Here is a 129,282-nt window from a genome sequence, read left to right on the forward strand (position 1 = left end):
GTATCTGTATGCGGTGCAGTGGGGCTATAGTTTGTATGCTCTACTAAATGTGTTCCATTAGGCCAGCTTGTAAAAACTTTTACAACACTGGATGTCGTTGGTGGTTTCTGTAGCTGACTTACAGTAAGTCAAATACCCAAAAAATTGCAGAGAAAAGGTAAATGCACGTCATAGATATCCAAATGACTGGAGTTAAACTTTATCGGCCTATTTTTAACTGATGGAGTTTCTTTTGGCAAAAGAAGAAGAGGCCGCCTGCCAAACCAAACTATAACGAGGAAAATCCACTTGGGGGTTTTGACAACCACTTAAAGTAACATTGCGAAAATAAGCTAGGACACAGCTGACAAGGTTTGAAGGAAGATGATTTTTTACGGACAGCCTCATTACAGTAACTCAGTATGGTGTTATAATGAAACCGATGATGGTGAAAATGTGTCGGGAAGATAAGGAGCATTTTACGATGCTTGTAAGGCTCCAACTTTAAGCACAAATCCATCTTCCCCCCTCCACAAAGCTACAGATAAAAATCACAACGTCCTTGAATAGAGTCAGTGAGGGACCCTTGTTGGAAATTATCCCTCCTCCCTTTCTCTCTCGTTTCATTTCCTGTCATCACTATTCACTATACTATATAGATTACCTCGAAGTACAAAAGAAAATACAGATACAGAGATATGGTGCTGTTTCTTCCTTCCTTTTAAATGAAGCCAACCTTCAAAAACCCAGAGGCTAAACAAAACAAGACTCTGCTCTAAAACAAGATCTCATCACACACAATAGCAAAAACACTGACAATTACCCAACCAATGTCTGACATAGACATGCTGTTCAATTTACCATTATGTCTTTTTTTTTAATAGTCTGAACACAGGGGTATAATCTTCATGTTCAGATTTAAAATAGGTGTTCCAGAAATAACATAACGTGTTTGCGCATTGAATCTGCATGATTGTATTACAACACACACAGTTTTCTAAACATTCAGGATTATGAAGTTTGCACACACAGAGAGAGAGACAGGCTCCACACCTGGATGAGCTGTCATGGGAGAGGCTGAACCTGCTTTTTTCTTCTTCTTTTTTTTAACATGAGTGTTTCAAAAGCATGGATCGGTTTAAGCAGACAGCTTTAAATGTCAGGAAGGTGGGAACATAATGTGGCACAGAGCAGGCGGAGCTCTTTTAATCGGTGGATCTGGCACTACTTCACTGGTAGAAATGAGTCAGAGCACTCGTATTAAAACATATTTGCTGTGTGAGTGGTGATTAATATCATCGCCAATGGTGCTTGAACTTGGGAGAGTGGTGTAAAAAACAAAGAGCCGCAGTCATGGCTACCAGGGTTACCAAGGGAACAAACCCAGCACAGCTGAGTGGTGCCATCACAGCTTTCACTCTCAAATACTTCATTATATACCACATGAGCTTGAGCTCATTTTCATTTCATTTGGTTTGCAAAATGAAAAAATAGGCTGCCGTAAATAAACTCCTCTGTGTCCACTTGTTGAAAATAGCCTCTCATCAGGAAGCATAAACACTTAACAGTCTGATAAAAGGTGATGCTGTTAGATATGAGAATATAACTCGCTGTTTTTTTTAACATGTACTGGGCATGATTACATTTCATTCTGCCTTATGAGGCCAGCAGGCAGTAGAGTCATACGAATAATGGTGACTCACTCACTCGCCCCAGTGGAGAGAGTCAACATATGTTTTCTGTTAGTGTAAACTTCCAGGGAAAGTTACGTGGAGCTATAGGAGATACAGGTTTCCTCTGTCGTGTTTCTATGGTTCCTTTGTTTTTTCTGTTTTCCAGTATAAAAATCAGGATGCTTCAAACTGACCACAGGTATGAATGTAGGACTAGGTGGTGTGGTTGCCTGTGTGTTAGGGCCTGTCCCAGGTGTTTCTCTCACCTCCAGCCACTGTGGACTGGAAGAGGTCGACAGAGAGACTTGAACTAAAAAAAAACGTCAACTTATTTCTGAAAAATACATTCAAAAGATGCACAACCTGTGACCTCGTATCCTTCCTCTGGGGTGGTGTTTCCTTGGATCAAACCATGTTCACACTTTCCAGCCTTTTTCACAACCATCTCCTGCTGTTGTTCCATGTAGTTTCATGGTTGGTCTAAGCCCCACCTCCTCAGGGAAATCAGCCAGTTATCTGACCCCTTCCCACAATCTTTCTGAGGAACTGACTTTAAGTGCACCAATCTTACACTAACGGGACTGATTCAGTCCTGCAACAGCACTTCCCACCATGTATTTGTCCATTGTGTTTACTTTTTTTTTCTAACATAGACAGAGGACTAGACTTTAACAGGAAACAATATGATGAAAATCATGAAGCCCTTAAACGTCCAGACATGAATCAGAGCCTAAGTGACACCACATAGCAGCAGGATCACAGTTCATGACGTTACTACCGTCTTAAGGGTTAGGGTTAAGGATTAATAAAGTGGGAACTTAAAGTCCTCAAAGAGTTGAGAGCAGCATCTAAATAAGTATGAATAAACAGACAAACTCAGACCACCATGGTCATTAAACAGGACAATTTAACATTTTGGGAAGAACGCTCATTTACTTCCTAGCAGATGAGTTAGATGAGAAGATTAATTATGAAGCTACAGCCTGTTAACTTACTGGAAACAGGCGTGGTTTGTTAGCTTGTTTTCGAACCAAAGAAAAACCATCCATGTGCCCTTTAAAAAACACTATCTTACTCCAGACAAAAGCCAGCCATCAACTCACATTTGACTGCACTTAATCACGATATGGCACAATGCAAATTTCAAATATTTTTGCACCTTTTACACAGTTTAGCAAACAACGTATAGTTTTATTTGTGCTATGCTAAGCTAATCATCTCCTCAATGTGATAAAATGTTGAACGCTTAGTTGTGTCTCGTTTCTGGGGTCTTCGGTGTGTGTGGCGCACAAAAGTGAAGCCTTGGCCTAGTAGCCATTTACAGTACAGACCGTGAAGGCCGAAATGAGACGGTCTTGCTTTCATGGCTCCTTTCAATACTGCAACCTTACTAACATGAAATTTTTGCCAGGTTTGTTCAGCTGAGCACAATATTTAGCCTTGATCCAAAAGCATAATCCACAGACTCTCCATCAGCTTCATTTGCTGCCATACTTTTTTCAATACTGGTGCATCATGAACCTTGGGACAGATTGGACCACCTGCCCTCGCTGACCCGGGACAATGAGAATGCATATCTCAGCTGCATTTGAAGGACCTTTTGAAGTGGGGCAGGCTAATCATGCACTCTTCAAATCCCAACAATGCCGCCACTGAATTTGGACACAGCTGTAGTCATAAGAGTGCTATTGATCTTCTCATCTAAGCATTAGCATGAAAATAGGCCTATTTCTAAAATATGTTGAACTACTCCTTTAATGTAGTACTAATGAACTCAAATTGCTTTTGTGTAAAATGTGTAAATTGTGTTGCACATTTTCAGTGCTATAGTCTGTCTATATTCAACAAGTGAAGGCCTTAGAGTTAAAAGCAGATGGAGGTGACAGTTGTCAGTTCAGGATGGAAAATCGCTCCCCTGCTGCCGCCCGCCCACTCCCCGTCACCAGACTCCCCAGACACTGACCCATTGTTTACACAGGGTCCCAATTCTCTCCCATCCAGCGGACACAGGTGTCACACCATCTAGGAAATGTCTGAGGTCAGAGTTCACTGTAAAAGCTTCTGGGAAGTGATTATCCAAGCGATGTCTATAAAGATGAATAAGCGCTTTGTTTATTTTAATAACATGCTGACTGTACATGTTCCTGGAAGTTATGAGATAAAGTGGCACTTGTAAAAATCCCAAGAGTCTGTTTACGGTGGCGAACATAGTAAGATGTAGGAGGCAGAGTGATGAATGTCTACATCTACAACATCCACGTGTCTAAGTGAGAAATAATAGGTAAGTGTCTCTGGCTGTTTCTGTGCAGCTTCCACAGTGACAAGGTAATTGGGTTTGTGGGAAGGTCAGCTTTGTACTCAGCTACTCTGACAAACACAGCAGGCTGTGTGTTTGTTGACCTATGAAGAGCAATGAATGCCTCAAAGCAGCTGATCTCATGGCAGTCTGCTCTTGGTCTCGTGCCAGTTTGTAGATATAAACGCAACACCTGATTGCCATTTGCAGGCATGTGATCTATACAAACAGAATTTATGCTTTGTGACACAGAGCAATGGGAAGAAATAAGATGGTACTGATTTGGGAGTCTGTCCAAAGCACAAGATTTTTACTTTTAGTTTACTTATTTTCTTCTCGCTTTTGTTTTTTTTGGATTGCGATGAAATGTGCTACAGACATTTGTGCTCCCCTATCCACCTGACTCTGTTGATCTTCTGACATACGTTTCATTGACTTTCGTGGTTGTCAGTGAAATTTCTCACAAACTACTGAGTGGATTGTCATTAAAATTATGAACACATTCATGTTCCCAATAGGAAGAACTGTAAAATTTCAGGTGATCCTCCAATGTTTTACAGTGTCAGGTCAAAACTTTAATTTGTCCAGTGTTTTGTTTTATGACCAGACACAGAACGAATGACACTGCCATCTGCCTCAGTGCACTCCTCATCTTTTTTTTTTTTATAATAGAATGAACAAATGTGATTTTAACTGGAGCTGCTTCAGTAAACAGATGTCAATGTGACAAGAGAAATTAAACGAATGAAATGAATTTGCATTTGTTAACTTGAAAAATTGATGAACATGACTAATAAATTGTGTTACAATGTGAATACAAACTCCATTGTGTGACTGAAGTGACTAGAGTATAAATCCACAGCAAAGATAAAACAGAGAAACGCTCATCTTTCATTCCTCATGTGGCAGCCAGGAAGCTGAGTGGGAGATAAGAAAACAATAATGTCACACTTGACCCTGACTGTGTTAACAGCAGATGAGTGAGTTACCTGACGAAGAGTGTTATAATAGCTGTGGCATCTGACGCACATGCTTCCCTTCCCACTCATCTTTCAGTAAACCTCAAACGTGAAGCAGCATCACAGATGAGCCCAGTGGATCAGGTGTAAATATAAGAAAACCAAGTCAAAGGCCGCTGGAGAAGCCACCCGGCACGTGCAAGAAAAAGTCGTGAGTGCTGCAGGAACTGAAAATGGATGCTCCATATACGACATCAACTATGTGAAATGATGCTTTTAACAGAGGTGGGGGCCCCTTGTACACCTGGTTCTGCTCTCTTCAAGTGTGATCTCAGCGTACACTGTGTCCACCCGGAAACAGTGGGTAGACACTCGACCAAAAAATAAAAAGTGAGCGAGGTGATTTTCTCAAGTGGCAGAGCACTCTGTTCATCTGAACCTTAATGGAGCATCTTTGTGCCTCACAGAGACTGGGAGTACGACAGTCACACTGAGCGACTCCCGACACAAACAAAGGACAAGGTGCACCAAAAGATAAAGAGTGATATTTAGAATGAAAAGGAGCACTCCCTCATATGAGCTGGACGGTTGACTCCAGCCCCTTCAGGTCTAAAGTATACAAAGAGCTCTGGCGCCACCTGACGGACAAATAGCGCATAACTGAAGTTTGATCAGACATTGAACAAATGTGTTATTACACAGGCAGGTGTGCAAAGCTAAGGCGCTGCTTTCACCTCACTCAAAAAATAAAACAAACTTTTTGCAGTTTTCCCGTGGGTGAACCACTCCAATAGAGATAACTGTGTGTTTTGTTTTCCTGTAGGCTACTGATGAAATCTATTTCAGGTGTTTACAGGTATTTTCATGAGAACCTCTTCATTTGGGTAATAAAGTAACATTTGCTATAATCATTATTTCATGTGAATACTGAATGATTTGGGGAACTTGTTAGGAAACAGTTTCTTATTAACACATCAGCATTAGTGAGCTTTTTGGTGCTGATCATGTAGTGTGAAGTGTAGGAGTTTTTTTTTTTATACTCTACTCAAAACAGCTGTGATGGTGACAGCTGTGAGACTGATAAAAAAAAATCAAAAATGAGCTGAAGCTTGCAGGAAAACTACTGTATGTAAAGCCATGATGAGTTGCATATTTAAATGGTTAATCATCATTTAAAGCAATATTGTAACATTGTTTACATTTTGTATTTTGTAATAATAATAAACTTTGTGTGGCACCTTTCATACAATAAATCTAACATGATGCTTTACAACAAAGACATGGCATGCAAGTGTTTCATTGTTACATTGAAATCAGATAGAATAACCATTAAATAAATCATAAACAAAAATAACCTTAGTGCTGAAACAGAAAGAATAAAATGCCAATGCTTGTAGGAAGTGCTGAGCAGTGCATAAATGCAGAGTGGTGCAACAATTTAGGCTTATCGTTTTGAGCTTTCTTTTAAGACAGTGAGCTGGTCTCTGATATCTACTGTATGGGTCCACACCGCTTTGGGCCATAGCTGACTAAGGCTGCATCACCGTTTCCTACTGAGAACCCTCAACAAAGCAGCTGTAGATGATCTCAGTTATCTCTGAGGTACAGGGAGCTGACTACAGTACTGTATGTAGCCTATTCCTTTTCCATAAAGGCCTTTGTTACAGATGCAGTAAAATGTCAGAGCCAAAGCTGTCTTTAAAGCTTCATTTGTTGTTATTCAAAAACTGCTAGGTAAACATGAAGTCAATTCAATGTCTTATAAATACCTCAAGAACAAAGCAGACAAGCAGGAGCAATGTGCAATATACAAAAGTCCTTGAGCAGACCTGTATCTGTTTCACAGAAAGTAAAAATGTACAAGACATTAAAAATTCAGGAATTTAAGTTCATCCTTCACCCAAATTGTTGCCCATTAGCTTTTTTATACTTTATCTTATCTTTATATCTAAAACACCTCAGGGCTGTTTTCATATTATTTGACCTGAAATACTACATTGCAACATTGTCTACAGCTCTACTTCTTCACCACTTTCTTGTTTTAATGGATCCAGCAAAATGCAGAGACCACAACACAGAAGAGAACCCACTGACACCAGATGTCGGCAACAACTCAATGATGCACACATACAAAGAAATAAAGTGAGATGACACAGGGAATAAGTATTGAACACATGAAGAAAAAGGGTACGGAAAGCCATATTGAAACGTTCAATACTTATTTTCCCTGCTGTATATGTTATGTACACATGTGTGTCCACCCATTGCAACACCACAATGTTTCCTTCATTCCCTCTGCAACATCATCTCTGCTCTGATGGCCTATACCTGAGTCGACATTACTGATACAACACTGATCATTATTTTACAGGATGGAGCCAAGAAACCCCTAGGGGCTCCTGGGGGCCAGTGGGAGACAGTACTAGTGATTAGGGAGTTTGTTTCTTTTTCCCCTGTGATGCCACTAGATGTCATACAACCAAACACCAGCTGTAGCCGCTGACAGTGTGCACACAAGCAGAGCCCGCCTTCATCTGTTAGATCTTACACCCTGTTTAAGGGCTCGCACCGCCTGAGTATCGATCCCCCCTTTTTACTCTGAGAAACCAGGTCCGAGATTGATGGCACGGTGCTCCGAGGGGAAATCGGTCGTGTTGATATCCGTGCGTCATCGGGACTCCGGCGGCGACGGCGTCGGTGGCGGCAGCGCGTATACTGTGTGTCTCTCTCCTCCTACACCGTGCCTCACACCGGAGCAGAAGAGGAGGGGGGGTCAGTAGTGTAACCGATCAACGCATTAGTTGCCCCCCGTTAACCAATCAATCCGTCGCGACCGGAGCGCCTCAACCCGGATGACCTCCGGAGTGACGCGGCTCTCCGGTGAGAGTGCGGGGGGGGAGCAGAGCAGCGCCGGAGGAGATGCGCATATCTGCAGGTCTCTAGCGCGGTCGTAAAGCAGAAAACAGTCTGGAGCAAGTTAGCCTTTGGGAAAGCGATGCCAGGGGTAACCAAGTACAATTTAGTAGATGACGTGCACGATTTGAGGATCCCCATGCACAACGAGGAGGTGTTCAAACATGGGGTCTGCTTCGAGGCAAAGGTAAGGACCCTCTGCAACAGATAGCCAGTTTGTAGTTTGTGGGTGGCACGGAGGCTCGAGGACCATGATGTGTCAAATATGATGAGGACCACCGATGTCACAGCCACTGTTAACAAATATCGCTGTACGTCAATGTGATGTTGGTGGTGTTCACTGATGTGACAGGAGGGTGGGATTTTTCTCTACTTTGCACGACTTTGACTTGTTTCTGAATTAATAGGTTTTAGAGCTAAAGCGATGAATCAATTAGTCAATCAAAAGACAACTGGGGAACTAACCTGATAATCATTGAATCGTTTCAGTCGTTTTCAGGTTAAATTTTGACACATTTGCTGGTTCCATCCTCTACAAATGTGAGGATTTGCTGCTTTCTTTGCCATATGTGCCATAAGTTTGTGTGTCTGACAAAATAAGAGTGAAATGGAAATGTTATTTTGTCTTTGCAAAATTGATTGTGTGCAATTCTATCACTTTCTGGTATTTTTTAGTGTGAAACTATCGATTCATTGAGAAAATGGTGATCAGATGAATGTCTAATTGTGCTGCAGCCTTACATTCTGACATTACTGGCTCAGTGGTGTTGGTTTAATTGACATCTAGAAGAATGCTGGCATAAATTATCTCCCTTATATTGCAACAACTAAGTGATGAGTGAAGAATGTCCATTTTTACATTTATGTCAATGAAAGTTTTATACTTTCACTCATGAGTGCATTAAGATCGTCCTCACTGAAGGGATCATTTTGAGAAATGCATGAAAAAGCCAGTACAATGGGGAAAAAAACAAACCTGCCAGCTCAACACTCAGGGGTAATCAGTGCTATTCATTCCCTCAGACGGCCATTCTTTGATCCTGTCTCTCACATTTTGCAGTACATTGGCAGTTTGGAGGTGGGTCGCCCCGGCAGTCGGATGGAGATAGTCGCCGCAATGAGGAGAATCAGAGTAAGACATTTAAATATGTAACTACCCTGAACCAGACCACTGAACCTGACCACTGCCACCACAGCAGCCCAGACACATTAACAGCGACCCAGCGGCTGGTGTTGGTGCATGCACATTAATGCTCGCTCTCTCTCTCTCTTGTCTTTTATGTCTCACCTTGTGCACGGTGCTCAAGGGGTCCTTACCCCCCTCAACATCCTAGCATCATAAATCACCAGTCTGCAAAAAACTACACAGTCGGCAGATTCAGTGGGCTGTCAGTAGCGGTTTAAATCACACAAGGATTCATAGGCCAAGTCAGGATCTTTATGGCTGAGGAGAGACACAGGTTTATGTGATACCATTAGAAAAACCAACGTCTCTGGAGCCTCCCTTTATTTAGACCAGACAAGGCCACTGGAAACCTTGCCATGCCTTGTCGTTACACATGACTGCAGTGTTAGAGGAGCACAGGGAGGAGAGGATTTAGCTGTTTGTCAGCTGTTATATCTAATCTAACATCCAAGTTATTGTGCCACATCCGTAGTGACACCCAGGAAGAACTTAATCCTGATCCTTTAAGTACAGTGCGGGGAAAAGATTTAGTGAGTTTTATTCATTCATCCACATGTTTATTTATTTTCAGACTTTTAGTATTTTTCTAATCATACATTATAAAAGTGTTTGCCTGCAGTAGATGACAAACACATTCAATAGAGAAGCTCAAATGGGAAAAAAAAGTTAAAGTATTTACACAATGCACAAGTCTGTGTGAAGACCTTGCCATTCTCCAAATCAATGAATTGTGACAATTTCATTTTTAAACTGTTGTAAACCAAAAAGTTTTCATTAAATCTCAGTGTTATCTACAAGAGCTCTTATCTAAAGGAATCACCAAGCTTTTGAAGCAAAAGTTCAGAAAATAAACTAAAGGAGAAAAAAATAGAATAAATCAAGTGACAATAGATTAAATGAATGGAATAAACAACATGGTATTGAATTATTAAATGTTAGACTAGATAACATGAAGGCAAGTCAGTGAAAGAGTCAGGCACTGAGGTGTGAGATGGCACAGTAATTAAGAGTCTCAGCTACTGAGGGGAAGACAAACTCTGAATATTCAAAAGCTGACTTGCCCTAAAGTGCTTTCAGTGGCTTAGGAGATAAGACCAGAGGTGAATTGACACAACCTGTATCATGATTTGTGCTGGAGGGGAAATGTTGAGTTTGAGTGTGTGAAGCTGATGTGAATGCAAATGCATCACGAACACATCCTGTGTTCCACTTCTGACAGCAGCTGCAGCATCAGCATATGTGTGTGTGTGTGTGTGTGTGTGTGTGTGTGTGTGTGTGTGTGTGTGTGTGTGTGTGTGTGTGTGTGTGTAGATGGATGGTCCTCTTGTCCCAGTTTGCATGTGTCTGCTTTAGCCTGGATAACACACATAGCAAGGGGGCGGTGTCCTTCACCTGACCACACACACAACGTCTCTAATAAAAATGGAATAGCATCAGTAAGACAGATGAACTGGAAGGAGACATATGACAGAAAGCATAAACTTGACAGACTCATTGAATCTCCCGGCGAAGCACGATTCTTCGCTGAATGTGACACACAGGTCACAGACTTAATAAGGGTTAGACTCAAACCTCCAGATCCGTTAGCGCTGAAAAATCACCAGATACGACTCATCATTGTTGGTAATAACAACAATTCCAATGTCTTTTATTCTGAAATGTCAGTAAAAGAGCGAAGAGACGGTTGCAATCATGCCGGAAATAAAAGACAAGCACCGCTGGGTTGTTATTTTTACACAAACCAAAGAAAAGATGACAGAGAATATCCGAGCGTGTCATGCAGAGCGGGCAACGGCTCGTTCGGCGAGGAACACTTGTGATTTCACAGAACTTCATCTGATCAATTAATCATCTGATGTTGGACTTAGTGTTTTCAAAGTGGCCCATGTTATTTCACATAAATCCTGGTTGTTCTTAGATCTTAGATTTGGAGTGTGCGCCTGCAGTGGAAGGCAGAGGGTACAGGCTAGAGCATTAATCATGGAGAGGGATGAAAGTGTCCCACACATGTCTGCCTCCCTCTGGGAAGTCTGCCTTTGAAAGCTTAAAGAGCTCCCAGAAACAGAAACTCACAGTATCTCAGTGTTTACTCAATCTCACAATTCCCCTGAGGAGGAGATCGTCAAAAATATCTTCCTGTCTACATCATTTCATCTCTCTTTTCCAATATATCAGTTTTCCTGTGTAAAGAGCCCCATCTCAGTGGGACAATGTGATATTTAATGCTACACACAACGTGCAGCATAATTAGAAGACCTACTTAACTTTTGGAGGGTTTTTCTTTTTCTCACAGCCTACCTTGAATGTTAACGTGATCATTCTTCCTCCTCCACAGTACGAATTCAAACTGAAGAACATCAAGAAAAAGAAGGTCAACATTGTTGTTTCCACCGACTTTGTCAAAGTGATTTTACGCAAAAAGAAGAAGGTCAGTGATGTAGAATCTAATATTATTTAATTATAGTCTTTGTCCTTTCAAAACAGCCCTGTCACTGTCACTGTCTGTGTTTCTGTGTTGTAACAGAGGAAAGGGTGGTCGTGGGATGAGAATACCATCCTGGTCACACAGGATCCCATCTACAGGTAGGATGCTCTGATGATATTAAATCAAGAAGAAAGAAGCCAAATAACCAGACCCATCAACCTGATGTCTTGTCTCAACAGGATCTTTTATGTCTCACACGATGCTCAAGACTTGAAGATCTTCAGTTATATAGCGAGAGATGGACAGAGCAACATTTTCCGCTGCAATGTTTTCAAGTCAAAGAGGAAGGTACAGTTGATTCCCTCATGACCTGAGAGCGGTACAGAACTAATGCCACTAATAGGTTCAGCCACTATACTTGAGATTCTGTAGCATATGCCTCTGTGCCATAGTTCGCCACTGTGGTCCAAAAGCTATTAAAAACCCAACCAATTACCAAGGACTTTATTAGGAACATCATACTAACCCTGAACAGGGCCACTTTGGCTCTCAACACAGCCTCAGTTGTTCGTAGCCTATACTGTACCTGCATGGGTTTATTGCACCACTGCCACATGATTGGCAGGTGTACAAGTGTTCCTATTAAAGTGCTCAATGAGTATATCTTCTTGGCCTATTGTTGAATGATTAGTTGAATATTTTTGGAAAACTTCCTGTTAGATGAGAAGATCATTGCCACTCCTGTGTGTGTGTGTGTGTGTGTGTGTGTGTGTGTGTGTGTGTGTGTGTGTGTGTGTGTGTGTGTGTGTGTGTGTGTGTATTACTTAGCTTAGCACAAAGTGGAAATAAAGAGGAAGCTATAACCCGGCTCTTTTGAAACTTAACTACATTTTTTAATTAGCACAGTATAGAAAGTATAAAACATGTTACTGTAGGTTTCTGGAGTTTTGTCATCACTGTGAGGCTACACTTTGAGATATAACATTATTTAGTGAGTTTCAGAGGTTCTTATTGGAAGATTTATCATTCAAAATGGAGTGTCTTGATGACTTGAGTCTGGCTCCACAAGTGAGTCCATCCCCATCAAGTCTCATGTTAAGATCCCCAACTTAAAGCAGAAAAAATCTCGCAAATCTCCTCCTTTATGACGACTATAACTTACTCATTTAAATTGTCTAATGTTATGAAGGCTTAAAGTTCTGTATAATTGAGTAGGTGTGGTCACTTTGAATGACAGGTGGCAGGTGAGTGCACCAAATAAAATGCCCATTTTCTACTAACTGGGAGTTCAACAGAATCAGGCACTGCAAAGATGGAGCCGGTCAGGTACTGTCCCATCCTCATCTCTCATACTGTCCTATCATAACACAGATATTAAAAGTCCAAGAAATATACCTTTAAAAAAAAAGAAGATGGGGATGGCAGCCCACTCTGAGCTTCAAAGCCGCTCCAAAGAAATATGAGTGAGTCACAGAGGCTTCGCCCATCTTTATTCATGGTGGTAAAAACAGGAGAGTTGTGTTGATCTTCTCATCAAACCCAGGCAAATGGCTGTGCTTCCTGCCTCTTCAGTGGCGAGGATGTGCTGTATGTGCCCTTTTTTTTCTTTTCGCCCCTGCCCTTCAAAAAGTCTGTGCACGCCACTGCACAAAGTATTAACAGACAGATCAACACATTGTTGGTTTTGGTCTTATTGTGGGTTTTATTGATTTTAACCAACACACAGAATATCTCCAGCTTTATCCTTTGAGTTGACTGTAAACAAATAAGGACCAGATACTGTATGTCAGTCACTATCCCTCGTGTTCAGATCCACGCCCTGTACAGAGCTTCTACTGGTGATATTTATACTCTCTGCCTTTGTAAAAATTCTCCTGGAGCCCCACACAATTAATCTGACAGTCAGATCCCTCCTGTGTGCTGTGGCAGAATGCTCACGAAAATGAAAGGCATGTTCCCTACAACATATCTGCATATCAATTAGAGACTTTTTTTTCCCTCCGTGACAAAGACGGAGCGTCAGTGAGGTGACTCCCATCCCTTCACTATGGATACCAGACAGACAGTGATTTAGAGGAGCTGCATACTAATTATTCTGGTGGGAAGAGAAAAGACAAGGGACTTTTTCCACTCACCACTTCAAGACATTTTCACCTCCATCGAACCAAACACCCACCACATGGTTGGGGACGCAGCTCGTGTTGCCTCAGTACCTCCCCGCGGCCTTACAGCCTTATCTAGGTGTTGCAGACCTTGCGTGTGTGCTGAGTAGGAGGAGATGGACCAGCTGATAAGAGGAGATTTGATTTATTTTCATCGCTGCATGTTGCAGAGCACCAGTGCTCAGACGTCAGCAGAGCCCATTGTGTATCAAGGCCAGCGTTTTCACTGGACAATGAAAAAAAAAAACTAAATTCTGTATGAATAGAGCAAAAATAATTCATTTCATAGCTTACCTTCTGTATTCTGTTTCTGTTTCACTCCATTGAACTACTCTGGAGGCTGGAGTTTCCTTGACATATTTGCCCGATTGCCTGAAGGCAGGATGATCCTCCAGGGGCAGGTAGCAATAAATGTATTTCAATGCTGCTCGACATTCAATATAGAAAAGACAACAACTAACCTTTTGTAAGAGCGAGGAAGGGCGTGGTGGATAAAGTTTAATTCCAGTGGATTTAGGACGCTAGCACTGCACCGCATATTAGGGCTTTAGTGGGGAAAGTAAGCCTTAAAATCGATCAGGGGAGTGTTGGTGTCCTGAGGGCAACACTGAATTTTCTTTGCCTGTGTGTTCAGCTTAAGAAACACTGATATCCACATGTAAAAGCTTGAAAAATCATATGAAGGCTTTATCTAAGCATTATTTTTTACTTTACATATGAATGTTCTGTCATCAATTTTTCTTTTGTTTATAAAATGACAGAAAAAAGTGAGAAGTGCCCAACACAATTCTCTTTAGCTTAAGGCGAGGGTCTGTAGATCTCTTGTTTTGTCAAAAACAACCCAAACCCCAAATATATTCAGGTTAAAGAGATAGTTCACCCAAAATTCAAATTTCACTCATTATCTACTCACCCTCATGTCGACTAAGGGCTGGGAGAATTTTCAGAGTCCTCCGTGCCTTCTCTGAGTTACTGGGTGGGTCCGCGCAGTAGTATTTGTCCATATAATGGTTGTGAATGGGGCTCACTTTTCTTCGTTCAAAAAGACACACCAAAAAACATCCAAATACCTCCATACTGCTCGTCTGTAATGTCCCTTTTGTATTGAAGCCCTGACATGAGAAATTGTTCCGAAAAAAATTAAATAAGTCTATATTTTAAGCTTGTTTTTAGCAGAAGCTCCCAGTGTCTCAGTTCACTGCTCTTCCTGTGTCAGCGCACTGACCGGCGGAACAATTTCTCATGCCGGGGCTTCAATACAAGAGAGACATTACAGACGAACAGTATGGAGGTATTTGGATGTTTTTTGGTGTGTCTTTTTGGACGGAGAAAAGTGAACCCCATTCACAACCATTATATGGACAAATACTGCTGCGCGAGAAGGCACGGAGGACTCTGAACATTCTCCCAGCCCTTAGTCGACATGAGGGTGAGCAGATAATGAGTGAAATTTGAATTTTGGGTGAACTATCCCTTTAATAACTCACAAGACATAGTAGCTAAAAATCTACAACTTAGTTATATTTGGCTTCTACAGTAAGCTTGAGAAATGGTTTTAATAAGAATTACTGATAGTACCAATTATTAAAAATAGTAACCAATTATTTTACACTCAAGATCAGCTCAGATTAAAAACACCACAATTTAAGAACTGACTGTTATCATAATCTGCAAATAATTCACACCTCTGCTGTGGCTGTTATAGTGAGTCACTGGCCCTGTTCACAATTAATATCCATCTCTGATCCAGTCACAAGTGGTCAGCTTTAAGTTCAGGTGTGAACAATACCAAGATGCGCTGAGGATGATTCACTGGTCACCACATTAACAGGTGGACCAGGTCACATGTGTCCACTCTGTGGGCAGTGTGAGTGGAAACGTGTCCACGGCCACTTCTCTTGCCCACACTCACACATATTGACAACAGACCCATGCCAGACTATTTGTGTATAAACCAGCAGATTGGGATCCGATCACAAGGGGTCATAGAGAAACATTTTAAAGCCAGGTACTTAGAGCTGACCGTTGGAGAGTGGTCAGCTATTAGTCCACCTCAACGTCAGGCAGCTGTTTTCAGCAAAAAGCTCTAATGCATTAGACACTAACCTGCTCCACACTGAACATCCAACACTGTTAGCACCCAGCTACTGAACACAGTGGAGCTTCAGCATCTAAAAAAAACCCAATGTTTACCCCATGAGGAGACCAAAAACTGTGATAAAAGATGTTGGATACTGTATTGAAGTTACATTTTCTAGGGCAAATATCAAAGATAAAATCAAAATCTTGGCAAGAAAATGATAAAGTGTTTTTCCTATGCACACAGTACATTTTTTGAAACCAAATGTACATAAGATTGTGTCTCACCTCTCTGTGAGTGTGATAATGTTGTTTATCAGGGATCTATCTGACTCACAGGAACATCTCTCACAAGTCTCTGGGACAAACTGGATTTATGTAAAGCTTTTTATGAAAAGAAGGGATGTGCATGTGTGAGTGGGATTTTTTTTTTTTGAGTTACTGCAAATGAAACTGTCCTTGATTGATGACCTGATGTTACACAAACACCCACCGAGCCTCCTGCAGTAACCACAAACTTAATCCCCGCTCCCTTTTGCCTTCAAAGTTACCTGCCTCCAGTCAATCACTGTGACAGCACAGTGCATGCAGAGACGAGGACCAAACAGACAAAGCTCTGTGTCTGTAATATCTTCAGATTTGAATGAGGTCTCCATCTTCTCTCTTGTTCCCTTCTGTCTTCATTTTTCACTTCCCATTTTGTTCCAACACGTTCCATTTCATTTCTTTTCTTGTGTGCTGTTGTCGTTACCTGCGCACACTCGCACGCATTCATACACTCGAGCTGCCAATCCACTTTCCTTCCTGCGCAACTCCTCTGGCACCTCATTTTCTCCCCTACTGTGTCCCTTCATTTTTTGCATCTTTCCTTTCTGTGCTCCTGCTGCTGCTCCCCCCACCCCACCCCTGCTCTCTGTCACAAAAACACACACACACACACATGCACACACACTGACTTGTTCTCTGTGTCCTCCCTCACAGTCTCAGGCCATGCGGATTGTGCGGACAGTGGGTCAGGCGTTTGATGTGTGTCACCAGCTGACCCTGCAGCAGAAAAGCGATGACCAGGAGGATGAGGAGGGGAAGGCTGAAGAGTCGGAGGCAGTGCCAGGTGACTCACACTCTTCTGCGCACACAAACACACTCTCACAAAATTGCATCCACATATCCAGTCCCCTCTCCCCCTCCTCCCTCCTGTCTTTCTCCTTCCCGTTCTCCTTCTGCCACACACATAAACTCGCTCTCCTTTTGTTCTTCTCCCACAACAACACACCAACTCCCCAGGCCTTCTCTTCCCCTCTCCTTCTTGCTTTATCTCTCACACAAACAAAAAAAAAAAACCTGAGCGCTTGCAGAGACAAACAGCGGCGACTGAGCACACCTCTCCGAGAAAAGATGTCATTATCCACCACGGATAGTTTTCCAAGCAGCTCGCCATGCTGCAGCCACAGATTGGTTCTCGTGAATCGTGCAGGCCATTGATCAAAGACCTTGCTTATGTGGGGCTCCAGCCAGTTCTTGGCCACTGCAGCTGCTGTCAACGGCCTTTAGATGTTTTGCAGACTATATATATACAGTAGCACAAAACAGCAGCATGAAAACCACCCTCATGTATGTATCTGGTCTCTTTGCAGCGAAGAAGAGGTTTGCATTGTCAGAAGAAACAGACCTTGAAGCCACTACAGAGGAGAGCATCGAGTGCGCGTCTTCGTCAGACGTGGAGAAGAGCAAAAAGGACGAGGTGCTCGGTGACAATGGAAAGGTAAAGTAAAAGGGGTCCTTGAACTTTCAGCGCCACTTATTCAGAGCTCTGCATTCTTCCCACTCCATTAGAAACAGGGGTTTGTATAAACCCAGCAAAGATGACGTGACCGCTGCAAAGTGTGATGTATGGATGCTGAATCACAGGGCGGCATCTGAGTATTTGTCATTATCAATTAATCTGCCATTTATTGTCTCATTTAATAAATTATTCATTTGATTTATGGATTCTGGGGACATAGTGAAAAATGGCATTTTCAAAGCTCTAAACAGGTTTTTCACAACATTTATTTTGTGCGCTCAACTTCCATTATTTTCACAGGGGACTTCTAAATGGCAAATGTTTAGAGGCAGCAGCCTGTGAGTTATTGTCCAAAAGCACCACGTTACTGAACATAGACATCAGGTTTAAAGTACTCCTCATGACAAGTGATCATAGAGATGTTTTCAGTCTTGACACATTTATAAGGCAAAGTGCCTTAAAACCAGAGTTGTGGCTTAAGAAAGACATTCACCACCAGGCATCTGGGGTCTTTATGTCCCACAACCCACAGACATGCACACTGGGTTGAATGGTAAAATACCGATCACTGTGAATGTGAGTGTGTGAGGTTGTTTGTCTTTATATGTGGCCCTGTGATGGACTGGTGACCTGTCCAGGGGGCAGGGCCGTTGTATAGGGGAGAAAGGTGATGATAATTCTAGGGGCCCAGCGCTAAGTAGGGCCCACAAAACCCAGTAGTCTAATCTTTGTATGACTGATTTTTTTCTGCATAAGACCCTAACTAATACTCATAGTAATGCTGCATTAGCATCAAAACAAAGTAGGCTAAATAAAAAATGATAATACATACGTAGTCTAAGAAAAAAAGTGGAAAAGTCAGGGGGCAGGGGCCCACTTTAGTATTACATTTTTTCATTCCAGTTACTTAAGAACATTCCCATGCCCATAAACTGATTAATTCAAGTTACAATGTTCAAGTTACCAAAACAGAGGATGTATTTTAGTCGAGCATACTTTTGAAATATCAATCTGAAAATTCAGAAATACCCTTTTAATGAATAATTCTATGAGGTGTGATGAAAGTCTGGCTTCATAAAAACTTAAAGATCAGAAAACAGAACAGAGGAACATAAAGTATAGTGAGTGCATCATGTCTTTATGGTTTGTTTGTCAGGAAAATCTCCGTACGGCTCTTCAATATTGATATTGATGGTTTAGCGATAAAACACAGCAAGCTTTACCAGTGCCGCTCTGCTAATCCTACGATGTCGAGCGAGCAGCTATCTCTGCAGCAATTTCTGATATCTGTCAGCTCATTTTCCAACCAAGTCTCTGTGACGGCATCAGCTCTATTACTCGAGAGAGAGAGAACGAGCGTCGTTCTGGTGAGGAGTTAATTTGTTTGAAATGAATGCATACTACGCCCAATTACGTGGTTAAATGAGAACGAGGAAATTAGTTTCCTTTTTTTTCTGCCACAATAAAACCACAATATTTCACATGTTCAGCTCTCACACACACTTTCTTTGTTGGGCATGAGTAATTAGAAGGTGGAGTGTCCTTCACAGTTACATTGACAAGTGTGTCAATCATATTGATCCCACATTTTAGACATGACGGATAAGGTGTTCCTCAAGGTTGTTCTTCCTACAGCAGCAGTCTAACGTAATTATGAGTCATAATTCACAGTTGGTCAAACCAACTAGCAGCTCAAACATACAATATGAGTGGGAGAACGTGGCCTGTGGTGTAAATTAGCCTACAACAAAATAAAACATAACAAAACTGCTTTATAAGAGTAGTCAATTTCCCATTGCTAAGGTAAAATGCATGCTGCTGTAAACTCTGACTCACTGTTTGTATTAACTCACAAGGGTGAAATGAGTCCAGATTTTGAATACAGCCTATTTATTGATTACTATTTCTGGGTAAATATCAGGCTCGGTGGGAGGAGCTATAGGTGGCTGCTTTGACCCAGCTCTGTCAGTTTAGGTTTTGCTGCAGAGAAGGAACCATGTCTCCCTATATGTGAGTTATTGAAAAACTGCACCACTGATTTTCTTTCTCACAGTTTGAATCTTTAAGATCAACAACCCTGTGACACAAGATACCTATGAAAACATTTCCACTGTCAAAATTTTCATTAAAATATGGTTAAAACAAGGTTTGTGTCTATGAAAGAGGAGTTTCATGTTTCATGGTCATGGTGATCGTTGTGCTAAACTAAAGTGATTAGCAGGGTTTCTAGCTGTCCGGTTGATATTTGAGGAACCAAATTCAGATTTAATGAAAACATCAGACAAACAGCAAACTAGTGATGACATAAAATCTGGTTGTCTTGATTACGTGTATTCCTTTAGTCATTAAGAGTCCAGTCAACAGACCATTAGGCCTCTGTTGGCCGGCCAAAACAAGCATAACAATAGTTGTCTGCCTGTCTGTTCTCCTGCCTGTCTTTCCCTCCGATCTGTTTTAAATTCACAGTTTAAAACAGGGACATATCCAAGGGCAGCTCCAGGCCACTAAAAAGAATTATCACCCACCCTAAAACTGCCTGCTCACTGCTGCCCTGCACCAAACAACAGACACACCAAGTTAGCAACTAGCTCAAGCAGCTATAAGGAACCAGAGATTTAATCGCGGCCTTATATTGATCAGATGCCTTGAAAATCACTACAAATGAGTGTTGATATAGCTAATTGGCTACTGATTGCTAATACATTAACTATATGTCCCTTGAATACATTTCTATGAGTGTGTAGTTAATTCAAAATACTCTATCTTCACGTTATACAGTGCGCCAGAAAATGATTTATAGGTGTAAAATGTCAGTAAATGACCTGCTTTGGTGTCAGCCACTGAAAATTAAACACCAAGCTCTCATCTCTCAGTTCACCTTTAAATTTAAGTAGAAATCCATCACAGAAGCAAATACCAAATACAGAATCCTCCATCAGGGGCAGCCACAATAGAGCAACCATGGTTTCTTATTGATCTTCATTTGGTGTGAAATATAGCTGCCTCTTTTCATTTTTTTCTGTATTTATACATCTTGACATGGTGGATGTAGCATTGATCTTGCTTGCTTTAAAAGCCCACGGCAGTTCATCCTGTCCAGCAACAATGGGCAAAGAGAGCACAATATTTGTACATTATGAGACTGAGTGCAGCTTCTCTTTTCAGTTCCCCTCTTGAGGAGCTCAGGCTGGTTGAAAGGCTATTAAATCATCTCCCTAGACATGTTTCTACACACACTTCATATGTTTTTCTTTCCACTCTCACTCCATTATTAGGATTGTTGGCTATCATACCCTGTATTTAACTTTTTGTTTTATCTCCTACAGCCAGTCCACAGCCATATGTTCTCTGGCTGTGATAGCGTATCTTCCGCTTACTTTATTTAAAGTGCAAATACACAAGATTTCTGTTGTTTCGGCAGCATTACCCGCTGCTGTGGAGGTTTTCTACTGCACTCTACATACGTATAGTAGCTATCAAGTTCACAGCCGTGACTGCTGTTTCTAGTGTTTTCCTTAGATGAAACATGACCTTTCTATGGATTGTGTGGATGTGTTCGTGGTGGCTGTGATAACTGAGGTTACCAGGACGTGTGTTGACTTTTAAAGGAATAAAAATGTCTGTCTTGCTACTGGTTCATACTGCCGTCAGAATAGAAAGATCCAACTGGATGTCATCTCTGCCCCAGGTGTCCGATGACCCATCTCTTCTGCTGAGTTCTCCCGTCCTCGGAGCCTCTGTTTCGGGTCAGTTGGCTGCCGAGGCTCCCTGCTCTGCGGAGCACCAGGTCCAGCTCCTTCAGAAACAACTGCAACAGCAGGAGCAGCAGGCACTGGCAGCTTCAGCACAGGTACTGACGAGAGCGGACAGTGATTTGTTTTTCTTTCTTTTAACTGGAAACACTTTCCACATACAGTATATTTGTATCAGAAATGAAACTCTTTACTATGATCACTTAATTTTATTATTAAAACTTTTAGAAGCTCAAGTTGAGACGTATGCAAGAACATAAAACGTATCATACACCCAATATCAATCAGACCTACTCATAGACAAGTTTTAACTGAAAATGAACAATGTTTTAAAAGCATATTTGCTCCCTGCCTGATGCCCTCAACCATTTACAAAGCAAATTACAAAACTAAAATCCAGCAATCAAAAAAATGCACAGGATTCACAGTTTCATCTAATCTGGGGGAGAATAATTGGAATGATCCGCTTTTTCCATTTTCAGTCAGTGGTGTGTAAAATAGGATGTGACAAAGTATTTCAGGTCTCTCCTTATCTCTTTCATCTGAACTTACAAATGCACTTTTAAATTGTTTCTTATCAAACTAAATTAAATTGAGCCTGAGCTGTCATTTTAAGGATGTTGAAGATTTGAGGAAAACATTTTAAGTTTTAGAGTTGTGTCCTGCTTATGTAAATCTTATTGACTGAAGTTAATTCACGATGCAACAGCAAAAAAAAAACAACAACTAAGAAGTGATAATGAAATGTAATTATTTCCGTGTGTATCATTACTCATTACAGTGTGCATGTGTGTGTTGTGGTCTTGTTCAGGTTCATGTGCTCCAGGAGCAGCTCTCAGTGGAGGTGTGCGCACGGACCGAAGCCCAAACCCGAGTGCAGAGGCTCCTGCAGCAGAACACTGACCTGCTGCAGCACATCTCCCTGCTGGTCAAACAGATCCAGGAGCTGGAGCTCAAAGCTGCCGGCCAGTTAACATCCAGTGGGTGGAACAACCACTTAAATTCTTACCCTCTGTTTCCTTTCCCATTTACACTGTATACAGTATATCTTATTTCCTTTGATTGCTTTGAATCTTCCCTCATTTCCATTTTCTCCTTTACAAATTTCCACTTTAAAGTAATTCTCTTTCACCCTTCATTTATTTTCTCTTAATCAGTTCCTTTGCCTCTTTCCCTTTCCTGTCTTTATGCCTCCTTCTCTCATCCACTTCTGGCACATAATTAATTATCCCGTGGCAGCCCTCTCAGAGGATTCAGTACTTCTCTCTGCTCTCCCCTCCCTGCATTTAGCCAGTGGCAGTATGCTGCCTCATAGTCATGAATTATCAAATCCTGTCAGCACATACATCATCCCACTCAACATAATCTCATCTGCTTTGATCAGACCTCTCTGTTTACAGCTGATAACTGAAATTATTTCTGTGATTTAATTTATTCTACTTACATGTTTCTAACTCTTTATATGTTTTCGTTTTTCCTCAGTGGGCTCCCAGGACAGTCTCCTGGAGATTACTTTCCGTGCCAAGCCCCCCAACGCTCCCCGTGAACCCCTCACTCCTTCATCTTCTACCGGCCCTTCAGCAGCTCCGTCCCAGCTCCAGATCAGTGACAGTGCCTGGGTCTCCGCCCTCCCCGGGCCGTGCTCTCCAGGCACCATGAGCACCGACCCCAGCCCTCTGGGGCTCAACGGCAGCGGGGTTCGACTCGAGTGCTTTCGCTTCTCCTCCCGGGGGCCGGACGGCCAAGAGCAGGGCCAGGACACGGGGGAGACTCCAAGCGACGGAGCCCCCGATGAGAGCTCCCTGCTGGGGGAGCAGGTCCTCGGAGCCCTGGAGCTGCTACGGTTTAGGGAGTCCGGGATTGGATCAGAGTATGAATCCAACACAGATGAGAGTGATGATCGGGACAGCTGGGGACAGGGCGAGGGTGTGGGAGGAGACGGCGCAGCCCGACTCATAAATGTGCTGAACGCAGAGAGTCTGGCGGACTGCTTAGGGGATGAGATGGCTGTGTAGCGGTGCTGTTAAAACTTTGCACTTACGCACCAGCCCAGTGAGAAACAAGTGAAATTCTGATTCTGAAGAACTTCATCACACAGAAATCATATATTGTGGTATAAGTCAACAGCATCCTTTGCAGGTATAAGTCCATTTGTGGCTGGTGGCTGGACAGAGCACTCGCTCACCACTGGTGTCGTGAAGGTTTTCAATTTTACCTTCAAAGTTTGATTGATCACTTCCTGTGCACTGAGAAGATGTCCCGCCTGTATGAGTCGTGGAACTCATGCTGAAAATTGAATTGAAATGAAACATTTAAGCCTCAGAAATGCTTTTTTGTCTACTATTGCTACGTAGCTAACGTTAGCATTAAGGAGCTGTTTACTTACCCGTCTAGAAGAAATGTTGCAAATGCAGCATCAGTTTTCATTCCTGTACTCACCTACAGCTGTCTCCAGCAGTGAGGAGTCACACCAACGATGACGATCAAGTATTTTCGACTACTGAAGGTGGCACGCTAACCAGCTAGCCCAGGCCAGTCCCCATTAATGTAACCTCTAGTCTTCTCAGAAGACAGAGCTGCTCAGAGAGCGTTATATCCTCTTGTCTCTTGTCTAAACGCTACAATGGCCAAAGCTCATGTCAAGCCACAATTACCTCATCACCTACTCCCAGCAGAAAACGTACAAATATCCCCATTAAAGTTTAATATAACTCAATTATGACTTCAATCATCATAAAAATAAACTTAATCTGATCAAATTTTATAATTTGTTATGTAGAATCACCAATGACTGATATAGCAAACAAGCGCTTCATGGCAATTCTCATACCACATATTATGATATAGTAATATACTATGATATAATAAAAACTATAACAAGTAATGATCATAATAACCTACAGACACATGACAAGAAATTAAGCATGATGTTGATATAATGTTTACCATGTTCACCATCGTACTTCAGGCATTTGTAGATAGGACATTAATCATGGCATTGTTTAACAGGTAGGAGGTCGGAATTGACTAAATTGACATTTTGGCCTGCGAGCAAAAGTGTCACATCAGTCAGAGATTAAATATTCATGAGCTCCACACTGCTACACCGGACATTACTCGCTGTAATTTGGAAAAGGACAGAACAAGAAAATGAACAGATAGAAACAAACAAACTTGTAGGTAAGAATGTCTTCACAATGCAGCATCATCAAAACCAGTCAGACAACTTAAACACTGTGGTGTTTCAGGCTCTGTCTCTCTCTCTCTCAGCCGTCTGTTATGTATATGTTGCATACTGTGTGTGTGCGTGTGTGTCAGTCTGATGATTGTCGTACCAACGTACGTTTGGCCTCCTGAGTCGGTGCCAATGCCACTTGCTTGGCTTGTTACACTGTGGTTGTGTCTGTGTTTTTGAATTTGTGGCGACATGGACATGGTGGTTTTATCTGTTATCTAACGACGATCTATAGAGAAAAACACTTGTTTGCCAAATCTGTCTGCACACGCTAACACCCTTTTTTTTCATATTGTGAAAAATTGAAAACATTGCTGTCCGTGCAAGGACACTAAAACTGTAAATTACACATGGGTTTAAAAATGAGCATGTATCACAGCCTGATTTCCTCTCGTTTCAATACGATTGTATATAGTTTGATTGACTTTGATGCTTTGCATACAATACATGGCATGATTTTAGTCATACTTTGATTGAGGAACAGTTTGATTAGGTGTAGTTGTGTCTCAGTGGGAAACATCTCACCCTGTGCTGGTGCTGCTACAGTTTTGTCTCTGCTGCTTAAAGATGTAGATGTCTCATACTGTAAGTATTATTTATTAATGCCGTACTGCTGCAGCCATAAATTGCTGCGTCACCCTTCACACAAATTGCGTGGAAAGTCCTTAAGTTCCATTCAGAGAAAGGTGGGGGTGTTTAGGACGCTTCTGCTCCCTTCCTATTCTTGTGGCCAGCTGTCACACCAGCCTCACCATGCTGACCGTGAGCCAAGTCTTTGAATCACTGAATTGGGGACGTGTCTTTGAGCGCTTTCCAAAATCGATTAATCTCTTCCTAGTCCTCTGTTCTCCCTCCTCCTCTCTCTCACTCACCTTCCTCCCTTCTTTTCCCCGAAGCTGGTCACCTCTTTCCCACTCTCTTGCACTCACAATCTGTCTCCTGTATCTATCAATCCATATCAGATTTTCGTCTGTTCACATGAAGTGTGCTAAAAAATGAAAGTGCACTTACATCAGTGTTTCTCCTTGTGGAATTAAATACCCTTTTTCAAATGCCGTGTGGTGTTATGGTATGTCCAGTGCATTTGGTGTGACTTACTAATTGCTGGAATGTGTGCAGGGGTGATTTGCACCAAAGTATGTCTCTACTCTGAGATAATGATAAGCAGCACCACTTCCTGGGCTGACCTTTTCAAAATGTTTTCCTCGTCGCTATTTATAACGCCTTGAGAAAATGGGATGTGGGCATGCAGAAGGTCTTTTGTTAGGGTGATGTCTGTTGTGGTTGGAGATACACCAGCTGTGGTCATTAAACAGGGTCAGCTCACATTAAGCTCAACTGTGTGTGCTTATAGCAGCCGCTTGATGCAACTCTGCAGATAAGCTGGCAAATATGAAGAATATCAGCCATTACCCACCCACATCCAGACACGACACCCTGCAGCTCCACTAGTGCAGTTGCTGCTGACACAGATAGTGGGCGGCCTCCAGGAGTCGGCCTCTACTTTCATCTGCTTGAATATAATGAAAAATGTACTGTAGTGTCATTCTGCACACCCCCTCCTGGATCCATATCAGTATTTTGCTTTGTATCATGTAGGTCAAATGAATTCAACAAACTTGCTTTCACTGAACAGGCGATGTTGAGTTAATGTGTTGGTTTGGAATTTATTCATTCATGACAATGATTACTACGGATGTTGATGGCTTTTCCTTCTAGTGCCAGATGTGTAGTTTTGAGTGAAATAGTCTCAATAACTTTTAGAGCATGGGTTGTGTCAATTTTTTTCATTCATCCAAGACAAGAGCAGTACTAACAGAAGCACACTAATTTATGACTGCTACAGTGGTAAACACTACCTGTTAAACATAATTATACTAAGTGTGCCCTATTGTATGGTGGCAAACGTCACAACACGCTTTAAACCACCATGGCAGTCTGTCAGTGTTACTGTTCCTAGTTGCAGCTGGACAATAATTGTTGGTGGAACTTGATAGCTCTAACAAATGCATTGAATTAATTTCTTCTATCATGGCACATATGCAAAGCAGATGTGGAGTATCTTGAATCCAGCACACATCCTCTACCATAATGTATAAAAGTCTGGACACCCTTGAGCAAATAATATTTTAAGTGGATTCAACCCCTGCATTACATAAAACTAGCATTTTTTCAAAAATGAATGCACACACCAACTGTGTCATATACAAAAGTTTCAGCCTCTAGTTACTGACTTGGGTCTGAGATAACGATAATTGATGCTACAAAGCAGGATAGACTATAAAAAGATATCTAAGTGCTTCCTGTAATTCCAATCTTGCCAAAGGGAATTGTGCGAGTGAAGACAAGATCTAGTACAGCAAGAAAACTTTCAGATAACGCTGCACATTGGCAGAGAAGAAAACTTATAAGACTGCAAAGGAGCTGCACTGAAAGGTTTAGCTGACACAGGAGTTGTGATGCAGATGAAATTAACAATGAGCTTTTTGGCCACAATCACACAGATGTTTCTGGCAATAAAAAAAAAGATCAGCATTTGACGTAATGAACGGTAATGAGGGTGGGAGTATTTCTTTGAGGTTGGTTGTGTGGCTGTCATTGACACAGGACACAACACATTGATGGAGCGAAGAAGATTCTTGATGGCAACAGTCAGTCGATGTGATGATGACACTGAAAGTGGTTCACAGTAATCCAAAGCAAACCTCAAAAATCCATGTGATCTACCACAGTGCATGTGTTCGGAGGCTGACCTGAACATTGGAAATCTGCAGGTAGATTTTTTTTTTTTTAATTCCCAAAACATTTGCTTCTATAGGGTTTGTCCTTGGCTACTGGTAATTCTAAATTCAAATTAATCACAGGAATGCATGAACAATTTTGACGTCTGCAGAAGGTTTTACTTCATAAATAAACAACATGTGGCCAACTAGGTTTGTGTATAATTGCATGCTAAGTATACATTGTCACATGGCAAACTAAATGGCCTCATAGAAACTCCTCTACAGCACTGCAACACAGTAGATACAAATGTGGAACTTTAATTAGCGTTGTCAGTGTGAATATATTAGCATATCAGCATTAGCATTTAGCTTGAAATGAAATGCTGCAGTTCCTTTACTCCAAAGACTCTTAGCCATTATCTGCTTTCTCTGTACCCTAGTCTACATTATGATGCCTGTCAATATTCTCATTAAACTCACCATCTGTTTGCAGGATAACTGAGCTCCCTTACAGATGTGAGTGGGTCTGAGCCACCAGTCTCCGTCTCTGTTCATTATCCATGAACACCTGAGGCAGTCAGCAGCCTTTATGATGACTCATGAATCTTTAAATCTCTCTCTCTCAGTGTCTTCCTGAGGAGAAAGCGATCATCCATCACTGTCTGCTCTAATATTGAGCGACGGTCATATTTCATGATTGGACTATTTCTCATGATTATGGGAATATTTTTGACATTTTTGGTAATACACTGTAATTGTCCACTTTCTTTCCTATAGGGCAGATAGACACTCTCGTACAGTAGCCTAAATATTTAGTGAAAACAACAGCTTAACTTATTTTAAACTATAGCTTAGCTTAGTTTAGCTTTGTTTTATCTTGTTTATCTGTATCTTGTTTCTCTAGCCTGGACCAAGGCAGTAAAATACACCACTGCAGACCAAACATCAAACTTTAGTTCACCCAGCAGCTTATTGGCTTAAGTTAGCAAGGTAAGATGAGAAAAATTGAATAGAAATGACATAACCGACTTTATCAGCATGCAGATATAACTCTCGTTAAGAGAGAAAATTGGCATAGCCTATTTTCCAAAATGTCAATTTGTCAATGCATTTAAAACGAGTGCAAGCTTCTCATACAAGAATTACTTTACAATGACAAAAGTTTCTTTTTATCAAGATGGGAATCACAGATATGTAAAAACATTATTATGGTGTCAGACCTACTGTGTGTGGCCTTAAATATACACTGAAGGTCTTTAATCATATATTTCTTATTTTTTCAATTTCTTTCCAGAAAGGAAGGAAGTCATGTGTGTTGCTGTGGCAGCAGTTTGACTGTCAAACATTTTCAGTGTTATGTTGAAGCCAGTTACAGGTTATTAAGTGACCAACTTCTCTTCTCTTTGTGTACCTTCTCAGTGATTTGAAACATGTTTTAATAATCAAGGCAAACTGCTATACCTGCATGACACCAGGCATGACTCATCTTGTTTTGTATATGTGATAGTTTTTCCATTCCAGAAAATCATGTCTTTTTCAGATATTAGCAGGTTCTCTTCTGCAGGAAAATGAACTCCAGTCTGTTTTTGTCAGTAGCTCTTGGTGGACGCTGCCAGATAACTGCTGCTCTCAGCTGCCTTTGTGGGCCATAATTGAAACCATTTGTGGATCAGGTGGAATTCTGGGATCCTGGCTTCATCTCAACGTCCCAACTGTGTTATTTTCTCTCCTTCTTTCCTCCAGCCAGAGAGACTGTTACATCAGCCTCCGTTTCCTCTCTCTCTCTCTCCCCCTCTCTCTCAGTCTCTCTCTCTCTTTCTCTTCCCGTCTCACTCTCTCAATCGCTCATTTTTTTTCCATACCCAGAAAGTCCTTCAGACGAAGAGGTCAGCAACTTGCTGTGCTGAATGCATCAACTCACAGTAGATGTGGAATATTCCCTGAGACAGATGGTTTCATAATAACGAGAGAAGAACTTGTGAAAGTAAGTCTCCATATTTTTCTCCTACGTGAATACTAACCCTGGTCTGGTGTCCAAGTTGACTGTCAAGTCAGTTTGTGTCGGTTCAGCTCAGTATAGAGTGACATCACACAAGTTTAATAACATCATAATAAGTATAAGGAATACAAAGGATAAATTAGATTAAATATTTTACTTGGATTTGTATTATATTTACTGATTCTAAACACTTTATAAAGTAGCTTTGACACCAGAAAGTCAGTCAGTGATCATCTGCTAAAAACTCCAGGGAAAGATACATTTCCCGTTTTCTATTACTGGTGTGATTCAGAATGTTACATTTAGTGCTTGATGTTCCTTCATTTCCTTCAATGTTTGTAAGAAGAAGCAAGATGCTTTGAACTCTTAGAAAGCCCACATCACGCCAGCACAGAACTACTCTACCACCAATTTGTTGGTGAATGCGCCACGTGAAAGAGAGTAAGTGCACTTTCTGAGCAGTGGTCAAAGTTAACAGAGCGAGCTTGGAGGTTTAAGTCTCTGAGAGCTTCATGTGGCTTCTACAAGGTAAATAAAATAAAAGCTCATACTGTAGGTGCTGTGTAAGAGAGCAGGACTGTGGATTACAAGGGAGTCTGTGTATAGCTACATTTAACACTGTGGGTCTCAACAGAGATTTGGGGATATTTAACTTTTGAACAAGCACGTGTAACTTCCTACTACCTATCACTGAAATGTTGCCACCACAGTAAAGTGATTTTTGATCTTTGAATTTTGATTAATTTTCTATTTCCTTTTTTTAATTGCAGTTTTTTCTTAATCTCATTGCTGTTATTTTATCATATTTATTATGATATAATATCATGCATTAGACTTAAGAATATGCCACCCTGCATTTCAGTACATTTTTTGCACATGACAGATGAAGTCTCTGAATCATCTGACTCATCCTAAATAAACACTGTGTTCTTAGTCTTACACTATATAAAATGTATTAGTATCATATATGAGATATATGAGAAAAACATTTTTTTTTTGATCTATCATCATCCTGTCATCTTTAGGTGGACCGTCATGGAGGTCAACCTGGTCATACATCATGTCCTCTTCATCCTGCTGGCCACGACCGCCACAAGAGCTCAAGTCAACCCAGGTAGATATTTGTCTTTTACATCCATGTCCTCCTTAGGGTGTGCATTTGCTAGGACATGTTGTTGCAGAGAGATCACACCTTGGATGTTTCTTGAACCACCCTGCTCATTGCACGTGCAGTTGAGCTATCCATGATCATCGAACAAGCTGAGTTTAGTTCATGGTGTGTGTTCAGAGCCTGAGGTATGAGCCAGTCCAGTTGGGTATGTCATATTCAAGCTTAAAATAACCTCTTTATATTCCTGAGGGATAGGTATGTTGACAAGATGGAGAAGGAAAGCAATTTTAGGTGGGTGGGCTTAAAATGCAAGAATGTAACGTGTGTGTTTTTTGTGTGTGCGCGCCTATGAGAGTGTGTGTATGCGGTTTACCTAATGGTCAGACAGCAAATATCCTCAGAACAGGCAGACCTTTCACAGGCGGGGGGCATTCGCAGAAAAAAAAAATTAGGCTAGTTGTAGGTAACACACACACACCTTCACTCTCTGTCACACACACACACACACATGCACTCATTTGACTTTTCCACATTGGATATTTGCACAGTAAAAGGCTTATTTGTTCTTCTGCTCTCTCAAAGCACATGTCAAGGAGTTCAGTGGGAAGGTGACTAAAACACAGACGTCCCTTAATTACCAGGTAGTGATGGGGAGAATAAACACTAAGAGGATGCAGTGAGCAGCTGCAGAGTACAGCCACTGAATCATATTTAACTAAAATATAGCATCTGCTGTTGTCAAACTTATGAAGTTTGTAGATGGGGACAGACGTAATAGACACCAGATGCTCGTAAAGTCAAAAAATCCTCTCACGTGTCTCTGGTAGAAATTATGAGGAGGACTGAAAAATGAAGAGCAGGCAGCTCCGAGGCCCCTCCCTTCTCATTTTGCTTAGACTGGCACCTACACACTGATGCCTCTGTTTGGCTTTGGAGGCCTTGCAGGGCAGCAGGAAGGGGACCAAGGAGGGGGGAGAAGGGACGTGGTCAGACAACTTTACACTCACCCCCTCACATCCTGAAAATATACAATAAGGATAAACACTCACATGGCATGTGGAAGAATACAACTTTTTGTAGGCATATTGAAAATATGAGCAGCACATCAGGTTCAGTGATGCTTCTGTGCATTTGTAGAAATGTGTCGCTATCCTCTTGGGATGACCGGCGGGCAGATCCAGGACGAGGACATCTCTGCCTCCAGTCAGTGGTCTGAGTCAACGGCTGCACGATTTGGCAGGCATGTCTATGTATTTCTCTTATTTCATCTCAATTCCACATCCTTTCCACTGGGTGAGCACTATGCGTATACATATCACTATACAGCAAACACAGTGACAATCATATGTAAAGTTGTCTCTCTTTCTAATTGAAACTCCTGTGTGGTGCCCTGGTGGTGCCAAATTCTTCCTCTGTTTATTTCAAACTAACCACTGCTCTGGCCTCGTCACATCTTGCATGCACAGAAGATTTTCTTTTCCACTAGAAAACTCTCTCTCTCTCTAGAAAACGTGGGGTTGAAAAGACCATAATTCTTTTGTTCAAATCACATGCTCTTAATTATCAGATGACAAACAGAGCAACAACATTGCTGATTGTTTTAACTGCTTCTCTTCCCAAGGTGAAGAATGAACTAAATATAAATTCAGCATTAGGTTAAAGTTAGGATTTAGGTTGGGAGATAAACTAATTCTCTTTCTTGCTTGAGATGAAAAGAACGATACCACCCTCAGATCTGTGAAGCTCAGCAGCTGCTTAGCTTGGTTTAATCTGAACCTCTGCATATGTTAGAGTTTGATGAACTGGCTGCATGTTGAATAATTACAGTGCTGTTTTACAATATGACCAGTGGCAATACAGAGTAGTCAGAGTTGCTCTCATGCAGATATGAATTCATTAACACAGAAAAGATCAGACATACTGTAGTAGATTAAATTCACCAGTTTTTCCGTCTCATATAGGCACTCCGTTGACTTTACTTTCTCTCTTCCTTATACCTGCCTCTATCTCTCCTCTCCTCCTCTCGATGTTCATGCCTCCTCATCACCGTCTCCTCTTTCATGTGTCCTCCTCCTCTTCAGACTGGACTTTGACAACGGAGACGGTGACGGGGCCTGGTGCCCTGACATGATGTCAGAGCCGGACGGCCTCAAAGAGTATCTCCAGGTGGACCTACGCTCGCTGCACTTCATCACACTGGTGGGAACCCAAGGTCGCCATGCCGACGGAATGGGTAATGAGTTTGCCCAGCGATACATGATCAAGTACAGCCGCGACGGCAGCAACTGGGTGGGCTGGCATGATAGGAAGGGAAGGCAGGTGAGCAGGGCTACATGTTACTGTGTTTGTGATGATGGGCCTTTGACACATGGTTGAATTCATATATCATCCACTTTTATAGTTGCTGTCAAACATTTTGAACTAGTGCTTTCAAATACAAGGTACTACCAATATTTGTCTCACATCAAGACCTAGGTATTTGTTTTTTTGTTTATTTGTGAGGATCCCCATTAGCTAGAGCTAGTCTTACTGTGGTCCACATTTAAAAACAGTACTTTTAAAACATACATTTACAATTACAACATGAATAAGACAAGACAAGTCAACAAAAACTTAAATTAAATCTGTACAATAGTATGAATCGTCATCCTAAATCAAAGAACACACACTCCAATGCACAGTGGTTATAGAATAAAGAGGGAAAATAAATCAAAGTGGCAATTTTTGTTTTGTTTGTATTTTGGCAACTTCAATCATTATAACATAAATTTAGAGACTTAACTTTGTTATAATCACTGAAGCAAAATGAAAGACTGTGGTTTTACAATAACTCAGCACATTCAGCGATGTACTGTAGGCCTACTTACAGTCGTTGCACTTTACTCGAGTATTTTCGTGTTAGTCAGGTACAGAACAGACAACAGGCAGGGCAGCAGGAAACAAAGGTGTTTACCATGGAAGACAACGCACCATCTGGCGGTGAGCAGGTGGGACGAGCAGGTTTAAATACTGGCTCGGTTAATGAGGAAGCAGGGAAGTGAGTGGGTGGGGAAGAAAGTAAACGTGGAATCAGGAAACAGGGACCAGTGGGAAAGACTCTAGGCATCTGGTGGGTGGATTGGGAGTGACAGAGAGGCGAAGTAAACCGGCTCAAGACGGACATCATGACCTTATAAGATATAATCCAATAGTAAAATATTGTTATCAATTCATGTAATTCTAATTATCCAACTACATACAGAGAGATACTCAAATGCATGTTGCTGTTTTTGTTCAATCTCTGGTGAGGAAGCCAAGAGACATCGTCTTCTCTGCAGCAAAACTCGTACCAAAATGTGATCTGAAATTCATGAGATAGAGAGAGATCACCAAGCCGGTTTCATAATTTATTTGACCATCACATATTTATGATGATAAAATGCTACACATAGCAATTTTGTCAATCAGTAATCCAAGTTCATTTCTGCAGAGTGAAGAGGTTTTTGCTCACAGCAATAACACGATGTATGCTCACATGGTTAGATGTCCATCTCTGACAGCTTTCTCTCAGTTCTTTCTGTCAGTCTGGTGTAATCTGCCTCTCCTCTGCCAGGTGATCGAGGGAAACAGGAATGCATACGACGTGGTGCTGAAGGATCTGGAGCCTCCCATCATAGCTCGATTTGTCCGCTTCATGCCCGTGACAGATCACTCCATGATCGTGTGTATGAGAGTGGAGCTCTACGGCTGTGAATGGCTGGGTTAGTCTATTATGTTAAATTCTTCACATCCAGCAACATCTAGTTTATGTTAGATATCCAGTCTTTTTAGATATCCAGTTTTTTGTTGTTGATGTTTGTATAATCAATTTCGTTTTTTGCTATAATATTCCATAAGCATTCTTTAAGTAAAACATGATCATGGGTCATAGTTGAAGTTAATCATTGGTTGACCTGCTCCTTTCAGATGGCCTGATGTCTTACAGTATTCCAGATGGGCACCAAATGATCTACAGAGGGCTGGATGTCTACTTCAATGACTCTGTGTATAACGGAGCATCAGCTGAAAGGTCTGGATTTAACTGCTGGTTCTCAAAAGAAAGACCTAGACCACAGTTATAGAGGTGTTACGTTACCTCCTGTAACTAAGGGAGGATGCCATTGTGGGGAGGGTTAAAATAGTGTGAAAGTTTCAGATCTTTCAAAATGACACAGTATATATACATTTATCCCCTCCACTAGACTGACAAAGGGCCTCGGCCAGCTGACGGATGGAACCTGGGGTCTTGATGACTTCCTCCACAGCCACATCTACGGCATGTGGCCAGGCTACGACTATGTGGGCTGGAACAACAAGAGCTTCCCCAAAGGTTACGTAGAGATGATCTTTGAGTTTGACCACGTCCGAAACTTCACTTCCATGAAGGTGAGGGGGTTCAGGGAAACTTTCTCAGGTAGTTTCGCTTCATAGTGAAGAAAGAGGAATATTTTTACAAATTTGCTGAGTCAACACTGGACTGAACTGAGCTGTGCTGTGCCACACTGGGCAAGCACCCATCCTCTAATGCAGCCGCAAATTTTATTGGGACATAAAAGTTGTAAAATGATGCAAGATCGCACAGCCGTGTGAAAATGACATTTTCTGTATAATTAGGCCATTTCTCATGGGTAAGTGCTATGGCAGGAATTCAGAGAGGGGAGATGGTGTTTCCCCAGCGAGAGCACGGCAAGACAGATGAGTCGTCAGTGCACCTCCTCTTACATCATCTCCCTCCTCAGACTCTGTCCATTTTTGAGCACCTGCTCAGTAGAGGGGGAAAAATGTCATCATCCCTGCAGATATATAACCCAATAACTGACGCAGATTTTATGTTTTAATCATGTTTTCGTGTGTGGTCCCCTGTCGCCTCCACAGGTGCATTGCAACAACATGTTTAGTCGAGGGGTGCGGATGTTCAGGCAGGCCACCTGTTACTTCCGCTCAGGCTCGGAGTGGGAGGCCGATCCGGTGACTCTGAGGCCCACTGTTGACCGTGTGAGCCAAGTCGCCCGCTTTGTCACCGTGCCCCTTGGGGACCGCACAGCCAGCGCCATCAAATGCCGTTTCCACTTCAGTGACCTTTGGATGCTGTTCAGCGAGGTGGCCTTCCAGTCAGGTAAAAAAACAAAAAAAAACAACAACTTTGGTTTGCTATCTGCCTGCTGTCTGACCATATAAACTTGTTTCTTTCACTCACAGGCTCGGCGGTGTATAATACGTCTCTGACTCCTCGCAAACATGGACACCCCACAAACACACTTCCAGGTCAGAGGCCAGCCCCTTTGCATATTTTTAATGTAGGTAAAGTGACAATCAGGCAGTGGAGAAAACATAGGCCAACTCTGAAATCTTCAATCAGCCACAGTTATTATTAGGTGATAATAGTTTTATATATATATATATTTGTAAAAGATCTCTCGTTTATAATATTAAATCATTTGGCTCGGTGTCATGCATCTCACTGTGACGTGTTGTGATTTAAGTGCAGGACATCTCAGTGTAAAAAGATTTTCTTTTGGTTAAACAGTGCCCCCTTGTGGTGGCATCAACACTGACTAATTACCATGAAGATAGATGTCTCTCTATGCTCTAGTTGTAATGAAACATGACAGGGATTATTCAGTGGAGAATGTAATTATTTTGGGATAGGCTTTAATAAGAACTTGAACTGTGATGGAATAAATCAAATCCGTCCCGTCTCCCAACTCTCTTCTCATCTTTAACAGGGGATGATCCTTTCCATAAAGTGGATGACAGCAATACAAGGATCCTGATTGGCTGCCTGGTGGCTATCATAGCCATCCTAATGACCATCATAGTCATCATCCTGTGGCGGCAGGTGTGGCAAAAGATGCTTGAGAAGGTGAAGAGAGACAACACACTTTTTTTTTTGTTTAATTGTGAACAAGCTGGACAATATACACAATTATACACATGACCCAAGACAAAACAGTTGGTGGTCAAAGTTCGGGTTTGCCTGCAGGGGAGTAATGTCATCATAGTGGGAGGACAGGAAATTACATTTTGCATTTCTTATTTTTATAAAAGGGCTTGTATGAGTTGAAGTGAGCCCCCTGTGAGCCCCCACAGCAGGCCGTTTAAAGCAAGCAAGAAATGCTATCAGCACCCTGTGGTAAACTGCTCGAGAAGAGAGGAAGAAAAGAAAAGGAGAAGAGAAGAAAAAAAAAACACTGAAAACTTCTGAAACACAATTTATCCATTAGAAACTGGCAGGCCTACACTAAATATAGATTTGACATACAACAGTGTAAGACCTAATGTGTTTTTACATGTGAAGTGAATTGTTTGGGGGCAATGGGTTTTATTTGTGTCCACATTGTGGTTGGAAATGTTGCACACACTCATTTCATTATGTTTATCACTTCCTAAATATCCTTGACCTCTAACTTTGAGAGGGAGGTCTTCTTTTGTGGATTCTTTGATATTAACCTCATATAACTGACCACAGCTCTCACAAACTCACTTCCACAGGCCTCTCGTCGAATACTGGACGACGAGCTCACAGCTCGCCTGGCCGTCCAGACCCAGGCCTTCTCCTTCCACCACTCCTCCCTGTCCAGTGAGGGCGGCTCCACCTCCAACTCCACCTACGAGAGGATCTTCCCCCTCTGCGCTGACTATCAGGAGCCCTCGCGCCTCATCCGAAAACTGCCAGAGTTCGCTCAGTCCACAGAGCACCTTGGTAAGATGGTTGAGAAAAAATACAGTAGAGGTTTTCTAGAGTTTCAGCTGCTGGAGCGTGTGATTTTGTGTGGTCAACTTCAGAACCGAGCACCTCCTGCAGAGCCCTGGCAGCCTGCGGTTCAGACAGTGCCCCCCACTATGCGGAGGCAGACATCATCAGCCTGCAGGAGTCTTCAGACAGCGGCACCTACTCCATCACGGCCGTCAACATGAATCTCTTCGCTGGCACCGATTCATCCATGAAAGAGTTCCCCAGACAGAAGCTCACCTTCAAGGAGAAACTGGGAGAGGGCCAGTTTGGAGAAGTACTTCCCGTTTTGTCACTCTAATGTTTTCTGGCACTGACTTGGAATTTTTTGAAATTATTCATGGAAGTGGTTATTGGATTCATTGGAGTGTGTTCACTTTGCCGTCGTTATACTGATGTATCTTTCTAGTTTAAAAACTAAATGATAGATGTTGGTCTGTGGTAAAAGCACCAGAGTATGAAATGCAGTCACTACAGAAGCTGAAAAGTAGCCGACACTTAGGGGCATTGAACAGATGGTTTCAAGTGGAGCCAAGTGCAGTGATGAAGTGTGATTTTATACAGGTCCACTTGTGTGAGGCGGAGGGCATGCAGGACTTTTTGGATGAGGTTTTGTCTATAGAGGGAAACAATGAGTCACCTCTGCTCGTTGCTGTTAAAACACTGCGGGAAGACGCCAACAAGAACGCAAGGTATAAAATAACTTTTTTTTTTTTTTTAATTTTTCATTATTCATACAGTCGTCAGTCAGTGAATTACACATTTTCGTCCCTGATGTGCTGCAGGAACGACTTCCTGAAGGAGATCCGCATCATGTCTCGTTTGAGGGACCCCAACATTGTCCGTCTGCTGGCCGTGTGTGTGGACACAGACCCGCTCTGCATGATCACTGAGTACATGGAAAATGGAGACCTGAACCAGTTCCTGTGCACCCTCAGGCTGAAGGAGGCTGCTGATGAAGACAAGACAGAACAAGAGGAGACGGAGGAGAAGAGCATGGTCAGGTAGGCTCATATCCTCACATCAAATTATTATAAGGATTATTAGAGGGATAGTTCATCATTTTGCAAATTCACCCATTGCCATAATCCCTATAGTCATAGGAGTATAGGGTAATAACCTTTAATTGTGGGTGCATGTTGTTTTGAGATCCGTGAGGCAGAGACACAAGCAGCTCAGGTAACAATACATAAAGCAGTCCCCTGTCCCTTATCAAACTCATAAAATTCACAATCTAACAACTCCAAACAGCTCTCATGGAGAAGTTGTGACCTGCACATTCACCACGCTATGGAATAATCATGTATAATTATGTAACATTACGACACACAAAGAAAATACTCTGAACTAGGCCTACTTTTGCTTGTGAAATCACTCCGCCCAGCAGCTGTGTCTGGAATGTAGTTTTCGGCTATGCAATTGCCTTGAAAACAACTCTGTCATGTTATGTTACATTATTATTTCATAATAAATTAACTATCCCTTTAAGTGCACTATACTCATGACTGCTCTGTCTTTGTGTTGCCCTGTGATCTTAGCTACAGTAAGTTGATTGGGATGGCTGTGCAGATTGCATCTGGTATGAAGTACTTGTCCTCTCTCAACTTCGTCCACCGTGACCTGGCTACCCGCAACTGCCTGGTGGGTAAGAACTACACCATAAAGATAGCCGACTTCGGCATGAGTCGAAACCTGTACAGAGGAGACTACTACAGGATCCAGGGCCGGGCCATTCTGCCCATCCGCTGGATGTCCTGGGAGAGCATCCTACTGGTGAGTGCTGGGCAGATCGGTGTGTAGTGGTGTATGAGAAATGTACAAATATCATGTTTGTAATACTGTATCTATGTCCAGTATCCTATATCTATGTGGCTTGGCAGACTGCTGTTTAAGTTGTCTGTCCCCTCAGGGTAAATTCACCATGGCCAGTGATGTGTGGGCGTTCGGTGTGACTCTGTGGGAGATTCTGACTCTGTGTAAGGAGCAACCCTACTCCCAGCTCTCTGACGAGCAGGTCATTGAAAACACAGGCGAGTTCTTCAGAGACCAGGGCAAGCAGGTGAGCAGCACACAACTACAACTAATCTTCCAAAGTATGCTTTGTGTACACAGGTAAAGCACAAATTACAAGCTCATTTGTGCCAAATTTGCAATAAATGTATTGCAAATTTACACCAGTACTACATCAATATATCTCCTCCTGTTCCCAGGTGTACCTGCCAAAGCCGCCATGTTGTCCTGACAGAGTCTACACTGATCTGATGCTGAGCTGCTGGAGGAGGAACGCCAAGCAGAGGCCAAGTTTTCAGGAGATGCACACTCAGCTGATAGAAAGTCTGGCATAGCAGATGGGACGTATAATTTCTCTCTGCCATGCACTGTCTCTTATTTTCTCTTTTCTGTATGGATTGATTTGGAGATCATCTGGAGTCAGAAAACAAAAAAAATAAAAATGTTTTCCATTTGTTTTATACATGCTTGCCATGCTGTCAATAACAGTAAATGAAGGCAGGGTATACACTTGAACAGAGACTTTTATTGTAGATATGAAGCTAAACAGCACTATTCACTCAGTGTATTCACACCTTTTTGTATTTATTATTTCCTTTTTGTTTCCTAAAGCTATGTATTTATAGAGTAATACAAGGTAATCCTAGGTTTTGAAACGCAGATGTGATTTTTTTTTCTTAATACTTACATCTAATTCTATTGCACATATAAGAGAATGTCAGTTGTTTGTCCATTATCAGTGTTTATGTTTTTGTTTTGTAATTTTAACATGAATGAAACGATAATGACTGTTTTCTGGATGAGAATGTGTTTTAACCTTGCAGAAGCTCTCTTATATTCTTTATAAACATGTTTATATCCTTTTGCAGGAGAAAATAGCTGTATATTGTTGAAGCATAGAGAAAAGCAAAGATTTTTAAAAGCTGTCAAACCAAAGAGTCTTGTAAATAAAGAAATATGAATATTTGCCTCTCTGTTGGTCCTTTTCCTCACATACTGCAGTTTTTAGACACAAGCTGCACAAAGACGCTTTCAATCGTTGCGCTCTTTCCCAGTTTTGGGCCTCCTGCCTCTCCGTAGTGGCAGCTGATTGGCCAGCTGTTTGCTGACATCCAATCACACCACGCACAGGCTCGAGCATATAGGCTGCTGCTGGTGTACACCGGAATCGGACGATGGGCTGAGACGAGTCCCGGGTACGTCCACGGTCAGAGGAAAATAAACCTGGTCTCAGGCTCGATTACGGTCCCGCTTCCACCCAGAGCCACTGTTAACTCCCGACAGACATGCAGAGGGTTGTCATCGTTACCGGCGCCAACAGGTAGGTCCATAGAAACACATGATGTACGGTATATGACAACATGTATAACGACAACGGTGTGTTAGTCACACGAGCGTGTGGACATTGTTTTATTTCTACGTGCGCCACTCTTAAAATACATGGTCAGAAAAATGTACATTTTAATGTATATAACAAGAATTATATAAAGAGATAGCGGTAAAGATTTACAGTTGTACACAGTTTGTCCAGATATAGCCTACGCCTATTGGATAACTTGACCACGAGGACAGTAGGTCTTCAGATGTTACATGAAATGACAGCACTGAAATGCTCAAGTTAGATACGTATGTTAGTGTTGCTGAGATATTGGTTATTTTACAGAGTCACTTAGGCTACATGTTATTGAAAGAAGTGAGACCTGACGACTCTGTCATATTTATTTATAAGCCACTTTGTGCACAAATTAAACAATGATGTGTAGAGGTAGGCTATACTTTGTTGACTGCAAAGTAATGTTTTCTTTTTGATTTCATCTTTTCATCCTCCAGTATTGTTACTTCATTTTGGTCCTCTGTGGTTAGCAGATGATTTATTTAGTCTGAGCAATGATCACTCAGCTCCTCTGTGTAAGTTTGTTTACATGTGTGGATGACTCTGTTTGTTTGCCATCTGTCTATCTCTCTCTGTCTGCAGCGGCATCGGCCTGGCGTTGTGTGAGAGGCTGCTGACTGAGGACAGCCAGCTCCGCCTGTGTCTGGCCTGCAGAAACATGCAGCGGGCCGAGGCTGCCCGCTCCGCCCTGCTGACCTCTCACACCAACGCACATGTGGACCTGTTGCACCTGGATGTGGGCTCCGTGCAGTCGGTGTTCTCAGCTGCGCAGGAGGTCAAGGCCAGGTGAGAAACCTTTGATACACAGGCTTTACAACTCACCGTGCAACCGTGACACTGCTCCTTGCTCTCCTCTCTCTATGGTTTCAGTTTCAGTCCACTGTAAATATGGAATTAAACATCAATAATCTTTGATGCATGTGTGTGTTTTTCTTTAGGTACAGCAGAATTGACTTTATGTATCTAAATGCAGGAATTATGCCTAATCCACAAGTGGATGTCAAAGCTTTTTTCAAGGGCCTGTTCTCCAGGTAAGTTTACACTGCTTTGATTTGCTCCTTTTTAACCTTGAATTAATTGAGATTGGCTTAAGTGAGCTGGCCCAGTGCATCCTGTGTCTGTCCTAATATTATACCTTCTCACTGCAGGAATGTTATTAACATGTTTGCGACAGCAGAGGGTCTTCTAACTCAACAAGACCGCCTCAACTCGGATGGACTGCAGGAAGTTTTTGCAACTAACCTCTTTGGTCATTTTCTTCTGGTACGTCTAAAGACTGTGCACGTGCATACAGAAATATAAGACTAGGTTATGATTATATATCCCATAATGTAACATAACATTATCTTATTACTTACTTACTACTTATTGTCTTTTATAACAGGATATAAAATGTTAATTTACCAAATTGTTACATTTTGCGATTGTAGTACTACTGAGAATGTATTCATTGATGCAATAACAAATTGAGAATATCATAATAGGCTTTATGCAATACAACAGATAACTTCATGAAGCAGTGTAGATTAAATGTTTTCTCACAAATGTTTTTTTTTTTTGGACCTGATCTTCATGTCTTTGTTCCAGATACGGGAGTTGGAGCCTCTGCTGTGTCAAACAGGCCACACATCCAGGATAGTGTGGACCTCCTCGAGCAACGCCCGTCGTTCTGCCTTCAGCATTGAGGACATACAGCACAGAGAGGGGACGGAGCCCTACAGCTCCTCCAAGTATGCTTCAGACCTGCTCAGCCTGGCACTCAACAGGAACAAGAACAACCAGGTTTGTCTGTCACACAAAGTATTGACAGTACTGACATGCTAAGAGTCCAGTCCTTCTTACAGTCTTGGAGAGAGGAGTTAACAATACTCACATAACTGCAGTGAATTCGTTGATGCAGTCTTGGTCCAAACTGTTAGTTTGGAAGGAAATATATACCAGATGACTCTAGTGCACACATATCTACAGTACAATGTGAGTTTGACTTATGGAGAGGGTTACACATGACTTCCTGTGAGGCTTTAGTTGAGTTTAAGAACTGGTACAACATGGACACATGTCCCCCACATGTTTATTTTTAAATTAAGTCACTTAAAATAAACTAGACACAGGTCAAAAAATTGGGAACTTGCTTGATCTGAAGCAGTATATTGGATTAGGTAAGATTATCAGTGTATAGTTTTATTATGTATAATCTGATCCCATAAAATGTATATTTAAAGCTTTTAAATAAAGGAACATTTTCTTATTCTGGACTGTGGTAAAGTATAAATTAAAATATGGAAATTAAGATAATGTTAGAGCGATCCATCCATCTTCAGTTTAATTTTCTCAGCCGCTCATCCGACGTTGACTTACAACATGAAGTGCAGTGTCAACTCCAAAGTTTTTTTGGTTTTGTTTTTCACGTTAAAATCAGCAGAGTTTCCTCCATTTACTCCTGCACTTGCTGTTACCATGGTAACCATATTTCCTCTTGAATTCAGACGCTACTCTTTGAAGGGAAAAAAAAAAAGGCAGCCAGACTAACGAACCGTGTGCTGTCACTTTTGTGATGTTGTTGCCTTGGATACTCACGATGACATCTGCTAGACTGACATAGGTTTTCATCAACGTCAGGATTCAGTCAAAGTTTCACACACACACAAGACAATTCAACATTACACATGGATTACAAACAAGGAAACAAAACCTCCAGAGCCAGTGTTTCCCCACAAGGTTCTTGATTGGTTTGATGAAGCTGTCAGGTGACTCAGAGCAGTGATTCTTGTAGGAATAATAATGATTTATTTTAAGATGAAAATATAGAGGCCGGGTATTGAGTGGAAGTTGACATTAGTAACAAGAGAACAAGGGAGGAGGATGATGGGCAGGAGGAGGAAAGGAGCACCAAACAACTCAGACAGGACTTGGGCTGGTTGTTCACAAGCAGAACCAACCTGAAGTTTGTGCAGGCTTTGGGGGACGTAATCCTTGTCCTTAGTGTGTGTCTCAGATGTAGGTGGGTGTCATCTTGATCTAAAATGGATGCTGTAAAAACTCCACAAAGGGCGGCACAGTGGTTGGCACTCTCACCTCACAGCACTTCTGTGTGGAGTGTATGTTCTCCTTATTTCCTCCCACTTCAACACAGAAAATAAGAAATAAATATATTTTTTAAATGTCATTTGAAATTTTTCTTCAAAATGTTGCCTTAGCTGCAACCCACATGGAGCATGTACACAGAAACCACTCTCCACTTTATAGATGTAGCATGACAGCATTTGCCAATTTAGTTTAATGCAGTTCTGTAGCATTATCCACCTGTATGGTCTTAAAGACCTTAGAAAATGACAGATTATTCTTTTGCTTTTTAATGAAAAACATATAGCACATCAACAGTAAGATACACATAAATTATAAGTTATTCCAAATGCTTCATATGAGCTTTCATTAACAATTTGTCTGTCGTAGTGATGGATGTTTCTCTTCTTTGTGACAGGGGCTGTTCTCCTCTGTAATATGCCCAGGACTGGTGATGACTAACCTGACCTATGGGATCCTGCCCTCATTCTTCTGGACTCTCATCATGCCCATCATGTGGTTGGTGAGTGATGTTTTCATTCATTATGTATTTGTCATTTTGTTCATCCTAACCAAAGTCTCCCAAACATTATTTAAATTGAATATGAATCATCTCATGTGACATTTTCCTGTTGTGCTGCACAGATTAGGATCTTCACCAACACATTCACACTTACACCATACAACGGAGCAGAGGCACTGGTACGTTGACAGAGTATGCCATTAATGACCATGGGGAAAAATAATTCATGGATTCATACCTGAAGACAAAACGCTCACATGAATTGACATGAATCCCTGCTCTGTTTTTTTTTTTGTTCATTTCACAGTACTGGCTCTTTCTCCAAAAGCCAGAGTCTCTGGATCCAAGAGCAAAGTATCACAGTCTAACATCAGGACTTGGAACAAACTACACTCAAGCTCGACAGGTGAGTAACTGGAGACCATGAGTGTCACAGAGATCCTGCCTGAGTTCATGTAATAGAGAGCGAGGTGGGATAATGTGGACAGGTAATGTGATACACTGCTGAAGATGCTTTATTTACATGTGGTTAATCCAAATTTTCTGTGTGTTTGTGTTTTCAGATGGACATCGATGATGAATTGTCCGAAGTCCTCCATGCAAAACTTGTTGACCTTGAGAAAGTAGTCAGAGGAAGAGAGAGTGAAAGAAAGCTGCCAACAAACTCAACAGTACCTGAATGAGACAGAGTGAGTCTTATGTTATGGAGAGCTTTAGAAAAGAACCATGTGCATTTGTGATGTAAACCAGCAAGGGTGCTCTAATTCACTACAGTCTTGCCAGTTGTAGAATAGAAATATGTGTGTTTTTTATGTCAGTGGAACAACCATACTTCTTCTACCTCAGTCAAGGACACAACTCGCTTATTTGATTCATGACCACGTTGGCTACAGGAGTAAAGCTACTCCTGAGGTGACCACCTGGTTTCACTGCACATGGAAACTCTAATCATGGTAAAAAAAAAAAATAGCAACATATGACAGTGACGCACTAAATGGGACTTTTAGGAAATTACTTGTATTTGCATTATGTTTTTTTAATTAAAGGAAAATGTATCATGAAACTGAAACCTCTCATATCAATCTCCACATGAGCTGCGACTTATACCAGCAGCATTACAACAATTATCAAAAGTGAAAAAATCGATTACAGACCAATTTTACATATTATATTCACTTAGTTCTATAACTCTCTCTGACCTCTGTTCTTGGCTGCACTTAACAGGGGGAGGACAGCTGAATTTACTGACTTTAAAGGGAACAATGTGACGTCAGCTCTGGCAGCAGTAGTGTGATTACTTAAAGCACTTGGATTCAAGTGTATCATCTGTCTTATGCTGGTTGACAAGATCTGAAAACTGAAAAATATGAGCTACTCAAATGACATAAAATATTTTCATATGTTAATATTACAAATGTATATTTTGTATCTAAAGGTTGGTCATAAATAAACCCTATTTAAGAGTGATGTTAAGGGTCATGTGAGACCAGCACCAGCAGGAGTCTCATCTGTTGCTGCATTCCTCCTGTAATGTAGATACCACCACCTGAGAGCTGTGTCATGTTTCTTCTACAACAAGCTTCTTACCTTACAAACTTTAATTAGCTGTTTGTCTGTGGTCTGGTTTCCTGAGGCCATCGGCTAACCACCAACCCCAACGTTACCATCAGCCATCATCTGTGGCTCATGTAATCACAAGTCATAATTTATGAAGCACATTAATCTGACATGAATAACTTGTTTTAAATATGTGATATGTGATATATAAGTATATGAATGAATAAATCAGGTGTTATCTGATTCACAGGGACAACACTTCATCTCATACGAAAGCCTTGTTTCAGTATTGTGCTCTTACATTTTTAATTTAAAATGCTTAAGAGTAATGTGAGCCATGGGCCTCTAAACTGTTTATTGCATGAGTTGGTCCTGACAGAAATGCTCAACTGCCACAGTGATTTCAAAGTTATTTGACTTTTTCCATCTGGGTTTAAAGCTGACTGACACATTTTCTATCATATCTTCATCTCTTGATACAATCAAGGAAAGGGACATACATACACATATACATACATACCTATAAAACATATGCTTGCATCTTTTCACAGGTCCACATGTAAAAACCCACTACATTGTACTTTGAGTATTGTGATACTTCATGCCTCTTGCACTTTTCACAACACTAATATAAATGTCAGATAGTTACTCTGACTATAGTCTTACATATAAAATAGATGACTGATGCATTCTTGTATAATAAACTGTTCAACAGTGTATATTTTAGTTAAAGTCTCTCTAGTACAAGATTATACAATAATACATCAGTAACTAAAATGGCACATACCTCAGTCAAGGCCAAACAGTCCTGCACATCTTCGTCTTCATAACTTGTGACTTTATCGCCTTTACTAAATTCTGACTCAAAGCAGCTGTTTGTGTGAAACATCTGTATTGAACATTGTCGCTGCTATATTGCGCACCCTATACTGTACTCGACGCAAGTGCTGCCGTCACATACATTTCCACTAATATCAATAAGTACTATCAAAAACTTCTACCACCAGAGCCAGACTATGATCTGCATTTGTACAAACTTAAATCATAAACGTCTGATTTACATGAAGATATTGAGAAATGGTTGAAAAATGTCTACAATCTCACAATGTTTAGAAAAGTGACATCAAAATATTTCTGCACCCACTCTTGAAACTTTTAAATTGAATGTGTTTTTGTAGTGTACTGTTAGTCCATGCAAATCAGTTTCCTGTAAATGATGCATCAGAAATATTATGTTGAAAATTGTATTTTGTAACACAAAAAGAAAAAAAATCTTTGAAAGTGTATAAACAGATGTAGTCATTTCTATGCAAACATCAACCCGTGTGACTTTTTTATGGATTTCTTGCAATTTTAATATAAAATGCTTAAGACCAAAATGAGCACTGTGTTGCTAAACTGATGACTGCATGTGTTGTTCCTGAAATGCTCAATCAAGTAGGTACTTTTTCCAGCAGTTTTCATCATAAGCCTTATTTACATGTTCACACAAATCAAAAACATTAAAATGCATTTGCTGCCTTTTATAAACTGACAAATCCTAGTTGATCTCATGATGTGTGTGTCTATTGTATCAGCATAATGTGGCAGCTGCACATGCAAGGCAATGAATTCACACAGCAATAACAATTTCAAAGGGGAGCTGATTTAGGCTTAGATTGTAAACAAATGCAGATACAAGAGTGTCTGTGTCATCCTGTAGGCTGAACATGGGGTGTATTTGTTTAATTGCATATGCAAATGTCTGTCAAAGTATTATCATGTAGTTTAAACAAAGCAGAGGCTGCTTCTCTCTCCAGACTAATGCAGGTCTGCTGGGAGATTCCTGTGTATGTAACGTCCTCTCGCATGTTAAAGCCCGGATTATTGCAGGAGGACATGAGAGCACGTCGTTACATAATGTAAATAAAAACATTGCAGCCACCGTGTGTTTAGATTGGTGCGCGCTGCACGATGTCCCGGATGGTGCTCGCACCGGAAGAGAAGGGGCAGCTCTCCCAGCCATCTTGTGGCAGCATCCAGCGAATTGTTCGCATCAAGCCTCGTAGAATCGGAGGTGAATCCCGCTGAAGGGGCGCCATCATGCCCGGACACCTGCAAGAAGGCTTCGGCTGCGTCGTAACCAACCGGTTCGACCAGTTATTGGACGATGAGTCCGACCCGTTTGAGATCCTGAAAGCTGCAGAAAACAAGAAGAAGGAGGGGGCCGCCGCTGGGTCCACCAAGACCGCGGCTCAAGCCGCCAAGCAGCCGAAGAAGGAGTCACAGAAGGACAGGAAGAACCCGCTGCTGGACAAGAAGGAAGAGTCTCAGGCTCCAGTCCCCCTGAAGAAAGAGGGTAAGGTTTTCACCTGCTGCCTCTCTGGTGTGCATTGCATGTTTATTTTTCTTATTTTTTTGTCTGCTTGTCTCAGCTGTCAATATGCAGCTCTGCTCCTGTTAGCTGCGTTAGCTGCTGCTGGTCGGAGCCGAGCACAGCGTGAGGTCAACATGGACCCTGTCCTGTTGCTGTTAGAGGACAGACTGGTCGAGTCCTCTCAGGCTCAGGCAGCTGATGCACGGAGCACGGACTGGAGCTGTGACGCTCAGGTGCAAACCACCAGTGCAGACTGGTGAGCGTGTGTCGCAGCAATGGTTTCCAGCAGCAGCAGCAGCAGCAGCAGCAGCAGCAGCATCCGAGCAGGAGCTGTAGTGTTGGGTTTCTGTCTGCTGGAGGATGCTCCGGCTCCGGGGCTCTGCCTGCAGCTGGAGGCTCTGCAAAGCGAATGCGCAGGTGAATAACCTGCGCACAGGGCTGAGCAGACAGAGCGCTCTTTGTTTGGATCGATGATGTCTGCTCACAGCGAGCACTTCATCTCATTTAGAGCTCGGTGGTCTGAAAATAAACTGATCATCAGCAGCGATGAAGGTATGAAAACAGGCCCACTGTGAGGTAGTGGATTAATAAGAGCTGTGAAGTGCAGTTGTCAACGCTGATGACAGGAGAGGTGACTGACATGTCATTGAGCACGTCCCTGCACACAGATGGTGTGAGTGTTTAACATTTCAACCTGCTCAGCTGTATAGCAAACAGAACCCAACCAGGTCTGACTCACGCTGCTGTGGTTGGTTTGCAGGCATCAGGCGGGTGGGCCGGAGACCAGACCAGCAGGGCCAGCCTGGGTCCCAGCACCAGGGCGGGCAGGGTGAAGGGCGACCTGGAGACAAGAGGCCGGACCGGAGACCTCCTCGAGAGCGCCGCTTCGAGAAGCCTGCCGAGGACAAGCCTGAGGGGGGCGGAGAGTTCTCCACAGACAAGTGGGTAGCTGTGATGAATGACAAAGAGCATATTTAAACATAGTATTAAACCCACGGCTGTGTGGTGTGATCACAGGATCAGTGTGGGGCTGTAATGCAGAGATGAAGTTTGTAGCTATTGATTTAATATGAGCTCGCTTAACCACAACATCACAGCACAGTCAGCTGTAAAGTGCTGGTTTCAGAGGCGGCGCTGCTCTGTAACACTTCTGTTAACACCTCTGTGTTGCCAATGTGTGTTCTTTCTCCTCTCATGGTTGTATACTTGTCATTAACTTTGTGTTTGTGTCCGTCAGGCCTTCTGGAGACAGGCCCCCGAGAGGGCGTGGTGGCGGCCGGGGTGGGCGTGGTGGAAGAGGACGGGGCATGGGCCGGGGAGACGGCTTTGACTCCCGCGGGAAACGAGACTTCGACAGACACAGCGGCGCTGACAAATCGTGAGTCAGACGTGAACCGAGACCTTAGCATGTCCACAAATAGAAGTGACTGCTCAGCGCTCACCCAGCTCTTATTGTCAATAGGTTCTTTCTAGAGCTGTTGTTGACGTGCTCCAGGGTGTCAAAACCAGATGGCTGTGTAAACAACTCAAAACTAAAGTCTCACTGACATGTAAAGTCTATTGACAGTTAGAGTCCATGCAGTTTTTACTTTACGCTCAGTTCCAGTCTGACCCAAATGGCATCTCAATAATGACGTTTCACATAAGGATCACTTGTATCCCTCTTTTTTTTTCTTCTTTCTATGTTATGCTCACTAATCTACTTTTCAACACAGACCAGAGGATTGTTGTTGAGTTTCTCCAGTAGTGACCTATGAGTATTTTTAGTCTGCATATATCAGTGTGTGTTTTTTTGCTCTAGCAATCAGAAAACTGAGGAGAAGCGCAGTGGCACTGGCTCACACAACTGGGGCAACGTGAAGGATGAAGTGAGGTGAGTTTTCACGAGCGGACACATGGCCTGTTTATCTGAGCCTTACTGTCTGCACACTAGTGATGCACATCTGAGACTTGTCCAGACTCTGCTCGCTGCATGTGGTCTAGTTTAAACCAGTACAAAAAAGATCATTTTATAAAAATACAGCCTGGTTTTTACTGCGTTTGTTGTGAGCATCGTATGTCCAATTGGATTCAGACTGTTAACCAAGCTTTTTTTTTTTCTTTTTTCTAACACTTATTGGTAGTTTACATGTTGGAACCACATGTATATTGCAGTTTCAGCTATACAAATGTGCACTTCAACAATCCAGGTCAGCGCAGGTTCCAACGACACCATTATACAAAAACACAAATAAACAAAATAACCAGATTTTAATAAATCGAAAAACCTAATTAGTACATGAGAAAAACAGAGCATTTAATAAACAAAAGGTTCTCAGACAAAATAAGTTACATTCACATTGATTCATGCTCAGTTTTCTCCATATCTTTTACAAACAAATCAAACTGCCCCCAAACCTTCTCAGATGACTCTTGCCTCCCTCTCTGCATATGTTTTGTTTTTGTTTTTCCAGAGGAAAGGTTGCAGGCCCAGAATGTAATACTTGGTCTGTTTGCCTTTTCCCCAGAATAGCGCAATTGACCTTTTAGCATGCAAAAAGCACATATCTATCATCATTCGTTTCCTCTGGGTGTCCTTGTGGCCCTTGGGATATAATCTTTTTCTTTTTTTTTTTAGCTTTTTAGTGTCATAACTGTGTAAAAACAGTGTTTAAAGAGTGTATTCCTGCATCTAGTGGAAAGGTGCTGTGTGTCTCTGTGTGTGTGAGTGACAGTTTTTCTGGAAAGTGGTTCCACTGAAGCTTTTCTCACTTAAAAATAAATGTGTGTTGTTTCCAGTGAGGCTGAACAGACTGCTGCTCCTGAGACGACCCCAGAGGGAGAGGAGAACGCACCTGCCGGCTCTGAGAACAAGTGAGTATCCATTTCCTGTCAGGTGATATCTGGATGTTCAGAAAGACGAGACTCATCAGATTGAAGCAGGTTGTGTTGAGTGTGTTCATTTTCCTCTCAAAGCTACAGTTCTACAGTCTGGATAAACTTTGGCCCTGACCTTTAGGCCTCAGGATTAGAGTTCATGTATAGGGGCTAAGAGGATCGGCTGTTTGAGGTTTAAATTCACACTACATTGTTGTTTTGCTGGCCGTCCAGGGAGAACGAGGTGGAAGAGGTGAAAAACGAAGGCCCCAGAGAAATGACCCTGGACGAGTGGAAGGCCATGCAGGACAAGGAACGCACCAAGGTGGAGTTCAACATCCGTAAGCCCAACGAGGGAGCCGACAGCCAGTGGAAGAAAGGATACGTGCTGCACAAGTCCAAGAGTGAAGACGTAAGTCTTTTATTTATCACTTCAGTGTCCTATCATGGAGCAAACGACTTTGAAACATGTGCACTGATGATTAAATTTAAGCTCTTTGAGTCATTGTTCTTTTTGTGAGCATGACAGAAAGCTCAGTGTTGAGGAGAGCGTGACTGGGCAGGACAGTGGGACAAACTAAAACAAAAGCTGTGTTAAAAAGGCGACAGCACAGAGAATTTGCTGTCTTTTCCTTTTAATTGATGTGAATGAAAAATGAGATTTCTTGATGCGCTTCAGGGACACACATTCAGGTCGTTGTGCGGGTTCTGATTTTGCTTGTGTTTGATTTTCAGAGGCCCGTTGGAGCTTTGATTGACGCTGCAGAGCCGGAAGCAGAGCCACACACTCTGTACCCAAAGGTGCCTGCAGCTCTCACACTTCTTCATCCACAGTCCATGAAAACACCCAGGGTTAATAATGTGTGTAAATCACCTCTGGTGTAGTGTTTAATATACCTCCAGATGTAAAGGTGGTTTTATTTTTTTCACTGTAATTTTTGAGTGAAAGAAATGGAAGAAGGTCAAGACAGTGTACCAAACAGTGCACAAACAATACCTAGACTTACTCTCTTATATTTATTTGAAGAGAGAAAAGAATCAAACAATCTAATTGTAGTGTTTAGTTCATCTTTAACATACTTGTCGTCATCTGTTCTGTTCAGCCGGGCACCGCTGACGAGTCCAGTGACCACCATTTCCGCAAACCAGCCAACGACATCACATCCCAGCTGGAGATTAACTTTGGAGACCTGGGCCGCCCCGGCCGCGGGCGTGGGGGAGCGCGCGGAGGCAGGGGAGGCCGCGGCGGCGGTGGCGGCGGCGGGGGAGGCAGCAGGACGGCACGCGGGGGAGGACGTTCCGAAAAGGTAACAATGCGAGCTGTTGTCGCCGGCAACAACAAAGGTTTAGTGTCCCTCACAAAAGATTGAGCTCACTGACTCTGAAGCGGCTGTGAAACCACTGACTTGGAAAAGCTGCACTGGGACAGTCAGGCCCTGAAATAACAGAGCAGTGAACACACGGGCCGTAATAGAAAAGTCACAGACTGACTTCATGACAGCAGTGAGGTGCATTTGTATAATAATAGTACGTACATTAGTGGAATGAATTAGAGTTTACAACATTTATTTTTGTATTATAAAACTGTCAAGTACAAAATGCTGACCCAAGGTCAGACGTGTTAATGCCATGGCCAGTTTGTGGGCCGTCCCTCAGTCGGCCCTGTACTCCTGAACTTCATGTCATTTCACATTTGGCACAAATGTTCACTTAAACTCAAAGACAAACTGATTGGTGGTTGAAGGTCAGAGGTCACTATCTCACAGGACATAATCACAGTGATCATGAGGCAGTTTAACATTGATGTTTAAAAGGATAAAACCATGAGGTGACGACATTTCTATCTAAATGGTCAAAGATCAACTTCACTGTGACATCATAATGTTGTGCAAAAACACCTGTTATTCAGCGCTGTAACCCAGGAACAGGACATTGACCATATTTCTTGCAGCTTAAAGGGATAGTTCAACATTTTTTCATCTATCATTTTTTCATCTATTGCCATATTCTCTAGAGTCATAGCAGTAGGTTCATCACCTTAAATTATCGGTATATTCTGTTTTTGAGATCTGTGGGGCAGAGACACAAACTGCTCAGTGAACACAATTGAGGTAGCGGTACATTGACCCCTGTCCCTCATCAAACTCATCAAATACAAAATCCAACAAGTCCAAAACGCTGTGAAGAAGTTGTGACCCGCACATTCACCACACTATGAAATAATCGTGTATAATTAGGTAACATTACGACACATGAAGCAAATACTCAGAACTACTTAAGCTTTTGAAATCAGCAGCCGTGTCTGGAATGTAGTTCTGGCTGCATTTGCCTCGAAAACAACTCTGTCTCGTAATGTTACATAATTATTTCATAGTGTGGTGAATGTGCAGGTGACAACCTCTCCACGAGAGTGTTTTAGAGTTGTTAGATTGTGTATATGATGAGTTTGATGAGGGACAGGGGACCTGTACCATTCACCTCAATTGTGTTCGCTGAGCAGCTCACGTCTCTGCCCCGCAGATCTTCAAACAACATGCACCGATAATTAAAGGTAATGAACTTACCCCTATGACTATAGGGATTATGGCAATAGACGAATTTGCCAAAATGTTGAACTACCCCTTTAACAGTAGCACCAAAAGTGCAATATCCAAATTGCAGAAGCTGCTGCTTTCTTTTTTCTTTAGGTAGAATATGGAGGGTTTTCTCCAGACATAAACAAAGACAGTTGTTTGGTACTAGCAGTGATAATTGTTTTTAGGTCCATCACAGTGAGTGACACCTTTCACACACAAGGAGTGAGTGAGTGAGTGTGTATATTAATTATACCAGCTAAGCAGATAATCATGTCCTTGTCCTCCTGTGTCTCCTCTCAGGCGAGTGGAGTGTCAGTCCCCAACGTGGATGATCCTGAGGCCTTCCCAGCTCTGGCCTAAAGGCTCCTTTTCCACCACCAGCCCACCCATCAGCCCTTCCGGGCCCCTCCTCTACGAGGCTTGCATGCTTACCACATCTTCAAGTATATAAAGAAAACAGAGAAAAAAAAAAGATTTTAATGACAAAAAAAAAGACTGTCATCCCATACCACTCACACCACCAGAGGACTAAAATTTTACCTGTTTTAAAGGAAAACAAAAGACGGAAAAAGGACCTCTTGTTACACTGACGTTTTGTATTTAGGAACATGAAAGCAGGGATGTTTTCATACTTTTTTCTTTTTTTTTCAGAGATTATGCATATTTCATTGGTATTTTTTGTGCTGCTTGAAGTTATGCATTTCTGCGATTAGGTTGAAGTGTGTGTGTATCTCCTCCCCCTGAAGCTTTTGTGCTTTTTTCCCCCCATGACTTCAGCTCAGTATTATGGGGTCATCTTAGAAAAGACTTTCTACTGGATTTTTTTTCTTCCAGTAATACACACTGATGTGGTAGCACTTCACTACATAAGAAACTTGTACTAGATATCTGAAGTATGGCTTAACATGCATTTAAAGTGTAATTACTCTGATCCTGACTACCCATCCCTTTTGGGAGGCACAAATTCAGGATGGGTAACCAGGCGAAGTGACTTTAGCTTGGTATTTTTCTGCTTGTTGTGCAGTGAAGTAAATGCCTCTTTCCTGTTTTGTTTTGTTTTGTTTATTTTTATTTTTATTTTTTTTTGATAGCTTTTCTTTTTTGGTGGACCAGTGGTTAGTAATGCTTTGTATCCCCTGATCCAGATGTGCTACCTGTGTTTTCAGGGTGTCCCGGGCCCAATGTATATCTTTAGGCTGGTCCTTTTAGGTCATACGAACTGTACTACTTGTAACTTCAGGACCACTAAGAAAATACTGTATTTTTTTGTTTTTGTTTTGTTAAGCATATGTTTGTGTGTGGGTTTGCGTGTGTGTGTATGAGAGAGAGAGTGTATATGTGCGTTTGTGTGCAAAAAAGTATGGGTTTGAATGTGAATTTGACAGCTAGTTACTTAGACTTTAAGTATTCCTCTGCTAAGAACTTGCCATTCTCAACCAGTGGTGTGCAAGCTCTCGCCTGAAGTAGTTCCTACTGTGTTTTGAGAAGTGATTGTTGAAACCTAGGTGAGAACGTTAGCTAGACCATGGACATATCTTGCTCTTAGAGTATCCGTAGTGTCTTTCAGATCTCAAAGCACTTGGTTTTTATCAGCACCAGTCCTCTGAAGATTGTCTCTCCTTCCCTTCTGTGAACCATATTTACATTTTTTTTTTTTTTTTTTAATTTTATTTTATCAGTGCAGCAGCACCAATGCATAATTTGTCTGAAAGAAATGTCCGCTGTCATTGTGGAACAATCATGAGCTACAGAATGTAATGTAAGGTAATGGTGCTTTTAGCCACCTGTGTCAGCATTCCCAGTGAGCTTCTTGTTTTTTTGTTTAGTTTTTTTATGAAGCGGGTATATTTCACATGGGGTGGGGGGTGGGCTGGGGGGGTTACACTGAAGACATTTGGGATTGAATTAAAAGCTTTACATGCTGTGCTCTGCAAAGACTTGCTGGCGATGCACTGATACAGATGGCTGGAGCAGTTTTCTTGTAGGACTGTTTGAGCTACATGACGGTGAAAGTTTCTCTGCAAACATCCCTGTTCTAATAAATTGCTTTAGAGGTGTTACATGTACTCTGCCAGTGGCTGTTGGGTTGTTTAAAATCAATACTGTGATTTTAAAGGTGTAAACAAATGTGCTCTTGACTCTTTATTTGTTTTAAAGGCTGTAGTGTGTCAGCCACAGTATTCACCTTTACACCTATATTGACTAAAGGTTGGCGTAACCAGTCCAGAAGGGTTTGATCTAACCCTAACCCCCTTTATCAGGCAGCCCTGCTAAAAATCTTACTCTGCTTGGTGGGCAATTTATCTTACTGGGCAATTGAGTAGCAGCCAGATGTGATACATAACTAATATTTGTCCTACTCTTGTCTCTCTACTCTCAAAATGAAGGGTTGTCAACATGTCAGACCATACTGAAAGATGTAGTCTGCTTTAACTGGAAGAAACAGGAATGACATGGTTCTCCCATGGCCATGGCCGAATTTTCTGGAACAAAGAAGAAAGGGGGAAAAAAAATCTATATCGAGGGTTAGTTACTTAAAAAACGTACAATAAATGTTTTTTAATGTCGATTATCATTTAAAAGCTTTGAATGTTTATGGGTTTCCAAGAGAGTTAACAGACAAAACATTCCTGTGTAAAGTGTAGTTGAGTCAAGATCTTTCACTTCTGTTCATTTCCGTCTTCGCTCCGTGTTTATCTCTGGGATTAGGCGGCGTCACGCGCCTGCGCACGAGGACTCCCAGGCTTCCGTTAAGCCTGTACAGTTCAGATATGGCAGAGCTCCACAAACGTCGACGTGAACTCGGCGGCACAAACTTGTCACCCGAGCGCGCATCCTCCAGAGACAGAGGAGGAGAGCCCGGCGCCGCGGAGAGAGAGAGCTCCGCCGTGTTCATGAAGCTGCTGGCCGCGGCGCTGTACGGCGTCAGCTCCTTTCTCATCGTTGTGGTCAACAAAAGCGTCCTCACCAGTTACAGGTAAAGGTGGCGGGGCAAAGTACAGGTTAGAGGAGTTAGGGGATGGTGGAGTTAATGACGGGGGTTTGAAGTGCGTGGAGAACCACACACTTAGGACAGTTTGGACACATGAACTACTCATATGCCTCCAACTGCATATTTGACTGGACACCAACCAAGCTATGTAATAACACTTGACTTCCAAAAGTTCTTTTAACAGTTTTTGTTAGATACATTACATACAAAATCTTAAAACAAAATTATGTAATAATACATTATTCATCATAGGCCATAGCCTAAATGTTAAGAAATAAAATTTAAAAACACAGTCTCTTTGTTCAGTAAGAATCATTTATTCAAGTGTAGTGGAGCTAAGTTGAACTATGAATATTTTACACTTAATTGTAGCTGAAAGTGTATTTGAAATGTGTTTGAATAATCACTTGAGGGTTTTAAAACTAAAACTAAGTGACATTACATTACCTCAGCACAGCAGTCAGGTAATTAGGCTATAGTTGAGCTGTATAAAGTAGCCTACCTATAACGTAGGACCTATGAAAGTATTCCAGTAAAGAAAAATAAGGTTTGTTTTGTCAAACTTAGTTTAAAGCAAAGATTTAGATCATTTACATGTTTGTATTTAGTAATTTTTCTCATTCATACCATCATTTACATGCTTTCCAGATTCCCATCGTCAACATGCGTCGGACTTGGACAAGTAAGTTTCTGATGGAGTAGAGTCAGTGTCTACTTCCTGTCCACCTTAAACAAACACTAATGAGCTTCATCTCCCTGCTTCAATTGCTCTGCAGATGCTGGCTACAATCGTAGTGCTGAGGGCTGGGAAAACGTTGGGCATCATCTCATTTCCAGAAATGGATTTGAGTATACCTCGAAAGGTGAGGAGTGAATTGCTGAGGCAGATCCTAAAGGAATAATGAAGTCGCTCTCAAAACTGTACTCTGCTTTTAACAGTTCATATGTTTTACTTACTTTCCAGATGTTCCCACTGCCTCTACTTTATGTCGGCAATCAAATATCAGGACTATTTGGGACACAGCGTCTCAAGTGAGAGCGTGTTGTCTGTTATTTCCCTTATTTTTTAATGAAATTACAGTATACTGTAAAACTAAATATAACATATTTTTCATCTCATAGTTTACCGATGTTTACAGTTTTGAGGAGGTTCAGTATTTGTCTCACCATGGTGTTTGAAGGTCTATTGTTGAAGTAAGTTATTTATTCTATACATGTAACTAAAATGTTCTTGCATGCTCAATTAAATGATTTCATTTGAATTATATATCATAACATTAATGAACTCCAACCCACCTCCTCTCCTGACAGGAAGACTTACTCAACATCAGTTAAACTGACAGTGTTTACTATGATCTTTGGTGCTTTTATTGCTGCAAGGTAAGACAGCCTCATACACTGTACCGTATTCAAAACTATCAGGTAGTAGCTGTGTGTATCCCATTGTTAATGATATTGTTTCTTTTGCAGTGCTGATTTAGCTTTTGACCTTGAAGGATACATTTTCATAATGCTGAACAACGTCCTGACGGCGGCCAGCGGCGCGTACGTGAAGAAGAAACTGGACTCCAAGGTGAACTTCAACCTCACAGCGTGATGCTTCTCTTTTTTTACATAAACGCTTTAAAAACAATCACATGCTGCTTGTTCCTATAGGAGCTGGGCAAATACGGGCTGCTATACTACAATGCTCTGATCATGATTTTCCCTTTGGGGACGTACGCTTACTACTCAGGAGACTTACACATGGTAAGACAAAAAAAATGCTAAGTATAATTTAGTGTGATGACTTGAGGCAGTAGTGAGGACGGAGCTCTGTTGTCTGTGTGTGTGTGAGTACAGGCCTTGGCGTATGACGGATGGTCTGACCAGCTGTTTGTTGTGCAGTTTGTGCTGTCCTGTGTCATGGGGTAAACTAGTGCTTCTACTACCAAACTCCTACTTCCATCATTTGTTAAAAGGTAAATCTGCTCCGGTCTAATTCATCTCCTTTCTTTCCCTGCAGCTTTATTTTAATGTACTCCATCATGCTGTGCACACAGTACAACTCAGCACTCACCACCTCTATTATAGGCTGCATTAAGGTAGGTGCTGCTCTCTATTGGCTGATGAGGTTCACCAGTGCAGATGTGTAGTCACTCTCTATGTGTGTGTGTGTGTGTGTGTGTGTGATCCCTGCAGAATGTTCTGGTGACCTACATTGGGATGGTGTTTGGTGGAGATTACATATTCACCTGGACCAACTTCGTAGGTCTGAACATCAGGTGAGGCAGCCACGCCGTTTGAATCTTTGTGTTCAGGAGCTGATGTTTTCTGTGCAACAAACTGATGTCGTCGTCGTCTGTGTTTCCCACAGCATCGCCGGGAGCCTGGTCTACTCCTATATCACCTTCACACAGGAGCAAACAAGTAAGAGCAGTTGGAATAACAACACTAATTAGCCCTCGTCCTGTTGATCCGTCAAATTTTGTCTCCAAAGTTTCCAGCACAAATTGAACTGAACAAGCTACAGTTTCCTGAAATATTTTCCATCGCATTCAACAGAAAAGGCGTAAAACCAGACAGTCCTGACCCGACGCTGAGGAACTAAGTACGTCCAGAAGACATTTTATACCGTCTGTCTGCTCTATGTGGATGTATCTATTTTCTTTTTTTAAACCAACATGTTTTACAAACTTGTATGTATTTAAGCACATACGCTTTTGCTAAAATCATTTGCTGGGACACAACTATAAGCTTTTAGGTCCAAGTGCCTTCACTTTACATCACCGATTAAAAAAAAAAGTCAGAGCTATTTTTATATTTAATAGTGCAATGAAGAATATGTATATATGGCATGCTACTATTGTATTAAAACAGGCGAGAAGATCAAATTGTATCCAAGTGTGAATATGGTAAATCACAATACGACAACTTAACATCATTAATACATTTATTAAATATAGCCAATGTTATTCCATTCATAGCCAGTCTTGGAATACACTTCATTTTTTATTAATGTCATCATTTACAGAGAAATAAAAACAAGACATCACTGTCCAAAAATAGGGAAAGAAAAGGACTACATGGATCAACATTATCCGAGACAAACTTATCTTAATGTGTGAATGTAAGTTCAAAGTTGGAGTACAAAGTAAAACACTTGAGCATCAAGGTGAATAGCTACTGTACCAAAACAAATTAAGGTCACACCGCCCTATCAACCTGGTCTTTGTCACTGCTTCTGAGCTACTTTACTGCCAAGACAGTAAATATTGGTTGAAACTAAGCAGGTTTTTAAACCAAAGACAAGCAGCACGCTCAACCACAATTTGGAGGTTTTTATGCACAAAAGATGCGGCTCTGCAACAAACAGACTGAGCAGGGTCACACAGGAATGGGAAGTGCTGCCAAACAGAGAGGAAAAAGAGGAATGGATACGTTTTAAATTAATTACATCCATCACAGAGCAACATAGGCGAAGGTTTTCTCGCCCAAAAGCAATGCCTATGAGGAAGACCAGAAAATACAGAGATGAACATACAGTTATAAAAATGTACCAACTGCTCAAGGTAAGAAATCTATACAAACTTTACATTAAAAATCATGGACATTCTGTCTAGTAAAAACAAAGCGTCGAGCAAAGCACTGACTATGAAAATCCAAAAATACAGCAATCTTCTACAGGATGAGTTATAATACAGGACATCACTGATGTCAGCTGCTTTACACAAACAAACCTGCAGGGGGACTAACCCATCGGTTTATTTATCATAATCAAACAAACAGCCGTGTTAGAGGCCAGAGCCAGGAGTGAAAATGTAATTCTGCTGGGTTTCGTCACCACTCCTTATCAATAACATGAGAAACATACAATCAAAGTGCAACTAAAGTGAGCCAGCAACAGCACCAGCCCCTCATCTTGTTTTTGCCTACTTAATCGCCTCTTTATAACAACTTCAGCACATAACTTGTTTAAAACTTGTCCCCTGTTACATCAAATGTTCAAATGGCTTGAACAGTAATTAACCTTTATATATTTTTTGTTAAAAAATATAAATATCTCTTTGTGTAAAAAAATATCACAGGTGATTTCTTTTCTTTGAGTACAAATAGAAAAAGGAATTTCTAGGCAAAAAATTAGTCAAGTCTCCAAAAAAGGGAATAAAGATGATTGGGTACAAGAAGATACTTTGTAGGACATGATGGAGCTGTGTTACTTTGGGATGAGCTTTGCAGGCAGTCCTTGTATGGATGGGTTGGAGAGAGACGAGGGGACAGAGCAGCCACCGCCCCTCCTTGAGGACCGGCTGCAGTTTGGTCGGCTGTGTTCTTCACGGTGTGATTCTCAGTGACCTTTGACCTTTTTACTAAGTGAGTCTTTGCTCTCAGAGGATGCTGTGCTTACAGGCCAAGAGAGGCTCTTCAGCCTAAAGTAGGGACATTTTTTTCCACACCACATCAGTGTCTATTAGTCAACACCACCAAACTCTGGGTCCGTCAGTTCTCCTGTGTTCTAGATGGTTCCACCTCGCTTTGGCCCAGAGGCTCTGCCTCCGTCCTGCACCTCTTGGCCGGCCTGTCCAGCACCACCGTGGCTGTGTCTCTGTGGTCCAGTGGAGGCTCCAGAGAACCGTTTCTGTCGTAGCTGGGAGCCGTGGGTTGGCTGCAGCCATTGGAGTTGTTGTCTGAAATGGGGGGAGACTCCACCGGTGGATGGGAGGGACCGTTGGACTGAGTGGACTCGGGTTTGACTTGATTTGCTGGAGGACACTGGGCACCATCCACTGGGTGGTTTGAATTGTGGCTTGCAATACCTGTCAAACAAAGATAGAGAAACTGAGTGGCCACAGACAAGAAACTTAAAAGACTATCCAAAAAAAAAAAGTTGTTGTAGTGTCCCATGAAAATGTTTAATAAATGCCCTAAACCTGTTGAAAAAAATAGGATATTCAGTTTATGGAAATAGATGTTTCATCTATCAGTTCAAGTTCTGAGCTCTACAAATGGAAATCCAGTCACTTCTACTGTCATGAGGTGGAGGCAGAATCTTAGGAGACAAATTTCTTAGAATCTAAGCAAAGAAATGACTAAAATAATGGTTTGATACAATCTGTGGTTAGTTGCCATTTGGATAAACTAACCCCTTGAATTCAAATTCAGGATCAGTTACTTTTTATCTATTTATTTGCCTTCCATCTAATCATTATTTGCCGAATGTGTAACAACAATGCATTTTTTGTATTTTCTTCGTTTATGATCAGTTATCTGCAGCAGGTCCAAACAGTCTAACTACATTTACATTCAGTCTCAACTACAGTTGAGGTCTTGGTTTAGACTTGAAGACTGAATATGTGTGTGTGTGCCGTCAGCCGCTGTCTGCTCCTCAGCTCACCATTCTGACTGCTGCCGTCCTCCTTCTCCGAGTGGCTGGCGCTGCTGCTTGAGGTGGTGGGAGGAGGCGACGCCGCCCTGCTGGATGTTGCGCTCTCCGTCTCATCCAGTAATCTGTCCATGTAGTCACTGAGGAGTGAGGACACATACGCAGCCTGTTACCCCTCAAATACAGATATGGTGTGGATTGGTCTATCTAAGAATCTATTCAGGCTTCACTGTTGTTACATTTCTCCGACTGAACAAACACAATGTCCGTTCTCTACAGTTATGCTTTACCCATAAATTACAATGGGTGACAAAAATACATATTACTGGTTGAGTGATGCATTTAAACAGAAAAGTCACCAATTCATTCTGTCCACAGGACACTGCATTTCAGGAGAAGCACACATCTGAGGCCTAATTCGATATGGGATTGTCTCAGTAAATCAGATTCTACTTAGGACAGACTCACAGCAATACAGTAATGTAAAGTTCCCCAGTGTAAATCCATACATAACCTTGAACTCTACATACTTTTCCCTTATGACCTCCTCCATCGAGTTTTTGTTTTTATCTACAGTATGTGTGTGTGTTTGTTTTTTTGTCAGCAGGATTACCAAAAAAGTAATGACTATTCTGCACCAAACTTAGCGGAGGGACGGGCCAAGGTACAACCCACTCAGTTTTGGTTCTGATCTGGTTAAAGGAGCAGATCTAAAATCACTTTCCTTAACAATATTATATTGTATTTTTCAACATGGGCCAAATTCACAGTTAATAATGTCTGGATTAGAAATATCTGACATGCTAATGGTGCTGATCTATGAGTCTGTGCAATGTGAATCTGGATCTTGGGAAAGAAGATATTTGGCTTTGACAGAGGTAAATACACTCTGCTGAAAGCCTTTCTAGTTCAAGATCTGCACTTGGGAACAACATTTCAGCCTGACTTATTTAAACATGAAACAATGTTAGAATTTGTTTATATTAGTATGTTTGATGTAATACACTTTAAATCAGCTGCTACTGAAATATTACAAACACAAATCTGAAACAGGAATACAACCACTTCCATTCATAATTTACAGTATCAACATGACCGATATCTTTCATAAACCATGTATAAAATGGAAACTCACGTGACACCAGGGTGAAGGTTGTATTTCCTTTTCCCAAGTCTGGTTTGCTGTGCAAAGAAATCATAACGCTCAGACTTCTTCCACATGTAATAAAAGGCCACACATTCTCCTACAGACCTAGTTCTCACCTGAAAGATTTAATTCAGCAGACATGAAATGACCATTATTACCATCATCTGAAGAGATAGATTCAGCACAGTTTCAAATGAGAGACAAATCAAATTCCTGTTTGGGACTCTGACAGATGATGTAGAGTCATTAACATTGTAAAAACTTCAGAAATTTGATTTGTCTCCAAATGCATCAAGGTTGAAATGCAGCAGATTCCATCCTTATGCATCCAACATCCACATAATAAACACATCGACATACACTTTGAGTTTATTATGATTACCAAAAATGATTAGCATGTCATCAATAATGGAATTAATCTGAATTGTCTGATTATCTTTGTTGTGTCTTACCTTATTGGCCTGTATTAAATGAAAGTCTTTCCCATAAGCTTTTAGTCCTTGCTCAAAGTTTCTACATTCCTCTTCAGTCCAGACTGACAGCTCCTCTGTTACAAAGATGATGAGCATTAATGTTGTTTTTTTTTATCATGAGCATATTAAAATATAAGTGCAGAAAAGCAGAAGAGTCATGTTACATGGAGAGTATGTGAAAATGAAGGCCAAAATGTGAAGAGTATTTACCTCTGGCTGCTTTTACATTAAATCTTAGTCTTCTTAAAGCTTCTTCTGTGTCAAAGTCACATTTCACCAGTTCATACAACGCCTACAACAAAACAGACATTCAACATGTTTACATTAGCCACATGGGAAATTTTAGGCATCATAAATCATCAATTTGATTTGAACTTCACTTACAACACAGCATAAGTTTCTTTTCTTACTTTACTAATACTTCTCTAGCCTGTCTGTCACTCTCAGCCCTACTCAAGATGTTCATCACCTGTAACAGCTGGCCACTGTTTTTTGCAGCACTGTTCAGTGTAACCAATAAATGCCTCATTGATGTGTGTTTAATACTTAAAAAAAAAAATCTTGAACCTCTATGGTTCAGAGGATAACAGAGACAAGATTTGATGGCCAGTCCTAACTTTGCATATATGTCACATGTTACAGATGCGTTGATCTCACCTGTTCATTGTCTTTGATATGAGATCCCTCTGGAATTGCATCTACGCCCTTCTCATCTCCAGTTCGCCTCGACGCCTCAGTCAAGAACTCGACTACTTTGCCTTCAGGAAGACACTCGGGGTTCCACAATAACTGGTCGTCATTTTCATAAACTACAGGAAAAAGTCAGAGAGCAGGCAGTGAGACATCAACCTTACATCCATTATACAATGAATGTTTTTATGACTTCATGCAGATGTTGACAGTGAGACAACAAACCAGCCTGCTCACCTTTTTCGTTGTCTTTATATTTACACAGGCCAACAGGTGTTTCAGCCTGATACATGGAACCCACCATGATCTCCTGTTGGAAATAGACACACAGTTTGAACTTTTGCTACAAGTCAAAGTGGACGAACATGAAAGCATGTGATGACAATCAAACTAGAAAATTTGCTCGCTGAAACTTTCAAAGTGGCACGGGGGCCACTTCTGAGGGTGCCATCTCTGTCAACATGGGAAACAAACCCACGATGTGTGTGTGAGAGAGTGAGAGAAAACGGTGTGTGTGCTCAAGACAGAGCTGATCAGACAGAAACATGATCATCTTTCTCTGAGCACTGGCATTGATGAGCTGTAATCAGAGTAAGTTGCCTGTGTGTGTGTGCTGGTTGCCATGGGGGTCTCACAGCGAAAATCTTTGTATTGGAGTGAATGGGGAGAAGGAAGGGACCTGGCTGCACTCAGAAGCTCACAGTTTCAAATTTTTAAGTCTCTCTGCTTTTTTTGAGCACATTGTGAGGGAGAGGACAAGTTTGTCTACAACTGTGGGAAAAACCATGTGTGTAGAGTGTAAATTGTGGCTGGGAGCAGCGTGCAAAGAGAAAGGTTTCAGACAATTTCAGACAACTTCTCCCACTCAAGCCAATGATGCCACCCACTCTAGCCACTGTAACATTTTATTCTATGCAATACACACCCTCTATAACCTCAAGATTTCTCCAAAAATGATCATGATCATGGGACAGTGATTGATCAAAAACTATGATACCTATTGAAACGTGGAATAATATATCAATAGACAAGACTTGTGTCACATTTTTAAAGTTCAAATTTGGTCTGATAAGTATGCCAGAGCAGTGGACGTTTGAAAAAGTCTAATAGTTTTCTGACCTCCTACCATTCATTCTCTATGGGAATTTTTTTTGCAATTTGTATGGCATTAAATATTCAGCATTTGAAAGAATTTTATAGTTTTATTGTGTGTTTACAGTGTAGTTTTTTCTTTTTGATGTACACAGTGTAGTAAAAAAACCATGTGTTTTACAATCTAGTCTAAATCCAGCTGTGATCTGACAGCACAAATGTTTAACACTGATAAATTAACTTTGTACAAACCTTTTTCCAGTCCTCAGATGGAACATAGTCCTCATCTTCATCTGACTCCTCCTCTGCATCATTATTGCCTAAGACACACACAATATGACATCCGTTTTAATAAGCTTAATCTCACAAGAAAATATAATGTGTTTTCTAAAACCTGCAACAACAAAGACAATGGCAACAAAATGAAAGAAAATAAAATGGTACATACTTTCAAAATACAATAATTTCTGTGGACGAATAAGCTCTGCTGTGCCGAGGGACCTGACAGGGCGTGTGCGACCCTCAGAGGTAGCCTGAGCCTCATCTCCCTGTCCCAATGAGTTCTTCATTCCCTCACCCTGAAAATGTACAGTTTACAGTTACAAATACTGCGGAAATTACGCAAAACAATTACTACAACACAACATACTCGGTTTCTGGTCACGATATCACTGTCAAGAAACTGAAGAAGCACCAACACACCTCATTTCTTTTCAGCTCTCCAGTACTCCTGCTGCTTTCATCATTGTCAAGGTCCTCTTCCTCATCCTCTTCCTCATCGTCCTCTTCCTCCTCAGGTTCTTCCTCCTCCTCTTCATCTTCATCCGCTGTTGATCCACCCCCATAACCATACAGACTCAGCAGCTCGTGAATGGGCATCTCTCCCTCCTATTACAGAAGAACAGAGACACTTATTTCTGAACTCTACAAGCGAGGCTCAGGAGGAGAATAATGTTGTTTATAATAAGACAAAGCTGTAAATACCAAATATGGGCTAAGAACCTGAAACTCACCCGTGCAAGATCTTCAATCTCGTTGGCGTTAGTCTCATCTGCTGCCTCCAACATTTCCTCTTCCTCCAGGGTGCGTTCATCATCAAAGTCATGGACAAGCATGTCGGCCGATGGGTCGAAATCATGGTCATCGGAACCAGCTGAACCTCCTGGAAAATTACCCCCACAGTTAGATAATAGACTTTAGAAAATAAACATTTACTTTGGGGAAAACATAAACAAATAAAATAAAATCTCGTACTCGAGTATATCTTATTTTATATTGACAATATTATTAAATCATGTTATTATTAATTTCAATAACAACTCAATTAAAACTCTTGCAGTTATGACATACATGCTTTAACAAATAAAATGAAGTGGCTTCCAATTATGAGAGCATTATGAGAGAATTTAAATTGAACATGACTAAAAAAAATGTTTTAAAGTTATAACAACTACAGACATTAAATAGACTGATGCCATGGTATTAACACTATGGCAAAATCTCTGAATGTAGACAAATATGTATATTTAAGCAATTAGCCTAATGTGTGTGTGAAATATTCATAATTACACATTTGATTGACGGTTGTTTACAACCACAATAGTGACATCAACAAACGTTTAATCACCATAAATGTTTTCACGTGTGACACATCTATAGTAATATTTCCTTTGTACATTAAATCGGTCATCCATTGGAGTAAAGTGTGTACAACAGATATCAAACCTACGGCATGCACACAAACAAAAACAGAAAAGCTCAAACTTTATGTACCTGGGCTCGAATTCCCGAGGGAGGGCTGGAAAACGGAAAAGAACAACATGAATCAAGTTTATCAACAGCGACAGAGGTAAATATCTCTTAAGATGAACAATTTCACTGGGCTGACTCAAGTTAGTTCAGCGGGGATGGGGGGCGGCATAAATGGAGATGCAGAAAAAGCGCGCCCGACCGTGTTCCCTAAAAGCTGACTGCAGTTCAACAAGAACAGAAACAAAGACTGTCGCCACTTCCTGCGGGAAAATGAAGGCAGCAGCTCAGTGATGTGAACACCACCGATGCAGCGGCGTTTACCGCCTCCACTAAACCATGCGCAGTTTAACACAACAGGCGAGCGGGTACCAGGTTAATTTACTCCGCTGGTTCACTTACATGTTACAAGTTACAAGCTAATTCCCCCTTTTAAATGTAGCTAGCGCCTTCAAGTTACGCTTGCTATCAACCACTTACAAATAAGGACCGAAAAACAACACATTAAATATCTCTACCCGTGTAACTATCGCTATGTGTTAAATTAAAAACGTTACTATGGGTAGTTAAGTACTGTTGAACAAAACCGCGAAGTATCATCGCTAACGCCGCAGCTCCCGTCCGCCAGCGCTAGCACAGCTAACGGTAGCTAAAGCCGAAGTTTACTAAACATGTTTGTGCCGAGAAATGATTGTTACCTCGCAACGCAAACAGCCGATTCTTAATTTCGTGTGTCAAACCTACAACACCCACACGATGTACACAACCGAGTGAACAAACAATCCAGCGGTGTAAATTCATTTTTGTTTTTTTCGAATATTTATTTCACTGTCTTACCTCCGCCATGTTTGCAATCCTGCAGGGTCACGTCAGGGGTCAGCGTTAGTTCCCGGATGTGGAGCCCCGCCCACCTGCAGTACCAAGAACATGATGCCGCCGAGGCGCAGAGGCTACACGGGCAGTGATGTAGCTACACAATATGAAATTATATTCATAAACGGCAATTATCAAAATGTTTATACACATGCAGGTTTAAACAGTGTACACGGTCCTGGAAAGGCGGTGCTACCGTGTGTTCAAAATGATGCTAGTTAACTGATACGAGGGAATCAGTGTATTACTATTATTATTAAGATAGTAGCCTAAATGCAGTTTAAATGGATCTCCTATTCATAACAAAGGACCCATCGACCATTTACTGGGAAAACTACAAATCTATCCAGTTCATGTGGGATTCAAGGACACTTCATTCTGCATAGACACCATAATGCTAATCAAAGACAATGTATGAACATTTAAAATCATGAAACTTTTATTTTCTGTCCTCACAGCAAACACTTGTAGGCTATTTGTATAGCAAAGATACAGATACTGTACTAAAAAGACACAAAGCAGGCTCTTCTTTTTGAGAAGACTCAGGTCCTTTGACATCTGTAATGTAATGCTGCGTATGAATTATATCAGTCTGTCATTGCAAGTGTTACATTCTTTTCCATTGTCTGCTGGGGTAGGCTAACAACATCAGGGTCAGGGACAGGAACAGACTAGACAGGCTCATCAAAAAATGTAGCTCTGTGATGGGGGAGGGAGCGGAGCTGGTATAGGCTGTGGTTAAGTGGAGGATGGGGTGTAAGATGAAGACCATCCAGGGTGACCCCCAATACCCTCTACACAAAACCCTCACAGGTCAGAGGAGCAGCCGCAGTAAAAGGCTCATCTACCTGACCTGCAGAACTGAGAGATTTAGGAGGTAATTTGTTCCTGCTGCAATTGTGTTATACAATACTTCTTAACATGTTTTTTGTGTTCATGTTTTGTGTCATTTTTAGCTGCCTGACTAATGTGAATTTCCCTTTAGGGATGAATAAAGTATTAATCTATCTATCTATCTACAAATACCAGGATGATAAATTCAAGATATGTCCATTTACAGTTTAGATTTACCCAATTTCAAAATTAGGCTATGCATCTGACTCTGAGCAATCACTATATTTTTATGTAATTTTAGTCCTATCTACATGTTTTTTTTGGTCAGTTTTACACTGTTTTCAGGTGGTTGTTGTCGTCACTTAATGTTGGAGCCTCAGTGGATAGAGAATCTTGATTACAGAGCTGAGTGTCACTAAAGTAGTTGAAAAGATTGCACAGTAAAACAACAAAGGAAAATTATGGGGTGTCCTGCCTCCAGATGCCATGGAGTGAAGGCTCAGTCACAAAGTATGAAATCCAAGTGATACAGCACAAAATTACCTCAGTGACATATAAAATGTTACATTAAATGAAGTATGTTTTTGGTTTTATATTTAGACATGGGCCGGTAATGACCATTTTGAAATCAATTTTATTACATGATAGACGACAGTTTGACAAGCGCAGAGGTAAATGCAACTGTCTCTTCTCGGAATCACTGATTTATGTTCATGATAGTAGCCACACACTGCACTATGTTGCTATGTAGACAGCCATCACCTCAGTTTGCTGTAGGAGGCATATCTCAAGTGATCCATTAGGAAACACTTTACCAAATCCATGTCAATAAAACCGCTGCAGTTCAGACATAAAAGAGCATTTTTTTCCCCTTTAACATTTACGAATATGCGGTCAATCGCTGATCCTCACAAAAGCCTAGATTCCCACACATATCCCAAATGGCCAGACTTATATCCGTTGTTAAAAGCCCATGATGGTCACCAGAGATAATACACACCAATTCCTCTGAATTTATCTGGGACAGTTGTGTGACATCACCAGAGACAAGATATAAAAGGATCGATGGGGGCTAATGTTTTCTAAGAATCAACAAAGGAGGGTGTTTGTGTGTAAGGCTGCTCGGCATCTTTTGGCTCCATGAGATCCCTACTCCTGCTTTCGATCCTGCTGTGCGTGATCTGTGTAGCACAGGTCCAGACACAGGAAAACACAAACACACTGAGGCTGTGTGGCCGAGCATTTCTGCGAGCGGTGGTGTACACCTGTGGAGGATCCAGGTGGAGAAGGCTGATGGGAGAGGAGAACACTTTTCCAGATGGTAAGTCCACTCCACAGTCACTTGAATTTGCATTTAAAATAGTCATGTAATAATATATTGATACTACAACTCTTAACCAAATTAAAAAACAAAACCTTTGACTTCTGGTAAACAAAATGATATCTCTTGGCAGGCAACAGGGCACCAAACCTCCTCAAGATGACAGATATGCCTGCAATCGACCGTCATTGGCGTGACCAAAACCAAGCACTTATAACAGAATGCTGTCAACTAGGCTGTCGAAGAAGTGACCTCTCCATGCTCTGCTAGAGGAAAACCATCAAAGGAGCTCATCATCATCCTGTTGCAGTCATTTATTAGTTTGAAATTCAAACTTCAGAATATTGTTGGGATAATGCAATTTCAATTTTCATACTAGCAAAAATAAAAAAAACACCATGCAATTTGGTTACAAAATTCTTGTTTTATCATTTTTTATGAGGCAAAATAAACACCATACATCAACATTCTTTTCTTTATAATTGTCAGAACTGCATAAGAAACTGGTTCCTGTGTATGTATCAGTTTATATGCAAAGAGTCACTCAAAGTAAACAGCATAGACAGTTGCCAGGCCAAACAGAGAACTGTTCTTGAAAGAGTAAGAGGCGAAGGTGTCGTTAGATGCATCCCACAGACAGCGGGTGTTGATCTGCATGCTCTGCCCAGTGAGCTGGCCGATGTGGACCAGGACCACTATTTTATATCTGGGGATCATAAGGTCCTTCACCTGGGCTCTTATCACCTGGGCGAATCAAAACAATCAGCCTTGATAAAGCAAGCATTTTTAGATATTCAAAAGGTGCAGAGTGAGGAGGTGTGAGCTATTCACTTTTATTTACCTCACAAATTGTTTTTGTCATTTTTTGAGACCACTCAACTTCATATTTCTCCTCTTCGAGGTAACTGGTGAGGACATCCTTCAGTATGTCTGCGACAGCAGGGACAGGGAAGCGTTTGTTAGGCCCTGTGGCACAAAAAAAAGACAGAAAAACAATACCGTGTCATTCAGTTTTAATAATAACCTTAAAAAAGTGGTGATGTATTAAAAAAAATATCTAGATTAAAACAGCCACATATTGCATCAATTTATCTCCTTACACTTTAATAATGCCATAATTGTATAGAAACCAATCAAATGAAATCAATCTAAATCACTGCTAAGAAAGTTTTACTGTTACATTCATAGTTGGTGGTAAGTGTTTGTCATAAAGGAAAACGTTGTCTCACCCATCTGGTACGTGTTCTCCATCGTTACAGGCATCCTAATATTGTCATCATGGTGTCCTAGTTCATCCATGAATGACACAGTGCTTATGGAGCTGAAAGGCATGTCATACATATTACGGTTACTGTAAGTGACATCCAACTAAGTAATGATTACAGAAGAGCTGTCTAAAACTTATGCACCACATATGCTAAAGAATGAATCTGGAAATCAATCACAACAAATACATGTCAAGTAAAAGTAAAGACTCTTGTAGATGTCTAACAAAAATACAGTAATGATGGGGCCATGTCGTTGACACAGTTCACTCACTCCTTAGTTTTGCCTGTTTCCTTGGCTCTGACTCCATGGCTCCCCTCCGAGGGCACCTTACCCGCCCTCTTCTCTCCTCTTTGGGGTTTGTCTTTAGGTGGATCAGACATGGCGACTTCCTCTTCTTTTAGCTTGTCTTTACAGGATGATAATCAAACTTAAATATACACATCTGACGTTAGCTGAATAACACTGAAATATACGGTAGTAAACAGTAAATAACTCCACTACTTCGAGCACCTGGAGTCAGTGACGTATTAAAGTTTAACGTTAAACTTGTTCTAAATTTTCCAGCTCTTACATTAACAGGAGGCGTTGGCGTCTTTGTAATTTGATAAATCTGTGCATTAACGCTAACTCGGTAAGTATACACATTAAATCACAGTTAATATCGTCTAAAAAATGTGCCGAAATAAAAGTAAGGAAAAGTAAACACGGTCTAACCCGTACACAGTATCAAACCGAGCAGAACCAGGCGGCCCCGTGGAGCTTGGTGTTGCCATGACAACAACTAACTACCAGTCAGAGGGCGGGGCTTCCCTGCACGAGCACTTCCTGTTGCTGCTGTGTGTGTGTGTGTGTGTGTGTGTGTGTGTGTGTGTGTGTGTGTGTGTGTGTGTGTGTGTGTGTGTGTGTGTGTGTGTGTGTGTGTGTGTGTGTGTGTGTGTGAAACCAAAGACGGTTTATCTTTGGTGAAACGTGTGTATGTTTACTAAGATATGGGCATGTGCAACAGCCTCAATGAGTATTTGATCCATTTTGTCTTGGGGAATTTTAATTTTAATTTTCTTTGTCTTGTTTTGAAAAACCAACAGTTCAAGCATTGGAGGAATTTACTAGCCTATAAATCAGAAAAGTAAACACTCACAACGAGAGGCTAGGTTTAACATTTTTAAATTATTTTTATTTTTGCTTCAAATATCACTGAAACGATGAATTGATTTTAACCCATAAGGACCCACGGTGACACGGGTGTCACACTGCCTTCAAGTGTCCTGGAAAGCCCCTTACACATATTTATGTTGAACTTTTAACTCATGAAGTCCCTAAGTGACATCTACTCAACATCCTGGTGCAGTCACATGACTCTCTGTGAATCTCTCTATCCATGACAACATTTCCAAGATGGTGGCCAGCAGAGTTGGCACATTTCACAGAGGCAGCTACTTTTAAAAAGCTTGCTTTCTGTCAATAAAATAAGCCACCACCCATTTCACAATGCAAATTCTTTTATAACATGTCCCTTGTTGTACTTAACCTGTTCTGACCTCATTTTTTGAAGAAACTCATATAAAACAACTTAAGAAAATATTGCTGTGACACATACGTCACATCGGGCCTTAGTCTTAAAAAAGTCAGAAAAAATACCATGTGACGCCTATGTCACAATGAGAAAAATGGGAAAGAACTGCTCAATTAAATTAGGTGATTCAGGTATTTTGAATTAATATACTCTATGTTGTTCAATTTAAAACATAATTTAAAAATGTTAACATAAAAATAATGTCAAATTCAATCAATATTTAATAAAATGATATATCAGTCCGGAAATTGAACCACAGATTTAGCAGAGACACTCTTCTCAGTAAATGAACAAGATTTTAGTATCCCATGCTGGTCCCATATTAATGTAATTATGCTTTTTTGCTGTATTTTCTGTAACAAAATAGGATACAGTGTTCAGGATGCACTGACGACCATCAGACGTGCAATAGATGTTGTATACAGAACAACAAATACAGCAAAGAAGAATGAGAGTTTACATAAGAAAATATTAGGAAACAAATAAGAAAAGTTAACACAGTCAAACAGTCATGAACCAGGTTTGAGACAAGGGTTCTGGACTGCTGTACTGAAGGGAGAGAGGGTCCCATGTGGTGCATTGTGAGAGAAGGACGTTTTACCCAGCTCAGTTCTGACGAATGGAATATGACCCAACTATCAGTTCTGTGAGTGGCTACCAATGTTTTGTGATTTCATAGTTAACAGAGATGATAAATAAGGAGACAATAACTGTGACAGGGCTTTAAAAATGGATAAAAACCAATGCTGTTGTCCCCTTACTGTCAGAAATGACCAGCCGACATTTTGATAAAGAGTGCCGTGATGGGTATTATATGAATCATTGGAAATGAAATGTAAAGCTGAGTGGTAAACAGCATCCAGGGGAATCAAAGTGGAACTAGCAGCTCTTCCATAGATGTCATCTCCATACTCTAAAACAGAGAAAAAATAGTGTCTCCAATTTTTTTCCTGTGGTGAGTAGGGAAACGGTGCTTATTTCTGTATAGAAAGCCAAGTATTGTTCTTAGTTTAGCAATGAGGGTGGTGATATGGTGCTTAAAATTAAGACAACTGTCTATCCAGATGCCAAGGTATTTGTAGTTGGAAAGAAAATTGTGGTTGCACAGCTTTTAAGGCTTCAGTAACTGGTTAAAGCCTTCAATATGAGGCAATATTCGCATTTCTATAGTGTTTGCCCTTTTTTGTTGTGAAACTTGTCTTAAAAAGGTGTTAATAGTAACCAGCAAATTTGTAATTTTGATATATGTTATGGAAATGCAAATAAAAGGTCAAATTTGTGTTACATAGCAAAAGAAAATGTAAAGCCCATTTGTTTTCAAGTGAAAATTTAAGTTACCAAAAACGCCCGATGTGACATATATGCAACATTCCAGATCTCTGACAATAGGTGGCGCTATTTCAAAAAAAACTTCAAAAATGTGTTCCATGCATTCCACTTGGTCTGTGTTTCACCCCGCTTGATTTTCCTTCAAGGATAAATGGGTCTGGGTTCTTATGGGTTAAGAATGATTCTTAAGTCCATCAGGTAATCTTAACTCAGTGTCATATATAGGCTATTTTCCCCCGAAAATCTCACTGTTTTCCTAAGATGCTCAGCAGATGCTCAGCTGTCAGCTGTCATCTCCATTAGGTTACATGTTATTTTACTAATACATTATTCATCACCCCATCTGCTGATTAAGACCGTGGACTGGTTGAAAACCTCCTGAAATATCTTTCTTGACCAAGAAAGCAAACCACAAAGTCCATTTAGCTTTCAATCATACCATGATTGTCATGGAAATGAAAATGTTCAAATTTGCTTTCATCTGAGCACTTTAAAGACTTTTAAGGTCCTCATTTGGCTGTGTTTTCAAAGTCAAGAATTAACTTTAAACCTCATCTTTCAAACCATAATGGCTAAATGCTGCATATAAATATATAAATAAGATGAAATAAAAACAGACCTTCCTGTAAGATTGACTTCTCTACTACCCTGTGATATTTTTTCATCATGTATCTTTAATGACACAGCTGATGCACTTGATGCTTTGTGAGACTAATAATAAATAAATCATGATGAATAACAAAATAATACTATAAACCTGGTAAAACAGTGGAAAGCAGTATAATATAAGCATATGTTTGAACAAATGAGAGAAATAAAAGGTCTCATATTTCCTCTTCTTTATTACCAAGTAAAACAGGTATTACATTATATTGATTTTTTCATATATTTACTTTCAAAATCTTTGGATGGGAAATTTACATGAAATGTTTGCATATTCTGTGTCTAACACAGTGAAAGGAATACAGCCAAAAAGTTGTAGAAAAAATAAACTTACAGAAATCCTCTGATATTGGAGGACTTAGTGTATGCTCAAAAAATAAGGCAAAGAAAAACATAAGCATTATCAACAGAAACACTGTGAACTGTCGTTCTCAATTAAGTGAAAGAACCATGTGTCTTTTCTTTTTCTAAGAACTACATGTAAGATTACACCCAGGCCCAAACTGTGAGTCAACACATCAAAACATTCTATAAAATGTGATGATCAAACACATATCAACATGTGTACATATGACATGAAGCCAGGAACGGTTTTATGTATGAAATTTTAAGGTGTGTTTTGTGTGCAAGTCAAACACAGGAGAATGTCAAACACCTATATTAGATGCATGAAATGGGAATATCAATGAACACATACCAAATTTATTGACGATGAATTTTTGAAGGTGCATCAACAGCAAAACAGAGAGTGGAGGTTTAAGTGAAGGCAGAAAGTCTCCTCTCATTGCACAATTACACAATAACACGTTTCATGACCTTACTGAAATGGATAAATTGGTATTGCATTGATAAGACTGGTGATGGACAAATGCAGATTTCATGCGGCACCAATTGAAGTAATTAGTCAACAGTATTTTTTTTTGTTTTTTGTTTGTACAAGAAACCCACATGTAAAACAATAGATGAAGAGAGTGGTGGTGTTGTTACATAGAACCTAATGCATTATGAGTGCTGACATCAATTAACCAAGAGACAATCACAGACACATCCATATGCCCAGAGAAATATTTGAAACATAGCTTTTTTATGTACACTTTTTACACTTAAATCTTTAAATATTGCTATTAGAAAATGATAAAACATTTATTCAACACGGTGGAAAAGGAGGAAAATAAAACAGGGACATGAATAGTGCCGTTTTCTTGATAGGCGTATCCTTTGATTACACTGAGATGTCCCCAATAATCCTCATCAAGACCTCCATCGAACGTCACAGTCATAGGAACTGGCCATGTTTTTAAGCAGCATCGAAGGCAACTCCTACAATCGTCAGCCCAGGTCCCTCTTTATTTCTCCTGAATCTTAAAGCTCCTTTTCTCCACACTATGGCACTCACATCTGGCTCTGCATGTATATAACACTTTAAAGCCCTTTCAATCGCACATTCTGTGACAACATGAGACAACAGAATAATTTACCCAGTGAAAAGTAGCAGCTTCTGTTCTTCACACATGTATGGCCTTGTTGTTGCATCGTCTGACCAATCACAAACACCACAACAGCCCTGTGATGGGAGGAAGTCCATGCATCTCAGCATTGTACTTGCCCATAGTGTGATGTTTTTGTTCTTTGGCAAGTCAAACTTCAACGACCAGTTCTGTGTTTACATGAGCCATCAGAGGTTGTGTTTACGGCAGCATGTAATGCACGCAAGCATGGCATTATAAATGTACTTCAATCCTGAAATTGTGTTTTCTAGCACATAAATTACCTATGTGTAGGATTAAAATACTTATTTTAGCAAACAATAATGTATTTTGTGCTCAATAAAACTACGTTCGTTCTGGTGTGATTCAGTTGGTGAGTTTGTAGGATTTTCCCTTGGTTTGGTTCTCTTTCCCACAGAGAAAAATTCAAGTGAACCAAAATGCGTCATGGGAAAGTTCACTATTGGTCAGGTTGTCAGGCTGGAGCAGGGAACTAAACACAGGAATTACAACATAAGATTTAGTTTAGTTTTGTGTCTAGTCCAAGGGCTGCTAGGACTATCCATTACCGGCAAAGATAAACACTGAGACTAATTGCATCACATCATTAGCCTACCTCATTGTAATTAGCGACTGCAGGATCCATACTTAATAAACATTTTTGAACTTCTATGATAGTTTGTACCAACTTGTTAGCATGCAACCTAGATTTTTGGCCAGGATGCTAGTTAACTTCTGCAGAAGCTAACTAAGCTAACCAAACTACTTTCAGTTAACTTAAAGTTGCATTAACAGAGTTTTGACCACCTCAGGGCAGCGGACTGACATTTGGTTACTTTTGAAGTGAACTTGGTGAACATGTTGGCTAACAGAGGATACAGTTGTAGCAACTTTAGCAATATGGACTCGTTGGACTTGTTATGGACTACTTTTTCTGAGGGGAACTCCTCTTGCACGTAAATGTTACACTGCATTCAACAGAAAGCTGCTAACTTTGTCTGCTGTTCAAGAGTACAATTAGCTAGTTAGTTACTTGTTTTTTTTTGCTGAACGCAACTGCCTGCTATGGACCAAAAATGTTTAGCTTATCATTATTTAAGTGACCATTCACTGTGGAGATGACAGCAAACAAGCATATTAATTTAGCACAGAGCAGCTTTGTTTGCTTTTTAAAATATTATCTTTCCTGATGGTAATTTCCTTACAGAAAATAATTTATAATGTATTATACATTTTTTTTGCAAATATTATTTTCCTTTGCTCAAAATATCCCACAATGCAATGAGGATTGAGGCACAGATATAACTCCATTTGAAAAGCACCTTAAGATTTAGTGTGCTGATGTTTGCCCAGTGCTGCGGGTCATTTTAAACTGTGAACTGACCAATCACCTCTAATCACAAGACTGATTGATGGGCTGTGGCATGTCCTGGACTCAGCTAAACAGAAATAATAATAATAAAAATTAAAAAAAACTGCTCAGACGATGATAAAGACTGGTCACACATGGTGGAGAAACAAAATCTGATTTGAGATGGCAGTGTTTAAATCAGATATTACCATGTAACCTATAACTTATTACAACATAACTGCAAAGCAATCCCTTACTGCTCCTTTTTTTCTACATTTTCCTTTCTTTTCCACCTTGTTTAGGATTCTTTAATATTATATAATCTATTCACATTATCTTTTACAGTGCATTTGCAAAGACAACCAGTTAGACTGAAATGAATAAGGCTGGATCACTGTATGAATCCACAATGATGTTAAAAGAACAAAGAATCAGGGTTTCCCTATATTTTACTCCATGTAAGCCCATAGGTTTCCAAGTGCACAAAACTAATGATTTGTATTACCTTGCATAAACTCAGCAGCAGTCAGGCTACTGAATATGATGTAATTAATTCAAATATCATGTATGTGTATGTGTGTGTTTGTGTGTTATGGTCTCTTACTCTGTTTAAGCTCAACCATTAAATCTAACAGATGCTAAAGATAAAGTTTCAAATGCACACAGCATGGGATGGATCCATTGTCTTCACAGTCAAAAGCCACTGATTCTCTTGGTTCCCTTCCCAAACAGGTCCGCTAATTATCCGCTAAATATTTCCCTGCAAAGCAAAATCAAATGTCATGTCAGTGGGTTAACAATGAGTCATCCGTATCAACATACTGTAAAGACAGTCAATCACAAATAGGTCACACACAGATTTCTGACACGTAAACTGACCTGCAGCAAATCTCTTCTTGACCAGCGATAGCCGATAGCCAGTGCCAACCAGCTGGATGTCGCACCCCGACAGTGTGCTTCCCTCACTGGTAAACTGGACTGCTAGCTGGGAGGGTTTACAAGGACCTTCGGTCATCTGGAACCGGCCCAGGAGAGCCCCTACTCCTGCAGGACACAGGCAGCTGTAGGTCAAGTGCTCTACTTGATGGAGCAAGAAAATAAATGTACATTTTGTAGAAGACAAGTCAAGATATCGATCGTGGATTTTCTAAAATGTTGTTCAAGAGCTGGCGGCTTGTCCAGATGAGTGGCACACAGGGGCAACTAAACCAACTCAAATCACAAACCTCCAGTCTTACAGCAAAGAGTTTCCTTCTGTGGCTGAGATTTTAATTTTTAAAGTTCAGTGACATAAAGGGAGAATATGATGATACTGATTGTTTCTTGAGAGGTTTTTATAATAATATGTGAAAAAAACACCCACCTCCATTTTCAGATCTATGAGAGAGGCTTGAAATCTTCCATTGTATCGTCTGCTGCTCTGGATTCCTTGAGGGGAAAATAAATGTGCATTAAATGCGTTAAGCTCTAGCAAATACATCAGGTGTAGGTTATTAGTCCATGCTAATTAAGAAAAATAATAATCTTTCTGGGCATTGAGACAGCAGTTACATAAGATTTACACCATACAGACAAAAACAATGTATGTCTATAGCTCCTGGGGGCAAGAAATTGTACTAGATTGGCCTTCACCTCCTGACATGTCCAACCTGGCCTAAATATAAGCAGTACTCACCAGGTGGCAGGCGGGATCATGGCCTGGAGCTTGGCTATGCCTCCATCCACAGGTACGGTGAACTGGATGTTGTGTAGTGGCACAGGGGCAGGCATGGCCTCTGTGTTGTACTTGTAATCTATTCTAAGGTCCGTGTTGGTGGCATCGCCTCGCCAGCTCAACGCCAGGTTCAGAGGGGTGGACTGGATCCCGTCTGCAGACACCTAGGACACACAGAAACACCTGATAGTGAGAGAGAAGCGTAGGGTAGACACAAGAGACGGACACAGCAGGTTGATATTTACCTGATATTTGATCATATCCACGTTGTAGTACGTTGCCTGAGGCTTCTGCTCAGCCACTTTCTTCAGATGGCTAATCAAGTTTGGCATATTTACCCAGAACTCCTTGGTGTCTGCACTGTCTGTTGTGGAATCACTAAGGGGTGAGAGGTACAAGATCAAAATCGATACTAACTCTATAAATAACGCCTCATTTTTAACAACACAATGACCAATTGTTCTTTATCGACAGATTTTCACAGCTGACTCTATCTTCTGAAGATACATCCTGACTATTGTTTGTATATATTTCTGTGCAAGTTAGTCTTTTTTATTATCCATTGTCCTACCAGCACAGCAGCTGTGGGTTGGGGAGGACCTGATCCAGTCGGCTGTAGTTGCTGATGCTAAAAGTGAGGATGGGTTGAGATGGGTGGCTTGCAAAATGCCTGGTTATGCCTGCAGGGAAGGACAGCACCATCTCCCCTGTGATCCTCACAACACATCTGGGACAGAGGGAGAGAAGCCGCAGAACTCAGACATCACACTGAACAAGAATATACACCAGCATCCGTTTCCATGTTTTTCCATATTCCATGTTGTAAACCATTTTCTTGACTGTACACAACATCTTTGCAGAACATGCGCTTCAACTGGGAGCAGCAAAGTCTGGTAGCTCAAGCTTTGCTTTTTTTTGTTGTGTTTTTGTCGTATTTTGTCAACTACTGATGGATACTTCTGTGTGGAGAGGAGATTATTCGGCAGAGGAGCTTCTTTCACTGAAAATGGAGCAAGTCTGGAGGACACCACCTTGTTCCAGCTGAGACGAAGAAGTGCTTTCGTGGTTGGTGTGCTGGTGGTTAAAGGCCTGGAAGTGGAGATGAACTGGGGCCTTTCTGCTGTCAATCATCATGGGAAATATCAACACTCTGTCCGTCAAGAACAATGAGTCGGAGATATTGGTGAAGACTCAGAAATCATAACAATCCTTGTGTACATCCAAACAACGGCTACTGCTGAAGTTCTCCATGAAGTCGTTGCTAGGATACAGGCCAAACATCCTGAGGCACTTTAATCATGTTTCCCTGATGGACTCACTGGGGGATGTGGTAGAGAAATGCCCTCGAAGATAGTGGAGGCCATTCTGAACAACTGGGATCATCCACTTCATGGCACCTTGATGGAGCAGGAAAGCAGCGGTGGTGGACGGCTCGTCTCTCATCACTGCAGGACGAAGAAAGAAGATCCTCTGTACCTACTGCCATCAGGCTTTTTTATTCTTCTGCAAATGGTCGATGAGCTGACAGACGAATGAATTTCCCTTTAGGGATTAATAAAGTAATTTGTATTCGTATTCTTTTGCACTTCTGCCCATCCTGGATGAGGGATCCCTCCTCTGTTGCCCCCCTTTAGGTTTCTCCTGTTTTTTCCCTGTCAAGAGTTTTCTCGGAAGATTTTCCTCAGTTAATTTAAGGATCTATGGGCAGAGGAACTTGTTATGATGCTATGTAAAGCCCTTTGAGACAAAATAAACCTGCCTTGCCTTTAGTATCAAAGGTTGTGATGCAAATTGTATGTGTAGCTACCTGAAAAGTATCCACTTTGTTAGTCATTAAAAATAGAGATAAATGTTTCTTGTCTTGCCTTTCACATTATTAGCAGCATTTCATGATACAAGTGCTTCACTTTTGACGCATGATATAAGCATAAACAAGCCATACTTGCTGGGATCAGCGCCTTTAAAGTAGGCATTGATGGTTTCTGTGAAGGCAGCTGCCACTGGGAGAGTGTCCTGTGGACCCATGGTGAGTGGACTGGGGCCTCTGGAGCATCCTGAAGAACACACATGAAAAATTCACAAATTTAAATATGAAACCACATTTACTCTCCTGGGTTGTCCCCTGTTTGCTCAGACGTTCAGCCATGGGTTACACGCAGAAGACAGGGGAGTACTAAACAGACAAAAGCAAAATTGAACCCTTCATTTTCAATGAGGTTGCTGGGTGAGAGAGCAGGACATGGGACGGGGTGCGCAGCGGTAATTTTGGCTCCTATTCTGAACATGAGCGTGGACAGGACCACAGCTGGACACAGAGCATGGTGCTTTTGGTACATGCACTGGTGGGACTACAGCAGCGTCGTGGCTCGACTCACCTTCAAAAGCTAAATAAAACCTGCCGTGGTCAAACCATACCAGAGGCTGTGAGGCCTCTGAGGGAGCAGAGACATGAGGGGGAGAGAATAATGGACAGGGACAGGACCATGAGGCAAGGACACAATGATGAGCAACAGACAATGTGGACTCAGACTGAGATGTGACACGTGAAAAAACAACAAAAAAAAAAACAGGAAGAATTGTTGGTAATGTACCTGTAGCAGCCATGTTAAGATCTCTCCCTAATGTTGGAGTGGACGCTGCACTCTGCGAGGTAATGGAGGAGATGGAAGAAGAGCTTTCTGCCCGGGCCAGGGGGGCGAAGGGCGGGGGGCTGCCTGAAACTGGTGGGCTGAACGGCCGAGTCTGGAGACAACACATACCCTGTGAATCTGCTGTCTTTGAGACTCGTACAGAATCATCCGAACACCAGAATAAAATGTCAAAGGCAAAGACAGAGAAACGAGAGGACGCTCCACACGTACCAGGTCTGTGATTGGTTTTCCCGGAGGCAGCTTTGGTCGCGAGGACGGTCGAGGAGGAGGAGGTGGAGGGACGGGGCTGCCTCGAGACTGAGGCGTGGCAGGACGAGCTGGAGACGAGGGGCCTGCAGCACACACCAGTGTCTGTGGTTAGCGCTGCCATCAGGTCACACTGAGGTTTTTTTTTTATTCAACAACAACAATACTACTTGTGTCGTACTCACAGAGTGACAAACTGAAGTTATCAGCAAAATTGTAGACTGTGAAAATTCAATTTGCATTCATCAGCTCAAGAAAAGCTCTGTTTGACTGTCTGAACAGCTGTGATACAGGTCCCCTGTCCCTCATCAAACTCATCAAATACACAATCCAGCAACTCCAAAACACTCTCATGGACAAGTTGTCACCTGCACATTCACCACGCTATGAAATAATCATGTAACATTACAAAGACAGAGTTGTTTTTGAGGCAAATGCGTTGCTGAAACTACATTCCGGACACGGCTGCTGGGCAGAGTGAGTCAAAAGCGCAAGTAGTTCCGAGTATTTGCTTCATGTGTCGTAATGTTACATTATTATACACGATTATTTCATAGTGTGGCGAATGTGCAGGTCACAACTTCTGCACGAGAGCATTTTGGAGTTGTTGGACTGTGTATTTGATGAGTGTGATGAGGGACAGGGGACCTGTACCGTTCACCTCCATTGTGTTCGCTGAGCAGCTCACGTCTCTGCGCCGCAGATCTCAAAACAACATGCACCGATAATTAAAGGTAACGAACCTACTGCTATGACTCTAGGGGTTATGGCAATAGGAGAATTTGCCAAAATGTTGAACTATCCCTTTAAGACCAACACACACTGCCACCAAACAGTCGCTACATAGCCACCATTATTTTCAGTGTACAACCCCACACCAGCACCAGCTTGGCTCTTAACACCACTTGTGTATTTCCAGCTTTTCCACCCTCCCTTTTTTTTCCAGAGAAAAGCCTGTTGTGTATTTTCCAGCTCTTCGTCAGTGTCTTTTGTGTGTGAGAAACGGCTGTGAAGAGGATACTTGGTGAGGTCGAGAAATATATGGAGCTATATGACCCACATTTGTGTTATTACGAAGACAATGGAAAAAAAAAAAAAAAGATGAGGTGAGCCTGGTGAGTCACAGCTCTGGAGCTTCAGCTCCTCAAGTGTGAAATCAAGTTAAGGTTTAAACTTGATTCCTTTACGGACTAAGAGATGGAAAGAAACACTCATGTTAAGACCAGCTCCATCTGATGATACTGCTTTGTTACAGCATCAAGCCTGCTGTCTGTTCACCATGGGAGGATGAGGAGCTGCCAACTGCTCTGAGGGCATGGTCTAACCTTTTGTCTTGTAAACACAACCATGGCTGAAGTGACCATTATCACCACCACCTGCTCCCAGCGTTAAACTACGTCCATATGAGACGTTTAACTCAAAGGAGCATCTGTCACTGTTGTGAAACTGGCTTCAAGATTCCTACATCATAACACCGAGTCAGTCCAGTCAGAATAATATTTCATATCCGTGTTGTTGAATTTAGATAAAATTCAGTTTATATTACTAAAAAACGTAATATTGTGATTATTACTATTATTATTTATAATACAAATATGACTTGTTGTGATTGATATTGCCTTGCTGTATGTTCATGTTTTAATATTGTTGATGTTTTAATTATTTATTGACCCTTGATGCACTTTATGTTTTTAACTATTTAATTGTTTTGCTGCTACAGGAAACTGCCAAACGAGAATTTGTTGTATATGCTCTTATGCAATAACTGAACTGAACTGAACTGAACTGAACTGAACTGAACTAAACTAAACTAAACTAAACAACAATCTTAAAAAGATGCCTGCTGCTCATGAGTGTTGATGATTTTTTCGAAGCTGGATCAGGTTCCATTTAACACAGAACAAAATGTAAATGCATTTCAGGTATCTCCGTGGGATTTTTGGTGGCACTGAAGTCATCATCGCTCTCACCTTCAAACTTTGCCCTCTGCCAACAAAGTTTATGTCCAGTATTTCAACAGTATAATAGGTCATTGCAAACATTTAGAAAGAGAGAAGAGCAGAGTACTCACTGCTGCCTGAATACGGCCCTGGGGAAGACATAATAGACCTGTAGGTGGTTGGAGGGAGAGGAGGGGGCGTCCCCCTGAAGCTGGGTGTCAACTCTCTGGGCGAGCCCACCAGGTCTGGGATGTCATCTCTCAGGTATGCACCCTCGGGAGTCCTCTTTCCTCCTGTGCCCCCCAGGACCAGAGGAGAAGTGACTCCTGGCCGAGGGGACCTCCGCTCGGCCGGCAGAGGGGGCACGGGGCTGATGGGGGCCGGGGAGGAGCAGTACTCCACAAACTGCAGGACCTCTTCGTCGAGCCCTTCGTCGTCGAGGCAGATCGGGGGCGAGTTAGAGGGAGAGAAGTCAGGGGGCAGCGGCGGGGCCGGCTCATCCGGAGGCGGGGGTCCGAACACGATGGAGGGGGGCGAGTCCGGGGGCGAGAAGGGAGGAGGAGACCCGGGGGAAAAAGGTGGGGGTGAAGGCGGGGGCTCGTTGGGCGGCGGTCCTGGGGAGAGGCACGGGGTGGAGGGGGTGGACAGGGGCGTGTCGGGGGGAGGAGAGTCCGGCGGAGGAGGGGGAGCGGGTTCATCCGGCGGCGGGGGGCGGTCTTCCATGAAAGTGACCCATCTGGGCGACACGATCTCCTCGCTGGCGCGGGGGCTGTCGACGGGGCCGAACACGTCGTCCAGGTCGGGGCCCGGGGAGCCGCGGTAGGAGGCGGGGGACAGGACGTTCAGGTAGATGGGGGCGGAGCTGCGACCTCCTCTCCCATTGGGCAGATCGGCTACGGTGGCTCCGGTGGAGTCCGAGGGATATCCGTAATGACTTCTGGATGGAATGTTTTTTGGAGGAAGCGGAGGAGGAGCTGCAATAGGGGTGGGAGAAAAAATTGATTCACATAAGTATCGCGATATTTTTTTGACGATTTTTAGATCGATTTTTTTTTCAAAAATCGATTTTTTTAAATTAATTTTTTTAATATTTTGCAATGTGCATTTGTTTGCCTTTTTTACAAACAGAGAGTCCAGGTTTTGAAAAGGGTTTAAGTTCACTTTATAATAGAGTATGTTAATTTATAGGCTCCTACAGTGTTTGTGTGCAGATAAATGTTAAAATGTAGCTGTTCACCTCAGCCTATACCTCATTTTGTCAGAAAGATTTCAGAAGCCTGTTTTTTCTATACTCTTTTATTTTTGCCTCTTTTATGCAGTCCAGGCTTTTGAGAAGAGAGTAAACATATATTGCTGCTGAATAATTCTTAAAAACTGGCTTACATCTGTAGACAATCATAATCATTCAACTGTTTCACTGGCGTTAAAAATGCAGACAAAAAATCGACAGTATCGTAGAATCGCAATTTAAATCGAATCAGCATCCAAAAAAACGTAGAAGAATCAAATCGGGAGAAAAGCATATCGTCCCAGCCCTAAGCTGCAACCAAGACGACACCTCAGCTTCAGTTCAGCTTCAACAAAAGTCACACTGACGGGACTGAACTCACCTCCTGTTGGGAAACTTCTGCTCAGCGGTGATTCTGACCGCGGTCTTGATTCTCCCCATATGTCAGCAGGAACCACTGTGAACCAGGAGCGACACAGAAACAATCAGCGTCAGTGTCCCCGCTTTAAACGCTACTGTCTCAATCATATAGAGTTATTCACTAGTGATGAGGGACAGACCGTCATATCTGGCATATTTGGTCTCTGACGGCAGCCCGAAGAAGGCAGGGACGTTCTGTGAGAACCTGTCACTGAGGAAGGACAAAGACAACAAAAAACTTTGACTGGTTGAAATTTAAATGGCCACATTCTTCAGTTTTTTTTCCTAAAGATTACTTCCTATATCATATGGGAGGGGATATTTAGTTTGTGAGCAGTCACAGACCTCGGCATCTCCGGGGCAGGACTTGGAGTAGGGGTGGAGCGCCGGGGTCTGGCAATCTCCTCACCTGAGAGACACATAAAAACCTGTTGCTAGTCTTGTATTTGACCAAATGTCTACAGGAAAATACACAATTACATTATTAAACAATTGAAAAGACAGTGTTAAAACTGATATACTTACAGGACAAATTTCTTTTTATCAGCCCCTGTAAAAGAAAGAATCCACGACAAAGGACATATTAAGGATACAGATGATGAGAGAGTGGAAAAATTTGAATGTGTGATCTTTAAGACACATCCATCCTGAGTCATTTTATTCTTCTATTTAGTGCTTTGTTATTGTTTCTGATCAAACAGGGTGTTACAGACAGTGCAGACATTTCAAATACTGTTCATGAACTTTTTAATTGCCCTAAGAGAAATCTTTGGTAACCCTTTAATTTACAGGTCGTTAATTACGTGATAATGTCAAGAAATAGCCAAGAACTAAAAATTAATTGCATCATAATGTCTAGAAATAGTCTACAGAATAAAGGTCAATTTCATAGTAATGTCGAGAAATATAGCCAAGAAATAACGATTGATTGCGTAGAAATAGCCCAGAAATAAGGGTCAATTGCAAGGACTTGGTGGAGAAAAATTCTGGCCTTTCCCAAAAAAATCAAAGCATGTGTAATCTTTTGCTTTCATGAAAAACATGACATTACTATGAAATTGACCAGTATTTGTAGGCTATTTCTTTACATTACTACGCAATTAATTGTTATTTCTTGACATTATCACATAATTAACGGCCTGTAAATTAAAGGTTTACCAAATCTTTCCAAAACTCTGCTCTACATTGTCTAAGAGGTATTTTTTCTTTTAGACTGCTGAGTGTATCCTGTTCAATCCTGCACTGCACATGGTAAAAAACAGGTCTGGCTGTTTCAGGCTGTCTGCTCCCTAACAGCCAGCAGATGGAGCGATCAACTCACCGGGCTGCGTCTCTGAGACCAGCAAAAAGGAAGAGAGAACAGACCTGGGTCAGAGAGTGAGTGACAAATCAGTCAAATGGACACCAACTTAAACTGCACACACCGCACCTCTTTACTTTCACCGCAAAGCCTCGATAATGCAACATGAGCCATAACACCCCGGAGATTATGAGGATGGTTCCAGCATCACCTACGACCGGCACACACACATACACACACACAGAGCTGCATGCTGAAAGTAGCAGGTCGCTCTGTGTGTAAGCTCCACTGAGACCAACTCAGTAGGTTTCGGAGCTTACTGTGTGAGTGTGTGTGTGTATGTGTGTGTGTGTGTTATGATAACTGTGCATTATGTAACACAGCCAGTGCTTTGCTAGACAGGTTCAAGTAAAGCTGTAGCTGAACAGGGAAAAAAAACAAAAAAAACTTAAGTAACAGAAAAAGAAGTGATTTATTTTAAGGCCTAAGACGGTCACAAACACTGAGGGTTAGACAGCATGCAGGGAAAGGTGAATCCATAAAAACAACTAAGTTAGTGGTTTATCATAGGTGGGAACACTTTTTAGAGCATTCTCATTAAGTACGTTCATGCTACGCAGTGTTTTTATGGTGATACAAAGATGAAAAGGTGTGGCAGGCTTACCGGACTTCTCCTCTACAAGACCACAGCAGATATGTGAAGAGAGAAAAAAGACAAACACAGAAGGAGAGTTGAAGAGATGTGAGACACATCAACACAGAGCTGGCCCAAGGCATAAGCGAACTAAGCACCTGCTTGGGGCCCCGTGACTATTGGGGGGCCCCCAAAGGGCAAGTAATTTTTTTAAATTGTAGTGCGTAACTTCTGTCGACACTTGGAGAATTTCTTAAATGCATTGTCTGTTGGTTTATTTTGTTACTTTTAGTCGACCTAGATGACATTCAGTATCCCAGTACTATATCAATTTAAATACTAAATGTAAATCAACCGCAGGCTGCACTTTTAGCTGAATTTGGTGCCATTTCAGAATAAAAACCATAGATGGGTAAAAACCTGCCAGGATATAATGATTCATAATGACAGATTAGAAAAATAGTATTACTGGCAGTAATAGAGGGCACCAAAATAAAGATTTTGCTTAGGGCCCCATGGAGGCTTGGGCCGGCCCTGCATCAACAGCTACTAAAAGATATAAAACTGCAGTGTGTGTGGGGAGGGGGTGCTGATCAGCAGCGCTCACCAGTGATGGAGAGAGTGCCAGGCCTCCCACTGAGGCTTTTAGCTCGTCCATAGATGGAGGGACACACTTGGCACTGTCCGCCACCAGCGGCTTGATCTTAATTTTGAACTTTCTCTTGCTGTCCTCGTCGTCTTCTGAGTCGCTGGAGGAGAAAAAGTGCTTTCCTTTGGAAGCTGGTGAGGGCCCGTCAAGGACAAAGCAGAATAAGTACATGTTAAACAAGAGATGGAGACTAATTCAATCCTCTGCGGCATTTGAGGTTGGAATAACCCTTTTAAAATAATGTGAATTTGTCTTAGACACAGTGTTTGTGAGCAGAGCAGCTCTGCAGAGTGAGACAGACGTCCTCTCTGTGTCTCCATCTGCTGCTAACTGACATTGTCTCAGCTAAATCCTGCTGCACAGGGGGAAGTCTCCCTGGAGCCGACTCTCTATGAATCCAATTCAGACATACAGCTGCAGACACGTGCTGGAGCAAAAAACTTAAAATACCACTGAACTGCAGGTCATTTCTTAATGAGAACTGTGGCTCAGTCCGTTCATTAGCTATAGCGCTTATCCATGCAGGGTCGTAGCGGTGGGGGGGTGGTGGGGGCCAGTTCCCCAGCTGACACTGGGCGAGGGTGTGGTTCAGGCAGCACAGGACTGTGGCTCAGTGACAAACTAAATGTAATGTGTCTCTCGCCAGCTGCCCTCTTTTCTTTTTTCTTTCTGGCCACTGCAGGGACACACATGTGATGAGGCGGGAGAGGGAGAGGCTATTGATTTGGCCTATTTAATGCTGAGGAACACTCATCCAATAAGTCACTCAGCCAAACAGGTCAATAGTTTGTGCAGGAGAAGAGTCCCAAGACTTGCTGCCAGCATCTTCACTTAAAGGATATCATCGGACTCATCTCCGGGCCGGAGGCTGAACCCCTCCTCGTCCACGTCGGGAGAGGCCTGCAGGGGAGAGAGGAGAAGAGTGACAGTCGTTTCTAGTCCATCAAACATTGGAACAGAGGCGCAGCTAAGAGATTTCCCTCCGACCAGCTCTGCATATGGACGTGGATCAGATTTCACAAATGTCTTGCCTGAGACAGCGAGCTTCCTGCTGACTCACAGCTATCACTCTATTTACTCAGTCATCTTAAACCTAGCATCACATGATACTCATGGCAACAGCACACATACATTTCACACGAAAAGCTGCAGAGTCAAAAACAAGGGATAGTCTGTGCATGCTCACATATCTGTCCCAGTCGATCTCTCCATAGAAACCATTGGGAGCCCCGTTGGCCTTTTTCTATCAGGAGGAAAACCAGACAAACATTTAACATTTATGTCAACAAGCAATATCAATTATTAAAGATAGAGTCTGATTGTTACAGCTCAGGTTTTGTCTGATTGGTAATCAATCTACACAAATGTAAATACTGATATGAGACCGCATTAAAATCACTATAAATAAATGGTGAACACTGAGTTTCAAGATTTAATCAGTTCCACTGGAATAAAAGGAAGTAACACAATGCTGGTCAATGGTGAGACTCAACTGACACTTTAACATGTTATCACTACTGTATTTGGATCATTTCCTTTGTTAAATGGTCTTTCCAAATCCTGAAGAAAAAAAGAAGTAGAAAAAAAAATCGACATACACTTCCTTTCTTTCCACTTCCGCTCCCTTCTTTGTCAGGTGAGCTCCTGTTAGAGAGGACAAGAGGAGAGGTCACTGTTTTCAGTTATCGCTCAGTTCACACTTCTCACACAACACTTTTCCAAAACCTTACTTCGAGAGACATACTATGTACATGCTTCTACAAAAAACAACTTCTTTTTTTTTATTTACAAAAGAAGGTTGAATCTCAAACTATCAACTATCTGTGCTCAAGAACCTCGGCTCTGATCTCCAATGAACTCATCAAAGAATGAGAAAGGAAATAGACCCAACAATCAAAATTCTGTATCAGTCATTCACCATTTTAAGTATTTAATACACAGTCCTATTAAATGAGGTTTTCAAACAGATTTTTCACAGTTGGGATTGTTAAGACCATGCATATTATTTGTGTTGTGTGTATGTGTGTGTGTGTGTGTGTGTGTGTGTGTGTGTGTGTGTGTGTGTGTGTGTGTGTGTGTGTGTGTGCGTGCGTGTGTGTGTGTCTGAATTAACCCACGTTGTGTCTGTATCCTTGTCTTTCTTTCGTAAACCCAGGGCTTTCCTGGTTCGGTTTTTCAGTCCTGTAAAAGTGAACGAGAAGGAGAACAACAATGTAACTGAGTTAACGTCTTCATATGCTTCATATGAAAGTAACTGCATGGTCATTAAAATGCACTTAAATGCAAAATAACACAGGCAGGTACCAGGCTGATGCACAGTGAACCTATCCTTGAGGATACACAGAAAACAGAGCAAACTCAGAGCACTGACATGAATCAACGCATCAATTTGAGTCACAGACATTGTGTCATCTGGAGAGAGCCTCCACATCAAACGAAGCAACCCAGTGCAATCCCCTTAAGTGTCCCCTCCCTGACTACACACAGAGGAAAGGAAACACAAGATTGATCAATTCGTCCACTTCATTAGTGAGATTCGACAAAGAGCAGGGAGAGATCTACTTCAACGGCCCGTCAGCCAAAATGGACGCCAACGCCCCTGCAGCGCTGTTGGCAACTCACAACGCTGAAATCAAGACAACTGGGAAAACAAACAAAGAAACACAATTCGGCGTGTGCAGAAACTAAAAGTTTCTTGTAGAGGTTAAAACTTTCATAAAAACTTAAGCAGGATAGCAGACTGACAGCTATATCAACTCTGGAAGCTAACGTCAACGTGCTAACATGCCCACATTGCTAACATACCGATGAGTATGCTGCGCTCAGGACAAGTTGGAACTTGGATTTTTCCGAACTCCGACTTGAAAAAGTGCAATCGAATGGCCCCTCAAGTCGGAGACCTACCCCAACTTCTCCAAGCATCAGTTGTCGACGTCACACGACAAGCTGTACCTGGGCAGAACCAGGGAGCATGATGTCAGTCCACTTCCCATTTCTCCGACTTCCTATTTCTCCGACCATACATTTCTATATTTTTGCTCCCATTAGTCCGACTTCCCATTTCTCCGACCACACATTTCTATATTTTTGCGTCCATTAGTCCGACCTCCCATTTCCTCGATTTAAATATTCCCGGTGTTCCGACTCCCAGTAATTACCACTGTGTATTAGCCCGAATAATCCGGCCCAGAAGCAGGATAGGAGAACATATTGACTGAGATATCAACTGTATTTTGACGGCGCCACAGTCTAGTCAAAAGTGTGTAGATGGTCCGGCTCCTGTTAATGCATTTTTCATGTTTTAAGACATGTGTAACAAACACAAAGTCTTGGCATCCGAAGCAGGAGATGCGTAAACAGGAAGCAGACTGGTGGTTTTCAATCACACACTCCGACGCCGCTTGTTGAAAATGTAATCCAGGAAAAAAGGCTTACAAACATGGACCAAAACGGCTCCATAATATGCACAAAAATCCAAGAGAAACTAAAGTTAACTAAAAAATTTACTAAACAGCAGCAAGTGGTCAAAATTGGTGTTTTACACATGCCTCTGTGTGTCTGGCACACACGTCTTGGAGCTCTCCCACGTTGGTTTGTGGATGAAAGCTGCAAGTGCTATGCATCGCTATGTTCTGGGGTTCATAGTCGAAATTCTGGGTGGTCGGATTTAGTCATGGTCGGAATATAGGGATTATTTTGGTCGGAGCACCGAGCAATCGGCCCAATGGGCGTAGAAAAGTCGGATTAATGAGTAGTCGCATGGGTGGACGGACTTTTGGGCAGTCGGACCGATGTATGCTCCCCGCAGAACCACACCGTCAACGGTAAAACATCAATTAAATGCATTTAAATGCCAAAATATATTAAAATGTTCTTTTTAAAATTGTTTTTGTGCCCTTTGTATATGTTTTTATGCCTGACGTGAAGCACTTTGAATGCAAAGTTTGTTCTGGTCCACCATGTTTTTGGTTATTCTGACCTGGTGCGTCTCTAACGTTATAAAGTCAGAGCTCTGAGTTTTCAACTGGGAAATATCCCAGTTCCAAAGAGTAGACACGGTCGCGCACATCCAGTTCAATAGGTGCTGGCCTCAAAAAATGTGGACAGGAAAAGCAAAAAGAGGAGACCGCACACATCAGCTCCCTTCTGTGCAGATTTATTAGCACATCAATAGTAACGTTTCGAGCTCATAGCTCTTCATCAGTCTGATGAAGAGCTATGAGCTCAAAATATCCCAGTTCCGACATTTGTTTTGTTATGTTATCTTTTGTGTTACCAAGCTAACATTAGCCAGTTAGCATAACACAAGGAGCACAGTAAGGTGGAGCGACGTTCACACAAGTTTGTGCTGGCAAACACACCACAGCATAGCTATTGTTCATCTTCTGGGGAATATGAACATTTTTATTGTAAATCTTCAAACAGCTCTCTCAATCGCGATACACGATCGGATTGCCGATCGGATTGGCACAAGCCTACAGTAGCAGAGACGCAATCTGCTCAGCAAACACAATGGAGGTGAACGGTCCTGGTCCACTGTCCCTCATCAAGCTCATCCACAATCCAACAACGCCAAAATGCTCTTGTGGACAAGTTGTGACCTGAGCGTTTTGGAGCTGTTGGATTGTGTATTTGATGAGTTTGATGAGGGTCAGGGGACCGGGACCGTTCACCTCCATTGTGTTTGCAGAGCAGCTCGCATCTCTGCCCCGCGGATCTGAAAACAACATGCACCGATAATTAAAGGTAATGAACCTATCCCTATGACTATAGGAATTATGGCCATAGGCGAATTTGCCAAAATGTTGAACTATCCCTTAAAGATAGTAGGCTATGTCTTAATCAGTGTTTAAATTGTGATGGATAAACTCACAATGACCCGCTTTTCTCAGGTCAAAGGCACTTTGATCTAATTTACAGTAACATGCTCTGAACGTTAACACTTCATAACAGACAGATATTAGATAAAATGGCAGATGCCACATAAACAAATACAAACCATTAATGGTAAATGGAATCACAGAAGATTTTTTTCAGATTTATTGGCCGTGCTGCATGTTTTTCAGCAAACAGACAACTGACAGGTTTACATAACAGTGTTTTAGACGACCAGCAAGCACAGTAGATTCTCACATTCATACTAGAGCAACAGGGACACGTGATGGACAGTTGGGTGGATGAACATTTTGTGCTTTTCAGTGGCAGCTCGGTTTCTACGTTCATCATCTCTTTTTGCAATCTGTGGGCTGTGTTTTAAACTGGGAAAGACATTTCACATTGATGTGTATTTTTTTTATACATGGTCCTGTCCTAAATGTTGTTGCATATTAATGCTTACTCCAAAATGATCTGATCTGGCCTCAAAGTCAATACACCTGGATTTTGTGGTATTTTATGTATTAAAAACAAGGCTAATACTATAAATGTGAAGGCAGTGCACTGTGGCTCCTTCACTTGGGAGGAAGCTCTCCTGGGTAGTGAAGGACATGTCAGGGCCTGTAGCTATCTGGGCTGCTCAATAGCAGATAACACATTATTCCTGCATCATAACTCCTGATCAATGGAGATAGCTCTGTATGATGATCCCTGTGTCCACTCCCAACCTGCACATGTCCTGTGTGATGAGGACTAAGAAAAGAGAATCAATCCTGACATTGTTACGAAACAGACATGCTATAACTATATGATATTCACCTAAGCAGCACAAGCAGCTTCAGACTTTTTCTTTTATTAATCACTGACTGCATGGCGGTGTGGATCATGTTGTGCATCAGAGGACCACTTATCACTTTTGTTTTTGTAACCCATTTGCAAAGTTTGCCCGAGGAGCGCTCTAAAACACTCATTAAACAGATGGATCATGGTAATTATGTAATTAGCATTAGCTGTAAATATAGTTGAGTTTGGTTACTTCACAGAAACAGAGGATTTTCAGATTTAATATTGTGAAATACCTTTATAAGGACCAGAGTGGTTATTTCACATTTTATCCCTGCATTAAAAACATTACTGCTGTACAATCAGTATAACATAACAACATGCACCACCAGCCTTTTCATTCAACTTCATAAATAGGGTTTAAAATAGGACACAATATCAGGTTTCATTACACAATTATAATACTATTGTGATATAGCCTACAGATTACTTTAAATAATTATAGTAATGATTGTGTGATAATGATCAGCAAAGTCGATCTTTTTTGTCTGTTGTGTTTTTAGCCTCTTTTTAGACTCATATATGGATGCAGGAAGGTGGAGAGGGTCCACTACTATAACTAAACAGAAAGTGTGAATAAAAATATAAATGGATAGTGAAAAGAAATAATAATAATGTGAAATAAGATCATGATATCTATGTTATTAACCCTATTTGCTTTTTCCTTCTTTTAAAAAAAATTTCACAGTTATTTTTAATAACTAATATAGCAATACCCCTAGTTCAAACGCATATTTTCATGCTTTCAGGTGAATGATGTCTACGTTTGTACAACAGGTGCCTGCCCTGGACTGAATTTCTAACTCTTTATAAAACCCGTTTCTCTCTTTGGTAAATGTTCTGATGTCTCTGACAACAGAACATTTGAGGCTCAACATCCAGTCTTTAAACAGAAACTTTAAATTTAAGGAATCTAAAATTAGGAAAACTTCACGCCTGCACACTGACTTGGACCACATTCTGGTCTCCCCCATAGCCTTGGATGTATAACTGTAATCTCTTCTATCACACACAACTTTGCTATTTAAAAAGAAAATCTTAACTAAAGGTCAGTTTTCTGTTTTTCACATTTTCAGCTGCTCCTTGTGCTTTTTTGTGGCTGAGGATGTGAGGATGCAGCTGGACGCTCTAGGAGACACTGAGTAGCTTTTAGCTGCATCCGCTTCTTCTTTGGACAAGTGTGCCACAGTTTTGTGTAAATTCCTAAAACAGCCAGATGTCGACGCTGCCCGTCAGCTGTGCAACGGTGTGACAATTACACTATTCTTTACACACCTAACACTTGCTACAGTAACAGCAAGTGAAATGAAGAATAAAGACAGGAGCAGTGGAACCAAGGTCAGGTCCAATTAGTTTTGAACAATGTGCAGGACATAGCACTGATACACTTTAAATGTACCTCAGTTAGTGAGCTTTGACTGCTCTTTAAAGGACCACCAGGAAATACGAGTTCCTCTGTGGCACCTGTAAGTGCAGATTTTTTTCTGTATCGTTGCACTAACCTTTTCTAAACTGACAACGTGAAACTGGACAAGTATTACGTATCTTACCTCAACTCTGAGGATCTACTGACTGAACTTCTTCTTTGAGAGCTGGCAAACCAACAAATGGCACATTGCCTCCACCTACTGCTCCTTTGTACCAGTGAACACGGCTGGTTTATCCCTTAACTCTGTCCTTCTCTGAGATGTACAGTCCCTCCACCCACTCCACTCCATTCGGCTTCCAAGCATGGTCAGATGATCCAGTACACGCTCTGTGTAAATGTTCACAAGATGGTCCCAAATGTTGGCGAGTGGATTTTCATACACTCTTGGCATTCACAACACCGTCAAGAGGAATTAACTCAGTCTAACACCTTGTTGCAAGCTCTGGAAAATCATTAATGCCGTCCTTCAGGTGTAAAGTTCAGTTTGAAAAAGGATCATTTGGACAAAGACGGTGTCAAACCCTGTGATTCTGCCTTTAATGATATGGATAAACCTATGTATATGCTGCATCAGCAACAGGGTGATCACTCCTGCACATGTGCTACAGCCATGTTCGAGACCAAACAACATGCACTGATTGTCACTAACTCCACCTGACAGCCTCTCTGCTGGGTAATTAGCAATGCACGTGTAGCTAACGAAGGCTACGATAAGCATGTGACATCTGTGTTGAGTGTGGATTTCTTCGAGCTGAGCACAATATGATGGCAGGCTGGCTGCAGGCCTTTTTGCTAATAATAGCCACCTTCCATTACCACGTTGGCATTAATGGATGGTAGAGGCCCAGCATCTGTCATGCAGGGTTATATCTATGATTTAGCTATTTTATTGTGGTTTTACAGTGCACTTCTCTGCGTTCCAACAATGTCAGCTGTGGTGTAGGGTCTTTTATGCAACCTAGCTGCTACACAGTGAATGGTCTGAGGATCACTTGTCCTATTGACATGGTAGAAACAGCAGCAGGGGTATGAATGAGTGCAGCTTACTCAGATTTCTCCTCAACTAAAATAAGCATTTAGAAGACACAGGATGAAGATAGAACAAAACAGAGCTATAATCTGCACACACAGAGAGAGAGAGACATGCACAGTCACAATTATAAACTCACACAAACACAGCAGGACATCAGCAAGATAGCAGACCCACACTGATGTGAATGTCAGGTCCTCCTGCCTCACACAAGCATCTCACATGATCTCTAAATCAGTCACAACCTCACACACACACAACACAACAAAACGGTCACACTGGTCATGGTTATGGCTTAGTTACTCCAGAGGTCCACTACACTACAGACTCGACAGATCAGGGCCCAGCAGGACACGGGAGGGCAGGAGGAGGACGCAGGGGCAGAAAACATGGCAAATGACGGAGGAGCAGCAGCACACCACTCACCTTGCATCATGGTTGCAGATTTTCATCCTACGTTGCCCTCCGGTGTGCAGGCAAGCAGAGATGGAGGAATCCGCTCGGTCAGAGGATGCCTGGGCAGGGCATAGCTAATTCTGCTCACAGCTTCCCCCCTTGCTAAAGCACGATGTTGATTCTCCTCCACTTCACCCACACACACACCCCACGGGCCCGAGCCCCCCCAAAACACCCGCACCGGTGAGGTGAGGCGGGGTGGGGGCAGAGCTGAGCGGCAGCAGCGGCGGCGGCGGCGGAGGAGGAGGACACGGTGAGAAGAAGATAGACCCGAAGGAATATGCAGCAGATCAGGAGGGTAGAGGTGGAGGGGAGGAGGGGAGGAGGGGTGAGGGTGTGTGTGTGTGTGTGTGTGTGTGTGTGTGTGTGTGAGAGAGAGAGAGAGAGAGGGGGGGTGGGGGGTGAGGGTCCTGTCAGTGTGCGCGTTAGGCCCTGGGCGCCCGAGCAGCACCGACACGCGCCATCTCTGAGAGGGGGGATGCTGAGGAAAGGCAAGGAGAGAAAAAAACACAGCGATACAGAGAGAGAGAAAGAGAGAGAGTGAGAGAGAGGAGGAGGAGGGAGGGAGGGAGTGGGAGGCTCGCTGATGTCACATCTGCACTAAACCAATCCCTGCAACCATGGTCACATGGCTGCTGTCCCCTGATGCCTTAGCACCTCTCGGCTCGCCTCAAACACACACCACAGACAACTGGATACATATAAGGCCTCACATGAGATAATCAACTATTTAGCAAAACATCAGCTCCTATAATCAGGTTGTATTTAAATGTACAGGATCTGACATAGCTCTGTGCTTAATGGCCTTTTTGTTTTGTTTTTGCACCATTCCTCAAACCTACTTCAAGTTTTATTTACATTTTTTAGTTGAACGGGACAGAGAGGAGGCAAAAAGCTGGACAGGTAGACATCGGGGGATAAAAAATATGAGGTCAGGCACAGTTTAAGCCAAACAGGGGGAGAGTGTTTTAAGTCCTTTGTTGAAATTTTGAATAGGTTGAGGGGAAAAAATCACCCAACAAAAGAGGAAAGGGGATTTCATGATTTTCAAGCAGCTACTGAACCATATGATTCTGTCCCTGTATGTGTGTGTCAGATAAAAGCCCTGATAAAAGGGCCTCAGGTTTCTCAGGGAAAGGATTTCAGACACATACGCAGGGGTGAGATCATGCAGAGGAGGAAACCAGTGAATGGAGGAAAGTTTCTTTTTTTACATGTTGGTGATTCTTTACCAGTGGTTTGGATAAGTGTGGGTGTTACACCTAAAAGTGGTACCACAAGCCGTTTATTTATTTGGATACATTTCTAAGACAAAAAGAAAGTTGTAAAACCTAAAGTCAAGAAATGTCATTGTCAATGTATGACATATTTCTTGTGTATAATCTAGTGTTAAGAAGGACAATATGTTTCTATAGAGCTATGAAACAAGGTATTTATGAGTGGGAGCCTGATTTGTTTGCGTGTGTGTGGATGAACATACAGCTGATGCTATACACATTCCTGCCAATGGTTTCACACCAATGCTCTGATCTACAGGTGGTGTTAAAGTGCCAAGAAACCATGGACCACCGAACCACAGGCAGGAAGAAGAAGTAGGCAAGGCAAGTATGCATGGATGTACAAAATGTAGGTTTTAAAACTACCAAAAAGAAAGGAAACACATTTATTGTTTTAAATGAGTGACTGAGGCTTCTTCCACACAGATATGTGACCCATTTTAATTTCAAAACTAGATACACTCTGCAGAAATGGAAATTTAGCGAAATGCCTTCCTGATTAGGTCTCATGAATCTTGACTTCCAGTGGCCAAAGCAACATCGATAATGAATTACGAATGCTACTGACCTTGTTGTCTTTGCTAGCAGCTGTTGTACAGTTAGATTTTGCATTTTATCTCTACAACAGCCTTTACTGTTTATTCAACTATCCCTGTAATCTACATTATTGACAGGGATTGACATTCCTGCAGGTCAGCCTTCCTGTTTACACAAGCATTATGCCTACTGTATATGATGTTATATGCGTTCTCAGGTATGTTGTATGAACGGATCGTTTCTATTTCAGAGTTAAAACAGTCATCTGGAGGAGATTGTGTGACGTAGTTGTGAAACTTTGTCATTAAAAAGTCCACAGGGCACCTTTATGTGATAACCAAGGTTGAACTTGGTTGATTTTCATTCAGATGGAAACCCAGAAGCTCTGAGCCCCTCCATAGTCCATGTCCTGGAGGCAGTTACTGAAATATGATCAACTATTAGCATTATTGAACTTTAAGGCCCAATTTTCTCAGGTAGGACGGCTGCTTACTAGAGCATGAATATTTATTTTACATGATATTATACAGAAACGCATACACAAACTCAGATTAGAAACCAGTTTTCAAGGGTTTTAAAGGGAGATAAAACCACATGTCAATGACATTATAATGCAGGAGATGTTGTTTTTGAATAATAAGGATAAGTGGGGCACACTGAGCCGTGGGGTAGCCTGCAGGATATAGAAGATGAAGATGAGCAAGAATTCCCACTGGAACCTGCATGTAAGGTTTATTTGGGATAAATATGAAGGAAAGCGGTCTAAAGCGGGAACAGAGAGACACTCGAGTTTCAGCCAGTGTGTCGGAATAATGTGGTCTGCACTGTGAAAAGCCTGCAGTTAGTGCTGAAAACACAGAGACGCCAAGAAGAAATCATTTGTCCAATTTTAGTAGGATGGATTTTGTTCTGTGGGGGAAAAAAACTGCTTTTGCAGTTGGATACAAACGACTGTCTGTGGTGTTATGAAAAACAAAAGAGGAATATATTGACTCCACATAACTGCAAGATTGTTTCTATTGTTGAAAATGTGTCACACTGGAGGACGACAGTGTGTCCACCACCTCGGAGTACACACTGTCAGCTGTAATCATAGCAAAGGCTCACTGGGAGGGGAGGGGGCTTGCATCGTAGCCTGGAAGAAGAAAGAGAGAGTGGCAAAGGACAAACTATTCCTGCTTGCCACGACGTGAGTGTCTCACTTCAGCAGGGAAACAGAGAGGCTTTGGCGAAAGCGATGGTCTGATTATTCAGCTGCTTTAATGGCCGTGCGCTGGGCTGCTGGAGCCGAGTGACTCACCCTCTCCCTCGTAGGGAAGGGACAGATGGGGAAGGCAGTCAGAAAAAGTCACCAAAACCCTACCGGTTTTGGTGTGTTTGCGTGTTGGGGTGGAGTGATGTTTCTACAGCGGAGGTCATGTACTTTTTAAAAGAGGAACAAATTCAAATTTGGCCATTAGCCTTACACATCCTGTGTTTTCCCTCCCTCTGTTGTTTCTGTGCTCCCATGCCAAGAGACTATTGTGTGTCAGTGAGGTGAGTGAAAAGTCAGGGAGTGTAATCGGATGCAGAAACACAAACCCTGCAGACTACTTCATAATGTTTGTTTAATGTGCAGGAAGTGTCACTTGCAATATTTTCCAGTTGGAATCACACCAAGTCTTATAAAACTGAGACTTTCCAGAAGTCCACACCTTCGTGTTCCTCTGCTTTTACTCTTCCCACTTCCTGAGGTTTATTTGTGGCTGTTGTTGTTACTTTTGAATCCTGGTAGTAAGTGTTTATGAGCTTACCTAACAGACCACAGGCTGCTCGTCCGTGTGCTTTTCTTAACCAGCTCCTTACATAAGAAGCCAGGCAGGGGTCAGAGGTCACGGCAGCTGGGATTAGCAAAGGAGAGGAGGACAGAGGAGAAGCAAGGAGAAAGAGCCATGAGCAGCTACTCTGACATGACTGTTGCACTGCTGTTGCATTCTGGGTATCAGACACACAGCCGTGTGAATGGGCTGCAAATATTTCTGACATAATAAAACAGTGAGGAGCCCTTCAAGCAGAAAAGCACTAATATATCTTATTACACACAATCACATGATCGGGTCACACTGATACACCTCCACTTATAAAACAGATTTTACATTATATACATCAGTTACATTCAATATAACAAAACACTCTGGCATAACATGATGAGGCCTACCTGTAGCAAACACTGCCCGTCAGTGTTTCCCACCAATAAATCCTTTAACAATGTGGCTCAATGCCTCCACCTGCTGGATGAAGTCACTGATTGGCTCCATCACTCTCCATTACCGTCACCACTACATAGGGCACAAACAGAATTTTATAGGTAGTGCCTTAACCAGAGTTTTAAGATGAATACTGATGAAGTTGAGTAAGCTAACAATTGAAACTATGACTTGTCTCATTCATTTGTACAAGAATTTCATTTGATCTAGATGAAAATGTCATTGCAATCCCAGAAATATCAGGAGAAAAATCTGCATAAACTCTTGATATAATATTGGAATGTGTATATACCACAATGTGGCTTTAATCTAACTGTAGTACACATCTATAACCTACTATACCTATCAATTAGGTTTAAAAAAAAAAAGGTTCCTCACAGAATGGGTGATACAGATGTTCTAGCAGCATCTAGCAAGAAACCAGGTTGAATCTTGTCCGAGGACCAACACAATAATACCGCAAACGCACCTATAATACACACAATATGCACTAATACTCACAAAAAGTTAGGGATATTAGGCTTTTGGATTAAATTTCAGAATGCAGCAAAAATGCACTATACAGGAGTACTTATTAATTTGACCTTCTCTAAACTTTTAAATGCACATGTCCAACGGTTCATGTTTTCAACATAACATGCTGTTGTGCAAAAATCACAACAAGTGTCTGATCCATGAATCGACCACTAAATGCTTTGGTCCAATGACAGTTTGTATTGAAACAGTCGTCTTCATCATGCCGTTCACATTCTGACATCATGAGACCAAGATGACACCTGTATAACAATCCATCAACAGAACCTGGACATGTGGAGGCTACAGCCGATGGGATGTTTGTCAGACGGAAGTTGCCACTGAGCTCAGAGTGTCACAGAGTGTCAGCAGGTTGGACAGAGACACAGAGAGACTGGAAGAGTCACAGAAATGCAGAGAAGTGGACGCTCTTTGGCCACTTATTGATACACTGATATTTTTTGTTTTGGTATACCCAGCACTGTTGTTAGCTTTTGTTTCAATCAGTTGTTTGAGATGAAGAAATTACCATTTCATACTTTCTTAAAGGTACATTGTGTATATCGCTATCGTATTTTTCATGCTGCATTCACGTGAAATCGGGCAGACGGACGACAGCCGCTGCACGTAACGGCATAAACAAGCCTCTATGTAAACAAGTGGTCGGTCAGCATGAGGCAAAACAATACACGTGACAATATCTTGTAATGGTGAGATCATGGCAGAGATTAATGAAAAACATACTTTTGAATGAAATAATCAATTTCCGTGAATAGATAACAGGAGAAGTTACACAATGTCCCTTTAAATGCCCTACTTTCATGATATAATATCACTGTGGCATGAACTTTTTACATTTTCCATAAATTTCACCCAAAAGTCAAATATCCCTCACTTTTTATAAGTAGTGTATATCCTGCGTCAGCAACATCACAGATCCTAGTGTGTGTCTCTTTGCAGCAGACTCTGTTTGGTTGTGTCCTTGTTGTTCATGTGTGATCACTGTTGTCCATCCTCTGGGTGTCAAAGCAACATGACACCTCGGGGGTTGGCAGGAGTGAGTGACGGCATTAGCGCAGGTCAGCGCTCAGTCTCCTGCCTGGAGCTCTGCCATCAGAGGACAGGAGGCCGGGTCAGCCTCCACAGATCAGAGTTAATTACTCACCGACTTTAAATCCACTTTAATAATAAATCTCTGATGATTTATGACTCTTCAGTTCTGTAAACAGAAATATAAATGTATTAAAAGTGACACTGCGTACTAAAGACTTACTATGCCAATGGATACATCACCTAAAATGAAAGGTTTATTATGTGTAACCACCTGACAATAAAGGAACTGGGGCCTCCTTGAGTTCCTCTGACCTCCTGTCTGCATTAACAGGAAGCACAATAAATACAAAGTACATATTGCATTTGTTTTTTGTTTTTTGTTCTTTTTACAGCATGTTTGTTCTGACTTGGCAGATGTGGCAGATATCCAGGGCCTGCTGGTGGCTGACAGGAGACACGGCTCCCTGCTGCTGTGCCAGTTGGTGCACCTGACCAGTGTCCCGTTCACGCCCGAGAGCTCCCACTCACACACAGCAGGGTAACAATGAAGAGGAAGGGAGTGTTTGTGACGTCGCCTCCTTTTTCTTCAGCTTTTTCCAAGAGGTAATGAAGCTGTGTGCTTACATGCAACAGTTTAATTGTAAAGGGAAGAGTAGGATGTGCGGGGGGAGGGTAGGACAGTGGTTTTCTATAAGGTTTCATTAGCAGAAGGAAGGAAAGACGGAGATGAATGACTGGATTCTTGTGTTTAACTATGAGGACAGAAGCAGAAACAGGTAAACTGCACTGATATACAACCTTTTCATTGTGCTGCACTTTTAGCATTACATCATCACCATGTGACAAAACTGAATCTTTATAGTGAACTATTGAACCTCTACAGGAATAACTGAGCTGAGCCAAAAGGCCGGATTTAAAACCAGAAGAAGTGTCTACGAAGCTTTTCTGTGTTAAGACAAATTGAGCCAAAGACAACCTGAACTCTCAATGCAGCTCCCAGCAGGAGGATCAGGCAAAGAAAGTGTGGTCTGATATATCGTGATTCCCAAACAGCAGGGGTCCGGTGGTATTTGCAGCTTCTTTGTGAAAACCTGATGATGGCTAAAAAGAAAAAAAAAGTAAAATGAATAAGAGCCATGAATCTTCTTTAGTGTACTTCTTTTTTTCCTGATCATATGACAGATTGGACATATCGATTATATATAAGACATTTCCACATATAACCTTTTTTCCTTGTGAAATTGATTCAGGCTGCAAAAATGTGATCAGCAATCAGTCATTTTCAAATGTTCAAGAAGATTTAGGAAAACTAATTGCAGCGCTGATTGTGATGTTGAACTTAAAAAACCTACTTGACCTGTTGACACAAGCACCGAGTTGACTATAAATGAGGCAGTGTATCACATCCAGCACGGCACCGCGGGATAATCACCAGCTTTACTACACTGAGGCGGAGGCACATCCTCCTGCAAGCTTTCTTTGTCTGATCAGTTTTATAATGATGGAAAACAGATGAATCGTCTTATATGTTGTGACACAGAATAAACACTGAGCAGAATATACTTATTGTTACTGGATGTTATTTATAAAACCACTGAACACTTTTCCCTTGAGGGTCAAAGTCTGTCTGCTTCCTCCCATGAATATCTTGCTTGTTTCATTCTCCTCCTATTTTTTTTTTCCATAAAAAAGTGAATATCAGTACATTGATGAACATCTCCCTCTATTATCCTTTTTTTAAATTATTATTATTATTATTATTATTATTATTATTATCCTTTTATTAGACATTAAATCAAATGGACTGATGGTAAATTTGAGGAACAATCTCTTGACAAATACAGAAGAGGACAGAAAAAATGGGGGGAAAATATCTCAGATAAGGTGAAGATTTCTTGTCGTTATCATAGAAAATCAAACCAAATCTCTGTGTGCTGAACACTCTTCCCCTCCAGCACCTGTTTTTATGGAGCTGTTAACAAAGGAGGACATTAAGCCTTCATACAGGCCATCTCTTAAAGTTACACACTCGTGGATGTCAGCTGAGCCGGTCTGCAACACAAAAGACCACTGAGACACCACACTGCTGCTGCGGACACATGATTAAAAAAAATAAAATCCATGACATATTCTGGTCATCGAAGGGCAAAGGCAAACTGAGGTTTTATAAGGATCTTGAGAAATATCAGCAGAGGATCTCATAGTATAACAGCTGCAAAGAAGGAGTTGTTTGTTCCTGCTTTCTGCCACTAGATGGCACAACAGCCCCACCCACACATGCACATTATCAACTCAGAGTGGGTTAGTGATGAACATAAAGCTCTCGCATATGTTCCACATTTTCTTCCCACTGATGAAAAATTAGCTGCATGTCATGTGATAATGAAACCGTCGGTCAGGGCAGAGACAGAGACAGAGTTTGTCTGTGCACTGTGGTCCAGGTTGATGTGTGATGATGGACGATGTCAAATATCCTGACAAACTACACATGCCACTGAAAGGTGTGTCGGCGTCACAGACGGCAATGGTATTGTGGATCAGGAGGTGGCAGTGTTTTATACACTGGTGATTTAACCAATTGTCTCTGGGCAGAAAAGGCTGAACTATGTGAAATGTGGCGAAGGAAAGAAAAAAAAAAAAAGGAGCAAAGAGGATGATGTAATCCTTTAAAGGGACATTCACAAGAAATAAAGCAAGGTAACAATGGACACACGGCTGTGGTCGAGCCGAGATGACCACACAGACGGACGGACGTTGACGACGGTGTGTGGGACTGCAAATGAGAATTATTTTGTTGATTAAACGTCTCCATCTCTGTTTCCCACAGCCCAGGGCAGCATCTTTATGTTCATTGTTTTACCGTCAAAGACATGAAATTTAAAGTGATACACAGCAAGGTCTGAGACCACCCATCCTTTTTCCCTTCATGAAGAAGTGTAATATCTGTTATTTTCTTCTTGTATGAGTAAGATAAATATCAAATATAAGTATAAATGCCATATTTGCCTGATATTTGACTGGTTGTTGACAGATGTTTGTGAATGTCTACTGGCTAATGGACGTGTCTGTGAGAGCAATGAGGTAAAACTGTAGATGCATATAAGAATGTGATGGGGATCTATGCAAATGAAGAGCAACAGGTGAAACAACACTACTGATTAACATCTTAATATCCTGAAAATGACATGAAGTTGTGGTCATAAATATGAAAATCATACGTTCAGAAGCTTATTGTGACAAATAGACAAAGCTCGATACATTAATCCAGTGTAATGAATAGCCTAGCAACCACTAAACAAACAAATAAGATTTTTTTTTTTAAGTGTGGAAACAAACACAGTTTACATCACATGTAAAACTCACAGACATAGAGAGCATTTTGTATTCATACTCCGGTTTTTTAATGGAACTGTTTCACTGAACCCATTCACTGGAAGGAGCAATGGGATGGATCACATAATAACATTATAGTAAAATCACATGGTATATAAACTAGCTCTCAATGAGAACCTTCATGGACAATGTCCTATATTTGGAATAAGATACAAATGGAGAATGAAAAACGACCACTTAACTCCATGCAGTTTTCACACATTTCACAAATGCTACACAGCATTTACTAAGAAACTAAGAAAACAAATCCCAAACTACTTTTGGTGCAAATTGGTAGACTAGCACAAGGGTTTATGGAAAGCTGTATTATATTATTCTATGCAAATACTCAAATACCTTAATAAATAGACAGTCTGTGGCAGCTAATTGGCATGTGTTTTTCACATAAAGTAGATGAAGGGTGTGGTGCAACAGTTTGGGCCTTTATAATGGGTATAATATCACATATTTTAATAGACTCTAATTATAGAACCTCGTGTAGCCAGTTAAAAACACATTTTATGAGGACCATCTTTACCATGTGTAAGATAAATGATCAAAAAATCTGAGTCTCAATGATTTCATGAACCTGATTAAGTACTATACATGGAGTGAAACGTTTTGCGCTGTAAAATATCCGAGGCCCAGGATTTGCCTTGTTTGCATATGACCTCAGCTACAACGCCTTAGGCTAAACAGAAACACCATCCATTATGAGGAGTGGTTAACCAGCTCTCTCCCAAATTACAGTGACTCTGGGTTCCCATTTTACTGATTTAGCGGTTGTGTGGTTCCCCATCTCATGTTACTGACTGTTATAGTGAGACGCACTCACGCAGGCCATCCTCCCCTTGTAAAAAGTGAGCAAAGCATTTGTTGGCCATTTAACAGGCACCAAGCAGGCACCAAGTAAAGCGCAATTAAAGATCCGTGACAAGACATTATTTACTCTATTCTACAAAAGCACACTTGTGTTTTTAGAATAATATTAGTGCTTGATTACACCGATCGAAAAAAAAACTGCCCGGTGGTGTTACACTGTTACTTCACCAGCGTATAGCCTCAGGCTGCTCGGGTTGAGATTTAACCACATCCTCCGACAAATGCAGGAGGAACATTTTACCACCCTGACCAAGAGGCCACTGCACAAGGTTTTCAACAGAGCCGGAACATTTCCTGAGCATGTATGACTGCAGCGCCTGAACCTCTGTCCAAATCCTTGTTTAAAGCCGCCGGTGACAGGTCATCAGTCTCGCCGCAGCGCAGGTTGTGATTGGCAGCTGTGGAGAGGTGTCCAGATAACACCATGGTTATAGAGTTGACCCCGCTTTTAACCTCCTGGCACACCTCCTCTCTTCACCCCGCTCCCCCTCACCCGCTCTGGCAAACTGCAGGCCGATCCCTGACAACATTTACCCAGCGCCTCATGCACCACTCCTCCACACCAGCCTCCTCAGCGACATCTGCCCTTTTTTAATAGTGAGCTTTGACCTCTCGGGCTAAAGATAAGTTAACCTCTATACTACCGTGTCATGAAGTTACCAGCGCTGCTCCCTTGTAACGCCGTTTTGTTAGAGCACATGTGCTGTATATCTGAAGCCTGGAGAAAATCACAAGCACGAGAGCTGCCGAGGAGTTTTTTAGTTGAACAGTAAAACGTCCAGGAACTTGCAGTTTAAGAGAGAGTCTTATGAAAGGAACAAGCTTTGTCTGAAGTGTGAATGGCTTGCAATACTATTTCCCTCTCTCTCCCACCCTCCTGCCAGCACCAGTCAAGGGATTTTCCTTCCCACCATCTCCGGCTGGAACACTATTTCCGGATTGTGTTGTTCATTTACTTAGTTCGCAGAGCACTCGGGAATGAGAGGCCATGGAAAACTGAGTGTGGCAATGTGGCTAGAGTGGTGGGGAGAGAAAGACAGAGAAATGGAGAGAGGTGTGTGTGTGTGTGTGTGTGTGTGTGTGTGTGTGTGTGTGTGTGTGTGTGTGTGTGTGTGTGTGTGTGTGAGAGAGAGATGGAGAGAGTGCAAGGCAGAGCTGGATAGAGCTGGATCGTCAGAGACAAGCCCAAGCAATGGCCTTTACCAAAATAGCACAAGCAAGAATCTCTGCGGGTAACATAAATTTGAGCATGATGAGTGTAATCAAACGGAGGAGGGTTAAACATACGACATAAACTATCTTCAGGACCATGTGATGTTGAGGATTCCTTTGTCACAACTGTGCGCCTGTCTGCCTGCCTGCCTACCAGTCTGTTTGTTTATCTGGTTGCGTCTCCGTCCCATCAGAACATCCTATTACACTACTACGTCTCTGCAGTTAAAGCCTGGGCACAGGCTGTTAGTGACCTGTTTACCTTTTGACATTTCCGCGACTGATAAAAGCTAACCCCCTGTGACAGGTGTAATTGTCAAACAAAGGTGGTCAGACAAGCTTAAGAGGCCTTTGACCTTCAAGCAGCGTGCTCTATCCTCGTTAGATGACTAAACAGGATTGAACCATTCACTAAGCTCATCTTCATCTTGACTTCAGGGAGGTTTACAGGAAGAAGGGGCAGTAAGCAGGCTAATATCCCACCAAAGTTCATTACATTATTGACTTAACCATTTATGCTGATAATATGACTAATTAAGCCAATAAACACGTTCATGCAGTAAGGTACGTCTTAATACTGCTGGTGTCGATATAATGGTGACTACTACGTCATTTCAAAAACCTAACTTTTCCTAATTAAGTTCAGTTTGCTCATCGAAAGCAGCATCTCTCAGTCTGGCCAGTCACAATGTCATCTCTGTCTTTGCTGAAGTTCACACAAGGCTAAGAGTCAACCGGCCTACTGGGCTTGCAGCTCCCTGACACAGCACAGCTCTGACCTAGATGCTAATGTGAGCACGCTAACATGTTTGTAATGCTAACATGTTAACGTCGCCACTGAAAGAGGAACGATGCCATGTTTTTACCTTCATTAAACAGCTTCGGATTTGTGATGGTTAAATGACTTGTTACAGGGTTGGCCAAAAACCAACCAACCGGTTTTCGGCCAACCTGGTGTCCCAGATCTCTCTCGGCAGCACGCAACACAAACGCACCCAACCTGTGATCTCTTGTTTATGACAGAAGATAAACAAATATACACATTGCAATGCGTATATAATAAATTCCGTTATCCACCGCTCCATCGATTGTTTTCTCACCGGCTTCAAATGGGAAGAGGGTAGCAAAACAACGGAAAAGAGACCGAACTTGCATAGTTGTCCTTTAATACTTAACACAAAATGTAATAGAGTCTGACGGGGATGTCACTGTACTCTGGTCATAAAGAAACATAAACAAAGTAGTTGACAAATTAAAAGAAAATTACCTAATGATGGTATTAGTTATCACAATTCATCCTGAGGAGACTGACTGACTGCAGCACATTTCATCCTAGTCCACCCTATAGTTTTTGAGATACTTCAACAGCTCTTCATCAAATCTGCACTGAAGTTTTTGTGTAGTCATTCATGGTCCCCAGAGGTTGAATCCCTGTGACTTTGCTGATTCACCAACTTTTCCTCTGGTGCCGCCATGGGCTTGACATTTTTGGAAATGTCCTGATAACTATTGGATGGACTGCCATGACATTTGGTGCAGACATTTACGTTCCCCTCTGGATGAATTATAATGACTTCTCATACATCGGGTCAAAAAATTTCATGCTTGTGAGCAAATGTCGGCAAAACTGAGGACATTCCTATAAGCCACGGATTTGACGAGACTTAGTGCACGTTGCATCAGCATCTTAACACAGTCTTTATGAGGATGAAGCCAGATAAAGGCAGATAACTCTTGTCTAATCTGTCTCTTGTTGCTCCCCAAACTAAATGCAACTTTGTGGGAGTAAATTGCACTTTTTTTAATAACTATGGTCAAAATGTATCCAAGTCATCCACTCTACAGAAGAAGAAACGCTGAGTCCTAATAAACACACGCACACGCACGCACGCACGCACGCACGCACGCGCACACACACATACACACACACACACACACACACACACACACACACACACAGATGTCTACACAACACTCTGGTGTCCCACACATGTACCACACACCATTGTGGTGGGACATAAAAACACAAAGTAGGCTGTTAAAAAGGGGTGAGAAAATTGGACTTTCTCAACCGACTTCCTCTAATTACTTTCTTCATTAAATTGCACCAGGCCCCAATAAATGAGAAATTCCACTTTTTTTCATTTTTTACTCTGTCTTCTTTTTTTTTTTACCAGTTAACCCATCTATTAAATTATATTGCACCATATTTATTCTTATATATTTTTCTTTGTAAATAATTGGCCTTCGACAATCTGTTGCTCTTTTTATGTGGTATATTGGTGAATTAATCTAGTTATATATAATGCTGTGTATAGCATATTGCAGACGTGATGTACTGCATATATACAGATAAAGCTGTTTCTTTTTTCTAATAATTATGATTTTCACATAGAAAACCTTACATAACCTGCCTTAACACTGTATGTGACTACAACCATGTTATTAACAGCTAATTTGACTTTATTGCACAAAAAAAGGAACAGGGAAACAAAAAAGAAAGAAAAGAGAAAAAATCCCTCTTCCACTAAGCGCCAAAAAAAAACTACCACTAGGTCACACGGATCAGTTAAGATAAGCAGCCTCTGGCATCATTTTCTCAGGTCACCATGACAATTCCAGCCTGTGCAGTCAGCAGTTTCACAGTTCGGTTGTCTCTCGCACAGAATCTCTTGCACCAAGGTTGACTGTGTGGTGAAAAGGCCACGGAGTGCAGGTGTGAAGTGGAGGGATGACAGCAATTTGCATCCAATGTTATGACAACAAGTGTAATCAGTATTTTGGAACACACAGCGTTGGTACAAGCTGTATTAATAACGTAAATTATATGGTGTGTGTGTGGGAGGGAGTTTGTGTGCCATAAATCATCCAGAGTGTATTCAGACTGCTGCAGAGAGGATTAGAGATTCCGGAGAACAGAGTGATTCCTGATCACTTCATTTATACTGTTCATGTCAGAGGACATTTTGTTCTTGTGGCACTTTTCCATAACTAAGTGAACTATTTTGATTAGACTCAAGGAGATTAAAAAAAGGCTCATGTACCGGCAGGGCCGTTGTATCGGGGAGAAAGGTGATGATAATTCTAGGGGCCCAGTGCCCAATAGGGCCCACAAAAAAACCCCGTAGTCTAATCTTTGTATGACTGAATTATTCTGCATATGACCCTGACTAGTCTACTCATAGTAATGCTGCATTAGCATCAAAACAAAGTAGGCTAAATAAAAAATGCTAATACATACGTAGTCCAAGAAAGAAGGGGAAAAGTCAGGGGGCAGGGGCCTACATTAGTATTCTTTAAGGGGGCCCAGAATTCCTAGCAACGGCCCTGTGTACCGAAATTATGATTATTACGATAACATTTTATTAATGTACTCTTTATCATACATTGAACCTGACGGATTCAGACAATTCAAAGAGCAATAAAGACATACTTTAGTGTGTTGCTGATAAATATTATGAAGTTTAATTCTATCTCCTGTGAAAATTAGGGCACAACGTTAATCAGATGATGACGTTCTTGACCTTCTGGGACCTACATCCCAACCTATGGCCTTAAAGCACCAAGGTAAATCCCAACGCATGACGCAGAAAATTAGTTTACTGACTTCTTTCTTGGCTCAAGGTTGTGTCATTTACACAGGTCACCGATGCTGCCATTGTTTGGACAGGAGTTGTGTAATCCTAGATTCTTTCGTCCTATCCTCTTATTGTTATGGCTCCTCACAGAGTGCTTAACACATGCTGAAATAACTTCCTTAAGACCTATGTAAGCAAATACCACTTAAAGTACTTCTATGCTCGCACATGAGAGTGTGAGTGTGTGTCTGTATAGGTGGCGGACGGAGGGGGTAAAAAGGGAAGGGGGCTTCTTGCGTGCAGGACAGGGGTGGTTTGTTTTGTCAGCAAAATGTCAATCTGTCTTTGCAAGGTTATCCCATATGATCTCCCTAAATACACAGGGCTTGGTTGTCCATCTGGTTGGCAGTTGAGAGCTAACCCCCCCCCTCTCCCAGCTCACCCCCCCTCCTCCTCCCACACTGCCCCCTCCCCATCACCACCACCACCACTGCTAACCCAGGTCTGGAGGTCTTGCCTTTCTACCTCCCACTGAGAGGATATGAAAAGGCCGACAAAGCTTTCCATTCTCTTCTTTTACTGTCAGATTTTTGGATCAGTGTAATCCTCAAATGGCTGCAACACGTGTACAGCGGTTTGGTTGCTCCCTAACAACTAACTTGACAACTAAACAATGCAATGGTTCTTACTGAAAAGGGACACTCAGAAGAAATTTTGTACGTCCAGAAAAGATCCGGACTCTTCTATGTGCGCACGCACACACACACACACACACACACGCACACTCACACACATATTCACAGAGCCAGGCAACCACCCAACATCCAAAAGTCCAAAAAGCCAGATCTGTCCCCAATCCAAACTGCCTTGGGCTCCCCTAAGCTATTCAGCGTGTGCAAATGAAAGATGTGTCTTGGAACTGTGCAAGCCTCTAGGCAGAGCAGAACTAGCCTCGTGCACAGATATACACAGCAGCCCTCTGGACAAGTTTGGCACCCACACCAGCAACTGTGGGCCAAAACTCATGTTGCGTGCTAACTCTCTCCCTCCCCCATCCCCTCATGCTATCCCGCTCTGCAATTATATGCTACGCTCCCACCCAAACATGCAAGAATAGGCCTTCTCAGTCAACAGACAAACCGAGTCATTCTGTCCTCAAACCATGACATCATGACCATTTGACTTTAGCGTGAAATTCAAGCTTAATTTAACTTTGTCAGGAAAAAAAAAAAAAAAAAGTGGTGTGTGTTACACTGGCAGAGCGCTGCAGTGGTGTGAACAGAAACTGCACGCAGTTCTGGGAAGGCAAAGCTAATTTATTCTCTCGAATATCAGACTCATGAGGAAGGAATATGTGACTCATGACAATCTCACACATCATGTATTTACTATGAGAAACTGTTGAACTGGGCTTGTGCATGGTCAGAGCAGAGCTGGATAACACTGACAAACGTATGTGCTGGCTACTTTTGATTACAGAATATTTTGGGTATGACTTTGATGCCTTTATATAACAGTAATATAAACTTTTTTGATAGTTTTTTTTTTCCGAAATGGGGGATTCAACAGCCAAATAGTGGTATAATTGAATTATAACAAAGCAAAAAACACAATAGTCATAGTAGTAATAGTTGACTTTTATCACAACAAACATATCTTCAACTTTGCTTCAGGAAAATGTCAGCGGCCTCCAGTTTGCTTAAGTTTCATGGGGTTTAGGTGCCTGAGAGGCATCTATCAAACTGCTGACAGCTATTGTGTGAAGCACACCTCATTTTCCAAATCTGCCTCGCAACAGAGTCCTCTCCTCTGTCCTTGCAGCTCTGGGAGGGGTTCTTAATAGTTTGTGAGCGCTTGCGTGTGCGTGCATGTATATTTGACAGAACTGCACCAATGACGGGCACCTAAACCCAGCCCAGCCCAGCCCAGCCCTCGCAACAAAGAGGGACGGTGGGTTTCACTGCAGCCCCGAGCTCACTCTCCCACACGCTCATAAATAACCATACAGAGTGTCTGCCCTGGCCAGGGGGAGAAAAGGGAGAGAAAAGAGCCATTTAGGCAACTCCTCTCCTCTCATGCCTTCCAACTGACCTTTTCCAAGGGTCAATCAGTCCAACCACAACTCCATACTCTGAAGCCCTCCTCCTCCTCCTCCTCCTCCTCCCCACTCTGCTCTCTCCTTGCTGACACTAACCTGAATCATCCCAACACTGGAGAGAAGCCACTTAGCAGGCTTGGGTCATTATAAGGGAGCATTTAAGACCTGGAAGGCATAAAGCCTCACAAGCTCAGTCACAGAGCATGTGAGATGGCAGCAGGGGTCAGAGGTGAAGGTCACAATATGGGAGGAGGGGAATAAATCCTGTAGCATGGATGACAATGGCTGCAATCCCCACTGACAATGATGCTATTGTGGGCTTTGGGTTGCTTAGTGTGTCCTGGAGCTGTGCCTAATAGAGTTATAGTGCTGATGTGATGGCTGTGTAGCTGAGGAGAGTGGTGTCCTTTTATATAAGGGGGGGGGGGGGGGCAACTGCAGAGGAGGTCTTGGCTTCTCAATTTTGCTTTGCATGAAGTCTGGGGAGGAAGAGAGAGAGAGAGGTTACTAACTTAACTTCTCAGAGTTCACAAGATGTGCCGGTACGCTTGACTGCAACATGACTTTTCTATTTGTGAACCTTTAGAGTCACACCGTCCCAGGAACAATCCAGTTATTGATTTCAAAACAATTGAGAAGTCCATATAATTTATGTCTGGTGCTGAATGGTTATAATCTATTGATTGTAATTATAAAATACTACATTTTCTGCTGAACAGCATTGCCAAATTTCATCAACAGCGATGGAAATAAGAGCCGGTTTGCAACTTTACAACCTACTTTGATCCGTGATACAAGGGGTTGAGAAATTGTCAACATCTCATGTATTGCGCTTACACTCCTCACGGTCATGGCCTTTATTCGGCGCTCCACTTAAGCGGAGAGGTGGGGAAGGCCTGTGGTGAGACACGGGGCGCTGATACCACAGGATCATCATCCTCGGCATAACTCAGACACTCAGCTGGTAGACGTTATGCGGTGGCATGCCATGTGCACCTCAGTTGTCACCTCTGTTAGGAAGATTAGGCTCCGGCAGGATGGAGTGACAGATGATGAGTGGTGGGTATGACCAGCGGGGGGACACATAGACAGAGGGAGAGGTCTGGAAGTTGACGGACAGAGTCAGGCATACAGATACTGGAGCGTATGGAAAAAGAGTATGTCAGTTTTGCTGATGTCTATAGTAACAGTAGCCTCCAATTTGACATTCCCTCCACCAAACATTGGTTTTCTGTTTTTTTCCTTCTTTTTGGCTTCTCTTTGACCTTCTTAAAAGAACAAGCTATGTTTCCCAGGGCCCAGCTATTTGAAGCTCATAGTTTTGGTCATCCAAAGTTTTCTGTTCCAACTCTAGCCGTTCAGACACTGTCCCCACTTACATTTCCACAATGGCAGGGTCCTGGGGGCCAGACCATAGCCGCCCTACACTCTGCCCACAGTTGAGTTGCCTCTGGCAGGACTACTGCGTGCTTTGTGTGCTGGTTCTGGCCACTGATCAGGGAAACCCCACAGTCTCTCCATGGTGAATGTCGCCCGCCCTGCCAAGACCATTATGCATCCCTTCAATGGCCGTGAATAGCAGCACACTACAGTACAGAAGATTTGAGAGATGTGCAATTCACCCAGGGCTACAATGCGAGACCATGACACAGATACCCACATCGGTGAACTGAACTAATCCCTGACATGGTTCCTCTGTGTTGTGTCTTTGGATCTTTTCTGATGGACAACAAACAAAACAAATCCTGATAAAAACGTGTCCTACATCGCATCACACAGGAAATATGAAAACAGCTAATGAATAATATTCCTTGACACAGTTATTGATGTAAATCCAAGCAAACATTACTCTGGAAAGCCGAGAGATTATTCCACTGATTCTACAAATATTGGTGGGTGTGACTTAGCGAGGCTAAGTGAATGACAGCGGGAGGCCTATCATGTACACGTTTAACACTCTTTAATATGGAGATTAACACTCTTTCCATAATTTCACCACTCGGGACATGTACAAAGCATTGACCACAGAGACCTGATAATCTCTAGGACACAAAAACCATCCTGTCTGCCCCTCTCCTGAGCTCTTATTTGTATTTCTCTTTTCTAACACCCACTCTGCTCAATATTTGTTGCCTGTAAGCGTCTCTCTGTAGCCAGTCGAAGTTGCTTGACAGATAAGTGTCAAAAAATTTAAATCTAACAGAATTAGAGTAAAACTGTTATCTACATTTAGCACAGAGGAACATCTGTTTATTAATTTAAAACTCGTGCTGGTTTTCCCAGCACTCCCACAGTCCAGTGGCATATTGCGGTGGTGGATATCAAGATGAGTCACATCAGCTAGCAGGCAGCTGGCAGGCTTGCAGTATCAGCCTATCCTGTTAATCTTACGATTAGCCTTCACTGATCCCATCAGGACTGCCTGGATCTGGGGTGCAGAGCCTAAAGGTTTATCCTGCACGTCGGCCCTCCCTCGCCCTGACCACCACACGCACACAGCCCAAATGGGGCACACACGCAAACACACACACACGTAGCATCCCCAAATATTTCAGCTTTTTCCCTAATACTGATCATAGAGACAACATACCCCCCCCCCACACACACACACACACACACAAAGTCCAGAGACTAGAACTCATCATCATACCCTATACGTATGCCACAATGCCCCCCACCGACGTGTCTGGAGCCCAGATACAAGGCTGTTGTGTTTCAAGAAGATGGTGGTAGTGAAATGTGTCACAGAGGTCAGACCCAGAAGTTAAGGGGGCAAATTCTGTCCTCTTCTGACACCACAGGAGGAGGGGTGGTGGTGGTGGTGGGACGGGGTGGGGAGGGGGGGCTGGGCAGCAGCCAAGTGACATGCCGTGACAGGCCTCAAGGCTTCTTAAAGTAGGAATGCATGGAGAGCACACGAGCAAACACTTGTACACTGCACCCACAAATACACACAGGCACACGTGAGTGAGAAACATTCAACCGTGTGCGCGCATGCCGAGAGGAGGCTTGCCAACGTAGATTTTCTTTGTCTAAAAATGTTAATAAACCCACTTTGTGTTTTCCTAGAATTAGCCAAACACACGCAAAGGGCACAGTCGTGTGTGTCTCCATCACGGCAGTTAGTTTAGGACATTTCATGGGCACTGGGTGGACACAGGAAAGACTCGCCTTACTGATGGGAAAAAGGAATGCTGGAGGCAATTACCTCCCCTGACTCTCTGTCCGTGGGTCAAAGGGGGACCGGCCATAAACGCCTGGACACCAACAGAGCCAGACCTCTGACCATGCTGGCCTTGTTTCACTCTCCCTGCAGCCCCCTAATGTCAGCTGGTGGAGCCCCTGGTTGTTTGAATTTACAGCACAATGTCATTCTGTGTCATGAATGAACAACAATGCACGATTCATTCAGCATAAGAGCATAAAGAGATAGTGATACTGATTCTCCAGCAGCTTTCAATACGTGAACACAGAAACAGCAAATTATCTTATCAATCAATAATCACTTCTTTCTGTGCCCGTGTGTCGTCGAGCCACTGACGTGTACAGGTGACAACACACCTGCTATTAACTATTGTGTCGCCAACAGGATGATCTCAGCGCAACGGTAATTACAAGTGGTGAAAGTCAAGATGCCATCTCTGCTGCCGAACGTGTCTGACAAGCTCAACAAGAATATAACACACTTACCAACGACGAAGCAGGCTGCTCTGTCGCGTCTCACACAAAAGAGTCTAAGCCTACTGCTGCCTCCATGCCAAACAGCTGAACACAGTTTAATTATCATAAAACCTAAAGCATGATGTCATTTTATAACAACCTATTCACTCAGCAGCAACTGAGCACTGCAACACTGACAAAAATGCTTTAAAATGCCTTTTGTTTAAAATACAAATACAAATAAAGTGTAGGTTATATCATTTTAATTTTGTATTACTTTTGTTATTGGACAAGGTTTTTCTTTTCCATTCATGCCCTGCAAGTAATTTTTCAGCTGTTACAGTGCAGCCAGAGGAGAGTTGAATGAAACGGTCTGGACTGATCCATTCAAATTCGGGGGGGTGGGACTCACTGAAGTCTGACACAACACGCGTCTGCAGGAGGAATTCACCAATAAAATATTTTTCCAGGTTATACTGTTACATTTCTGTTTGTGTATTTTATCTAACTTATGTGGGTGTTTAATGACAAGACACGAATCGCGCACGAAGATGTTCCCCCTCCCCCCCCGCCTTGTGACAGCGGGTTGGACCGAACCAAGATGATGTTACGAACAGCCCTTTAAAGTCGCTTCACTTCCGAGATGAAGTAAAGTAAAGCTGCACCGCACGAAGAGGGAGACAGAGAGGCAGAGAGAGCGAGGGCATGGACTGACAATCTCCACCTCTGACAAAAAGCCACAGTTAGACAGGCTGTGGTGACAACACACGTTTGGACTGCGGGACTTTTTCATGGACCTGGGAGTCGAAGGAGTTTCCTTTTTGTCCATATCTATGTAGTACGTGGCGTCTTATTGCCTGCACTTGAAGTAGCCTAAATTAGGTCCATTTGCGGCAACAACGGGGGGAAAAAAGACAAGAAAAACATAACGTGCATAGTTTTCATACTGCGCACAAAGACAACAACATCACCCTGGACTACTATTGTGAAACAGGAATGGTTTATCCTCCCGAAGGTTTATTCTACATCGAAATGGATCAAGCACCACCAGGTAAGTTATAGGGTTAAAAGCAGCCATTGTCTGATCTGCGGGGGGTGGGAAGGCTTCTTTTTGTATTCATTCTTTGCTGTCTCTTATTCTTTTTCCTGCTGGTGCAACCTCATGTCATGTCTGGGATAAAGTTGACATCTGACAAAAAAAAGAAAAGAAAATTCCGTGCAGGTGTTCGCAAAAACGTTTATAATGGCGAGGTCCTCGGCGCTGCGCTCTCCCACTGGCATTGCCCAGGCATGCATAGCGCAATTCACTTGCCAATTACGTAATACCTTTCGGTGGACCAGACGCAGTGGCTTTGCCTCTTTTCTTTTGTCCCGGCACATATGACAAACTTAGACGGAGACGGGCTGCGGTGTAGCATGGTCCCCTTAAACCGAAAGCAGGTTTTTTAGCAGAAATGGGGGGACGGCCGTGTGTGGAGAGAGGAGCCATTTGAAAGGAATATAGTGGAGGGTGCGTTAATGAGCGCCGCATGAAACGACCGCTTTGTTCTCCTCTGCAGCCAGCCGTGCTTAATTTGTGCGCTAGCTCTGAAAGTAGGCTAGAGGCAAGCAGACTAGACAGCTCGTCTCATGACTCCGGCAACTCACGAACAGTTCGGGTTTTTTATTCACATTTTGTCATTTTGTCCGAGCGTTATTACACTGTCCTTACACATGTATTAGCCCTCTGTTATGTCTCCCATCTTAATAACTGGGATGCTTAGAGACATTAATTTGACTTCAGCTGATTAATTATTGCATCATAATTAACATTGAGCTCCCATACATTTATTATATTAAGGCTATTACTGCTGACAGCTGTGTAAATACAATAGAATATGAACTTTTAGATGCAGGCTGCTGACACACCAGAAGAACAATACAGACACCCAGATGTATTGCTCCTGTAAGGTCTGTGCTCTAACAATGTTTTAGAGACAGCCTGGTTATTAAGGTATAACCAACTATTTATGTGTTTTCTAGATTGGACACACTGCAAACTAGTGTAGCTGATCATGTGCATATATTTTTTATTATTCTTACTTAAATTACGTGGCTCTTGTCTGGACTGGTATGTGCATGTGGGTTTTGGAAGCCAGTAGAGTTTCTTGGCAGCAGTAAGAAAAGGGGGAAGGTGTGCAGATTTAATTTTGCTGAGTTCAGAAGCCACAGCTTTTCGTTTTTGTGCCTGCCACTGTGCTGCTGCACCTGCCTTTTGTTTATTTTAAGGTCATAAAAAGAGGAGAGCGGATGGTGGGAGAAACCCACATTTTCTGCTCTCTGAGGGTGCTCTTGTATTCTCCCTAACTGCCTCATGAAAGGCACTTTTGTCCTGCAGTGAAATATATCGCCCTTCACCTCCTCTTGATGCGGTTTGCCCTCCTTTTTCATTTTTAGGAAAACGCTTAGTCTTTCAGCCAAACTCACAGATTTTTTTCCCCCCCTTTAAGGTTAATGGAAAACTTATGAGGATCTGTAAAGCGTGCAATGATTACAAAATGGGAGGGGTGGTCCAGGAGGCTCAAAATATAATTTATGGTCTATTTAATGCTTCTCATGCCATGCAGAGCAGTTTCAACATTTCTGAATTATACTTAAATATGCTTTGAAAGAGTTGCAGGGAATTAACCACCTACTTGGAATAATAAAGGAAAACATGTGTCATAGTTGTTAACTGATAATGCTCAGACATGAAGTCTAACTGACACATTTTCAGTGCTAACCACATTTAAGATCTTGGTAAATGATTACAAGTGATATCTCTTGGAGACATGCCTGGGCTTGTCCTAAGATCTTGACAGCCTGTGACAGAGAGTGTGTGTGTTTGTTGTGATGGGGATTGGGGGGGTTGGGTGTACATTGAGAAAGAACACTGTATTTCCTTAACGCACACAGGTACACATCCTTTATTGCGCTAATTCTAGGAGTCACGTATACATTACTTCTCTTTATGTCACAGCAGATCTGTGTTTTACAATTTGAAAAACCTTTCCTTTAATTACATTTTCTAACCAAAGCACTTTTTTTTTTTACCCCTGTAGCTCTCCCTCCTAGGTCAACAAAACCAGTGTCTTCCACCATGAACAACAACTGCCTTTCGCCACCTGCATATTCCCTTCAGGACGCTGAATGGTACTGGGGGGACATAACAAGGTAAAGTATCTTAACTGTAACACTCCTATTAAACATATCATCATTCATAACAACTTAATGAAACTTGAGTATGTGTTGTTTGATTGTGCGTTACACCTGTTAACTCTTATCTGATTGTGCCTCAGGGATGAGGTAAACGCGAAGCTCCGAGACACACCTGACGGCTCCTTTTTGGTGCGTGACGCATCCACAAAGCTGCAAGGAGACTTTACACTGACATTAAGGTGAGCGGAAGAAAAAGAGAATGATCACTGCCGTCGCACCACTATCACAAACGTATCACGTTTTGTATTACACAAATAAATCTAATGTTGGGTTTGGATCTGTACACAGGAAAGACGGGCACAACAAGCTCATCAAGATTTACCACCGCGACGGGAAGTACGGCTTCTCGGACCCGCTCACGTTCACATCTGTGGTGGAGCTCATTTGGCACTATCAGCACCATCCGTTGGTGGAATACAACGCCATGCTGGATCTGATGCTCACCCATCCTGTGTCCCGCTTCCAGCAGGTTAGTTTGTACCCTTATTTTTATATTTTTCAGGTGCAACATGTTTGCAAAAGTGATGATAGACTTTTTTTTTTTACTAAATAAAAAGGATTCTGAATTGCACATTTGATGATGTGAAATTTCTGACACTAGGTTAAAGAAGACAACGTCGATGTCGCTGGAAGAAAGTTAAAGGAGGTTCACTGTCAGTATCAAGAGAAGTCAAAGGAGTTTGATTGTCTTTATGAAGCCTTCACAAAGACATCACAGGTAAAAACTCATTTTGAAATGAACTTTGATGGTCTCCTACATTTATCTGTCTCCTGAGTCTCTGATTACTGAATGCGTTTGTTGTGATGCAGGAAATCCAGATGAAGCGAACGGCAATTGAGGCCTTCAATGAGACGATGTTGATCTTCGAGGAGCAGTGTCGTGAGCAGGAGCGTTACGGAGAGGAGTTTGACAGGAACAATCAGTCCGAGGGAGCTGACACAGACCTGGAAAGGTACTTCATTACACCTTGGTCCAGAAAATGTGTCCAAACCTAGTTTAATTTAGATGCCTCTGCAGCGTTTTCCTTGAACCCTGCCCAAACTCATGACCTTTACTTTCCCCATCCAGCTTTCTGATAAATTATGAGAAGCTGAAGTGTCGACTCGGGGAGATATACGACAGCAAAATCCATCTGGAGGAAGACTTGAGAACACAGGTGGAGGACTACAGAGAGACAGACAGGAAGATGAACAGCTTGCGACCTGACCTCATCCAGCTACGCAACATCAGAGACCAGTACCTCAAGTAAGTAGCGTCAGGATATTGTTTGTGGTCTCTGTGGTAAATCACTGCAAGCTAATTAAGGGAAGAAACATTGTAGCTGCTCTGTAATGTATCATCATTTTATGTCAATACTAAGCATTCCTCTGCACTCCTCCTTGCAGCTGGCTTAATCACAAAGGCGTACGACAGAAACGCATAAATGACTGGCTGGGGATACAGAGTGACAGCCTCGATGAGTAAGTTCCAGCAAATTCTTTCAGGAAGATTTATTGAAGAATGCATCGAATGATTTCGACACAAAATACAGAACTGTTACGGAGGCTCTAAGGTTTGACTCTTTGTTTTTCCAGCACGTATGTGTTGAAGGGAGACGAGAAGAACTTGCCACATCAGGATGAGACGAGTTGGTTTGTCGGTGAAATGAGTCGGACGCAGGCCGAGGAGATGCTTCAAGGAAAAGCTCCTGGAACGTTCCTGATCCGTGAAAGCAGCAAACAAGGGTGCTACGCCTGCTCTGTTGTGTGAGTATGACTTTGCAAAGGTGGATCAAAAATAAATATTAAAATGGTGCAATTGTGTGACGGTCATTGACTGTTTTTTCTCTTTTTTTTTTATTCGTTTCAGTGTGAATGAAGAAGTGAAGCATTGCATGATCTACAGCACACCGCACGGATACGGCTTTGCTGAGCCCTACGACGTCCACTGCTCACTGAAAGACCTTGTCCTGCACTATCGCCTGCACTCTTTAGCGCAACACAATGACGCCCTGGACGTTCGGCTGTCACAGCCAGTCCACGCCAAAGCTGTAGCGACACCGTCTCAACTTATAGAGGAGCACAAACTTTTACAGACTCCTAAACACACAGCGGGGCTCCCACCTGCAGCTCCAGAAATGTAATCCAACGGAGAGAGACACAGAAGGACTTGTTTACTGTATCCTGCGAGAATGACTGCATCGAGGTGCATTGTGTAAAGTTTTGCACTACAGTGATTCCATCGGTTTTTGTGAATGGGATTTCACAGATTGAAGTGGGACCGGAACTTGAATGTCAGCTTGAACTTTTCTTTTCTTTTTTTTTCTCCCTTTTTTTGGTTTCAAAGAGACTGTTTAAGCTTTCAAAAAAAAAAAAAAGATTTGTACTTCATTTATTGCCATTTGTTTCATGGACACTTTCAGTAGGGATGTTGACAACCAGAGAACTGCTCACTGACGTCAGGTGCTGCACCTTTGTTTGACTTCAGCTTTTACATCATGAGTTGATGTTGCTAGAGATGTCCGTTTCCCTAGTTAAAAATTTTTCAGTTCTAAAAAAAATATTTGACCAATATGTTGTTTATGGATTGGGTTTCTACTAGTTAACTCATTGAGTGCCGCGCTCCTTTCCAAAGTTTTAGTCAAGTGTACCGGCAATTTAGACCATTTTTGACGATTTTTGTAGAGCCACAGTGTATTCTATATTATTGCCACCAACACATACTGTGGCTCATTTGAAAGGTGAAACTTTATGCTTCAAATGGCCACAAACAGTTTGTTTCTACGTGCCTCCGTTCCTGAGAAAACTCAAGCTAAACATGGCTGGGTTTCACCAAAATCCCTGCTTTTTTTTCTAGAAAAGGAGATAGAGCGTCTTTTATGAAAGGTGCTCTGTTTGTGCCTGTCGCTCTTCTGACACTCGCATTTCTGGATCAAAGGGCTCGTGTAAGATAAATACAACAATTGTTGTTCTATTCACAAAACCACCATCGGGGGCGGGGGGCGCCACTAAACAACAATAACACAGACGCACCGTGCCGTGTCACAGCCTCTCGCCGCGGAATGTGATGGTCTCTCGGCCACAGCAGGTCGGGAACACCGGCCCCACCGGTGGTCACTGTCCTTCTGTGGTACGGGTCGGTGATGCCGGCCTGCTTTGGCCCAGAGACCATCACATTTTACCGCGGGAGGACACGGTGTTGCTCGAGATGAAGACCGAGCGGGACTGTCGGCTGAGAGCTTCCTGTTCGGCTCCGAGCTGCTGGAGCCTTGCGGGTGAGAGCAGCTGCGCTGCATCCACATGCAGAACTCCGTTTGCAAAAGCCGAGTTATGATGAAAACTTCCAGATCGTGAGCTGTCATGAGACTTTGATCGTCATCTATTTCAGTTCTGCTCGTCGTAGAGTCCCCACATTTACACATCAGGTGTGTTAAAGTGTCTATTTTCATTAAAAAAAAGCAAAAAACGTAAAATCTTTTTGGCACTCAACGCATGGGAACGAAAAACGAGAAATTACGTGGTTGGCACTCAATGAGTTAATACATTTGTGAGGGGAGTAAACGGTGCTGTAAACAGATAGATTGCGTCATCTCGGTTTGGTGGACCAAACCATTTTGGGTAAATGCCAGATGTGAATATGTGAAAAGCTGTGGTGCATCTTGACAATTTGCCCCTTTTCTTAACTGACATTCATATACAGTGGATAATTATGTAGCATTAACATCTTGTAGAATACCATTGTAAGCGCATACTCAATGTTATACCCATTGACCAAAGCACTTAATAGTGAGCAAAACTACGTCCCTGATTAGACCGGTAATTGCATTTGGGCAAGGGGAGGTCAATTTATGTACACCTGCTGATGTGCTGATCAAAACATAATCTGAAGTACTGTATGTTATATTCTGTTACTCAAAGAAGTATAAGCTTTTTGTATTCTATATATATTTTTTCTATAAACATGCCACAAGATGAAAGCTTGAAGAACGTGCAATCCAACAGTATTTCTTGTTGCAATGTATGACGATGATGATGGTGGTGAAGGTAATGCTGTTATGAGAGGTTGACATTTGCCACAAAAATGCACTCTCTTTGGTGGTGTCAGTGTGATGTGGCCTCCAATGTTTATGTGAACTGCCAGAGGTCCGGATGTATCCTGCCTCCATTACTTGAACCGTGTGCTCGAGCTATGAATGTTTATCATGACATGCAGCCTACATAGCTTAAGAGGAAAGGAATCGATGTTGAACTTGGCACATTTTTCAAGTTTGAGGACAATAGATACTCTGTACAGAGAAACTGTAAAATGTATTTCTGAGGTTGGTTTATGGAAGGAGGGTGATTAAGCCTCTTATAAAAATATAACTCCACTGTGGGGTTAAGGAAACTCCTCAAGTGACGCTAAGCAATGTGAGATCCTGACCTTTTTCTTGCAGAGAGACAATAAACTGATGAGGGTTTTGTCAGCTTATGTAATCCAGTGCATTCTTTCACTGTCCATTGCTGATATTGTGCAAGACATGCACATGGCCATTGTCCTTATCATTTCAGTTCATCCTATGTAGAGAAATAACATTTTATTTGCATTTTTCAATAAGTGTTATAGTCCTTGTGTCATGGTTATAAAAATGACCAAATGCAAAGGAGAGAGTGACTTAGAGTCAGTTTAGTAGTTGTAAAAAAAAAAAATTACCCTCTGTCTCCATGGAGCCATTGTAGTCTGATGAGCTTATCCTTGGGTAAGCAGAGACAGGAGGCAGCAAGGGGACTGGAGGACACACTGTGGACAGATGGAAGAGAAAGGAAGCGATAAAGACAATGGCAGGATATGTGCAGCCCCTTTCCCTACTCCGACTGGCCGGGGTTGAGTCACTAGAAAAGAATTATGCATTAAACCTACTTCACCGGGAACATGCGCCACTTTGAAACATCTTTTTTTGACATTCCTGTCAAAGGAATGCAGCTCAACTGTAAACATTTGGTACCAGCCAGCTCGGGAGCAGCTCCAGTTTTGTCTCCCAAACTTTAATCACTGTCAACACCATTGTAATCTGCTCATTTTACAATAGTGAATGTGTTAGAAAGTTCTCAAACAACCTGAAGCTCCATCCACAAAGAAATGCTTGTGTAAACCTTAGGATAGTCAGCAGCAACTACGGTGATGATGATGGTGATGATGATGACCCGAGGTGACACCGCTGGTGGCACCAGAGCAACAGGTGGCCTCTTTCAACCATCACATACGGTCTGTGTTACGCAGGGATTAATGAGGTGCAAGAGGGCAGGGATGTACTGCGGGAGAGCCTCAGTTCCAGGCCACGGATTACTCCCTCTTACCTGTGTCAGCATAGAGAGCTGGTGGACAGGCGACGGCCTTGCTTTGCTTTGCTTGGATGGACCAGATGCAGGGGAGATAGATAGGACAGACTGTACCAGCGCTGAGTCACCCACAACCTGCACGACTGTCCAAAAGACAGGGAGAGAGTGGGTAGAGAAAGTGTGTGGGGCAGACAGACAGGAAAGGAGGAGGGACAGGAAAGAGTACTCAAGCTCCAGCACAGGATGGCATAAAAAATGAAGGCTGAAAAGGTCAAACTGGGCCTTTTCCTACGTTTCCTTCAACCTGAAACACACTCCCATTTGGCTATAGCCCAGAGCTATTTGGTTTTACAGCAGTTTAGCTTACACTGCTCGGTCTTATTTTCCTTAGCTCCCGGAGTCTGAGTTTAATCTATGTAAAAACCCAGCCCCCACGTCTTTTCTTTTCTCTTTTCTGACTCATACATACACAGACCTCTGCTTCTCTCCCTCTCACTCTCCTTGTCAGCAGGCCTCGCTCGTTTAAATTCTTTGTAATTTCGCTTTATAGTTCTCAATTTAAATAAGTCTTGGCTGGAGGTGGGGTGTGTGGGGGTAGCAGGACGAATTACCTTTGGAGTCACGCCTAAAATACACACACCATCAACTGTCTCGCAGGCTTTCAGGAAAAGAGGTTTTCGCTTTCAGTTTGGCCGCAGCCAATCGCCTCTCTCCTCCCCTCTGTCTCTGTCCGACTCCGCCGTCTCCACGCTACCACAGCAGCCAATCAGCGGCCGGGAACGTGCTGCGCGTCAGCCAATCAGCGACCAGTTGCTATGTTGGAGGCAGAATCGATAAGAGAGGGATTTTTTCCCCCTCTTTTTTTTTTTTTTTTACTAGCTCACATTATAGCTGGCTTATAGGCTGAAGGCAAGATCCTTTTGCCTGCCAAGCAACATGTAGGCTATGCAAGGACTCTAAATAAACGAGCTCCACATTTGCCACATTTCCTTTGAAGCCTCCCAAACAGCAGCACAAATTAAGGCTAAACAATTTGCCTCTATATTGTGTATGTTTGTATATGAATGTGTTTATTGTAGCGTTGATGCTCACAGACTGATCAGACACTGAGTTGTTGAGGTCATGGAAAAGCAAGTAAATTAAACTGGAAAATAGTTTCCAAGCCTGAAGGGATTGTGGTAGATGCACAGTAGACAGAACAAGTTTCAAGTTAAGAATGAAAGTTTTTACATAATCCCCCCTTCCTTTAATATCTGTCTTTTATTGAAGAATTATTCCCAAAAATACTCCTGGTAGTACCCACTAACCCCAAGCTACAGTAGTGGCCAAACAAGATCTCGGATGCAACAGTGATGCTGAACAAAATATTTACTATAAGTGTCATGGGATTTGTTGTTGCCCTATGGTGGTCCAATTCAGAATTTTCTAAGGCCCAGTATGTTATCAAATAAAATACAAAAAGATTACATTAGATGATAATTCCTAGATATGTGTAGATTAAGACAAAATTCTTATTAAATTGTTTTCTAAATAGCTACATTCTGCTTTTATTCAGTTGTTTTTAACTGTGAGCATGAATATAGCTACCATAAATAAACTCAACTGAACTCAATTTATAACTTGTTGATGAAAATAAAAATGACAACATGAACAATTTCCACTCAACACAAGTTAACAATGAGATGTAGAATTCCCTGCTGTTTTGTAAAAAAAAAAAAAAAAAGTAGGCTATTATTGCAAAAGATGATTACAAACTTGAAACAATGATTCACTGGCCATGTCACTGACTGGTGACAGGGATTGAAGTAAGGAGGTCAGATCACACTAAGATGAGAGATGACACTAAGACCAGCTCTTATAAGGGGATAACATACTACTGCTTGCTGACAAACCATTCAGGAGAAATCCCAGTCCAGATCCAAAGCCAAATCAGATTTGCCAATACCAGCTTAGGCAGGGCTGGAAAATGATCCCACCTCCTTGAAACAGGTAAAGCAGGACAGGGGCACCGCTCTAACATAATAACTTACCCTTTGGATAAATCTCCAGCGGTATGCATGATTTTCTCCTAATTCAACCTGAGACATACCATATTATGTTGTGCTGCCATTTCTCAAGAAGAAAAATCCTCACTAATGATTTCAGCTGTAATAAATGAAGGACCTCAGCATCCCTCAGGACAATCTCATTGTGGGAGTTCAGCTCTCAAATAGATTAAAAAAGAAGCAGCAGGCACATGGCCAGCAAACCAATGTGGCCCAGGACTGAGAAACACTGGCTCTATACAAATGGTAAGGAGGCTCCAGAGTTCAAACCAGAAACCAGTTCATTCTGAAAGCACAATACTGTATGTACACTGCAGGCGAGGTGAGCTCAGCCAAGATAAGGAAGGGTTACACAGTTCACATGCCCTGTCAGGTGAGGACAGGAGCCTCGTCTGGCAGTATCACAGAGAGCAAGCAGACAAGATAACAAGATAATGTACCGCTACAATGTATCTGTAAGGAGAGGAACAGTGTACTATTAACATAAAATAAATTACCCTCATCATACAAAAGGGGTTTTTTACAGTATAAGTCATGGGGAATATTATGGAAATAATGATTTAAAAAAATCTCCCACCACTGAGCGCTGGAATTACTTGTTTTGCATTATCTGGCATGATTTAAGGCCAATCAAAGCACTCAGTAAACTCTGAACTCTACCTACTCCCATAAGAACCCTTAAAATGTCATCTCATGATGTTTTTCTTTCCTGGTGAAAGCAGTGTCTAGCCAGAGGAAAGAGCCCTGATGAAAAAGTCAGACATACCCTGCACTTAAACCAGAATGGTAATTATAGTGACCACTTTCCATAGGATGACCCTCACATTATTTACTTTTTTCTCCCACTAACATGGGAGATTCTGTGAGCAAGGCAAAGCATGCTTCCCATTACCACAGTGGGGAGACATGGTGATCAGTGAAAATAATTACAATAATTCATGCGCTTGACAAGCAAAAGCATTTCCTATAGGGGAAGCAAAATTAGGTCAAAACCTAGTATGTAGCTGGACAAGTTTGTGGATAACATGCAAGATCTGGGATGTAGTAGATAACTGTAAAAAAAAGAAAAAGAAAAGAAAAGATGTTTGTATAGCAACAGATGCCTTTGGCAACACTAGCAAGGCCCCCTTAATAGAAACTGTTTGTGCCGGTTTATTTTTGAAAGAGCAATGACCTGTGGGGAAACTCCAATTCAGTCATGTGGCATTCACTGACCAGTGGTGGAATAGTTACCACTTAACTCTATCAGTCAGTCAGTCAGTCAGTCAGTCAGTCACAGACACAAAAACAGTGC

General features: G+C 42.0%; 9 protein-coding genes and 1 long non-coding RNA gene across 17 annotated transcripts; 6 read left to right on the top strand and 4 right to left on the bottom strand.

Moving 5' to 3' along the window:
- Positions 1 to 7,706: 7,706 nt before the first annotated feature.
- Positions 7,707 to 23,607, top strand: LOC146970798 (carboxyl-terminal PDZ ligand of neuronal nitric oxide synthase protein-like). Its single transcript, XM_085804706.1, has 10 exons — positions 7,707 to 8,007; positions 8,881 to 8,952; positions 11,342 to 11,434; positions 11,531 to 11,589; positions 11,671 to 11,779; positions 16,654 to 16,783; positions 17,307 to 17,434; positions 21,144 to 21,305; positions 22,019 to 22,187; positions 22,690 to 23,607. Exons 1-10 carry the CDS (start codon positions 7,903 to 7,905, stop codon positions 23,220 to 23,222), a joined length of 1,560 nt encoding a protein of 519 aa, XP_085660832.1. The 5' UTR covers positions 7,707 to 7,902; the 3' UTR covers positions 23,223 to 23,607.
- A 5,362-nt stretch (positions 23,608 to 28,969) lies between these two features.
- On the top strand, positions 28,970 to 40,003 carry LOC146970799 (discoidin domain-containing receptor 2-like). The gene is made up of 17 exons (XM_085804562.1): positions 28,970 to 29,149; positions 30,190 to 30,278; positions 31,413 to 31,515; positions 32,357 to 32,594; positions 33,868 to 34,015; positions 34,221 to 34,323; positions 34,496 to 34,679; positions 35,169 to 35,409; positions 35,493 to 35,558; positions 36,020 to 36,156; positions 36,786 to 36,996; positions 37,080 to 37,303; positions 37,591 to 37,718; positions 37,812 to 38,030; positions 38,565 to 38,799; positions 38,936 to 39,085; positions 39,237 to 40,003. The coding sequence occupies exons 2-17, from the start codon at positions 30,200 to 30,202 to the stop codon at positions 39,369 to 39,371; spliced, it is 2,601 nt and encodes an 866-aa protein (XP_085660688.1). The 5' UTR covers positions 28,970 to 29,149; positions 30,190 to 30,199; the 3' UTR covers positions 39,372 to 40,003.
- A 193-nt stretch (positions 40,004 to 40,196) lies between these two features.
- LOC146970800 (3-keto-steroid reductase/17-beta-hydroxysteroid dehydrogenase 7-like) lies at positions 40,197 to 45,081 on the top strand. Of its 2 annotated transcripts, XM_085804615.1 has the most exons (9): positions 40,197 to 40,357; positions 41,012 to 41,215; positions 41,368 to 41,460; positions 41,578 to 41,692; positions 42,017 to 42,211; positions 43,911 to 44,015; positions 44,138 to 44,194; positions 44,323 to 44,421; positions 44,579 to 45,081. In XM_085804615.1, exons 1-9 carry the CDS (start codon positions 40,323 to 40,325, stop codon positions 44,696 to 44,698), a joined length of 1,023 nt encoding a protein of 340 aa, XP_085660741.1. In that variant the 5' UTR covers positions 40,197 to 40,322; the 3' UTR covers positions 44,699 to 45,081. The 2 variants fall into 2 exon arrangements, with proteins under 2 accessions (XP_085660741.1, XP_085660742.1); XM_085804616.1 differs by lacking the exon at positions 44,138 to 44,194 and having other exon boundaries at positions 40,209 to 40,357; positions 44,579 to 44,846.
- A 2,418-nt stretch (positions 45,082 to 47,499) lies between these two features.
- On the top strand, positions 47,500 to 53,932 carry serbp1b (SERPINE1 mRNA binding protein 1b). The gene is made up of 9 exons (XM_085804565.1): positions 47,500 to 47,910; positions 48,689 to 48,869; positions 49,166 to 49,306; positions 49,730 to 49,801; positions 50,707 to 50,781; positions 51,019 to 51,196; positions 51,520 to 51,585; positions 51,888 to 52,091; positions 53,661 to 53,932. The coding sequence occupies exons 1-9, from the start codon at positions 47,655 to 47,657 to the stop codon at positions 53,718 to 53,720; spliced, it is 1,233 nt and encodes a 410-aa protein (XP_085660691.1). The 5' UTR covers positions 47,500 to 47,654; the 3' UTR covers positions 53,721 to 53,932.
- A 2,158-nt stretch (positions 53,933 to 56,090) lies between these two features.
- Positions 56,091 to 59,229, top strand: LOC146970802 (nucleotide sugar transporter SLC35D1-like). The gene is made up of 13 exons (XM_085804571.1): positions 56,091 to 56,337; positions 57,001 to 57,034; positions 57,129 to 57,215; positions 57,317 to 57,384; positions 57,475 to 57,546; positions 57,664 to 57,732; positions 57,823 to 57,925; positions 58,009 to 58,101; positions 58,195 to 58,262; positions 58,358 to 58,436; positions 58,534 to 58,616; positions 58,709 to 58,761; positions 58,897 to 59,229. Exons 1-13 carry the CDS (start codon positions 56,132 to 56,134, stop codon positions 58,905 to 58,907), a joined length of 1,026 nt encoding a protein of 341 aa, XP_085660697.1. The 5' UTR covers positions 56,091 to 56,131; the 3' UTR covers positions 58,908 to 59,229.
- A 551-nt stretch (positions 59,230 to 59,780) lies between these two features.
- Positions 59,781 to 67,815, bottom strand: mier1b (mesoderm induction early response 1b, transcriptional regulator). 3 transcript variants are annotated; one of them, XM_085804570.1, is made up of 13 exons: positions 67,703 to 67,815; positions 66,890 to 66,914; positions 66,130 to 66,278; positions 65,819 to 66,004; positions 65,565 to 65,694; positions 65,369 to 65,436; positions 64,262 to 64,334; positions 63,992 to 64,143; positions 63,545 to 63,626; positions 63,314 to 63,408; positions 62,850 to 62,896; positions 61,727 to 61,854; positions 59,781 to 61,148 (listed from the first exon to the last, which is right to left on the bottom strand). In XM_085804570.1, exons 1-13 carry the CDS (start codon positions 67,709 to 67,711, stop codon positions 60,832 to 60,834), a joined length of 1,461 nt encoding a protein of 486 aa, XP_085660696.1. In that variant the 5' UTR covers positions 67,712 to 67,815; the 3' UTR covers positions 59,781 to 60,831. The 3 variants fall into 3 exon arrangements, with proteins under 3 accessions (XP_085660696.1, XP_085660695.1, XP_085660693.1); XM_085804569.1 differs by having other exon boundaries at positions 62,850 to 62,977; XM_085804567.1 differs by lacking the exon at positions 67,703 to 67,815 and having other exon boundaries at positions 62,850 to 62,977; positions 66,890 to 66,953.
- Positions 67,816 to 70,310: 2,495 nt separating this feature from the next.
- dynlt5 (dynein light chain Tctex-type family member 5) lies at positions 70,311 to 71,632 on the bottom strand. Its single transcript, XM_085803944.1, has 4 exons — positions 71,433 to 71,632; positions 71,123 to 71,214; positions 70,735 to 70,859; positions 70,311 to 70,637 (listed from the first exon to the last, which is right to left on the bottom strand). Exons 1-4 carry the CDS (start codon positions 71,540 to 71,542, stop codon positions 70,434 to 70,436), a joined length of 531 nt encoding a protein of 176 aa, XP_085660070.1. The 5' UTR covers positions 71,543 to 71,632; the 3' UTR covers positions 70,311 to 70,433.
- A 3,552-nt stretch (positions 71,633 to 75,184) lies between these two features.
- Positions 75,185 to 97,098, bottom strand: LOC146970805 (SH3-containing GRB2-like protein 3-interacting protein 1). 2 transcript variants are annotated; one of them, XM_085804581.1, is made up of 23 exons: positions 96,951 to 97,098; positions 90,465 to 90,528; positions 89,946 to 89,991; positions 89,534 to 89,590; positions 89,190 to 89,247; positions 88,306 to 88,481; positions 87,729 to 87,740; positions 87,086 to 87,097; positions 86,290 to 86,314; positions 86,110 to 86,173; positions 85,905 to 85,975; positions 85,727 to 85,801; positions 84,248 to 85,090; positions 82,141 to 82,262; positions 81,871 to 82,021; positions 81,655 to 81,711; positions 81,222 to 81,333; positions 79,851 to 80,006; positions 79,525 to 79,657; positions 79,241 to 79,443; positions 78,929 to 78,993; positions 78,445 to 78,609; positions 75,185 to 78,325 (listed from the first exon to the last, which is right to left on the bottom strand). In XM_085804581.1, the coding sequence occupies exons 1-23, from the start codon at positions 96,958 to 96,960 to the stop codon at positions 78,303 to 78,305; spliced, it is 2,700 nt and encodes an 899-aa protein (XP_085660707.1). In that variant the 5' UTR covers positions 96,961 to 97,098; the 3' UTR covers positions 75,185 to 78,302. The 2 variants fall into 2 exon arrangements, with proteins under 2 accessions (XP_085660707.1, XP_085660706.1); XM_085804580.1 differs by lacking the exons at positions 87,729 to 87,740; positions 88,306 to 88,481; positions 89,190 to 89,247; ... (2 more) ...; positions 90,465 to 90,528; positions 96,951 to 97,098 and having other exon boundaries at positions 78,445 to 78,603; positions 87,086 to 87,323.
- A 5,645-nt stretch (positions 97,099 to 102,743) lies between these two features.
- Positions 102,744 to 126,672, bottom strand: LOC146970806 (uncharacterized). 3 transcript variants are annotated; one of them, XR_015038045.1, is made up of 4 exons: positions 126,555 to 126,672; positions 125,962 to 126,086; positions 125,318 to 125,404; positions 102,744 to 102,772 (listed from the first exon to the last, which is right to left on the bottom strand). It is a non-coding gene; the product is annotated as an uncharacterized LOC146970806 (long non-coding RNA). The 3 variants fall into 3 exon arrangements; XR_015038046.1 differs by lacking the exon at positions 102,744 to 102,772 and adding an exon at positions 125,048 to 125,181; XR_015038044.1 differs by lacking the exon at positions 102,744 to 102,772 and having other exon boundaries at positions 125,304 to 125,404.
- On the top strand, positions 118,059 to 122,982 carry LOC146970807 (phosphatidylinositol 3-kinase regulatory subunit gamma-like). 2 transcript variants are annotated; one of them, XM_085804596.1, is made up of 10 exons: positions 118,059 to 118,459; positions 120,489 to 120,600; positions 120,726 to 120,824; positions 120,934 to 121,114; positions 121,247 to 121,363; positions 121,456 to 121,616; positions 121,715 to 121,891; positions 122,032 to 122,106; positions 122,221 to 122,391; positions 122,495 to 122,982. In XM_085804596.1, exons 1-10 carry the CDS (start codon positions 118,405 to 118,407, stop codon positions 122,766 to 122,768), a joined length of 1,422 nt encoding a protein of 473 aa, XP_085660722.1. In that variant the 5' UTR covers positions 118,059 to 118,404; the 3' UTR covers positions 122,769 to 122,982. The 2 variants fall into 2 exon arrangements, with proteins under 2 accessions (XP_085660722.1, XP_085660723.1); XM_085804597.1 differs by having other exon boundaries at positions 121,456 to 121,598.
- Positions 126,673 to 129,282: the final 2,610 nt, after the last annotated feature.

This window comes from Trachurus japonicus, chromosome 17, assembly GCF_045865225.1.
Source record: "Trachurus japonicus isolate A0001 chromosome 17, Traja_1.0".
Lineage (NCBI taxonomy): Eukaryota > Metazoa > Chordata > Actinopteri > Carangiformes > Carangidae > Trachurus > Trachurus japonicus.

Excerpts from the sequence above, each read along its gene's own strand:
- LOC146970798 (XM_085804706.1), top strand. The coding sequence starts at position 7,903 with ATGCCAGGGGTAACCAAGTACAATTTAGTAGATGACGTGCACGATTTG. Across the intron at positions 8,008-8,880 it reads GGGTCTGCTTCGAGGCAAAG|TACATTGGCAGTTTGGAGGT; the intron begins GTAAGGACCCTC and ends CACATTTTGCAG. Across the intron at positions 11,780-16,653 it reads TTTTCAAGTCAAAGAGGAAG|TCTCAGGCCATGCGGATTGT; the intron begins GTACAGTTGATT and ends CCTCCCTCACAG.
- LOC146970799 (XM_085804562.1), top strand. The coding sequence starts at position 30,200 with ATGGAGGTCAACCTGGTCATACATCATGTCCTCTTCATCCTGCTGGCC. Across the intron at positions 34,680-35,168 it reads GAAACTTCACTTCCATGAAG|GTGCATTGCAACAACATGTT; the intron begins GTGAGGGGGTTC and ends TCGCCTCCACAG. Across the intron at positions 38,800-38,935 it reads CCTGGGAGAGCATCCTACTG|GGTAAATTCACCATGGCCAG; the intron begins GTGAGTGCTGGG and ends CTGTCCCCTCAG.
- LOC146970800 (XM_085804615.1), top strand. The coding sequence starts at position 40,323 with ATGCAGAGGGTTGTCATCGTTACCGGCGCCAACAG. Across the intron at positions 41,461-41,577 it reads TTCAAGGGCCTGTTCTCCAG|GAATGTTATTAACATGTTTG; the intron begins GTAAGTTTACAC and ends TTCTCACTGCAG. Across the intron at positions 44,195-44,322 it reads ACAACGGAGCAGAGGCACTG|TACTGGCTCTTTCTCCAAAA; the intron begins GTACGTTGACAG and ends TTCATTTCACAG.
- serbp1b (XM_085804565.1), top strand. The coding sequence starts at position 47,655 with ATGCCCGGACACCTGCAAGAAGGCTTCGGCTGCGTCGTAACCAACCGG. Across the intron at positions 49,802-50,706 it reads AACGTGAAGGATGAAGTGAG|TGAGGCTGAACAGACTGCTG; the intron begins GTGAGTTTTCAC and ends TGTTGTTTCCAG. Across the intron at positions 51,197-51,519 it reads ACAAGTCCAAGAGTGAAGAC|AGGCCCGTTGGAGCTTTGAT; the intron begins GTAAGTCTTTTA and ends TTTGATTTTCAG.
- LOC146970802 (XM_085804571.1), top strand. The coding sequence starts at position 56,132 with ATGGCAGAGCTCCACAAACGTCGACGTGAACTCGGCGGCACAAACTTG. Across the intron at positions 57,216-57,316 it reads ATTTGAGTATACCTCGAAAG|ATGTTCCCACTGCCTCTACT; the intron begins GTGAGGAGTGAA and ends CTTACTTTCCAG. Across the intron at positions 58,617-58,708 it reads TTCGTAGGTCTGAACATCAG|CATCGCCGGGAGCCTGGTCT; the intron begins GTGAGGCAGCCA and ends TGTTTCCCACAG.
- mier1b (XM_085804567.1), bottom strand. The coding sequence starts at position 66,938 with ATGTTGTTCTTTTCCGTTTTCCAGCCCTCCCTCGGGAATTCGAGCCCA. Across the intron at positions 66,005-66,129 it reads AGATTGAAGATCTTGCACGG|GAGGGAGAGATGCCCATTCA; the intron begins GTGAGTTTCAGG and ends CTTCTGTAATAG. Across the intron at positions 63,627-63,991 it reads ATATCAAAGACAATGAACAG|GCGTTGTATGAACTGGTGAA; the intron begins GTGAGATCAACG and ends GTTTTGTTGTAG.
- dynlt5 (XM_085803944.1), bottom strand. The coding sequence starts at position 71,542 with ATGTCTGATCCACCTAAAGACAAACCCCAAAGAGGAGAGAAGAGGGCG. Across the intron at positions 71,215-71,432 it reads GAAACAGGCAAAACTAAGGA|CTCCATAAGCACTGTGTCAT; the intron begins GTGAGTGAACTG and ends CATGCCTTTCAG. Across the intron at positions 70,638-70,734 it reads TGACAAAAACAATTTGTGAG|GTGATAAGAGCCCAGGTGAA; the intron begins GTAAATAAAAGT and ends TGATTCGCCCAG.
- LOC146970805 (XM_085804581.1), bottom strand. Across the intron at positions 89,992-90,464 it reads GACAAGGATACAGACACAAC|GAGCTCACCTGACAAAGAAG; the intron begins GTGGGTTAATTC and ends CCTCTCTAACAG. Across the intron at positions 81,712-81,870 it reads TCTTAACATGGCTGCTACAG|AGGCCTCACAGCCTCTGGTA; the intron begins GTACATTACCAA and ends CTGCTCCCTCAG.
- LOC146970807 (XM_085804596.1), top strand. The coding sequence starts at position 118,405 with ATGGTTTATCCTCCCGAAGGTTTATTCTACATCGAAATGGATCAAGCA. Across the intron at positions 118,460-120,488 it reads AATGGATCAAGCACCACCAG|CTCTCCCTCCTAGGTCAACA; the intron begins GTAAGTTATAGG and ends TTACCCCTGTAG. Across the intron at positions 120,601-120,725 it reads TACTGGGGGGACATAACAAG|GGATGAGGTAAACGCGAAGC; the intron begins GTAAAGTATCTT and ends ATTGTGCCTCAG.